The 124,269-nt window shown below is 32.2% G+C and overlaps 13 protein-coding genes, 1 long non-coding RNA gene, 1 other non-coding gene and 2 pseudogenes across 20 annotated transcripts; 7 read left to right on the top strand and 10 right to left on the bottom strand.

The window, feature by feature from the left end:
- Positions 1-4,266: 4,266 nt before the first annotated feature.
- Positions 4,267-5,977, top strand: LOC114386923 (zinc transporter 1-like). Its single transcript, XM_028346992.1, has 2 exons — positions 4,267-4,960; positions 5,425-5,977. Exons 1-2 carry the CDS (start codon positions 4,315-4,317, stop codon positions 5,814-5,816), a joined length of 1,038 nt encoding a protein of 345 aa, XP_028202793.1. The 5' UTR covers positions 4,267-4,314; the 3' UTR covers positions 5,817-5,977.
- Positions 5,978-7,727: 1,750 nt separating this feature from the next.
- LOC114386311 (zinc transporter 1-like) lies at positions 7,728-9,414 on the top strand. The gene is made up of 2 exons (XM_028346277.1): positions 7,728-8,427; positions 8,829-9,414. Exons 1-2 carry the CDS (start codon positions 7,797-7,799, stop codon positions 9,224-9,226), a joined length of 1,029 nt encoding a protein of 342 aa, XP_028202078.1. The 5' UTR covers positions 7,728-7,796; the 3' UTR covers positions 9,227-9,414.
- Positions 9,415-11,491: 2,077 nt separating this feature from the next.
- LOC114388057 lies at positions 11,492-14,265 on the top strand (annotated as a pseudogene).
- Positions 14,266-19,054: 4,789 nt separating this feature from the next.
- Positions 19,055-19,771, bottom strand: LOC114385737. The gene has a single exon (XM_028345788.1). The coding sequence runs from the start codon at positions 19,605-19,607 to the stop codon at positions 19,311-19,313; it is 297 nt and encodes a 98-aa protein (XP_028201589.1). The 5' UTR covers positions 19,608-19,771; the 3' UTR covers positions 19,055-19,310.
- Positions 19,772-27,890: 8,119 nt separating this feature from the next.
- Positions 27,891-29,038, bottom strand: LOC114387574. The gene is made up of 3 exons (XR_003661350.1): positions 28,704-29,038; positions 28,268-28,541; positions 27,891-28,164 (listed from the first exon to the last, which is right to left on the bottom strand). It is a non-coding gene; the product is annotated as an uncharacterized LOC114387574 (long non-coding RNA).
- A 3,121-nt stretch (positions 29,039-32,159) lies between these two features.
- Positions 32,160-34,820, top strand: LOC114386320 (uncharacterized protein C24B11.05-like). The gene is made up of 8 exons (XM_028346285.1): positions 32,160-32,424; positions 32,527-32,771; positions 32,855-32,952; positions 33,070-33,107; positions 33,223-33,310; positions 33,405-33,683; positions 33,855-33,920; positions 34,487-34,820. Exons 2-8 carry the CDS (start codon positions 32,648-32,650, stop codon positions 34,607-34,609), a joined length of 816 nt encoding a protein of 271 aa, XP_028202086.1. The 5' UTR covers positions 32,160-32,424; positions 32,527-32,647; the 3' UTR covers positions 34,610-34,820.
- Positions 34,821-35,508: 688 nt separating this feature from the next.
- Positions 35,509-38,508, bottom strand: LOC114385727 (ubiquitin fusion degradation protein 1 homolog). 3 transcript variants are annotated; one of them, XM_028345772.1, is made up of 10 exons: positions 38,351-38,508; positions 38,215-38,260; positions 37,884-37,958; positions 37,418-37,442; positions 37,276-37,308; positions 37,042-37,163; positions 36,803-36,933; positions 36,497-36,720; positions 36,143-36,390; positions 35,509-36,015 (listed from the first exon to the last, which is right to left on the bottom strand). In XM_028345772.1, the coding sequence occupies exons 2-10, from the start codon at positions 38,215-38,217 to the stop codon at positions 35,920-35,922; spliced, it is 957 nt and encodes a 318-aa protein (XP_028201573.1). In that variant the 5' UTR covers positions 38,218-38,260; positions 38,351-38,508; the 3' UTR covers positions 35,509-35,919. The 3 variants fall into 3 exon arrangements, with proteins under 3 accessions (XP_028201573.1, XP_028201576.1, XP_028201574.1); XM_028345775.1 differs by lacking the exons at positions 38,215-38,260; positions 38,351-38,508 and having other exon boundaries at positions 37,418-37,438; positions 37,884-37,906; XM_028345773.1 differs by lacking the exons at positions 38,215-38,260; positions 38,351-38,508 and having other exon boundaries at positions 37,276-37,438.
- Positions 38,509-38,609: 101 nt separating this feature from the next.
- LOC114385728 lies at positions 38,610-41,306 on the top strand. Its single transcript, XM_028345776.1, has 5 exons — positions 38,610-38,799; positions 38,915-39,015; positions 40,347-40,428; positions 40,543-40,628; positions 40,834-41,306. The coding sequence occupies exons 1-5, from the start codon at positions 38,758-38,760 to the stop codon at positions 41,084-41,086; spliced, it is 564 nt and encodes a 187-aa protein (XP_028201577.1). The 5' UTR covers positions 38,610-38,757; the 3' UTR covers positions 41,087-41,306.
- Positions 41,307-42,340: 1,034 nt separating this feature from the next.
- Positions 42,341-60,709, bottom strand: LOC114388058 (annotated as a pseudogene).
- Positions 60,710-69,077: 8,368 nt separating this feature from the next.
- Positions 69,078-71,489, bottom strand: LOC114386410 (scarecrow-like protein 14). 2 transcript variants are annotated; one of them, XM_028346413.1, is made up of 2 exons: positions 71,361-71,489; positions 69,078-71,276 (listed from the first exon to the last, which is right to left on the bottom strand). In XM_028346413.1, the coding sequence occupies exon 2, from the start codon at positions 71,270-71,272 to the stop codon at positions 69,275-69,277; it is 1,998 nt and encodes a 665-aa protein (XP_028202214.1). In that variant the 5' UTR covers positions 71,273-71,276; positions 71,361-71,489; the 3' UTR covers positions 69,078-69,274. The 2 variants fall into 2 exon arrangements, with proteins under 2 accessions (XP_028202214.1, XP_028202215.1); XM_028346414.1 differs by lacking the exon at positions 71,361-71,489 and having other exon boundaries at positions 69,078-70,669; positions 70,777-70,889.
- A 3,983-nt stretch (positions 71,490-75,472) lies between these two features.
- On the bottom strand, positions 75,473-81,482 carry LOC114386622 (telomere repeat-binding protein 2-like). 3 transcript variants are annotated; one of them, XM_028346653.1, is made up of 10 exons: positions 81,181-81,482; positions 79,728-79,925; positions 78,707-79,625; positions 78,396-78,602; positions 78,225-78,278; positions 78,048-78,127; positions 77,625-77,869; positions 76,935-77,261; positions 76,647-76,710; positions 75,473-75,985 (listed from the first exon to the last, which is right to left on the bottom strand). In XM_028346653.1, the coding sequence occupies exons 2-10, from the start codon at positions 79,806-79,808 to the stop codon at positions 75,812-75,814; spliced, it is 2,151 nt and encodes a 716-aa protein (XP_028202454.1). In that variant the 5' UTR covers positions 79,809-79,925; positions 81,181-81,482; the 3' UTR covers positions 75,473-75,811. The 3 variants fall into 3 exon arrangements, with proteins under 3 accessions (XP_028202454.1, XP_028202453.1, XP_028202455.1); XM_028346652.1 differs by having other exon boundaries at positions 78,384-78,602; XM_028346654.1 differs by having other exon boundaries at positions 75,473-75,990; positions 78,384-78,602.
- Positions 81,483-85,873: 4,391 nt separating this feature from the next.
- On the bottom strand, positions 85,874-90,807 carry LOC114385792 (oxysterol-binding protein-related protein 3C). Its single transcript, XM_028345858.1, has 10 exons — positions 90,539-90,807; positions 89,610-89,703; positions 89,200-89,316; positions 89,027-89,099; positions 88,595-88,713; positions 88,247-88,368; positions 87,613-87,789; positions 87,092-87,236; positions 86,488-86,666; positions 85,874-86,275 (listed from the first exon to the last, which is right to left on the bottom strand). Exons 1-10 carry the CDS (start codon positions 90,634-90,636, stop codon positions 86,029-86,031), a joined length of 1,371 nt encoding a protein of 456 aa, XP_028201659.1. The 5' UTR covers positions 90,637-90,807; the 3' UTR covers positions 85,874-86,028.
- Positions 90,808-92,608: 1,801 nt separating this feature from the next.
- Positions 92,609-94,840, bottom strand: LOC114386882 (PGR5-like protein 1B, chloroplastic). Its single transcript, XM_028346945.1, has 7 exons — positions 94,554-94,840; positions 94,406-94,468; positions 94,244-94,330; positions 93,861-94,098; positions 93,438-93,511; positions 93,187-93,285; positions 92,609-93,024 (listed from the first exon to the last, which is right to left on the bottom strand). Exons 1-7 carry the CDS (start codon positions 94,719-94,721, stop codon positions 92,941-92,943), a joined length of 813 nt encoding a protein of 270 aa, XP_028202746.1. The 5' UTR covers positions 94,722-94,840; the 3' UTR covers positions 92,609-92,940.
- A 40-nt stretch (positions 94,841-94,880) lies between these two features.
- On the bottom strand, positions 94,881-94,952 carry TRNAG-UCC. Its single transcript has one exon. It is a non-coding gene; the product is annotated as a tRNA-Gly (tRNA).
- Positions 94,953-96,465: 1,513 nt separating this feature from the next.
- Positions 96,466-99,881, top strand: LOC114386953 (RHOMBOID-like protein 1). The gene is made up of 6 exons (XM_028347031.1): positions 96,466-96,964; positions 97,112-97,275; positions 97,469-97,632; positions 97,753-98,018; positions 99,137-99,263; positions 99,444-99,881. Exons 1-6 carry the CDS (start codon positions 96,642-96,644, stop codon positions 99,567-99,569), a joined length of 1,170 nt encoding a protein of 389 aa, XP_028202832.1. The 5' UTR covers positions 96,466-96,641; the 3' UTR covers positions 99,570-99,881.
- An 8,133-nt stretch (positions 99,882-108,014) lies between these two features.
- Positions 108,015-109,544, top strand: LOC114387341 (expansin-A4-like). The gene is made up of 3 exons (XM_028347508.1): positions 108,015-108,156; positions 108,290-108,608; positions 108,859-109,544. The coding sequence occupies exons 1-3, from the start codon at positions 108,015-108,017 to the stop codon at positions 109,166-109,168; spliced, it is 771 nt and encodes a 256-aa protein (XP_028203309.1). The 3' UTR covers positions 109,169-109,544.
- A 2,301-nt stretch (positions 109,545-111,845) lies between these two features.
- On the bottom strand, positions 111,846-117,951 carry LOC114387085 (factor of DNA methylation 4-like). The gene is made up of 8 exons (XM_028347207.1): positions 117,777-117,951; positions 117,550-117,608; positions 114,966-115,998; positions 114,595-114,776; positions 114,392-114,460; positions 114,002-114,286; positions 112,727-112,942; positions 111,846-112,416 (listed from the first exon to the last, which is right to left on the bottom strand). Exons 3-8 carry the CDS (start codon positions 115,996-115,998, stop codon positions 112,189-112,191), a joined length of 2,013 nt encoding a protein of 670 aa, XP_028203008.1. The 5' UTR covers positions 117,550-117,608; positions 117,777-117,951; the 3' UTR covers positions 111,846-112,188.
- Between the last annotated feature and the right edge of the window lie 6,318 nt (positions 117,952-124,269).

A 124,269-nucleotide genomic window follows, 5' to 3' on the forward strand; every position in this document is an offset into this window, starting at 1 on the left:
CGTCGATGGGGGCGGCCAGGGGAATCCTGAATTCGTTAGTTGTGGCGAAATCCTACATGGTAATAACGGGAGGGGAATGAATCTTCTAATGTATTTTTTTTTTCTTTTCCCAAAGAAATGTATATATGGATGGACCCATGGTGTTTGTCGATGATGGTTAGGAGAAAGTAGTTCTAACTTTTAATATCCTCCAAAACCAGCTACATTCGAGCTACGATTTTCATCAAGTATCCAATGACTTTGAAGAAATATATATAAAAAAAAAACTTAAGGTTTTATGAGCAATTAAAAGAAATCTAGACTATTTTTAAAGTTATAGTGTTAAAAAATTGATTGTATGATAAGTGTGACACGTATTTGAAGTCAAAGTTACTTGTTTTGAATTAGTTTCTATAGATTTTGTTAAGATTAATTAAATTTTTAGTTTTTAAATTTTTATTTGATTAGTTAAAGTCTCTTAACTTTTTTTTATTATTATTAAAGTTTCTAATCCTTAAACCTTTATTTGATTGGTCAATCTCTCTCAACTTTTTTTCATTAACGATTTTAGTCTCAAAAATTTTTAAAAATTTAATTTTAAGTCCTTGAAATGTTATTAAAAAATAAAAATAATAGATTCAAACTTTTGTTTAAGGACTAAAAATTAAAATTTTTAAAAATTTTGGGACTAAAGTTAATTTTTAAAAAAATTTAAAGACTAAAAACTTAATTAACCATTTTCTGAATTACTTAATATTCCATGCATAGAGGCATGCGTCAAATTTTGGCTGGAAAGTTATTTGTTTTATATTACTTGTCAAGTTGTTAAGAATTAGCCATTTTGTATATTTGCCAAAAATATGGTCTAAACATATAATTAAGGTTGGTTATGAGACATCCAAACTCTTTTAAAAAGCTTATTAAGCTTATAGTTAGACTATTGGCAGAAAGAGAATAAGTATGTGAATTCTGTCATTTCTTTTACCATAAGGCGCTTGCCACTTTATTGCATGTTGTTATATTGTTATTCTTTTCCATTTATATTATAAAATTGCTTATGAGACACCCAAACTATTTTAAAAAACATATCAAGCTTATAGTTACGACTATTGACAGAAAGATAATTAAGTATGTAAATTCTGTCATTTCTTTTATCATAAGGTACTTGCCACTTTGTTGTATGTTGTTACATTCTTATTCTTTTTCATTTATATTAATGATTAAATAGTAAGTTCTCATCGTAATGTTTTAAATGAAGATTATACTGTGAACTCAAACCTCAAAGTGGACCTTCCTAATTTTCTCAAATTGATTCACTATGAAATGGCAAAAAATACAAAACACACTGCCCTAGCTCATTTTTTGGTGAGTCGATAAATAGTCAAAAAATACAAAACCTTTCAATTTTTAATGGAGCTAGGAGTAGAGCTAGGTATATGAAGCAAGCTTTGTGGATGACCTATTTAGCTCGGAGTTCCAATTCACACGGACTACTATGAAACGTAACTAGATGGGAGAGTCTTTTCAGCTCCGTCCGTATAACTTATAGGTTAATGAGTTTGGTTTCCGAGCCAATAGCCTAATCCATTATAATAATAAAGATAAATAATCGTTTTTGTCTCTTAATTTGTAATTTATTGACAAATGTATTTCTGAAAGATGAAAATACAAAATTTAGTTCCCAAACGTGTAAAAAGTGCGATAAATATATTCTATCGTTAACTTTCGTCTGTCACCCGTTAATAAAGTCACTTACGTGATACAGAAAGACAAATTTGTCACTGAAATGATTGCCAACATGAATTGTCAGCATAACAACATATTTGTCATAATATTTTTTTGACTTTTTGTTTTTGACTCCGCTGACAATGCGTCCCTGAAAGATAAAAATACAAAATGTAGTCTCTGAAAGTATAAAAAGTATGATAAATATATCCAGACATTAATAATAGATTGTAATTTATTATTATCATTATTATTATATGTTTGTAATTTACTGTTATTCGTTTAGTACTTACGCAATATATTTTTGAATTATCTTTTAATATATATATTATTATTATTTTGATTTCCTCGTCAAACCTTAATCTTTATTATTAAAAAAACTTTATCTTATATTTTATAATTTTATCAAATTTCTGCTAAATTTCTCACTTTTAATCTTTAAAATTATTCTATATCCCAATTCCAACTTAAGTACTCTAATATTTAAAATGAAATTAATATGTGAGTAGAAAAAACATAACGAGCGACATGACCAAATTTATTTATTTATTTTTAAAAAATAATATAATCAACTATTTTTTTTAAAAAAGTCTCAGAAAATTAAACTAGATAGAACTAAAGTGAAATTATAAATCTTTTTTCTTAATCAATAAAATGTATATATATACCTCAAATATGAAAGAATGTTGTGGATAAACCTTATGTGCTTTCACTCGAGATAACAATTATTATACATAATATGAATGAAATGAAAAACAGTTACTAACAAATAAAGAATCCAAACAGTTACTAGCAAATAATATAATTGCCTTCAACGAATAAAGAAGAAATCACATCCAAATTATGTAAATAAAAATACTTTGTGCGGATGTGATTTCTTTTTTTTTTGGGTGGATTGTATGATTGCCTTCTTCGGAATCTAATGACATTGGAAAGAAACTTTCATTTTATATGGTTTGGTCCTTGTGTTGTTGTGAGCTTGTTGAAGGTGTTGTGTAGAATGATTGATTTATATAGGCTGTTTCTTTTGGACTTTTGGTGGGCAAAGGTTTTCATTGCAAAGTTTTGGGACAAACTTGAGTTATGCTGGGAAATGAATTCCCTCATGGTACTCCTGGTACCCGATAATCAATGTGTTTTTATTTGCTACCAAAAAAAGTCATTGGTGTCAATATTTTACATGGAAAGACTTGAATTCCCAAACCACAAGCACATGCATATGTGAGACATAAATTGTGGGGATTTTGGCTTACATATTTTGGATGTCTTGAGTAATTTTACATTGATACAAGAAAAAAAAAGTCTGATGGTAAAAGAAAGAAATAGTCTAACAAAATCTCAAAAATTTAGGTGAGATTGTTTTATGAATATTTTTTTACTAAAAAGTCACTTGAAATCCACCAAAGTCTATTATAAAAAACAATCTACTAAAATCTATATACTTTTAAATACCAAAAGATTTTTTATAAGTTATGAAAAATCTTAATTGATCGAATACTAATGAATTTTATTGTATTTTTTAAAAAATCATGATAATCTTGATTAAATATCACAAAATTTATTTTAATTGTTTAAAAGTCTTAATTGAATACTAGATGACTTTTTTATAATTTTTTTTTTAAAATTCATTATTGAAATCCTAATTACATACACTTTTCTTAAGAGTGTATTTATTCAAGTCATACAAATTTATTGTTAGTGTTGAGATCTTGTCCCAAAATTTTAAGGGTCAAGCGATTAAATAAGCATATGTAAATTTACTTAAAAATTTTATTCATAAAGAAAGGGATGGAAAGATTTAGGGAGCCATGGCTGCCCCCTACTCCTAAGAAGCTCCACTAGTGTATTTGGGGATAAGATTTTTTTTTTCTATGTAAATGGATGTGAATCCTATATTCTCACGAGAATGAGATTTATTTTTTGAAATAACTTTCCACTTTTACTATATTCTATCTTGATTTTTATTTATTTATTTTTTAATTGAAATAAATTTTAAAATCTTCAAGAAATGTTAAGTAGTTATCAAATATGTTGATAAAAATATCATTTCCAATAATAATATTCCCATGAACATCATTCTCATGAATATAATTTAGTTTGTGAAATAAACATCCCTTAAATATTTGATATCCTATACAAATATTTTAATATTTTATTTACTTATTTATTTTTATCATTTTTATACATAAATCTAAAAAAAAATAGATGCATGCTGACGCCCATCGCTAGCTGTGTAGTGTGCAGTACAAATGCTACAATACGCATCTCCCAAAAATGCAGTACAATTGTTGTACCAAATCATACTTAATTTAGTTAATTAACACATACAATACAAACAAAAAGTACTTTATATAAAAATAAAAATATGATTAGACATGATTAATATGTTAAATTTAAAATTAGATTATTTAAATAATATTGAATTTGATCATTAATATAAATAATTATTGATTAAATTTTATTTAAAGAATTAAATGCTTAAGAATTCTAGATTAATCATATTTTTTTATTTATGAATTAGATGGTTAAGAAAAATAATAGTACTTACACAATTAAAGCAACATGATCAGATTATTTGGATATCAATAGCACCGGAGAATAGAATAGCCCATGGCTTCTTCCAACAAAATGAAGATCATCAAGTCAACGTTCCTTGTTTTGTGCCTCTTAGCCTCGTCGTTCCTCTGTCCAATCAAGGCTCACGGAGGAAGCGGTGATTCTCATGACGATGAATCTGATAGCGAAGGTTTGCATTCTCGGGGTCTGATCGTGGTGAAAATATGGTGTTTGATCATCTTCCTTGTGAGCACTTTCGCTGGTGGGGTTTCTCCTTACTTCTACCGTTGGAACGAGTCTTTTCTTCTTTTGGGGACTCAGTTCGCTGGTGGGGTTTTCTTGGGAACCTCTTTGATGCATTTCTTGAGCGATTCTGATGAGACCTTCCGAGACCTTACCACAAAATCTTACCCTTTTGCCTATATGCTGGCTTCATCTGGGTACCTTCTCACCATGCTTGGTGACTGTGTTATCACTTATGTCACCAGCAATAGCAAGAGGGAAGCCAAAGTGGTGGAACTGGAAGGAGGGACAACACCACCCCAAGAGCATGAGCATGACCAAGCCAGAGATCATTGCGCAGTGGCGGAGACAACAAACCCTGTATTATTGAAGACTTCTTCTGTTGGAGACACCATTCTACTCATCCTTGCACTGTGTTTCCATTCAGTTTTTGAGGGCATTGCAGTTGGAGTTGCAGGTAGGTTGGTTTTCTCTCCCTCACCTTAAAAACAAATCACAAGACTCTTCACAAGAAATTATTACTTAGTCTAGTTTTTAGTTTATAAGAAAGAATATTCATAAAATCTAACTATATGCATGTGTCACGTAGAGATTAATTAAGACGATGATAGTAGGAATTTATGTAATAATTGGAACCATGATGGTTCAAAACTATGTAAAATTTCATAATTTCATATACAAATCTTTATAATTACTTTTGAACAAGTTAGGAATAAAAACAACAATCATTTTCTCAAATCAAATAGGACTTAATTAGTATTTCCACGTTGTTCATTTCGTGTGGAATATATACCAATTTGATTATTACTTATTGGGAACTCCAATCTGTTTCCCTTTATTCTGATTATGGTTTAATTTATGATACTTGAAATTCAGATTAATAATAAGTAAACTTGTTTAATTAACTAATATATCATTCAGGTACTAAGGCGGACGCATGGAGGAACTTATGGACAATATCCTTGCACAAGATATTTGCTGCTATTGCAATGGGAATTGCTTTGCTAAGGATGTTACCTAAGAGACCCTTTGTAACAACAGCAGCATATTCATTGGCCTTTGCTGTCTCAAGCCCCATTGGTGTGGGGATTGGCATTGCCATAAATGCCACAACACAAGGAAGCACCGCAGATTGGATGTTCGCTATAACAATGGGTATTGCTTGTGGGGTCTTCATCTATGTTGCTATCAATCATTTAATATCCAAAGGCTTCAAACCACACAAGACAACACGTTACGACACTCCCTGGTTTAGGTTTGTCGCCGTGCTTTCTGGTGTTGCTGTTATAGCTGTAGTCATGATCTGGGACTGATCATCATGTTTCAATTCCTGTTTTTCTTTGTTCATTAATAATTGTTCTACGAAATTGTGCGTGTGATAATTATGATGAATGTACCATTATATGTTCGCCACAATATTAAACGTTCGTTTAATATTTTGAATAAAAATTTATAGTCTTTGTTCTTTCTATCAGGTGAAACTAATTGTTCAGGTTCCTTCTTCAATTATCCATTGTGCAATTAAGAGACAGCGAAGAATGCCGACCGAAAGGCCATTGTTTTTTAATCTGATTTCATTTTAATCCTTGTATTAGTTAGCGTTGGATATATTAAGATAAAATAAATTATAAATACAAAAGATAAAATCATGCTTATAAATATTGTTGTTGATCGTAGAAAATAATTAAGTCTTTTAAATATGAGTTAGAATTTAATTTATGATTATGCATGAAAATAAACTTGATTAATATATACTCAATGTATAGTTATAGAATATAACTAACAATGAAATGATACATAATTAAAATTTTAAATAAAAAGAGAAAATGATAATTTCTCCGCGCGTGTTAATTTGGGTTGATACTCGAACTTAATTTTGACGAATATATTTCAAAATACGTAAGTGCAAATAAAATTTACATAATCACTTATTTGGAATTTAAATATCAATTTTAAGCTTAGGATTTTTTTAAAATCGTTGATTGATCATACAAAAATAAAATTTAAATAAATAAAAAAATCATAAAATCAACTTTGAAAAGGTAAATATATATAAAGATGTGGAGAATCAACACTGAAAAAGGACCATTTTATATTGAAGGACATGTGATTAGTAAATCTGGGACGCTAAGTCAAGGCGTAAAATATGCACATTTAAAATAGGATAGATAATCATCGGAAAAAAAGACAGGGTTAAACTTTTAAATTAAATACTAAAATAAAAATAAATACATGCATGAGTGGAGTGAAAAATTAAAGGTAAGAGGTTAAAATATATAAAATTAGAAAGATTATATATATATATATATATATATATATATATATATATATATATATATATAAAAGATATTTCTGTGTAATTTTTTAAAAGTAAAAGTAAGGGAGTGAGGGAGTGCAATGCACCCTCTCAATTGAATATAGATTTTGACTAAGTTGTTTTCAGATTGATTTTAGTTCATATTTTACTTAATGCATATCTAAATACTCCATTTCTTAGTGGTACTGAAGGTGACCGATGATTTTGGTTCCCCATTTCTTAGTTTCCTTATTTTTAAGTAAGTTCTCTGGTTTGATTGTCATTATTTTTTAAAATTAATGTATATGAGTTGATTGATTCCTAATTTATATTGTGGGTTTTAAGCTACCTTATGCTTGGGGGACGTTGCTCCAAAATTAAAGGTATAACAGAAGCTATCTCACTTTAATTATTTTTTTTCCATGTACAAGCATATCTTAATTAATTCATTTTAGTAATTTTTTGTTTGAAAACTAGTTAATATTATCGTCCTTGAGTCATACTCTTTGGTATCTCTTGCATACGTGTTTTCCCAATAATTTGTTTGAATTATAAGCTTCTGAATTGTCCTCATCTCTCTGTTGTCTCATTTATTCCTCTAAGTAAAAAATGACAATGAAAGGGACAGATACGATGGAATTCACGGGAACATACAATTTGATGACGGGGGCATATTTGAAACGTAAATATGTAAGGCAAATTATATTCAAGTCGTGTCCAATTTGTAAGAATATACTGGTTTGAGTAGAATAGTTTTACTAAAATTTTACTAGTTAAACTTTGACTGAATGCATGCTGACGCCAATCTCTGTGCATAGTACAAATGCTACAATACAACATATGCATCCCTCACAGTTGCAGTGCAAGTTTAATACAAACTATAATGTGATTATTGTATAAATGAACACAATAGAATCGAGTACTTAATCGACACAATTAAAGCAACAAGTTCAGATTATTCAGATATCAGGAGTTGCAGAGGAGAATAGAATAATACATGGTTTCATCAGTCGCTTCTTTGAAAATGAAGAACCTCGTATCAACTTTCCTCGTTGTGTGCCTCTTAGCCTCGCTCCTCTATCCAATAAAGGCTCACGGAGGAGGAGGAGGTGGTTCTGACAGCGGAGATTTGTATTCTCGGGGTCTGATCGTGGTGAAACTATGGTGTTTGATCATCTTGCTTGTGACCACTTTCGCTGGTGGGGTGTCTCCTTACTTCTTCCGCTGGAACGACACTTTTCTTGTGTTGGGGACTCAGTTCGCTGGTGGGGTTTTCTTGGGAACCTCCTTGATGCATTTCTTGAGCGATTCCGATGAGACCTTCCGAGAACTCACCACAAAAGCTTACCCTTTTGCCTTCATGCTCGCTTCATCTGGATACCTTCTCACCATGTTTGGTGACTGCGTTGTGAATTTTGTCACCAGCAATAGCCAGAAGAAGCCCAAAGTGGTGGAACTGGAAGGAGGGAAAGCACTCCAAGAGCAACATGACCAAGCTAGAGATCACTGTGCAGTGGAGACAACAAACCCGGCATTATTGAAGACTTCTTCTGTGGGAGACACCATTCTACTCATCCTTGCACTGTGTTTCCATTCGCTTTTTGAGGGCATTGCCGTTGGAGTTGCAGGTTAATTTTCTCTCCTTCACCTTCAAAACAAATCACAACTCACAAGATGGTCTCTTTGTGAGAACAGGATATTATTTTCACCACTTCATATATACTCATCTTGATTATTGTTTTTCTTAGTATCAAATTATTTTAACTTAATCAGTATTTTAAATTCTAGTTCTAGATATTCAATTGTATAAAATATATTTAGGGAGAATTTTGTTACTCCTAATAATTTTAACTGTTCAAATAAAATTATCTTTAGTAAAAAAATATTTGTTGTTTAGGAACTAATTTGTCATAGCATTTATATATTTATGAACTAAATTGGTGATCAACACTCAAATGTATAGTTGAGGAACTAAATAAATTATTTATTTAATTATATATATATGTAAACTTGTTTAACTAATATTCAGGTACGAAGGCAGAAGCATGGAGGAACTTATGGACAATATCCTTGCACAAGATATTTGCTGCAATTGCAATGGGAATTGCTTTGCTTAGGATGTTACCCAAGAGACCCTTATTAACAACGGCAGTATATTCTTTTGCCTTTGCTGTGTCAAGCCCCATTGGTGTGGGGATTGGTATTGCCATAGATGCCACAACACAAGGAAGCACCGCAGATTGGATGTTTGCTATAACAATGGGTGTTGCTTGTGGGGTTTTCATCTATGTTGCCATCAATCATTTAATATCCAAAGGCTTCAAACAGCAGGCCGGGACGACCAGCAGTTTCGACACCCCCTGGTTTAGGTTTCTCGCTGTGCTTTCTGGTGTTGCTGTTATAGCAGTAGTCATGATCTGGGACTGATCATCATCATCATCTTCCAATTCCTGTTTTTCTTTGTTTTTTAATATTGTTCTACGAAATTGTGCGCGTGACACCTATGATGAATGCACATAATTTAGTTTCTGTGTTCGGATTCTCAATACATAAAATACTATGTAATATGTCGTGTAATATATATTGTTAATGGACCCTCAATGTTTATAGAGTGATGGTATTTGTTACAAAGTTCTTTTTCATAAAAAATCGCATCGGTGCATGAATTCAAGTACTTGTTCATTTTTTATTGGACAAAGTCATCTTATATTGTTCATACATGAGATTTGTGCAATATAATTTCGTAACAGTCATCTTTTCTCATATTTACATTAACACTTCCAATTTTCGTTAAGATAAAAATTATCTTGCTAGTTACAAAGGTAATCTTCTAAATATAGAAACCACTTAATTTTAAACTTAATTTTAACTAAAATTAATTTTATAAAATGAAAATCATTCAAAATCAAGTTTGTAAAGACTCACTCAAGCACACTATATCATTAATGGAGGACATAAAGGATGTACTATTGGATATATAACATGACAAATGGAAATCTGAGCACTTAATGTTTCTTGTATTTAGCTTCCCTTTTCAAACACCAGGTTTTTAATGTTGTACTCTGTAAGTAATTAATGCAAATTCCATAGTTGGCTTCAAAGAAAGAATAAATGCAGACATTAATCTCGTTGATTCGTACTGGTCAACAGACATTTTTCATATCATATGCTACAGCTTTTATACAGGTATTTGCGCGCGCGCATATATATATATATATATAGTAGAACCTACAAACTGAAAACGATATGGGTGAATTCATTTTTTGGATATAATATTTATGATGGTGAATGATATTTAAATAATATAATTAGTGAATTATTGTGAACGGGAATAATATTATATGATGAAAGGGCCAGATAATGAGCTGCGAATCAATTGTCAATATTATTTCTATGTTAGTACCTGCGGGGATGTGTTTGTGAGAGATTAATTAAACACGATGTATCAAGCAGAATAGGAAATCTCCCTGTCCCTCTAGCTAATTTTGTTCCGACTTCTTTACTTCATCTCTTGGTAACTGAATAGACATTGCTACAAGGTACTACATGCATGGCAATATAAATTCAGTTGGCTAATCCAGGTTGATCAGTTCCGTGAAATTATGTGGAGTAGGATTCTCTCGTCTTAGTGACTAGCATCAATAGCGGTAGATTCTATTAATTATAATAGTTTTGTATATTTTTTTGTCATAATATTATATTGTCATATTAGTTAGTAACATGAGAGAATTTCAAATCCAATTTATGTCATAGTTAATAGATTGCTGTTAATAACATTACTTTAATGAATTCTGCTTTGTGATAAATCTTTATAGTTTAATTAGGGCCGGTGATAGAAATTCTGATACTAGACTTATGGAGACAACCTAATGTCCTAATCTATCTCTATAGCTATGTCAATACTTTCCTGGCCGAATATAAGAAAAAGATTGGTCAAATGGCCTTCTCCTTCAATTTGGTCTCACTCATTCAATAAGAAAAAGATTGCTACTAGCTGTTTGGTTAATAAGCAACGGTGCAATCACACCAACCAGGCAGTGAAGCAAATTAATATCCAATCGATCGAGTTCTTCTGTTAGAATGCTGGAGCAAGCCACTACATCAAGGCCCACTCGTGTAATCACCAAGCCTTATAGGAGCAAGGGCCATGTTTAAATATAGTTGATGTTATTTGTTTTCTTTTCCCTTAAGTGGCCTAATCCTCAGCTGTTGTGCTTGGCCCAAGTTGTAATTGGCTATGCCTTGTTGCTAGATATTTTGGGATATATGAGAAAGTGGAGACTATTCATTATTGTTAAACAATCAAATTCAAAATAAAAAAAATGTTTAGTATAGCTGGTGCACATGGGAAAGAAAGATGTGATTTGTCCATTTGGGAGTAAGATCTGGGGGACGTAATTGGGACAGAACATTTAATAATTACCTTGGTGGCACTCCAAACTAATTAAATGCAGAAATATATAGTGAAGGACTCCAAACGGGGAAAAAAAAGATAGAAAAGTAGGTGTAGAATCATTCAATTTCTATTCTAACATGCTTCTTTCTGAAACCTAATGAAATATCAAGATACCTAGCTAGCTAATGGACCAAATTTTCTATTTATACAAATATAAGCCAGTCTCAAATGCTATTAATTAGCTGTACGTGAATCGATTCTGGCCAGAAGCACACAATATTGTTGCAGGAAAAAAAATGATTAGTGCTATTCCTTCATCAGCGGCTCTCTCAGTCGCTTCCCTCTTAGTCACTAGCTTCCTTTGGACCTTTCCAGAGGTTATACTGGCTGCTACTTCAAACTATGGAGGCGTAGTTACTGGGAATTATCAGTTCGAAATACGCATTAGCATTACCTAATTACATCACTTACACTCGCGTGTGTATACAATTTTAATTTAGTTTTCTCCTTTCAAATAATTGTTATAACTGTAACTTACGCCACCACTTAGCGCTACTAAAGCTTACCAAATTAGTTGTTTTTTTTCATATCTGTTACACATACCAAATTAGCTGTTTTTCTCACATTTGTTACACATGAGATGTTTTTTTTTTTTGCAGATAAGGCTGAAAAACGTTACTAGGCCGTGCCACACAAAGAGCATGGTTACTGTAAACGGGATGTTTCCGGGACCTCGTGTTGTTGCTAGAGAAGGAGACAGATCAGTGGTTAAGGTGGTTAACCATGTTAACAATATCACCATCCATTGGTATGCATTTGAGTTCTGTACCAATTAACCTCATGTTGTGCATCTTCTAGCTTGTGTGTGTGTGTATATATATATATATATATATGTCCATGCAATGAATATTTATTAATTAATTGTTTTGTCTGTCGTAATTAGCATATGTATGATATTGTGATTAAACAATGGCGTATGACATCAAATGTTTGTTAGGCACGGAGTGAGACAAGTAGGTAGTGGATGGTCGGATGGACCATCGTACATAACTCAATGCCCCATACAAAGTGGTCAGAGCTATGTGTACAACTTCAGCATGGTTGGGCAAAGAGGAACTCTCTTCTGGCACGCGCACACCAGTTGTGGTTAAGGGCAACTCTGTATGGACCCCTCATCATCCTCCCCAGGCGCAACGAATCTTACCCATTTGCCCAACCCTACAAGGAATTCCCCATCCTCTTTGGTACATGCATGCACGCATCAATTTATAATAATATTGTCATACATTCTACTAATTCTTAACAAAATCATTTTGATTTTGTATTTTATTTGCATACATACTTCTAGCTGAAAGAACAATGTTCCTAAAAATAATTGAGTATAGGAGAGTGGTGGAATGTGGATCCGGAGGCTTTGATTACACAAGCTCTTCACACAGAGGGTGGTCCTAAGGTCTCTGATGCATTCACCATTAACGGGCTTCCTGGGCCCTTACTCCAGTAACGGTACACTACACAACACAACTTTAATATTTAAAGGAAAATGTTTCATGAAAAAGCATTGTTGTGTGAGACACCGGGGGGAGAGAGATAAAAAAAGAAAAAAATATAGGTATAATAGGATTTATGATTTAATAAAAAAAGATGGATAAATAAAAATGAAAATGAGATGTTTAAAACAAATAAATGTTGGTGTATTATTATTCTAAACAAAAAATAATTAATTTTATATTAATTAAGAAAATTAATTGATATCATTTAATTTTTTTAATCTTAAGTAAAAGATAAAATTATTTTTATAATATTCTTTTTATTAGAACTTATCATCATGAATAAAAATAATCATTAAAGATAAAATTAAAATTAAATAAAGAGTATTTTAAAAATAATAACGTTAAATATAATAAAATTAATTAAATTTACTTATATTTAATTAAGTTTAACATATAATATTATTTTTTACTTATATAGGACTCTAAAGAAAATTAATATTATATATATATGGATGGTTTATCCAACATTTCCCTTAATTAAACACATGTCATCTAACGAGAACTTATAATAATTAATTAATTGGTTTCATATGCATGGACAGATACATTCAGCCTAAAGGTGAAACCAGGGAAGACATATCTTCTCCGTTTGATCAACGCTGCAATGAACACTGAACTGTTTTTCAGCATAGCAAACCACTCCATGACTGTTGTTGAAGCCGATGTTACTTACATTAAACTCCGACATCATCCTCATTGGGCCAGTACAAACAACAAGCGTAGTGTTGAAGACAAAACCTGCTGAGTACACAAACGCCACTGAATTCTTCATGCTAGCGAGGCCATTCTTCAATGGCAAGGGCACCTTCGACAATTCCACGTTGGCTGGCATCCTAGAATAAGATAATGATAACGATACCCCTGCTTCAAACCATCTCATGTTGAAACCGACCCTTCCTGATATCAACGACACATCCTTTGTTTCCAATTTCGCAGTTTGAACAGTGCAAAGTACCCTGCGAATGTGCCCGAAACAGTTGACAGAAGCTTCTTCTTCTTCACCGAAACATGTGAAGGGCCTAATAACAGAACAAAATTCTCTGCCTCCATGAACAACATATCTTTCGCACTTCCTTCGGTGGCGATTCTTCAGCAACATTTCTCAGGGAAGGGCAACAACGGTGTTTACACCACGGACTTCCCAGCTGTTCCTCTGAGAGCCTTTAACTACACGGGGACTCCACCGAAGAACACCATTGTGAAAAGAGGAACCAAAGTGGTGGTGATACCCTTTAACACGAGGATGCAGTTGGTGTCGCAGGACACTAGCATTTTAAGTGCAGAGAGTCATCCGTTACATCTTCATGGTGGGTCAAGGTTTTGGGAACTTTGATGCTATCAAAGACACTGCGAAATTTAATCTAGTTGACCCTGTTGAGAGAAACACCTTTGGTGTGCCTTCTGGTGGTTGGTTTGCTATTCGCTTTCTCGCTGACAACCCAGGTGACTTCACTTCAAAGTTCAAATGAGAAATTAAATGTTTAATCATATTATGTTCTTTAATTTTTAACTTTTAATTTAATTCGACCAAAACAAATAAAAAAAAAGTTGCGATTTAATTATCGTTGAGCTAGTTGTGTATCTAATTTGATAGTAAGGGGTTAAAAATTAAAGAAAATGTTTGATAGACACTTGGCAAGAGAAAAAAATACATGCAGACTTACGCCCATTTTCGGAAGGATGATGAAAAGCAAGTTAGTTATCCAACTTGACCACCCTTTTCACAGTGTATATTTATTAACTACAGCATACTCAAAACACAATTGCTCGTGGAGTATTGGACCATTCCCAAAATACAAACGTAATGGAATCTTTTTCTACAAAGGTAAGAACACGAATGAAAATAAACAACATAAGCTAGAATTATTGTCAAGTATGATCAGTTTTTATTAGTGAAAAACATAAAAACAAGATTAATTACATCACATAAAGGAAGTTCCAATAGCATCAGCCAAAAGGAAATTCTTCATGCCACGGGGTCAGAGATGCCAAAATGACAACATTACTTCAAATGAAGCTTCAGCCTTTGCGAGCCAATCAACTCAACCATTTTGCTCTCTATGAGTGTAACTGAAGGAAAAGTGCCAATCCAACAAGATAAAAGATTTGATCTGTCAATCGTGGGAGCACAAGGGTGATTAGTTGTAACTCCTTTCTTGATCGGATCAATCACAACTTATGTGTGTCACATTCACAAATGACATGTTTAATTTCCTAGTTCCACACAATCTATAATTTGTACGTGATTAGTTTGCAAGACATAATACTAAACTAATATGAGTGGATATCTATAATGGTCATTTGAAGAACTTGTCCCTAAATAATTTTTTTTCTTAAATAAGATTTACTACATTATTTTCAGTGCATACAATTTGATTTTAATCCTTCTTCCTCATAAGTTATCATCATTAAACCATGACTTCTTCCTCCCTTTTTCATTCTTTAACCATCAAACCAATTAACTCCTATATATCGATCCACTAGGTTACTTTGAGTCCATATCTTTTTATCTTGGTTCTAAACATGCTTGCTGAACTAATCCAATAAACGATACCATGGCTCATGCTTTATGCAGATGAGATAGTTTTAGTTAGAGAATCAAGCAAAGAAATAAGTAAAGTTAGAGGTTTGGAGCCAAGCCTTGGAAACATACGAATTCCACCTTTGTAGAAATAAAAGACAAAACAAACAGAATGCAAGTTTCACAAGAAATGCATGAATTCCGGCTTAGGTAAAAATTGGGAGAACATACAAACCACAAGTCGCACGTTACAAGTACCATGGGTTCGTCTTACCAAATGACGAGATAAAGAGTGATATCAACAACAAGATCTAAGTAAGGTGGATGATATATGTGGAGAAGTGTTTAGAGTGTGATATGAAATAGAAAGGCCCACTCAAACTTAAAGGAAAAATTTACCAAATAGCCTTGGAACCTCTAAGAGGAAAATTTACCACACAGCTAGCTTTACCATACATCATTTTAGATACGTAGAATAAAACTTGGGAAATGTTAATAATGATTTGTAGGTGAGTAATTACCATTGAATGGAAATTGTCAAATTGGCACGACTGAAGGTTCATTTGTATGTTAATATATATAAATCATTAAAATCACATTAATATAATTTTAAAGTTATTTAAGATATTTATACATTTAACAATTAATTTAATCTAATAATTTTTCTTACTATTTTTATTTTATTTTATGCATATATGTTCGCTGAAAACTTGTTCGCGATGCTATTCAGCAAATGTATCGAGTCGCACAAGTAATATATAAAACGGTAAGATCGAGTGTCGAGTCCACATGAAATTTGTTTCACTCAGAAAATATATATTCAGAGAGCAAACATTTGTATAAACCGAAAGCAAGTAAATATCAAGTTGGGTTTTTTTTTGTTCTAAAAATCTATTTAACTATAAACTAAATATCTAAAGATTTGAGAAGTAAAACAATCAAGTAAAAAGCGTTGGGTCGTTCAAGTGAATTTTCCTTGATGTTGTTATGTGTTTTTCTCTATTTAATGTTATCTTATTGTTCTTATACTAAAAAATTACCTAAACCAAGATCCCTTGAATGAATGAGTCTAACTCTCTTTAAATCACATTCTTGATCCCTCAACAAACTCAGCCTAAAAGAATTGCATTAAGTCTACAACATAATATAAACTAGATCGTTGCACTTCATTTCTAGACATACAATTTTCTAATTTGCTAAAAATTCTAACTATACATACAAATGGGTGATCAAGCTACAAGCATGTAAAAATAAGCATGGATAAAAACAATGAACACATAAAAACAACATTAAATAGATAGTGAAAGAATGTTACATCAAGGATTCAACGGAACTTCCTAACCAAGAGGTTTAGCCTTCCATTAGAAGAAATAAGCTTACAATACAAGGAAGAACAAAGTTTGAGTGAAAGAAAATGACAAAGAAGGGTTGAGGATGTCTCCTTCAACCTCTAGAGCCCTAATCTCACTCCTCTAACCTAAACTCTCTTGGTGACTTTGTTTCGGTCGCTCTAGCTTTTCTCTTGACTTTGTTTTTCGACTTTTCTTTTAGTTTTCGCCAACTTGAGTGTTTTAAAGGCTACTTGGACGTTTTAGCTTCTGAATGCTCACTTAGCGAGATTGGCTCGCTAAGCGTGAGAAGAGACAAATGACTTGCTGGGCAAGCTTGCTGCGCGCTGGGCGATCACATCTCTTACTGATCCTCTTCTAGGATTTCCTAGCATGCTAAGCAAGCTGCATACCTCACTTAGCGGATGTTACTCACTAAGCACATATGTCCCGCTTAGCGAGACATCAGTTACTTGAACTTTCTCTTCTTTTAACCTAAAAGAAGTGGTTTCAACATTAATTCATAAAATGGAAATATCTCTTATATAAAATCAAGCTAAATATGAAAATATGTATAATTCCTACAAAAGAACCATAAATTAAAAGAAATATGTTAATTTTATGTAATTATTCAATATAAAAGTTAGTCGTAAATAACGACTAACAATATAATATAAGAATTTCAATTTTATTTGCTAAAAATAATTACTATATCTTAAATTATATTAGTTTTCATTATATGATCTTTAATTTTATTATTAGTTATTATTATTCCTAATAGATAGAATGATTTATTATAGATTGTAAATATTATTAGATAATTTTAGTGAAAGTATATATTTAAATAGCACATGCATATTTAAGTATCACTTTTTTCAAACTTTTCTTTAAAGGACTTCATGTTCAAATAAAATGACTGTTTTAAAAAAAATCTAAGTTGGAATATATGCATAAGTCAAACTTGTTAAGTTAATATAGTGATTGGGCTAGAAGTCCACGATAGTTAATTCAAAGACTTATTAGTTATGGGTGTTTAGATGAAATCATAAGTTAATATTAACTTATTAAGTGATAGTTGTCGATATTATTGTAGATAAAATAAATTATTTGACATACGAATTTAACAAGTGATTTATACAAATTAGTGGTAGAAACTACTAATATTATAAGAAAAATGAAATATTGTAAGATACGCAAAAGTACTAAATTAATATTTAATTAAACTTATATATTTTAATTATTAAACAACTTACAATATTTATTTAAATTTCTAATAATAAGTATCATCTTTATAAAAATAATAAGTGTTAAAAATTAACTAAAAATATAAAATTATATATATTTTTTAAAATTCTATTGAATAAAAAAAATGTATAAAATTATAACGCGTGAGAAATAAGAGTCTCTGATTGAGTAAACTTATGTATAAATATTTATTGGAAAAGATAGCCGTTCACCCAAAAACATGAGAAATGAGATTCAGTAACTCCATTTTTTTAAGAGTTTCTTTCGTACTTTTGTATTTTTGATTAATAATAAAATGTGTTATTGATTTTTTTTCATCAATACATTTTTTCACAAATTATTTATTACTCCTTTCGATTCTTTTCAAGTTTTTGGACTTTTGGAAATTTTTATTTTTATTTCTATGTGATTTTCAAAATTCAAGATTATATTAATTACTCTTTTATCAATTATATACTTATTTAATTTTAATATTTAATTATTTTACATATATATTTATTGTAGAGTAAGAAGAAAAAAATACATAAAAAGATAATCCTGTGACTATTTTATTAGAATAAAAAAAAATTATTGTCTTTCTTGATTTTTTTAAAACAACTTTAAAAGATATATAAAAAGGAAAAGAAGGAGTATTAAATAAAATTTATTTAACATTACAAAGTTTTGTAACTCTTATTATTTATTTAATGGATTTTACTTATAATTATCAAATTTTTAATAAATCTCAATTAATAAAGTATGTTAGGAAAAGAAAGTAGAGAATGTGATGAAAGGTTAAATCTTCCAATAGAAAAGGCCTAATGGATGAAATATTAATTAAGATGAGTGGGGACAGATTGGAAAAGGAGAGATTCTATCTTTACAATCATACTGTCATCAAATTCACTTATGGATGGCACCTAAGCCCCTCGGCCTCAAAGGATATCTAACTTCATACTGCAAAATTTTCCTTTGCGAGGCGTCTTTGGCTTAATTGAAGACCTTTTTTTTTTCTTTCAAAAAACAAAAAAAAATAAAATTAACAGAATAAAGAAAGAACTGAGCTCTGGTAAGTTGCATATATAGGGGAAACGAAGAATGAATGTAGCTTGGATTTTCAATGCAGATCCAAATACTATTATAGTGACAAGAATAATATGCACTATCCAAAAGTAATCGCTTTCTCTCAGGAAATACAGCAGAGAGAGACAGAATTAGAGACATAAGATAAGATTTAACACATGAAAGTTTTAATTAGCCATTCATTTTAAAAATCATCCTAAAGTTTAGGTGTAAGAGATAAAATCAAACGTAGGAGGGGGACATTAATCTGGAGTCCAATTGATCATATACATATTTCCAGCAATGTGTAAATCTTATAACTCACCTTAGTCAACTCGTAATTACAATCGAATCTATAGTATTCAAAGTGGGCCAATAAAAGGATCATAAACCAATAAAAACTAAGCACAAGATCTGTGCACTTCTTTCATGAATCCCCATGCTTGTGCCAGCAAACCAACATGGCAACACACCTCCTCATGATGTAAAACCTTGCTTTCTGTTCCTTAGCTAATTTGGTGCATTTGCGGCCAATGGAAGGGTTCTTCTGTGAGAAGCTCCTAGGAAGATTATTATTATTGCATTTGGAAGAAGATGAAGAACTCTTTTGAGATAAGCTTCTAAGGAGAGGAGAGTTTGAAGTAGAGGTGCTCCTTGAGAATAATGACCCTGGGGAAGAAAAGGAACCTGTGTCCTTCTTTGATGCCTTTCTCTTCTCATCCATCACAAGCAGCAGAGGAACTTTGAATGTGATAGATACCACCACACTATGAGCCTTATCCTTTGTGTGTATGAAGAAGAGGAAAGAAGATTGTGATAAGAGAGAAGAAAAAAGTCACTGTGGGACTGTGTAGGTATAGGTATATATGTAAAGGGTTCAAAGAGATCATCAATGCTTGCTACTTTCTTGCTAGTCAGTACTGAGTTTATATATATAGCCTTATACATATCCACTCACTACACTACTACTGCTCATACATACAAATAAATATAAAAATACATTTACATGTAAATATATGATAAATTCAATAATAAACAACAATAGGAGAACATTTTATTTTAAGCAACTTTTTTTTTAATTTACACTTGGTGCCCCATTTTTCACTGTGGTGGGGCTAATACATGAAACCCTGTCCATTGAAATCGCCTCGGATATGCTATGATTCTTTTTGGAGACACATCTTGTACGGTTCCAAAATCGGCAGTCACTTATTAAAATCGTCCCCCTGCAGACAAAAATGTTAGCTGGTTCTCATGTGGAGGATTGTGCCTGTTACTCCACCAGTTTTTATTTTCACTAATTTTTATTTTGTTTCTTTGATAATTTCTACTGTTTTTGATGTGTTCAAAGAAACAGTTGCGAGCATCCGAAGTTTTTTCCTATTGACCCTTTCTAAGTTTGTTGAATGGCTGATGTTTAGATTGTGCCTAATTTGCAGTTAAAGATGCTTTTTCCTTCAGCGGAAAAATGTGCACATGGATGACAGTACTCTGCATCTCCTTGGTAGTCCAAAAATGTGTTTAAATTATAGGTGTTGATGAGTATATTAAGAGACTAGTGTCCATGATTCACATCTTATTCGTATGAACGTGACTGTTGTTTGTCAATTGTCACTATTGAAATTAGTTTTGAATTTTTCTCTTTCTTTAAGGTTTCAAAAAACTAAATGAAACAATATATATGTATATATATATACCTTTAATCATAATCTTTGTTCCCCTTTTTTCAATGTTTTAAAACCACATTTGTGGGAAAGGAGGGATATAATTAATTTGCAAGTGGCTAATGTGGTCAATCTTATGATCATCGAAATAACACAGCACTTTACTCCTGCCTCTTGTCCATGGATTCGGTGCTAAAGCAACTTTTTCTCCCTTTAATTTTATCGATCTAGATATATATAAATTTCTATTTTTGTCCACTCCTTATTTAAAGAAAATTTAGCGCCTAAAAAACCTACAAGTCGAGCTTGCTAGAATTGTGACCATCACAGCCACTAGTTTAAATAACACCCATATTATTGTTCTCATTAACTAATTTATTACAGGCTTGAATTCACAGGCACATGGTATTGCAACTACGTACGTAGCTAGACCAGTAGTTAAGATGGTGAAACAATATTTTCGGATTTAAAATTTTTTTATGCTGAAGTTTTTATTAAAATTTTCAGGGGGTGGGGGGGTGGGTGTTCCTGCTTAACTTATCATGTGAGTGAATTGATTTGTTATTCATTTTGTATTAATATTTTAATAGATCTCGCCGCTCTTAGTACTGCAGTTTACACAGTGCATAAGTTAAAATATATCGCATTAATTTGTTAAATTGACAAGTAAAGAAAAGGAAGATGAAATTTCAAAAAGAAAGGATATGAAATAGCCACCGAGAAGGAATCTAATGATTTGAAAACTTTTTTTTTTGAAGATTATTTGACTGGTCAAAAAAACTTTGCAATCACATGCATGTAAGTATCATTATCATTGGTAAACAAAATTAGTGTAAAAAGTACATATATACATCAATTTTTCGGTTGGGCATATATATGTAGGTCTATTTTGAGTCAATGTGAACCAAGTGTTTTCCTTCCTTTTGAGATGGCTTGACTGGCACGTACGCATAAAATTCGAGCCTATGATGTTTTCTGAGGACCTTGTCCCTCTCGGTGCAGCACTGCAATCAAGTTATAATCAGTACTAATTACTAATTAGTGTTGGTCAAAACATGACGTGGTTGGTCAAACATCATGACACGTGGGGTGCTGTGGTTGGCGTAAAATACATATCTATTCATTTATTTTAACAAAAGTAAAGAAGTATTTTGTTCTTCCAAATATATTATTAGTAATCATGGCTAATTAGTACTACAATTTTATTTTTTTAAGAATTAAGAACTAACCATCTTTTTTTTTCAAATTTAGCTTGCAAATGTATAATATTCCACCAACGATTCCTGTCTGTTCATATACAATTTCGTAAAAAAAATCAAATATTTGATTATTTTTCATTAATTATAAAACTTCAAAAAATGTTATTAGTGAAGTTTGTTAATAGTGTAATGTTATCAACCTAAACATTTTCTCTAGCAAAAAAAATATTCATCTTCCATGCTATCGACAAAAGTAAGGATACACGTGGATTGGATTAATTTGAGAAATATTGTATTCTCATGTGATTAAATTTAAATCGGTTTGGGTTTTCAATCCAAATTGAACCAACTTCATCATGTTAGAGTTGTTTCAAATAAGGTGGTCATCATAATTATTATTAAAATAATAGAAAATAAATAATTGGAAAAAAAATGAAAAAAGAAAAGAAAATTGATGCTAAATTACAATTAATTAGCACATGTGTGAACTGAGTGTCTAACTCTACTTGAAGGGTGCCAGAAAACTAGACGGACTAGGCTAAAGCCTTCTAAAGGGTTTAATAATAATAAAAAAAGTTGAAAGATATCATTTGATAAAGTAGATTATGAATTTATCTAGTCTTTAGAATCAATATTTAAGACTCAAATCAATTTGATCAAATTTATAGTTTCTATTTTGAATTAAAACAATTATTTGAATCAGTTTAAATTTTTTAATTTTGATTATCGGATTGATCTAAACTGGTGACCATCCTAGACAAAAGAATGTATTATATATATATAAAAGAACTAATTTGAGAATATTTAAATTAATAAAAAAGAGAGAAAATAATATGTGTAGTACAATTAATAGTATAAATGATTTTTATAAGATCATTTGATTACAAACTATCATTATGATAAATTTATTGTTTATAATAATTAAGTTGTACATAATATTCTTTATTAGTTTAGTGTAAATATTTTACACAACAAATAGTACATAAAAATTAAAATCATAAAAATATTATATAAAACAAAACAATGACATTTTTATGATCATAAACCCCAAAAAATTTTATTAATTATTTTTAAAGAAAAATCGTAATTCAAACAGGAGTAGAGATTTTTAATGTTTTACGGGAATACTAGCTTGTTAGGCGTGTTATCTCCTGTTTCACATTGAAAACGCAGCAAAAGTCGAAAACAAAAACTTGAGATGATGGTAATGGCACTCTGGAAGCAAGAATTTATGAATTTTTGATGAGGTGTTGAGTTTTCACAATGGTTTTGCTGGCCATGTCGGAATCCCACATGCAGGCATGTGAGCTGCACAAGGCATGGTCGATCAGGTGGGAAGGTGCTACCATATTCTATATTATATATGTATATTACCTCTAAATAGACCCTTTTTATTCACTCTCATGGCATTAATCTTGTCAATTTCAATTAGGTTTTGGCACCAAAATCATCAGGGCTGTACTACACTATTTTAGTATTTTTTTTTATCCTTTATTACTTGTTTTTCTTTCTGTTTATTTGTGGTGAAGACTATATATTAAATACTATAAGATAACATGCAGCGTTAAGATTCATCGTAACTTACCAATTAGCGGGATCGTATTAGACAATAATATAATTATCTGGGACGGGCAGATTCTGCAGGAACGAGAACGACGTTTGAATTTCGGAGATGTTCTTTGACCACTGACCAATCACAATATGGCAAACCTCTAAACTAGCAAAACAACAGATGTTGAACACCAAAACCAGAATACTTTTATACAGTATTTCCTAATGCATGGGTTTATTTACTTCATGTTTAATTTCAAATCTGTACTGAAAAGTGATCGAATGTCCCAAAAGAGACAATTTGTAATTAAAAATGATGATGATGAAACAATCAATTTTGGATTATTTAATAACATAATATACTATGACTTTTTGGTGAAAATAATTATATAATCTTTTTTAATCTTACCTTTTTTTTTATAAAAAAACAAAAAATAAAGTTATTTTTAGGACCAACACATCTTAGCGCAACAAGTTGCCAGATTGCGGCACAAAATGAGACCGATAATTTACTAGTTAAATTAGCTGAAACTTGTTAATTGTCTTTGTTTCATAGATTTAATTATATTTTTTTAGAATAATATGTTTGAAAATATATTTTTCATCAAAGATGTTTAGTATATTTTTAATTCTTGAGGATGTTTTTAAATTTATTTTAATTTAAAAATAAAAATATTAAATAAATAAAAACAAGATTAAATAAGAAGAAAATAAGAAGTTATTTTAAATATTCTTGTGGGAATTTAAGATTCTCATCCCTTTGTATGGAGATATGAAGATGGAGAAACATGTAAATATGGATTCCTAAAAATGAGTTGTGCTTCAAAATATTTTTTGATTATCTTCTAACAAATAAGAAAATAAATGCATATTCTCATTTTTACATTCTTGTGAATTCAATAAGATTATGTAAAATAAACACCATAATAATCATTATGAAAACTTGCAAATTAAAAGCAAGTGTATTTATAATTACACTACACTTGCCCCAAATAATATGTTGTTTGAGTTTATATATAAATTTTGTGTTCAATTTTTTAAATATACATCACAGTTTTTAGCGTTTCATTAGAGAAAGATCAATTATATTTAACAAAACTAACTGAAAGTTAAAAAGTTAACTTATAACCGAAAACTGATATTTGAAAAATTAGCTTATTAAATTATAAGTATTTAATAAAATTAAGTATTGAACTAATTGAAAAGTATAAAATGAAAAAAATAATAAAATTATGATTTATTTAAAAAGAACAATAAAAAGTTAAATAAATATATTAAAAATAAAATTATAAGAAAATATAAAAAGTTAGAAATCAGTGTTTTAAATCCTGCTACTTGAAGTAACATTTAAAAAATTATTAAAAATTACTAAGAAGTTATTAAAAAAATTGTCTATCAAACAATCATACAAACTTTTCGATTAAGAAAAAAATTAAAATTCAACTGAAATATCTCGTATAACATAATGAAAATAAATCAAATAAAATTTATATTTTACATTCCATCTAATTTTAAATTTTTAATCTATCTGCCCAAACCTAAAACTAAAAGGCTTGAACAATCTTGGATCTTGGAATGAAAACAAAATGAATTATTTTCTCTGTTGTTGTTTCACATATGGTGACGGTCGATCTTTATCATAGTTATTAAATTAAAACCCCACAAAAAAGAAAAAAAAGCAATTCACCAGTCCGGGCTCTATTGGTTGCCGAATCAGGGTCTTGCATGTGGTCTGTTTGAGGTCTTTTCAACATACCATTCATTCAACGCCTCCTTTTGCCCGCATGTTGTGTTGCATTTTTTCTTCTCTTATCAATTAATTTTTTTATTAGAATATAGAGTTGCTAAACACTTCAATTTTGATCTACTACCCATGCAAAAAACGCGAAAACAATAAGAGGTATTAATACAAATTTCATAACCCTCCTTATGATCGCTCCTTCTCCTTGTAGTCGTGCATGTGTGTGCGTGGAATCTTTACCGTTTATTTTGTTTTAAAACTTAACAAAAATAATTAAATATAAGTATAAAAAAATTGAGCCGCCGGATCATGATTATTGACTGCATGAAATTAATTTGAATGTAGAGAATACAGGTATGATGACAATTAATGCCTACTTTTGTTACTACAGAAAATCTGAAGTTTATTAATTGTCATCCAAGTTAATTCTCCAGCAACATCGGAAGTCACTTAATATCATAATTAACATTCTGAATTCCTCTAATCAACCCTTAATTAAAAAATATTTCCAAGGAAATTTAGTCAAGATAATACTATAAAATTTGCAACACTCACACTTTGTGTTTAACCTACCGAACTAGCAAGTTAGAGTCCTTTGGTGTATGTTCTACTCTTGAAAGCATGTTGTGTGAGTGTAGATATATCCTCAGCTAAGGATTGGATTGACTGATCATTTGAAGTGCATGGTACAGTTTAATTAGAAAATAAAAATCAATAATAGTTATTGATTATTTTTTAACTATCATTATTCAACATTTATCTTTTAAAATGAACCTGCATTTAAACGAGTCAAATCTCCTAAATATAAGAACTAGTTGGGTGAGAGAGAGGGTCCGTAACAGAAGAAAGCATAACAATGTGTTTCACCTTCTAGTTCATCTAATTAAAATCAATTAAACTAAATTCGAGTGAAAAAAAATAGGGCTTCAAAACTTTCAACTTAAAATCAAACCAAATCAGAGTTAAAAAAATAGGGCTTCAACAACTTTCGACTTAATTAAAATCTAGCTATATTCGGGCTGTTACCCAGATTTGGGCTGAGGGACCAATATGGGGTTTAATATGCTACTCAAATCAAAGCATACCTTACACTGTGCTTGCTACATTAGGCAGATAATCTTAATTACCAACTCACGCAACGGGTTATAAAATACTAGTACTATTTAGCGCGTGGTTAGAGGGGCTCACTGTACTCTAAGATTATCTCATTGTGCTCAAAGATTAATCATAGATAAAATTAATAAATATTTTATATTAATGTCACAGTAAAAAAAAAAAAAACTCATCTAATAAATATTATAATCACAAGTTAAACTTTCTATCTCATATACTATCAGTATGGTATATATACTTACTAATCTGGGCGTTAAAATAACTGACACCTTTGCTCCCTTGTTGGACTAGTATCATCACCATCGTTCTCTTCAACCTAAAATAGAACTTATATATAGACTTAATTAGCTAGATTAAGTATATATGTTATTAGATCAATAAAATCTATTTTTAATACCAAAATTAAATTTACGGTATAGTATACCTAGTATGGTTTTTATACTCTATTTTTTTAGAATATATAAGATAGACTATGGTTCATTCTTTAAATAAAATTTTAGTACCGTAATTAAGCTGATCAAATTAGATTTATAAACTCTAGTAAGTCACAACACACGGACTAGGAGATTGTTTCTGGTCCTAATTAATTGAGGGAAACCTCACTCTGAACAAGTATTTATATTCTCAATTAATTTTAGAAAGCACTATTTTTATTCACTATATACCTTTCATTTAGCAGCTTTATTACTATTTCAACTGAAAAGAGTTTAATTAGCATCATAAAAGTGAAGTAAATCAATATTGATGCATAATATAGTTTACTTTGGCTACCAAGTCTAAATAACTTCAACACATAAATAAAAACAGGTATCTAATATTCATGTGTCAACTGTGATTCTGTGCGGAATAGTGTTAAGATCATACTTAGATAAACCTTTCGATAAGCTAATGCTTATATAAGACGAGTAAATAAGAAAATAAAATGAATTAATTTTTTTTTCATTAAATAAAATATTTTTTTTGAAAAAGTTGAAATGTCTAAATTAATTTTAATTTATTAGAAAAATTGAATTCATTTTATCTTGTTTTTTTTTCACTAGTGTTTATTGAAAAATCTATCCAAATATTGAAATCTAAATAAAACAAACAAGCTTAACAACAAAAGCATATATGCATGACATCTTAAAGGTTTTAAGTTAGACATGTGGTGTTTTGTTTGTGTGATTCTTATTACTTGATCTGTTGATGAAATTTTCCTTAGGGTTTTACTTTTAGCTCTCCCCTAACTCCTTACTTCCAATATTGTTGTATTAGTGTTTATGCACACAAAGCAAATAGCTAGTGCATGCTAACCATACTTTATTTAATTATCTATTCTGATATCAGTTAAATCTTCTGAACATAGTTCTCCTTACCCATCCTTTCAAATTTAAAATAACAATTATTTGTCTTCCACATAAAGAAGCCGACTTGGATTATAAGCTCAAGTGTCTAGATTCCCTTCATATGTTTTTCTTTATGTTAATTAATTAAAGAGGGACGACATGACACCATCTTTCTGACTAGAAGACCCAAAGAGGGTGTTCCAACAATAATTTAATTATACATTATGGGATATGCGTAATCTAGATATTACAGTCTTAAAAGATTATATCTTTTCTCTTCGTTAAACTAGCTAGATTGAGTTTCCCGACGGACATCTTCGTGATTTTTAAGTACCCTTTTCATTCCTAGCTTAGGCCTTTCTATACAGAAAGATAGATAGATTGAATAAATTAATTCATGCCTGAAGAAGAACATATCAAAAACAAAGTTATGCAGAAGCGAAGACACAAAAGATCAGTCACCCCAACACAGAAATACTTGTAACTGATTATCGTCATATCAGATATACCACCGAAATTCTTGAAAGAAAGAAAAAACTAGTTTTTCAGATTAAAGGAAAATAAGATAATATATACAAAGAGAGACGACACGACACTCATGATGGGATTCATGAATTTTATTTTATTTTCGTTTCTTTATCCAGTAGTGGACAAGTTGGGAGAGTCCTATCTTGTTGAAATCTTCTTCCTGTAACATACATTAAAAAAAGTACGCAGAATGAAAGGACAAACCACATGCATGAATAACATATGCAACAATACCGATAGATATAATATCAAAATCTTTTCACCTCTCATGGCATGCTTCCCTTCGATCTGAATCGGGAATTCTAGTCATGTATTTGCTGATGCAGCATCATCAAGATTCCCACATCTAAAATAGAACTTTATTCCGCACTCCACAAAGAGCTAACATATATGTATATATGTATGTATAATTAAGCGTGTGCAGTCCTGAAGTCCTAGCAAATTAGGCGGTGTGAATCTTGATGCTGCTGCACCTGCAGATACTGACTGTTTTCTGCAACTCTTTCTCCTTAAGTTTGAAGATAACTAGAAGTCACCCTGGGAGCCAAAAAGTAAGTATATATATATATATATACACATACATACATGTATGCATTAATTAAGATCAGAGCAGCTAGCAGGGGTAAAAAGTGCTTTAAAGAAACATGAAGGAAACAGAAGTGAAGAGTAAATAAACTATAAATCTAGTCGGTGACCGACCTTAATTAGTGTTCCCAAGAAGCAGCACCTGAGGCTGAGAGTGAGAGGCTCAGAGATCAGATCTTTGCAATTAACTAGTAGCTAACAGAGGATTTAAGTTTAGGAATGTTGGTGAAAGATATGAATAGGAAGGAAAGACTGCAGTAGAAAAATTCCCACACATTGCCTAGCTAGTACGTAATGTGACATCAGGTGATGAAAGAAAGGTCTTTGCGGGATTGCAATAATTAACTTGTGCCAAAGCTTAGAAGGTAAAGAAATATATGAAAAATGGGTCAAACTTCGTCCTAAGAAATACATTTCTATGGCATCCACAAATAAGAAAGGAAATAACCTACATCGTTTGGAATATTATGTCTTAGGTTACATCAAGCTCAAATTAATTAATTAGACCTATTTGATAAATACGTGTGGCTTGGGCTTATTTTAAAATTTATTCATTTTAAAAAACACGTTTTAATTATGTCAGATCAACCTTAAAAAACATATTCCCACTCCTATATATATCCTTAAGTCGGAGGCAGCTACTTTAGACTAGTATGTCATACGTTTTCTTATTAAATTGAATATTAGTTAACAACCAGTTTTTACATATAAATAATAAATATATCATTTATTTATTTTATTTAGCCTCTTAGAGAAAACTATTCAGTTATTTACTAATTCATTTAAATTAATTATAATTTTAAGTCACTCGAGGGTTATCAAGAATGTATCCCTTTTTAATATTTTGGCGTGATGGTTAACTATGGCCTTTATTTTCATACAAAAATTTGGTGGCACTTACTGTTACACTATGAATCACACGTTTAACATTATTAATCCAAATATAACGAAATTACATATAACTAAAACGGTGCAGGACTGAGACAAGATGTGTAACTTATAAGAATTCAATCGTGCAAAAATTCATGTAAAGGGATATCATTTTGATATCTACTAAAATTTTCATTCACTTCTTAATTATTTCTGTATGTCTTAGGGTGATCATAGAACATGTTGGGATCAACTATCTTAATAATCTCTACTAACTTATTTTTTGAAAAGGCTAAGTACATTAATAATGATAAGCTTTGAGTATAAGTACTTGTACATCTATATATATATATAAAGGGGATTTACTTTTTTGTTTTAAATAGTGATACAGTCCAAAACTACATATTTTATCATCATAAACGACGCAGGAGAGAAGGGAGACACCCGGACCTTATCAAGTACTTGTTAGTATTAGACTATGGTTAGCGGGACACAATTTGTAATTTTTAAAGTTAAACATGCTAATCTCTTTCCTTGTGGCAAATCATCTTATCTTATCTTTTTTTCGCATCTAGTTTAAATTAAGGATGCAACGTGCGGGATGACATATAAAGGCCCAGACACGTCATAAAGTAGCTAGCTGCCTGCATTGCTTTTGGTCACTGTAATATTTTAAGGAATCAAATTGGTAGCATCATCGATATGCTGTTGTAGAGATAAGAACGATTCGCGAAGAAAAATATTTTCCCAAAGTCCCAACCGTTTAATAGATATTATATATGACAAATAATAGGCAACAAAAAGGATAAATTAAAAGTTTCAATTCTTTTCAAATAAAATAAAAATACACATATTTTTATTGATTTTAATGCAACAAATTTCAATTCCAATGGGCTGACGCTAACACGGCCCGCGCCCAAGTTTGTGAGGCGCCATTACAGTTTACTCCAATAATAAGCCCAAAACTCTTCACAGTCCACTGTTTTTATTCATAGTTATTGTTTAACTGGATTTTGATTTTATTTTCTGCTTATCCTCAAAGAAAAAACATCCTAAAAATACTCAAGACATCATTCATGCGCTTTTGGTCAGCGAAGAAATGAAAATTTTCAAAAATTAATAAGAGTCATACACTTTTCCTTCTTTATTTTAATTCAAATATTTTTCTTATAAATCTCACGTAATTTTTTTCTGTTGCATTCTCTTCTATACAACCAAACTCAACCTAAATATGAAGCCCTATCCACGAGAATTATGAGCTGTAGTTCGTCATATTGTACTTTTTAAAGAAAAAGTATTTATCCTATCCGTTTGATCAAAAAAGGAAACTTTAAATCAAATTCTTCTTGAACACCACACAAGGAAGGAATTTGATTTGTTCGCAAAGCTGCTTTCAGTTTTTCATACCTTGGAAAAAAAACCAGAGCAATAGTTCAATAAACTTTTGCTGAACTTATGCAAGCGTTCCTCACAAAAGTTAAACAAGTAGCTAGCTACTGCCACATGGGATTCGAACAATTAGGTCGTGCAGAAAATAAAAATAGTACAGTAGAAGCTAGAAGGAAAAGTATTATATTTATATATATAACACGATTAGCATTTGCATACATAAGGTAGCCCCGAAAAACAAAATAACATGAGGCTGAGAAGAGAGTTAGTTATAAGTAGCAGTAGTTGTTGGGGAGGGAGTGATAAGAGAGAAGAGTTGGTCGAGATCAGGGGGGTGGAAGTAGCCATTCATGGGCGGGTCTCTTTTCCTTCCAAACGAAAACGGCTTCTTCTTTGGGGGCGGCGGGGGAGCCAACGCCGGGGGGATACGGCGATTCGGCGTGGAACAACGGCCACAAGCGCCGCCGTTGATCTCTTCTTCCTCTACAGCGTTCATGTTCATCATGCAATAAGTAACAAGTCTAGAGAGATGCGAGTTATTTAAAAGTGAAGAATTTAATTTTAGCCCGTTGGTTCTGGAAGACGCTAGTCATTTATGTGGTTCTGGAATTGACAGGTGCCAACACTCCATCATACGTGGCGCCAATAAATGATTTCAGTTATGTTACCAAGGGATGCTTGCGCGCGCACCTCCCTCCTCCCACACCTTTTTCTATCTATAACAAAACTTACCTTATTTTTTGTAGTGAGGAAAGAAAGAAAGTTTTGCAATTTAATTGGAGGCAAAATGAAAGGAAAAAAAAATTAATTTTTTTTATTTTCTTTTCGATTCTAAACGGATCCTAAGATAATAAAATAAAATATAAGACTCTTGATATAATGTGTTTGACAAGAAAGGAGAACAAAAATAGGGAGCAATAAGGAAATAAAATTAGGAAAGGATATGATTTGTATGAAACTCATATATACTGTGAAAACAAAAAATAAGTGTGTGATTTCGTATGGGTTTATTTTTTCTTTCTTTTTAATCATCCGGTCAAATAAAAGTAATCATAACTAAGTTTAACTAAAAAATAAATAAAATCTGATAAAAAATTATTTTTTCAAAGGATCAAATTGGTAATATCTAAATTATTCAATCTTAATTTTACTACATTAAATTTGTATGATTTTAATTTACCAAAATATTTCTCAGACAATCTGATATTTTTTATAACTTAGAAAGAGAAGAAATGAGAAATCAGTTATTAATTTTATTGATAATGTAGTGTAATAGAAAAAAATATTATTAATTAAATGTTTTAAAAAATTTGTTATCAAAATATAATCACTGTTTCGTGGAAAAACAAATACACCTGGATTCATATTTTTTGAATTTTCTCTCATTTATTTCAAGTCAAGCAAACACACTATGCTCTTAACTCTCTTTTTTCCCTGATGAATGGGAGGTTTGAGAAAAAAAAGATCACCATTATTCACCCCACAATCGCTTTCACTCGACTCCATTCTACATATATCTCTTTCTCCGTCTCCATTCTCTACGATTTGCTTCTTCTTGCTAACAGTTTGCAATACAGTAAGTGAATGTGATGATCCATATGATAGTATAATACAGTATTCTAGATTTTCTTTACTTCTCAGTTTAACATGCTGCAATGATTCCTTCTTTTGCGTGTAGTTGAGCCTACTAGAGTCTGAGATGGAAAACGGGGATCAGTTCCTGGAAATTTCAAAGGGGAAATATGATTGTCTTTTATTTGGTAAGCCTTCATGATTCATGATTACTTTCTCACTCTTACATGCTAGCGTCATTATCCTGCCACGGTGATATTGATAACTGGTTTTTGATATTTTCATATCTCGATGGCACCCTTTATCCTTTGAGTTCTGGATTGGCTGAGCAAGTGAAAAAAAATATTCAGGGTAATGACTTCACCGAATTGAAGACATAGTAATATGTGATTACTCGAAATAATGCATTAGTTTTTAATGGATGCGTTGCACAGAGTACATGCTTCAAAAGCTTGGGATACCGGAGGCTAAGGTTCCTGAGTCGTGCTTTTCATTATACAAGACTTACGGGACAACCATGGCAGGTCTCAAGGTAGTATAATATAATTGATTGAACTTTCATTATATGTTAAAACGCAATTTTATTTGTTTATTTAGATGTGATAGTGAATGAATCAATCTCAATCATTGTCTTTTTCCCCCTCACCAGGCTATTGGCTATGACTTTGACTATGATGACTTTCATGCGTAATTGTCTTTACCCTTACATATTTGAGATTTGTTCTATTTTTGTTCATTTATTTTAATTGCTAGAAATCATGTGATATATAATGAGAATCTAAAACTATTTTGTGTTAAGCAGATTTATTCATGGGAGATTGCCATATGATATGCTGAAACCTGACCCTGTTCTCAGGGGAATTTTGCTGAGCTTGCCTGTTCCAAAAATTGTGAGTTTCTTTGTTCTTTTTTAATGACTAAAATTGGACATGATTCATAAATTTTCTTATCAGCATAATGTTTGTGTTCTATTTTTTTTCCTAGGTTTTTACAAACTCAGACAAGGTCCATGCAAGTAGAGTGCTTCATAGGCTTGGACTAGAGGATTGCTTTGAAAGAGTTATAAGCTTTGAGACCCTGAATTCCTCCAATGAAGATGGCAATGAATATAAACCAAGTTCCACAGGGATTTTTGATTTTTATGAGTACATTCGCAGGCCTGATTCTGATATTTTGCTTCCAAGGACCCCGGTTGTGTGCAAACCCTTTCAAGATGCATTTGAAAAGGTTTTCGATATGGCAGATATTGACCCTCAAAGAACAGTAAGATCACTAATCCTTCTTTGGCCATGGATTTTCCCTTTTGTCTCTAATTCTAATTAACCCTTGTCATGATGATCTTGCAATTTGTGTCTTTTGTAACAATGAATACCAATTATCATTTTTTTCTTGATTATGTGCATTTTTGTGACAAATTAAGTTATTTATTTCCAGTTATTCTTCGATGACAGTCTCCGCAATTTACAAACGGGAAAATCCTTGGGCCTCCACACAGTCATGGTAAGTAACAAATACTAGTCATAAGAACTTTATTTTAGTTTTTTTTTTTTTTTTTTTGCTTTCTTGTGGTAATGATGTCAAACGGCGTATAGTAACCTCACAAAATCATCATGAATGAGCACAAAAGGAAGCATATAGAATTAGTCATAACTCATAAGAACTACTTTACCAATAGAGTTGGATTTAACAGAAGGGATTAGTCTCTCATAATATGATAAATCAAGGTTTGAATTCTTGTTAGAAAAGATGTTCACATTGAGTGTCCGACCGTACCTCATAGAGAATTGCTTGCTTCTGACGAACGTAAAAAAAAAAAAGCCACTTTTAATTTTTTACATTTGAATCTTTCATATAATTAAGTTGAAAGGAACTTCAAGTACACATTTGTGGAACCTTGACAATTCTATGCATGCACATGTTCTTATTATTAAATTATGACTGTATTAGCTTTAAGAAGGTATAATTAAAAATTCCCTTGACATTTGACCGAAATGCATCACTTCTCAATTAAAATAATATGATGAAATTTGAACTTAAATGTGAAATCCAATGCGACACGCATGCAGGTGGCTGCATCCCGTCGTGCTACGGGAGTGGATCATGCCTTAGAAAGCATCCATAATATGAAGGAGGCATTTCCAGAACTGTGGGAAGCCAATGAGAAGCCTGAAAGTGTCGAGTGCTCTTGAAAGGTTTCAATTGAAACATCATTAATAGCTTAACTTATACGTCTAAGTTCTAAAAACATTTGGTTTCTAGTACTGTATTGCCATATGATGTTGATGTTGGAAGAATTTGATATACTTATGTAATTAACTTTTTATTCGCCATTTTTCCTTTCCTTTTGTGTGTAAAAGATTCAACTCAAGTAAGAGGCAAATGCAGTACGTTTTGAAAACAGACATCGAAAACTTCTTGAGTAGCATGCCTAAAAGTACCCTGTGTGCAACCCACATGCGAAAAATCAAGAAATTTTCACTCAAATGTGTGATTATTATGATATCAAGATAACTTAATGCCTTGGTTGATTAAACTTTTTAATAAACAATAGGAAAAAAAACTTTTCTCACAAGTTAACTTGTAAACTTTCAGCTTTTAGAGAATAGAAAAGTTAGATGAGAGAAAGTTTAAGAGCATAAATTAATTTTGCAAAAACATTTAATTAATATTACCTTATTCTTTTTGTGTTATTGTTCATATATATAAGTTTATCCAAGGGTAACAAGCTTTAGAAGAAGGCTTATTGGGTGAAATTTTACAACTCTCTCCCATTTCTGTGACAGAATGGGATGAAGTGTCTGCATGAGGTTATGAAGGTAAAACATGACCGCTCAGTGCTTACTCTCACAATTTTCTTGATGCATTGGTAGCATCTGATTGTTTCTGTTACGAATAGCATGTGTGGTACATTATTATCCCCACGATTGTTTTATACAAATTCCGTTTAACTGCTGAAACAAAAGGCTGGGCAGAATAGGCGCATTATATAATGGTTGAAAAGCAAAAACAAGATTCTTCCCTCCAGCGTTGGCAATTGTACTAAGGGCTAACATGAGCTGTGCTGTAAGGCTTTTCTAATCATGGGGCATCGTACAAAAGATTTAAGGAATGATTTCCAATTACATCAAAAAAATAAATGACTTGTAGAGAATTACAAATACGGCCTGATTTTAAGTCCACACCAACTGCCAGTGGCAGGAAACTGGTTAATGTAGCTGCAAAGATGACACTGAAACATGGAAAATAAATCAAACAAGACTCCAATCATCCTCTTGAAAATTCTATATGATCTTGTAGTTGTAATCTTGGACTAAGGTATTCCTTGGACTGTCAAAAGTGATAAATTTTTGTTTCCCGAGGTAAATCTAACGAATATATATGACATAAAAAAAACATGAATATGCAAGAGTGGAATATGGATTAAGATCCAACCAATGTTGTCTCAACTAATATTCCGTAAATCAAAAGAAAAAACAACACAAAAATAGCCCATCAAGGATCAACTTTTTAATGAATACTTCTTTCCCGTGAAGGCTTTGAATTTTGGCTCTTCTTCCTTCTGAGATTTCTCTTGACTGGTGTTTTCTTGAGAAACCTAAAAACAATTAATATTGGTTATAGATGGTCTTACGTAAAGCAAATGCATCTAAAATCACGTTAATGAATCATAGATTTAGGGCTTTTCTCTGTCTCTCCAGAAGATTACCACTGCTAAGAACTACCTTAGGTGTTGTTTGAATGTCAGATGTAGTTGCATTTGACCCAAACACAAGCTTTCCTGAATGTCTACGAGACACGGTATTTGATGACTTAGAATCAGAACCCTTGATTTCTTTGTCAGTTTGTCTCTGTTTCAACTCTGGAGAGGATGTTTGTTCAACTGATGGTGCTGAGGGTTTACCATCCAAACGTCTTCCAGAACCAGTGAATGGAGTCAACCGGGCAATCTTTGTTGGCGGCTCATCTTCAACTGAAATACAAAGAATATAATCACAAACTGCTAATGAATTTTTTGCTAAATAAAACTGAGAAAATTGATAAAAGCATCTTTCAACATATGATAAAAGAATGACAACCTTTTGGTCGTTTCCTGTCAAATACAACAGGTTTTGCTTGTTTCTCAGGTTCTTTATAATCAAGAGGTGGAGCAAAATCAACTTCACAGTCTGTTTCAATTATACTGACTGCAGGAGAGGGTTTAGTTTCAACTATGTCAATGTAATACTTCTTGTTGTTATAAGGAACCATTATTGTGTCACCAGTTGTTAAACATGAGTAGCTCCTAAGTGTAGTCTCTAAGCTGCAAATAATCAAGAGAATGAAAGAAAATATCAATTGACACTGTTAAAGGTATAACTAGATATTAGAAAAGAAATACTAACATGGCTTTTGGATTGGAGATATCCAAAAAATCCTTTGTGTGAGGCTGCAGCTTCACATACGTTCCTTTTGCAAGGTTGGTGTTTTTCACTTTTACAATGTCTCCCTCTTGGAGGAGCATATTTTCCATCATCTGACAACAAAAACAGAGGAACGTTATAAACTGTAAATAAAGGAAGGAAAATTCATTAAGCAAAAAAAGTTCAGAAAAAATACGAGAAACAAAGAGGAAACGACATACCCAGTATGGGATATATATGATCCCTTCATCAGATACGAATTCTAGCACCCCACAGTGAGTAACTCTTTCAGCAGAAGGATTTTTAATTTGAAATAACATGGGGTACTCTATGTGCAAAGACGCTGAAAAACTTAACTAGTAAAAATCTTGATAGATGTTTAGATGAATAAGCCTAGTAATTTAGCAGGACAAAGAATGAATCAAATTGTTGCAACCAGACAAATAATGACTTACCAAGGCGATCAAGGGCTGAGGGAGGCATGATAACTAAAGGCAACAAAAATTGTCATAAGAAATTCTATTGGCAAAAACAAGATATCAAAGTTTCACACATGTTTTGAATCAGAGTAGTGAAATGTAAGCTGTGGGTACATACTTTTATCACCCTTTTCCAGATCTGGCTGCATAGAATTAAGAGGACAAGGAATCAGTTTAAGAATTTGAATCACATGCAGATGTAAACATTTTTCTTTTTCTTAAAAAGAGTGCGCAGCACAAATTTGTATGCATATAAAGGATGTTGCAATGCCACTCATAAACCAGCATAGTCAGCAAGCTATAGCCAGTTTTTTTTGGTCGGCACAATCTATAGCCAGTGATCACAGATCAGACCCCTTTGATCAATCACAGGCCCAAATATAAATCCCAAGGAATATGTTGACTTTGTGAATAGAAATAGTTTATGACATGTTTGGATGAGAGGAAAGAAAATAGGAGGATAGAAGAGAAAATTTTTCTCCTCAATTCAAATTTCAAAATTTTCTCACCTCTTCTTTTATTTCCTCTGAAAGAAACTAGCAAAGGAAGTTATTATTGACATAAGGCTAAATCAGTGATCGTACCTTCTCAATGAAGGAGACAGGGTAACAACGATAAAACTGTTCAAATGTTGCAAATCGATCATCTCTGTAATATGCCTGCAATTTTTTGTTTAAAGAAAAACGAAAAAAAAATGTTAACACACAAACGTAGGAGCAACAAAATTATCACGACTTATGTGATCAAAAGAAAAAAATTGTCTAACACTTAGACAGTTAAGTTCCAAGGCATGTGGTCGAATACTCTCTCTATCAAGCCAATCAGTCCCAATCCATTCAAATTTGCAATTGTTATTATTTTTTTGAAGAATTACAATCACAACACACAAAATTCAAAAGTAGCAAGTCAACATACCATAGATATCAGCAGACCAGAAGATGACTTGATGGTGTGCGTGTGCCTGAAACAAAAAAAGATAAACAAATGCCAATGATCACGATCCAATCACATAATAAATATGAGCGTATGAGAAATTTTTGTGAAACGTTACCTTAGACTGAACGATGAAAAGCTGCGTTGTAAAACCCGAGAGTCACCACACCGCTTACATGCTTCGGAAGAACACACGGTTACAGCTTTTATAGGTTAGGACTGTGATTGTTTTTCTTTTTTCTGTGTGCAATCTCTCCCTTTCATGGGCTGGATCAAACAAAGATGTTATTAGACTGGCTCGTTTATAACACGCGTGTTAAAGGCCCAATATTTTTTTTTTCTTTTCAAGGACAAGTTTGCCATTTCATTCGATGTTTTTTTTAAGTTTTCAGTTGAGACAAAACAACACAAAATAAAATCACCTTAACGAAATCAGAGGACCTAGGTTAAGGTTGCGTGCTTGTGGTCGAGTTCATAGGAAGAGGAAGAGATTAATTTGACAGACGAAGTTGAATTGAAGGTATAATGGCGAGGCGAGAGCTTTCAAGCACGTTGAAGAACTTGAAGGTAAGTTTTCATTGCTTGTTTGTGAGATTTGACGTAGAATTGTTTGCTTCAAGATTAGAGGTGAAAATTTAGGGACTAATGATGTTGTTCCTGGCTCTGTTTCGATGTTGGACAGTTCATGCAAAGGGCGGCTCTGAGAGAGGAGAAAACCAAGAAAGAAGAAGAGATCAGACCTGATGTCAGTGTTGGCACATCCACTGCTGTTACTAGAAAGTGGTAATTTTCTTTCCTAAATTCAAATAATTTGTAGTGATTAGTTTTTGCCACACATGGGTCTGAGTTCTGAGACTTCCTTTCGTTGAGGCTGTTATATTGATTGTCTAGTTGCCCTTGTTTGTTATGACCGGTGCATTTTAGAAGTGAAATTCAAATTATGGTGTTGTTAGTTGTGAGGTTAAGCATTTGTATCTCTGCCAATAGCCATTTAACTGGCGTTTTCTATTAGAATCTCTTAGGCTTTTAGTGAAACAATTGATGATATTAGAAGTGGTTTTTGAAGATGAGATTCCTCATGGCAATCATTTGTGATGTAACATCCATTATTTCTTGTAGTTGTAGGCTAGCAACCCAAGGTTGATATTGAAAATTTTATATATTTTATTTATGATTGTGTTGTGGAATGAGTTTCTCTTGATTTCTGCTAATTGAAAGAGCGGTAGTCTTCAAATAATGAATAAGGCATTACAAAAACAGTTGCTTTTAAATTGTGAGCTGGTATGCAGTAATTGCTGGTGGGATATACGTGCCTGTTATATTGAAGTATCAGCGTCATACCCACTGATACCGTAACGCTAACGATATGCCTAGATATGCATTCAAGGAGTATCCTCCAATTTGTTACTTATCTTAAAATTTTATTAACTGATACATTTGGAATACAACTCCCATGCTTTGAAAATGACTAAAATTACATATGGCTCTGATACGGGTTGGGGAAAGTATGTAACTTTATGACATGTTCATTGGTAGAAGAGTATAGTCTGATAATGGGCATGAGAAAGGTATGTAACTATAGTCTTTTGTTATGATTACAAGTTTTTTTTTTCAATTGTGATCACCATTCACTGATATAATTATGCATTAAATAGAAATCATTGAGTCTCCTTTTAAAGCATTTTTGTATCATGTGAATTTTTTAAAACTCATAACTTAAGTGTTTTAATCTTGACCATTTATTATAAGATCTAATGTTCAATATCTATTCTTAATCATATAAAAAGGCCCTCTAACGATATATAAACTGTAATGTATCTTGAAATTTTAATAATTTTCTGTATCCCTGTAACTGTGTTGTATTGTACCCACATTGGATTAAGTATCGGGGCATGTACTGTTGCTTCACTTGTAGCCCTTACAATTTACCCAAACCTTTCTGTACCTTACCCTGTAAAACAGCAAAGTTAAATAAAGCAATGTGTCTGCCAAATTTTTCTTTTCAACTTTGGTATATAATTGCCTCTCATCTGCAGTTACTTGCTTCATCCTGCTCAGTTATTTCTATTTTATTTTTTTACTTTAAACTTGACTGGCTTTCTACACATATGTAGTGTGGTTATAATGGAAGGTGATCCCCATCCTGGAGCACCTAAAGGTCGAATGTCATTTCAAAGTTTCAATCCTTCAGTTGATGTGAGTTTGAAGATCAAGAATTTCTAAGCTGTTTCTTTACTCTCCTAGTTGAGAACTAGATCTCATGATCTCTCTTTTGATTCTTTTCTAATGCGAAAAGCCTTACCATTTTAGAAATTAAATGAGGAAGAAGCAAGACTACACCAGCCAGCAGCTGAAACTACCATGTCTAGAAATCAAAATGCAAATATCAATATCAGGTGGGTTTCTTTGCCTAAACTTCCATGTGAACATTTGATTCTGTTTATTTTCCCCTCATCAAGGGTCTGAAGGTTCTCTGTTTATGGTTTAACTATCTAATGTTCCTCATGGCTTGGTCTTTTTTAAATTTAATGGACAACTATTGTAAAATTTCCTCAGATTATGACTCTGAATTTTAATTTGGTTTTGTTTTCATTGTTTCAGAGAAAATAGCTCTTCAGTAGAAGGTCCAGAATGTGCCAACATGGACAAAAAGAGTGTGGAGGTTAACGGCAATGTTAAAAGGAAACAATCTGAAGTAATTTGTGAAGCACAATATCCTAACAAATCACCAAAGAACGATCATGATGATAAACAATCATTGCCAAACAATAGTTTGGGTACTTTGAAAAAACCGAGTGGAGATAAGCTGGACTGGAAAGTTTTAAGACCATCTAGTGTCAAACAAAGTAGATGAGTTTATTGATTATTTGATTTGATAGCAAACAAATTATGCTAGCTTTGGTTCTGTTTCAGGCATTGGGCATTTATATCGTTAGTCGTGGTTTTGTTAGGCTGTTTATCCATTGGTATAAAGACCTTCACATTTTCTTGTTAAGATTCAGGATTTAACCTGCTAATTTAGATTGAATACTTTTAGATTAAAGGGTAAGGCTGCGTACAATATCCCTTCCTCATACCTTTGCATAGCGAAGAGCCTCTGGGCAATGGGGTACGAATTTTTTTTTTTTTTTTTTTTTTACTTTTAGATTAAAGGGCTAAAACAAAAGCCTCACGAGTGTTTTTTTGTATCATCTTATGTTGTATTTTATGAAATTGTTAGTCTTTTGGAAATGTGCTTTTAGCTATTAAATATAGTTTGATATTAAAATGTATCGTGGTTACAAGTGAAATATTTTGTTTATGGTTACATACGTACTTACGCTAATAATATTCTACACAATACAAGACTGACGCCGAAATGAACAACTTCATAAATGTAGCGTACAATGAGTGTGTTGTCATAAATCACGTTAATATCTATAAATACGATACGTAGAAGCTATTGCCTTTTGTTTTACTTCGCTTGTGAGTCAAATTAAGATTTATAAAAAAAGCAAACACGTTGTAATTCATTTCCGCAAACGCTATAATTTTGACCTTTTCTCTTCGTTCTTTTGTCTTTGCTATTTTTGTCTCAGAAAGGCTTCATCAGCCACTTGCCCCCTGATATGAATTGTGTGTTGGCTTCCAAATGATGATTCAGTCTTGAGAGTTGAGACCATTGTAAACATCACAACTCATTTGTGCACTCACCAGATTAGACTCTCTCGTGTCACTACTCATTTGTGGAAACCCCACAACTTTTATGAAAGCCTTTTGAATTGGTTAGAGTCATAGATAAATTAACTAGGACTCTAATTATTTACAACAAATAAGCCAAACAGACAATACTGTTTATAGTGCAGTATTGTGCAGATTGTAAAGGCAGATGACTTCTTTCTCACAGAAGACAGTGCAATACGTGGTACATTAATGAAGATGTCCCTGTCTAATCCGTAATTGAGAGAGTATTGTCAGATGTAACTGCTGTTTTTCTGTTTGGTTTGTTCCTATGGTTTACTAGATTTAGTCTCCATTGTGATGTCCTTTTTTCTTATTTTTGCTTCTGTCATTCCTTACCATCGGTAGTAAATTTGTGCTTCATCAAGAAAGGAAATGTGTCATGCCATACCAGCTAGGAAGTGAATTCAACAGCAATGTCTAAAAATGTGGAAACATATGGAGAAAGCAAAATAGAAAAGAGTAGTTTATTGCATTTTCATTAACCGACCTAAGAGTAGATAACTAGTTACTAGTTACAAGACACTTTCTGGACAATGCTTAAGCAGGAGTCCAAGCAGAAATGGCATTCAGAATACGCCCTTTCCACCCCAGCAAAACCCACTTGCCATCCTCAGCCACTACAAAATCTTTGTGATATTCCTTCTTCACCATTTCCTTTTCATGATTCACCAGCTGAGGATCAAAACGGACTTGCTTGAACCCAGCTCTCTGGTTCCTAACCTGCCACTGCTTATAGGTCTCCGGTCTCTCAACCCTCTCAGCCCCCTCACACGCTATGACATTGATGGCATCCCTTCCAAACAACCCTTTTTCAAGCATCACTCTTTCTGGGTCTTCACGTGGCACATTAGCTTCAAACATATCAAACAGTGATGAGAAGTGGTAGAGTGCCTCCCTAAACCGAGTCAGGAAAAAGGGTGCACTATAAGTGCCATTGACCACCCCATGGATGAACATGTTTGGATTGATCATCCTTATCAACTTCAACACAGCATCTCTTGGAGACTTCACTTCCACAGTTTCATCAGGCAAGTTCTTCAGCCGGTAGAAACAGCTAACAACAGTTACTTCATTCCTGTCTATCTTGAGATCTGCAAGTTTTATAGTTTCCCATTTCTGTGCAAGACAATTGTATTCAAAAGGGACATTGAACTTCTTGCAGTAGTTTGCCAATCGTCGTCCAGTCTCCTCGACCCTTTCTGCAGGCCGAAATCCCGGCTGAGGAAGTTCAATTCCTGTTATACGAAGCCTCGGAGGACCACCATGCCTTTCTGAGAGCTTCTTGATAAGGCATGGCCACTGAAAACCATAGCAAATGCCAAAATCAATAATATGAACACTGCCCTCATTTTCCACAAGACTAACAATTGTCTGGGTTGCCAAATAATTTGTCAACCTCTGCAAAGGAGAGGATGTAACATATAGTTTGTAAGCTTTCAACATATCAGCGGAAGTTGTTCCTTCTAGGGGCATGTATGATGGGGTCCCAGCAGCCAACCTTGTCTCAAGGCCATTGGCAAAGTAATGAGCCAAACGCTGGAGTCCATCCCCAAAAGCTGAAGAGTGTTGCCTAATCTGGCTGAGTAAGTCATTTGCATTCCGTTGGTCAAAGCTTGCCACGGCCTGCGCACATTGAGTTAGAAGGGTCCATAAATCTACAGCTGTGCCGGCTTTGGTGGACACTTTCTTCGAACGCGATCGTGTCCCCTTTCCATTGGACCCTCCTAAATTAACACTTTGTGATGGTTCTGCAGCAGCACAAAGGAGGGATTGACTTCTTCCAGATTGACAAAGCAGCACCTCATCTAAGATCTCTGGTGACTCTGACTCGTCCGAAAAGACGGCTGAAACCTTGCTGCCTCTTCTTCCTTCTTGTTCATGAAAAGCATAATCATCCATCCCATGGCTTCTCTTTTCTCTTGGTGCTGAAGCTGAAAAACCCTCTTCCACCATCAGTGGCTTCTTGGTCTGACTCTGAGACTGAAAGAGATTCCAGGTTCCATCATGAAAATAGCCAGCAGCTTGTGACTTCACAAATGGATCATGAAAAAAGCCAACACCTGGTGACTCCCCAGATGGATCATGTGGGGAATCAACTAGAGGGGTTTGTAGTTGTAAGAAAGAAGAATCAAATTCACCAACACCGTTGACCAAGACAGACTCACATGAATTATCAGTGGTGCAGCTGCCGTTGCTCTCGAAGCTAGCATTGCGACCATAATTTTCATCAGAGTCTGTGATGCTAACACTTTCATCACGGAAACGAGAAGAAGGTTGATGGAGAAGAGCATCATGGAAGGATTTTTCAGCAGCCTGGAGTCTCAAACATTCCTGCAACATGCAGGGTTTGCGCTCCAGGTCGTCTTCCTCGTCCATGAGGATGTCGCTTATGTATCTGAGGATTTGGTTGGAGTATTTGGTTACCTCTGTGGATTCTCCACCTGAGCTTGCGCCGGAAGAAAGGGAAGAAGATGAATCATCAAACTCAAAGTCAAACCCCTTCTCTACTTGGTTCTGATTTGAAAATTCCGTGATAGGACCACTAAAGTTTTGCACAAGAGAGTTCATGTTGAACTCGACCAAGAAATTACAAGACATGTACCTGAAGAAGTTCAGATTGTTTCAAAGAAGCCAACAATAATTGACAAGGAACCAAGGACAGAACAAGAAACAGGGACAGGAACCGGATCATATGAAAGAAATGGGAACAATACACTAGGGATCAATTCAATATAATAGCAGGCAAGATTCAGAAATCGAAATAGCAGCCTCTAGTGATGATAATCATTTTATACAACATAAGAAATGAATGAAGGTAAATCAATTAGAGTAAAAACATTATAGTATAATAATGCCTATAGAACCTGATGGTGAATCTAACTTAGGGAAACCAAACCAAGTAGTAATAGTAGTTTGGTTGCAGAGTACCTCGTAGACTCAGACAATCTCCAACTGATCGAAGTGAAACCAACACTGTTGGATGATAAGGGGTCGTACCTTTGTTATATAGAATTTATAAAATGATGCGTGATTTTTTACCAAGGAAGGTTCTGGGAAGAACAGTCAAAGCCGCCAAGCCACTTTTTGGACTATTTTCTAATGTAGACTAGTATATGTATATCTTCGTGCGTTACAAGATAAAACTAGAGAAAACCTAAACTATATTTTCCTAAAAATTTAATAAGAAGTTCCTTTAAAAAAAATAATAAGAAGATATTATTACGAAAAATAATAATAAGCATAAGACAAGGGAAAAATAGTTTATCTATAAATGTATGTAAAATGCTAAGGTAAAGTGTAAAACTATTTAAAATTATATAATTATTGATTACTTGCAATGAACATTTTTATATAAAAATTATTGCAAGATTTTTAAATTGATATTATAAATAAAATTCAAGTAATTTTTTTCTTTTATTATAAACAAAAATTATTAAAATGTACCATGAAAAAAAATTATTAATATTTTTTATTTTATAAGTTAAGTGTTTAAGTTAAGAATATAGTACTAAAACAATGTAATATTTTTTATTGAAAATATTTATTATTTTTTAAAATATTAAATATTTATCTTTTGAGTAATTAAAAATATTTAAGAATATTTGTATAATATCTTTAACTTTTGCCCCCAAATATACATGATAGAAAAAATATGCATTAAATTATGTTAATTAGGTTTTATCTAAATATCTAAAAATCATATTTTTTTTTCTTTATCACTATAACATTGTAAAATATTAATGATTTTTTTATAAAATATAACTGATCACCTTTAATAATATCTTTATTTTTAATTATTTTTTCATTCATAACATTGGAAGGTGAAATGTTCCTTAAGAAATACAAATGTAGTGTTAGTCTAGTCAACCACATGTTCTTATAAACACTTTTTCTTTACTTGTATTTAATCATTTGTACTTCTAAAATCATATGTATATAATCAATAATATTTTTTTTAATAATTTTGCAAAACAGAGTGGAGATAAGCTGGACTGGAACGTGCTTAGACCATCTAGTGTCAACACAAAGTAGATGAGCTTAGTGATCATTTGATAGCATAGAAGTTAGCTAGGTTTGATTCTGCTTCAGACCTTGAGCATTTATCGTGGTTCTATATGCTCTTTTTCCATTGGTATAAAGACCTTCATAATTTCATCTTAAGATTCAGGATTTACCCTGCTAATTTAGATTGAATACTTCAAGATTAAAGGGTTAAAACAAAAGCCTTGCGTGTTTTTTTTTTTTTTTTTTTTGTATCGTTATACATTATATCCTATGAAACTGTTGGTCTTTTGGAAATTTGCTTTTGCTTATTGAATACATTATGATATTAAAACGTAAGGTGGTTACAAGTGAAATACTAATTCATTTAATTTTGAGTTTCTCTCTCCGTCTTCTTTTTCTTTGCTACTTTGTTTGTCCAGAGAAAGGATTCATCAGCCTCTCCTCCTTATATACTGTCTTGAGTTGTTAACCTCGTGGAGAAATACGGGGGGCTAGTCAAAGTTTTAAGTAATGCTGCAATCTAAGTTAGCAAAGTTAAGTTTGTGCATTTGCCAGATTGGACTCTCCACAACACTAATTAGTAATTAGTATGTGGGAAATCCATACATTCTATTGAAGGGCTTTTGAAATGGTTCCGTTCATTGATAAATTAACTTAACTAGGAAAGCTCTGATTATTTACAAGAAACAAACAAAAGAGACAACGCAGTATATATTGCAGACTTGAGGAGCAGAATGTAAAGGCTCGCTTATTTTTCATAGAAGACAGTGTAAAACGTGGCTCATTAATGAAGATGTCCTTATCCAATTCTTAGTTGAGACAGTATTGTCTGCTACTTTTAGTCAAATCTACCTGCTGTTTGATTTGATCCTATGATTTCCTAGATTCGGTTGCCATTGTGGTGTACCTTTTCTTATTTTCTTCTCCCTTTTCTTACCATGAGTAGTAAATTTGTGATTCATCAAAAAAGGAAATATGTCATGTCTTACCACTTAGTGTGTGTTTGGATTAGTGATGATAAAATTGATTTTGAAAGAAATTTATTTTACATAATTGATTGATTATTATAGAATTGATTTTGATAGAAGTAAAGTTATTCCTATTTGCTTCAACTCTATCATGATTTTTTTGTATCATAATTAATTCTACCATAATTTTAAAAACAATCCAAACATGATTTTGGAGACTATCCAAACTCACACTCATGCCAGCTAGGAAGTAAATTGAACAGAAATATCTGAAATGCGAAATCAAATGAAGAAAGAGAAATAGCATAGCATTGAGAAGATTATTGCATTTCCAGTTACAAGACATGTCTGGACATTGCTTAAGCAAGAGTCCAAGCAGAAATGGCATTCAGAATACGCCCTTTCCACCCCAGCAAAACCCACTTGTCATTCTCAGCCACCACAAAATCTTTGTGATATTCCCTCTTCACAATATCTTTGGCATCATTCACCAACTGAGGATCCAAAGGGAGTTGCTTGAACCCAGCTCTGAGGTTCCTAACCTGCCACTGCTTGTAGGTCTCCGGTCTCTCAACCCTCTCAGCCCCTTCACACGCTACGACATTGATGGCATCCCTTCCAAACAACCCTTTCTCAAGCATCACTCTTTGCGGGTCTTCACGAGGCACATTAGCCTCATACACATCAAACAGTGATGAGAAGTGATAAAGTGCTTCCCTGAACCTAGTAAGGAAAAAGGGTGCACTATAAGCGCCATTGACCACCCCATGGATGAACACGTTTGGATTGATCTTCCTTATCAACTTCAACACAGCATCTCTTGGACACTTCACATCCACAGTTTCATCAGGCAAGTTCTTCAGCCGGTAGAAACAGCTAACAACAGTTACTTCATTCCTGTCTATCTTGAGATCTGCAAGTCTTATAGTTTCCCATTTCTGTGCAAGGCAATTGTATTCAAAAGGGACATTGAACTTCTTGCAGAAGTTTGCCAAACGCCGCCCGGTCTCTTCGACCCTTTCTGCAGGCCGAAATCCCGGCTGAGGAAGATCAATTCCTGTTATACGAAGCCTTGGAGGACCACCATGCCTATCTGAGAGCTTCTTGATAAGGCAAGGCCACTGAAAACCATAGCAAATGCCAAAGTCCATAATATGAACACTGCTCTCATTTTTCACAAGACTGATGATTGTCTTGGTTGTCAAATAGTTTGTCAACCTCTGCAAAGGAGAGGATGTAACAAATAGTTTGTAAGCTTTCAACATGTCAGCAGCAGTTGCCACTTCTAGGGGCATATATGATGGGGTCCCAGCAGCCAACCTTGTCTCAAGGCCATTGGCAAAGTAATGAGCCAAACGCTGAAGCCCATCCCCAAAAGGTGAAGAATGTTGCCTAATCTGCTTGAGTAATTCATTCGCATTTCTTTGGTCATAGTTTGCCACTGCCTGTGCACATTGAGTCAGAAGGGTCCATAAATCCACAGTTGTCTCCATGTTGGTGGACACTTTCTTTGAACGTAGACGTGTTGCCTTTCCATTGGACCTTCCTAAATCAACCCTTTGTGATGGCTCAGTAGGAGCACTATAGAGTGGTTGACTTCCTCCAGTTTGATAAAGCAGCACCTCATCTAAGATCTCTCGTGGCTCTGAGTCGTCAGAAAAGATGGCTGAAACCTTGCTACCTCTTCTTCCTTCCTTTTCATGAGAAGCATGACCATCCATCCCATGGCTTCTCTTTTCTCTTAGTGCTGAAGCTGGAGTACCCTCTTCTACCATCAGTGGCTTTGTATGAGACTGAAATAGATTCCAGGTTCCATCATGAAAATAACCGTCTTCTGGGGAATCAACTAGAGGGGTTTGTAGTTGTAGGAAAGAAGAATTAAATTCACTCACACCGTTGAGCAAGTCAGACTCACATGAATTATCTGTGGTGCAGCTGCCACTGCTCACAAAACTTGGAATGCGACCAAAAATTTCATCAGAGTCCGTGATGCAAGTGTTTTCATCACGGAAAGGAGAAGGGTTTTGATGGAGAAGGGCATCATGGAAGGATTTTTCAGCAGCCTGGAGTCTCAAACATTCCTGCAACATGCAGGGTTTGCACTCCAAGTCGTCTTCCTCGTCCATGAGGATGTCGCTTATGTATCTGAGGATGGGATTTGAATACTTAGTAAACTCCATGGATTCTCCACTTGAGCTTGCACCGGAAGAAGGGGAAGATGAATATTCAAACTCAAACTAAAACCTCTTTGCTGCTAGAGTTAATAGAAAGCATGTTGAACTCTACCATGACATTAGACTTCTAGAAGAGATGTATCTCTGAAGAATATTTCTAAGAAGCACACAGTATCTGACTAGGATTGTCAATGAAACTTGGAACGGGAACCAAAGACAGAACAAGAAACAAGAATGGGAACGGGAATAAATGAACAAAGTGAGAACAATATATACTCTAGGGATTAATAATAGCAGGGAAGATTCAGAAATTTAAATAGCTGCGTCTAGTGATGGTAATCATTATATTCATCATAAGAAATGAATTAAGGAAAATCAATCATGATAAAGACCCTGATGAATGAATCTAACTATGGACAAACCAAGTACAAGTTTTGTTGCAGAGTAGAGTACCTCGTAAACTCAGAAAATCTTCAACTGAAGTGTAACCGACACTGTTCGGTGATATGCGGTCCTACCTTTTCTTATAAAATGATGCATTGTTTTTGTATTAAGGAAGCAGCAAAAGCCGCCAAGCTCCTTTTCGTACTATTTTAACGAAGACAGATATATTATCTTTAGTGTGTTATATATAAGATAAAATCAGATTAAAGTCCCTAAAAACATAAATATTTTAAAATTAATAATGTTTACATATCCTTTAGGAGAGGTTCTTATAGAATCTGATTCAGCCATAGCAGTGAAGTTATTGAATGAAAGATGTTATATATATATATATATATATATATATATATATATATATATATATATATATGAATTTACTAACCTACACACTCATATATTTCGAGAAAACATAGCTTACTTTTGTTGCAATTCTGGCAGATGCAGCTGTCACATTTCCTAGTAATTTCTAATTTGGGCTTTTAGTTCCTTGTACTAATAAAAAAAATAACTTTAACTTCTGCACCAAATATACATGATAAATTAATTAAAAATATTATATATTTAACCTTAAAATAATGATATTGTGCCAAAAAAAATACATACATGATAGAAAATGTATGTAATAAATTGTGCTACTTAGATTTTGATAGCAACAACAACAGCCCACCACAAACCACATCATACCAGACAGACCGCACCCATACCAAACCAACATATGTAAATGATTATGTGTGAAGGAACCCAACAGTAATGTCTAATTCCGTTAGCATTGTTGCTTATTAGGGGACAACTCCAAATCATAATCCAATTCTGTTACAACAGAATTGATATTATTATCAGTATTAGACATTGTAAACATTATAAAAAGGAATACAATGAATGAAACAAACAAGGAAGAATTATGAATTACCTTTTATTGTAGTTAGCATAGCATAGTGCAGTCCTTTGTTCCTAACAAATTGGTTCGACCTGCCATCCATGGCTGCCTCCCATGGCTACCTCTACCTGCCGAAACCCCTACCTTTAATCATACTCATTCACTACAGCCACCAGACCACCCTAGACCGCCTTGAAAAGGTTGTATACCACCTTACCCTGAAGTTATCCTCCATGACCACCCAAACTTTGGAGATGACCACCAAGCTTGACGTCATCCTTGACCAATTATCCGCTCTCATACCCACTCCCTTTCCTCCCAACTCATTCCCAATAGACGCACCACCACCTGTGGAGACCTTAACAGCATCCACTCCATCTCCATCTCCTCCCAGACCACCACCACCAACAACAGCACCCACGTTAGCTCCGCCTCCCTTGGCTGTTTCCCACCATCCCAAACTCAAAATAGTCGCACCCATGGCTCTGCTACCGCTTTTACGCTTTCATTCGACCAACCGCCACATCTAGCTTAGTTGTCTGTTGCCTCCATCACTTCGCACCGCCCACCGTTGTTACTGTCACGGCCATTGCCACGAAATCCCTTACGGCAATGACACCATCCTGCTCGGCGACGCTGCCATCAAGCATCAGATTCATCTGCGCTCAGTTTGGATTTTTTCGCCGTCAAGATTCGGCTTTCCTCTGTTTGTCATCAACGACGACATCTGCCACCACACCCGCCACCACATCCACCACCACCACCACCGAAGTTACTGCCTCCACCATCATCTCCGCCACCCGTCTTTAACGCCTTCCTTGATTGCTCCACGGCGCAGGTCACAAACCCAATCCTCTCCTTGACATTATTCATTCAGACATTATTATTGTTAGGCCCAAACCAATCCACAAACAAAGTAATTTCACTAACATACCTTTTGTTTTCTAAACTCACCCCTATTTCAGCTTGTTTTTATTGTCCAACCTTGGGGACAAGGTTGGTTTTCCAGCGGTGGGTATTGATAGCAACAACAACCCACCACAACATACACCATACCAGCCCGCACCCATACCAAACCAACATACTTGAATGATTACATGTGAAGGGACCCAACAGTAGTACCTAATTTCGTTAGCATTGTTGCTTGTTAAGGAACAGCCCCAAATCACAATCCAATTCTGTTACAACAAAATTGATATCATTATCAGTATTAGACATTGTAAACACTATAAAAAGGAATGCAATAAATGAAATAAACAAGGAAGAATTATGAATTACCTTTTATTGTAGTTAGCATAGTATAGTGCAATCCTATGTTCCTAATAGATTTTATCTAAATATCCCATAAAAAAACGTATTTTTACATGTATTTAACTATTTGTACTTCTAAAATCATACGTAAATAATTTATGTATATAATCAAAATTATTTTTGAATGATTTTGCTAAGTTAATTAACTTTATGCATTGCCCACACACAATTTTCAACTTAAATAATACAAATGTGATTTTATTTCACAATGCATATGAATGATTATTTTTAAATTTTATAACTAGTGTTAATTAAAAACTGTGCTAATGCTTACTAAATAACATGGTCAACCTCTCAAAAAAAAAATAACATGGTCAAAATCCACACTCATATTATAAAAAACTAAAGTTGACAAAAATGTCTTTTATATACAGCATTAAAATTCACATAGTAAAAAATTAAAGTTGACAACAATAGTGCACAATTTCTTTTATTCAGCATAAGTTATAGATAAATAAATAAAAATATTAATGGTCGGGCACGGGCTAGTAGTAGTCACAGTCACCCACACGGGAGATAAGTGTGTTATATGGTCTCCATTCCATGAATATAAGTTGTAAATTAAAATAATAAATAAACAAAGAATTCCTAGCCACCTAACCATGCGAAGCAGTCAAAAGTACACATGTGGCGACATGCAAGTGAATCCTTGACCTCTGGTCATTCAACACATCCCATTCCTAAAGAGATTTTTATTATATAGTTTTTTGTATGAAAAATTTATAAATAAATAAAAGAAAAAGAGAAAGAGAAAGAAGATAATTGTGAAAATATTGTATAAATTCTCATATATATAACTCTGTTGTTGTATGAATACCGTTTCCTGTATTCGTATGAGGGTATTAAACTAATATTTTTGAATGTGAACGCACTCGAATGCTAATAGGCTATGTTTTCTTGCGTCCCGTGATGTAGTAATCGACTTGTCCTCAACATCTCAGGCAAAAGAAAAGGCGTTGTTTAATTTGACGACGACGACGACAACAAAGGATCATATAAAAAAAGGGAACATTCAAAGGAAACTTTTTCTTATGATTATTTTTCTATGGATAATAACATAATGATTTAGACGCGGTTCATGTTATATGACATCCCTTTGAAACTTCAACCATGTCCTTTTATGTTTTAATACAATAAATCCAGATACACCCCCCGATCTGGGTTGACTTCCTCTTTGTTTTGTTTCTCCTTTTATATGCATGCCAAAATTAATAATTTCTGCATCATAAATGCTCATGTTTATACCTTGCCTAATCTTTCCAAGTAAATAATCTTTTGAACGAGAAAACATCCCACCAACACTTTGAGTATGTAGACGAAAAATTTGTTTGAACATAAAATATTAATTAATTTTAAGTTAGTTTAAATAATAAGTATTCGATAAAATTAGTTATTAAAATAGTTGAAAAATATAAAATAATATTTAAAAGGGATAATAAAAATTTTGAGTAAATATTTTAAGGATAAAAATAAAATAAAATATAAAAAAATTAAAAATAGAAACTAACGTTTTAAAAAATATTAGTTAAAATAATATTTTTAAAAAATTAAAAACTACTAAAAAAATACTATAAATTATTTTTATAAAAACTTATCGATTTAACAGTGAAATAAACTTTACAGTTAATAACAAAAATAAAAACTAACCGAAATAACTTGTTGAATATAACATGTATCACTAGTGTTTTATTTTTTTATGTCTAAAGAAAGATAGTTATAATTTTGTTAGATTAGAACGGTGATGGTAAGATGGAATAAAATAGAAGATTTTTCTCCAGCAGAAAATTAAATGAGCAATTAGTACACATTTTTTTAAAACACCTAATTAGTATTTCTTTTCATCTCTCTTTTCTTTTAGGGTTAATTATCAATTTGATCCTTAAATTATTTTAAATGTTCTAATTTGATCTCCAAGTTTTAAAAAGATTTAATTTCATCATCAAGTTATTAAAAATGAATCAATTTGGTTTCTAAATTTTTAAAAGGTTTAATTTGATTATCAAATTCTTAAAAATTTGAGAACCAAATTAAACTATTTAAAATAATTTAGAGACCAAATTAATTTATTTTTAAAAATTGAAGACCAAATTTAATCTTTTAAAAATTTGAAAACTAAATTGATTTATTTTTAAAAACTTGAGAGTCAAATTAAACTTTTTAAAAATTTAAAGAACAAATTAAATCATTTAAAATTATTTAAGAACCAAATTAATAATGGAGTATTTTTCTTATCTCATCATATTATTTATAATATAATATTTATATTTTTCTCTTTGTTATCTCTTTTTTTTACTTGATATCTAATAGCATATTGAGTTTCTATGAATAAGTTTTCTAAAAGGATATTCCACATATCAACTTATGTTCATTTAGAAAAATTAATTCTCTTATATTCTAACTTAAAACTAATATGGAACAATCTCGAGTACCTCATCACTAATCTGTCTGCCACAGTACTTGTAAAGTTGCAGTAAAAAAAAGTTCTACACTAAACAATTGTCACAAAATGAATACTGATTTTGTCAATAATTTGAATTTTTTATATGAGATGTTAAGTATTTTTATAAGAAATAATGATCTTATTCGAATCAAGGAAGATCATTAAATAATAGTAAAAGGATAAAAAATAAATAAATTCTTGTAAATATACCTCCAAGATAGCAGTTTCATTTTCGCCATGAATGGAATCTACATATTTAGAATTAGAATTAGAATCAGAATATATGGTTATAATTTATCTTGAGGGATGAAGAGATTATTCCCTAACTAACGTCCACAATGCATCTTATGATGAGACAGCCTACCTGAAAACATTCCAAGCAGTCACTGCGGGTCCTTGATTGAATGATTGATTCAAATGGTATAACCTCAGAACCTGGACAAGAAGTCGATCTTGACTGTTATTTTTTATTCTTAAAAGTAATGGTCATTTAGTTGAATGGGACAAGGACAAAATAAAAATTAACTACGAACTCATAAATGTGCCCTTGAATATGAGTTTCCAACATGGATTGCACCTAACAGCACTCGGTTTAAAAATTAAGAAATTAGATCAAATCAAATTACCCACACTGCCATGCTTAATCCTTTGCTCTCAAAGTATAGAAGGGTTCTTTTCAAAAGTTTCACTCAGAGGAGAGGAAAGGAGTAGACAGGTGCAAGCCCCCATGATCATGAAGATCAAAATGTGTCGTCCAGCACTAAGAACAAAGTGGAAAGAAAATATCAATTATGGGACGGGCGAAAGCTACGTTCAATAAAGAATATGGCACCCAATCCATCACGACCAACAAAAAAGCATATATATTTTTAAGAATCACCCGCTCAAGGAATGTAGGAAATATCTCTACAGAATACGCCCTATGTATGCGTTAGCAAGACCATGATTTTTTATAGGATTTGAATTCTCTATAGTAGATTAGTTGAAGTGAATAATTTTAATTTTAATCATTAATGAGAAATCAGTAGCTGATATTTTATTATAGATAAAATATGTTTGGAATCCTGTAAAATTTAAAAAATATTATTTTAATTTTTATAAATATTTTTATTAATTTAGTCTCAATAAAAATAAAAAATACTTTTACAATGTTTAATGATAATAAAATTACCATCAAGGATCATAAAAAATAAATTTTATTTTATAGGACTAAATTAATATGAAATTTATTTTAAAATCAAATTAATATTTTTGAAATGTTACAAATACTCCAAACATATTTTACCATTTATTATATGCATGATATATATATCGTCTATGTGCATATAATATTGATTGCTGGTTTATTCATTAATTAGTAATTGGAAAAACTTTATTTTTAAAGTAAGATGTTCAGAACTCAGATTTTTTTAGATACGAGTACTAGAATTATAGAACCAATTATTAAAATTAATTCTCCATATTTTCATAGAAACATTAACAAAAACTATGATAGAGAAATAAACCGTTTCGAACGAGTGAGTTCAGACGGAGACACTGTCCTAATGGCTGATTCATGGGACTGAATACTGAATATAGACAGGGTCCAACATTTACCGTATGCCAATTTAACATTATAAAGCACATGTTTGGATTGTCATTTTGATAATTCCAACCTTAGTAAGTCCTTAGTTACTTCTGAGATAAAGGTGCATCGAATTTCGTACTGTCATAATTCAAACCACAATGCAAACACACTAAATGTTGAAGTAGCAGTCAAAATAATAGCAAAAAATTATTTTCTTTTCCTAAGAATCAGAATCTATATTGAGAATACAAGAGAGTAACAACAAATTGAAGATGTACGAATTTACGAATACAGGTCCACAATCATTTTTTTTAAGAGATACGGGTCCACAAATTATATTGACCCATCCTCGGTTTTGATTGTCTTTATGGAATCCTCAACTGCACTCCTTCAGATCAATTTTTTTTAATAAACTCCGTCTGATCAATAAGTTATTAATCATAAAACAAATTATATAACCATTGTGAATTCTCATCTTTTTTTGTGAGACTTTAATTTTCATACACCATCAATTAGTAAAAATTATCTTTAAGTGTGACTCTTTAAAAAATATAATTTTCTTTTTTACATTTTCAGTATATTTTAATAAAATTCTCTTTAAATATATGCATATTAAAAATATACTTTCAAATTAAAGCTGATAATTTTTTTATTATGTATTTTATTGTTGACAACACTTTCTTTAAAAACAAACAAACAAGAAAACTCATCATCATAAATCATAAATTAATTGATTGGATAAAAGTAATTAATGTACTGAAATTAAAATTGAATTGTTTAGATAATATCCAAATTTATTGATTAGGTTTTATTTATCTCTCATCTTCAAACAAATTCATCATCAATAAAAGAAAAATAAAGAAGAAAAGAAATAAATACCCCGCCATCCTAAAGTAAATTCCTTGAAAATGAAAGCACACAACTCACAACTGTCCCTTCCTAAAACATTTCAATGAAAACAACTTTTCACATTGAAATTGAAAGTAAACTTGTTTAGATTCCCGTTGTTATCAAAATCGCATTGTCTTTGGGTTAAACGTAGAAGCTTCTCTTACAGCATGTATAAAAACACGTTCAAAAACCATGTCTATTTTGAGGGGGGGGGGGGGGGGGAAACATGAAAGCCAACATATGAATTATGAAGAAATTTACGTCCCGGATCTACCACAAACATGCATTGGTTGCAGATTAAGGTACAAGCTACTTTATATTATTTCTGACTTTCACTTTTTTGTTTCCAAAATTATTATTTTTTATCCTTAAGAATCAAAGATAATATTAAAAAATTTATAACAATTCACACAAATTATTCAACCAATTAAACTAAATTCTTTTTTACGTCCCAAAATTATTTGGGGACTATAAAGAAAGCAAAGAATGTGTGGTGTGCAACGTCTACAAAGATAGAGAGGGATGCTGCTTCTAGTGTCGTGTCAAGAAGAGCTGGGACTGGGTAAAAAAAAGACTCACCCAAACCAAATACACCCAAAAATAGAAATCGAAATCGTATCAAAATTTTCTTTCGGAAAGGAAATAAGCATTTATAATGGGACCAGGTTCAAAGGTCTATGCTCAACAATATTATTTCTCTTAATTGAAAAATATGAGATTTAGTCAACCGATCGAACGAGATCCAAGGGATGTTGCAGCAGCGTTGAATAATAGTTCGAATTGAATTGAACATTTTTTAAGAATGTTCAAACTGTGTTTTAGACTTTCAGTTGGTGTACGTTTAAGCTGAAAATAAAGGTTTTGAGAAGATAAACATGTCACATTTGTATCCAAGTCCAACAACAATAATAATAATAATAGATAGGTATGTAATTCCCTTCCAGTGGAGCAGATTAAGATAATTTTCCATTGAGACGCGTCGATTGTAAACTGAGAGAACTTCCTAGATGCTGAATTAAAATGAAGTTTCAATGACAAACAAGAAGCAAAATCGTCACTGTAAAACTAAATGAAATAGTCATCCATTTCAAATCAATCAAATCAGTGGCTAACGATACAAGATACTACTCTGCAAAAACCTTTTTAACCAATTTGCTACTTTTTAAGATCTGAAGTGCCTATAATACATGTCGGTCAGAAAAAGGAAAGGGAAGGAAAAACATCGTAAATAACAATCTGACTACTAATGTTCGCGTCCTTGTCATTGTATCTGACTACTAATGTTCGCGTCCTTGTCATTGTAGGATTTGATGCTAATCTGGGTGGAAATTCTACCACTATTATACAGGGTCACTTGGTGCAAACCTGGGAAGAATATTCATCACAGTTCACAACAGCTGAAGGTGACCTGAAACCATCCAAAGAACACAATTAGCTTTTCATTGTTACATAATACATGCTGTTCTAACTCTAGTAACAGCCAACCATTGCTAGGATTATAACCCAAAACTAAACAAGGATGAATTATGAAAGTGAAAGTATTGGATAGCTACAGTAATCCTTAGAATCATACCTTCAATCCAGTATGAATTCAGAAACAAGAGTTGAGCCACATATCATTATGCTGGCACCCAACAAGTTGAAGCATACAAAATGCGACCCTTCCAACCTTGAAGCATCCAATTGCCATCTTCGTCAAAGACAAAATCCCTATGGTACCATTCCCTTAATTTGCCCCTAAATTTGGTCATTATCTCCTTATCCAATGGGAGCTGCTTAAAACCAGCTCTAGTATTCCTAGCCTGCCATTGTTTGTATGTCTCAGGTCTCTCAACCCTCTCAAGAGCTTCACATGCTACAACATTCATTATCTCCCGACCCAAAAATTCTCTCTCAAGCATCAACCTCCATTCATTTTCACGGGATACGAGAGTATCAAACATATCATACATTGAAGAATAATGGAACAGTGCCTCCCTGAAGCGTGTGAGAAAGAAAGGGGCATTATAAGTTCCATTTACTACGCAGTGAACAAAAATATCTGGTTTCATCTTCCTGATTAAATTCATAACAGCTTTTCTGGGGCTGTTCACTTCAATTGACTCATCAAGCAAATTCTTAAACCTTACCAGACAGTTCACAGCAAGCACTTCATTGCGCTCAATTTTAAGGTCTTCAATTTGAATTGTTTCCCAGTTTCGTGATGCTATGGCCTTGTACTCAAAGGGGACATTGAAACGCTTGCAATACTTAGCTAGACGACAACCAGTCTCCTCAATTCTTTCAGTCGGACGAAAGCCAGGTTGGGGATACTCTATTCCAGTGATGCGCAGCTTGGGAGGCCCTCCACGTCTGCCTGATAAAAACTTGATAAGAATTGGCCACTGGAAACCATACAGGATACCAAAGTCAATAATATGAAGCGTTTCTGCCCCGTCAGCTGTTTTCATAATCATCTTATTTGCAAAGAAATGTGCAAATTTCTTGAAAGGGCAAGCAGATATCAAAACTTGGTAAGCTTTCAGGAAATCAGTGGTAGTGAACTTCTTGTAGCTCATATAAAATATTTGGGTGGCAGTTCCATCACCAACCAAGCGGGCCTCAAGAGCATTGGCCACATAATGAGCCAACCTCTGTGAGGCATCACCCAAAGCAGAAGAATGCTGCCTAATCTGCTTCAACAGTTCATTAGCAGTCCTGTTGTCACTGGAAGACACAGCTTGCGCACACAAAACCAAAAGGGTCCTCAAATCCACCGTTTCCTTCTGTCTCCCTTGCCTCTTGGATCGAACCTTCCCCCCATCAGACAAACTCGATTTCTCAATTAGCTTTGTGTTACTATCTCCCACTGCCACAGATCCATTATTTTCAGCACACAGTGGCACATTTTCAACACTAAGCAACACCCTGTCAAATATTTCAGATATTTCACTCTCCTCCTCAACACAAACCGCAGACACGGCAGACTGCTTGTTGCTTCTTTCTTCTTCATCATCTTGGCGGGCATGATTCTTTCTATTCTTCACCCCAAATGAATTCTCCATCTTCAGAGCTACACCTCTTCCCTTTGGCTCTGAAGACACCGTGGGGCTCTCCAACCCAGTGAAAAGCTGAGGCCCCTGAGGAAGAAACTTACTAGCCTCCTCCAACCCTCTTTTAAACTGCAACATAGAGTCTGCATCACTGAAAATATTTTCAGCCAAGAGCTTGGTTACAGAAGAATCCAAATCCACGGTTCCATCATTAATTTTAGTCAAAGCATGGGGAGGAACAACCAAAGAGGGCGCGTGGGAAGAGGAATGCAAAGCATCAGAAGCAGGTGTATTGGGTGAAGAAGGCTTCAAATCATGAGAATTGGCAGAATCAGTAGTGGAATTAGAAGAATTCCCATCAGGGCTCTCAAGCGGGTGCTGATTAGGGGAAAGAAGCAGTGATGGTTCCAATTCCAAAGCCTCATAGAATGATTTCTCAGTGTGTTGCAGGGTCAGAGGGTCATAACACATACACGGTTTCTGTTCGAAGTTTTCTTCCAAGAGAATTTGACTTATGAACTTGAAGGTTTCAGAGAAATCAGTGTCTTCTTCAGGTGAAGGATCCGCCACCGTCGCCGTGGAGGAGGAGGCGGCGGCGGCGGAAGCAGAGGATGAAACAAAGGGTTCAGAGTTTAAGATTGAATTGTGAGAAAAACCAAGTGGGCCAACATCGGAAAGAGGATCATTGAGAAGGTTGGTGTAGTGTCCATTGAGATCCCACTGTTTTGATTCATCAAAGTCGTTGCCGCTTATGATAAAGTTTGGATCCATAGCGGCAAAGGAATTATGAAACAAAACTAGTGTGTATGGAGAAAAGAGAAAACTAACACGTAAATCGAACTGCGGCCATGGAAAATAGTAAAAGATAAGAAAAGAAAAGACAGAAAGACCTGAAAGAGAGGGATTGAAGCCAAACCAAAAACCAAGTGTTGACTAGGACTGAGCGTTGCAAGTAAAGTGTTTGAGGGAAGTCGAGAAAGAAAGGGAAGAGAGAATGGATTGAAACTGAGATACGAGATAAAAGGTCGCATAGTAATTGGTCTAGTCGTGTTGTGTTGAGACTTATATAGGGATAGAGCTTCGGCTTATTCCGCACCTAAATAGTCATTTTTATTTTTAAATATATAAAATATGGGTAAATTTGTTCACATTTTATATATTCAAAAATTAAAAATAATTATTTATTCATAATATAATTTAATTTTTATCTTTTTTTTATTATAAACATAATATTAATTAATAAATATAATTTATTTATTATTCTGAAATTTTTATTATAACAATAATAGAAAGTAATAAAATCAAATTGGATTATATTTCTTTATAAGAATTAACGTATTAGTTATATATTTTTATTTAAATCTCATATTTTATATAAGATATTATCATATTAGGAATTTCAAGATTAATTATATTTATTAATTAATGATTATTTTAACTTATCTTTATTTATTTTATTTTTTTAAATATATACATGTTATATTTGTAATGATTAAAAAAATAAAGATAAAGATTAAATTATATTTTAGATAAATAATTATTTTTATCTATAAATGCTTAGGAGGATGGCAAATTCATTTATGAAAATATCACATAAATTCTTTCATTAATAAACAGAAATTAAGGATGAATAAATTTATCTCACTTTTTTTACTTTTAAAAATTTTAATTTTAATTTTAATCTTTGGAATATAATTTTATTGACATTCTGCGTATTCATGAAAAAAAATTATTATTTAATCAGTATTTTATTACTATCATTCACGTTCATTTTGTTATACGCGAATCTTCGTCGAAGGAATGGAAATGAGACTCTGAGCATGAGAACAATATTAGTATTTATATGGAATAAATAATACGACTCAGTTTATTTATATTTATCAAAAAAATTTACTATGATTTTATAATTATTTTAGTTTATTAAGAAGCCTTTTTATATTTTATTTTTTATAAATTTGTTTTTATCTATGATATAAATATTTGTATAAAAATATTAAATAAATATTTAATTAAATTATTTATTTAAATAGATCCTTGATCTTCTTCTCGCTGAAACTGTTGGAAGATTAACATAATAAAGATTTTTAAACTGGAATAAATCACTGTTGTGTAACTTTTTAGCCAAGAAACCTTACTTCAAAGTCAAGCCCGTCTTTGCTATGTGAAATAGATTTTATTCATAAAATTGAATCGGTTTCAAATTTTGTGATACTAAATGAATTGAAATTAGTTATTGAAAAATTGGTTTCATTTCATTTTGAAATTAAATCTATTCAGATTCAATTACTATGTTTTTAAAAAATTCTACATATATAAGGTTAAACAAAGAATGGTTCTTAAATTTTTTTAAAAAAAGGAATGGCTCTTAAGTAAAAATAATTTCGTTTGTAAATTTAAAAATATTTTAATAGTTTTTTAATTTTCAAAATGTGCTCATATTTTAAAAGTTGAATCCTATCATAATGGATTGTAAAACAAATAAATTGAGGTTATAAAAGATTAAAACAAAAATAGGTTTAGTTCAATATTTGCAAATCAAATATATGTACGGGAAATGTGATATGGGCTAAAATAAATTTTTGCCTTCCTATAAATATAAATATAGAAAATTTAAAGAATATGTTATTAAAAAAATTTTGGTATGTTTTTTTAAAAAAAAAATTGAAATGTATTATTTTTTATTTTGAGTCAAATTTGAACGTATCCGAGCTTATATGAAATTTGTTAAAATTAAATTATAGATTAAAATATATTTTTCGCCTCTATAAACATCAAAATGTTCAAAATCCATCCTTACAAATTTTTTAGTCTTCTTTTCCTTCTCAAAAAATTAAAATGTTATTTTTTAGTTTGAAAGTAAGTTCAGGTATCCTAATTCACCCCTCTCTTCGTGATTAGCATGATTGACAGAGAAGATAAAGAAAGAGGTTAAAAAAGAAAGATTTACAAATTTGTGAGCAATTTTTTACATGTTCTTCAACCCTAAAAACCACTTATTCACATAGTGATCAACCAATAAAATAGTGACACATAAGTTCAGATACCCAAATTTATGTTTGGACAAAAAAGTAATAGATTTTAATTTTTTGAGGACGAAAAAAGGACTCAAAATTTAACAACAACAGATTCCGAACATTTAAGTTCAATATCCGAATTTATGTTTGGACAAAAAAGTAACAGATTTTAATTGTTTGAGGACGAAAAAAGAACTCAAAACTTAACATTGTGAACATTTTGATATTTATAGGGACGAAAAATATATTTTAATTTATAATTTAATTTTTTTAAATGTAGATTCAAATTTGTTAAAATTAGAGTCAGTGTAAAAAAATAACATATTTCAATTTTATAAGGTTGAAAAATATATCAAAAAATTTGTAAGAATAGATTTCAAATTTTTTAATATTTATAGTGATGAAAAAAATATTTTAGTCCATAATATAACATAAGAGATTAATAATGATGTTGTATATGGTGATAAAGAGGTTTTTTTGGTCTTCTAGTCTTTTTTTTTAATCAATGAGAAAATAGGTCTTTTCTTTTTTATTAATACAAGAATTTTTTTAAAAAATATTATAAAAATTAACAAAATTATTTTGGAATTGAATGTTACATTATCATGACATAATTTTTTTCTCATAATATAATACAACTAACTTTTCTTAATATATCCGAATAACTCTTTAATTAAATAGTTTTATAAAAAAAATTAAGAACTGTACAGTTTCCTTCTTGTCCATTTGTTACATTTTTTAAAATAATATTCTAACATTTCTTTAATATATAAAATTTAGTTCAACAAATCAAACTATAAAAGAATGAGTAGTTAAAATCCCGACAATCCCTTTAAAATATTATATGTTGAACGACAATAAAGTATAAAACAATTGTATTTAATGGAGTAAAATATGTTTACTTTCACCGGCTACCGACAATTGCGAAAAGTAACAAGCGATTATATATTTTAATTAATGTTTTAGTAACTAAAAGGAAAAATACGATAAAATGGGAAGAGTAACAAGATAAGGAAAAATGTTTTAATTTTAATTTTCGCAGATAGTTAATTTGAATATTTTTATTATATTAATGAAAAATTATTATAAATACATTTTTTAAAATCATTATTGTAAAAATTAATATTTGTATAATATATAATAACTGATAAATAAGATAATGTAAATATCCTATCACTATTAATAAACTCTTATTATTTTTTTTTATTTTTTTTAAAGGACAAAATTAAATCCGTCGGACATCTTCTGCCACCGATAAATTTGGAGTCGTCTTATTTTGTCTTTGACTTTGGTCTATCTAAATCATAAGGAATTAAAACAAGGGAACAAAACTTATATCAAAATGTCAGCTGACAAGTGTCAACTTTCTGTTCGCAGGACATAACATGAAATAGCAATTTCGCAACCAACTTATTTATCTAATTAATTTAATTTAATGAATTTTTATTTTAAAGATTTAATTGTATACTTTATTAAAATAAGTTAAGAAACTATTATATAGAATTTATTAAAATATTAAAATAAATTAAAAAAGTACGTGAAGATCACAATTTTTTATAAAACTAAATAAACCTTTTAAAATGTTTTTTTAAGTGTGTCTTCAGGTGAAAAAGATTTACAAATTTAATTTAAAATTAAATAGATTAATTTATAAAATCAGTTAAAAAGAAAAAATATAATAAAATTAATATAGATTTTTAATTCAATAAATTACACAAAAGTTACTCCCTACGGACCACAACTATTAATGTTTAATATTGATGTACACATTTTAAGAAATGTTTAATACTAACCATAAATTACATAGTTATTCTAAATACCCTCATTTAGTATATATGTTAAAGAAAGTAATTAATTAAATTTTAAAAATTTGTAAAATATCAATAGTTTAAAAAAAACATCAATGATTTTACTTTTAGAATAAAAATAAGTAGTTAAAACATCAATTACTTTTTATTAAAATCACATCTAATAATTTATTTTGTCATGTTATAAATATGAAGTATGCATAAGTTATGTTGATAAATAATTTTTGTTAAAAAATATGAGAGGTCATTTTAATGAGGTTTCATTTTTTCATTTATAATAATTATTTGTTTTTTGGAAGGAAGATATCTTTATAGTCAAATGTCATAGGGTTAACTTTCTAGATGTAGATATCAATAAAGTGAGTTTTAACTCTCCTAATAGAGTTTTTTTTCATACTTACAATTAGGAAATCAAACAAACCTCTGTCATCATGCTTAAAGAACTTAGTCATTTACTAACTATCTTGATTAGGATAATTGAAGTTGATATCTTATTTAAAATATTCAAATTAATAGTTGATACCTTATTTAAAATATTCAAATTAATTTTACTCCTACCAACACTTTTTTCATCCACGTTTGATCACATTTAATACAATGGTCAAATATTCTTCTAAACATGAGTGTATATGGAAACATTTTCTTACACGTTGTTTGAATATTAAAAAAAAGAAAAAAAAAAAAGGAATGATATAAACTAAAAATAGACAAAATGAATAAATTTTACAAATTATTTGGTTTGATTGTAAATAGAGAAAATTACTTAACTCAATGTGTTATTTAAAAGATTTTACCTAGTTTCATTTGCACTAACACTTTTTTCATCCAGATTTAATCATATTTAAAAGAATGGTCAAATATTTTTATAAACACAAGTACACACCGTTTGAATATAAAAAGGAAAAAAAAGAAAAGATAAAAGTTGGAAAGGGAGAAAATAAAGAGAAAATGAATAAATTTTACATATTATTTTGGTTCGTTTGAAAAAGAATTATAAATCCATTTTACAAATAACTAGTGTTAATATAAAAGAAAAGTAACAATTAAGAAATTTTATAAATTTTAATAAAAAAATATTTTCTCTTTAGTTTTCCTTGTTGGGGTGAAATAAAAGTTTTTTAAGTTGGTTATCGTGACTTCTTTTCTTTCTTTGCCTTTTCTAAATTGCAACCAAAAGATTGATTTTTTTTTATTCTTTTCTCTACAAAATTAAATACAGTGTTAAGAGTTTTAAAATTAATGTTTGGATAGAGTGACCTTAGCACCAAAAACATCCTAAATTAAAAAATGTAGTTATAGGCATGGTGCACGCTAGTTCTATTCGTTGAGTAACGTACGTATGCGAGTTTTACAAATTCTTTATTTCTTAAGTTCAATTCCTATAAATATATACATATATATAATATTAGTGGTATTATATTTATTTTCAAAGCGAAGTATTTTTCTTATGATTGAATGATTCCTTTCTTACAGTAATATATTCTACTAAAGGGTAGTCATAATATAATTTGGAGGAACATGTTGTGAGCCTTTAATAAGATCCCTGTCTAAACTAAAGCTGTTAATGGAATATACAGTACTGTATTATACTCCTATATTCAGTCCCCCGTGAATGTTTGTATCAATCAAATGTGGCTATATGCCATTTATCCTCATACGGAAGGATGATAATTTTCATTATGCTTATACCGAATGTACCCTAATCGGGTCATATAACGTGTCATTATCAATATCGGAAAGGAATCTAAGTCCTGATATGTGTTTTACAAGTTACTTTGGTCCTTAAAAATGTGAGTGTAATATTTAATTGGGAAAAAGAAAGCGATATATCTCAATATAATTAACTATTTTAAAAGTTTCTGAAAAAGGCATTTTAATTACAGGGTTTTAAAACAGTGAAAGCAGCACCTGGTTCCACAAAAACAGAGACGTGCGCAAAATATACAGTGACATAATATATGAAAATAAATATTGAAATCTCATAGTCAACATTCTTCGCTAATAAACTCATATTAATTTCAAGTAAACATGTGTAGGATAAACTATAAAGAGTTGATCGAGCAGTTGTACAGGCTACCGGATTGTTCGTATTACTTGGTTGCCAAGCCTTCAAACTTTCTTAATCCGTACGAAAACAAACGGTAAACCCTGACAAGCAAACAAGTCAGTCTTCATTTCAAATCAGAACAGACATGTAATTTTCTATATGTCCTCGTCCTGAATCTGATGTTTGAAATTTCGGAGAGTTTTCAAAGACAAATGCGTCACATTGATGCGGGATGCAAAACACATTCATGCACACACCTACACATGTTATGCTCGGGTATTTGAATTAAGTGCACAAGCTATACAAGGGTCTTCTTAATTACTTTTCTTATAATATTGATTAAGAAATTATAAGAAAAAATAATTTATTATAAAAATCATAAGAAAATATAAAAAAAGTCTTAAGTAACATAATTTTGTGCATTTTAATAAAAAAAAATTAATTTTTTAATCAGTACTTTTCTAATGTCCCAAGTATATTGGTTAGCATTTACCTTTATATAATGGGGTTGGATTTGCTTGGCGTATGGAGTGATTAATTGTGGAATTAATGCAATTTCCTGGCAATAAATTACTAAGTAGGAAAACATTCAGTGAAGAAATGACATTTGGATTAGGCGCACCTGGGGATTGACTCTAAGGTCGTGGGAAGCTTATTTATCCAGCCACCTATGCTGATTGGAGCTTATTTTATATTTCCATCAAGTTAGGACTCTCACTTATCAACATGGATCTGTATATTCTCCAAACTGATTTACCAGGAATTTCAGTTCATTTGCTTCAGGATTTTGTTTAAGAAACGAGGATTAATTTTAAACTTGAGAAAGTTTAGAAACACACTCTAAAAGCATTTGCAATATAGATATTATCCCGAACAGTTTCTATCTGGAATCGGTTCCTAGCTAGAAGATGTCATTGGAATCGGTTCCTTCTTATACTTCATAGCTCACTTGCATAAAAGATAGTATTTAGGTTTAATACTATATATCATATATGTAATAGGTAGGAAGAATTGTAAGCACTTGATTAAAGGGAAAAGTTGCATGTGGTATCAGCAAATATGTGGTCTGGTCTCCCCCCCAAGGCAATTTTTGCTGAAGTGAATTCTGATGGAGCATGTTCCTATCAGCAAAATATAGCGTCAGCTGGTGTTATCATCAGGGATAGTAATGGGCTATTTATTTCTGCCTTCTGTTATGTACAGGGACCAGAGCACAGAACAAAATGCAGAAGTAAATGAAGAAGAAGAAACAGAGCAAAATGCAGAACCAAACGAAGGAGAAGAAAAAAGGACAAAAAAGGAAAATTTATAGGCCTCGATACCTTGAGGATTATGTGGCACGGTGAAGCTGAGCTGGCAGTGGTGCAGCAACATTCTAGAATTAGAATCTGATAGAGATTCCTGGCCGTTATGGGTTGTCCCCCGTTAGCAGTGCAAGTTGAATTTCCTCCAAGGCATACAATGCCAAAATCTGTTAGAATTTTATCTTCTAGAATTGTAGCAGAACATCTATAAATATGGAAGCAATGTAATTCTAACGGGGAAGCAATGATAATCAGAAATTTCCTCTCCTTAATCTCTCTTTCTGGAGGAATCCTAGGCCTCGAACTCTAGGATCATAACAACTTCTCTGCTCAATTGTGAGAATGCTCCGTGTTCATAACTCATAGCAGAATTCTGGGCAATCTATTTGATAGTGGAGTTAGCTTTATCAAGAGGGTTCCAAAATCTTGAGGTGGAGAGTGATTCTCAAGTGGCAATTCATCTCATAAATACTGTATGTCGGCTGTCTGCATTTACACCAATGTTTCCAACTTGTTCGTGTCATACTTAATCTTGATGCTAGTAGAGCTTCTGTTGTTTTGTGGTCCCATACTCCCATGTTTGAAGAGGTGTTAGCTAATTAATTCACTTGCCAAGTTTGGCTTATCTTTAGATCAGCGCATGAAGACCATAGAGGATGATGCTAGAACTGTTTTTAGGCGTTAGTTGTTTTGGCCGTTGGACCCTCTTTCAGTTTTTCTTGACCAAAAAATAGAGAAAACTTACATGAACGTGTACTATGATAATCAAATTATAGTTTATCCCTTCTAATATCACTTTTAGAATTCATTCCCTTCAATATTTTTTGTCATTTAATCTTCTTTTTTTTTTAACTATAGACTAGACTAAAATCATTAACTTATTCATCATGGTTAACAGTGATTTCATGAAATCCTTAGTTTAGGTTCAACATTGTACTGTATTTTTCATTTTCTTAGATAAAAAAGGAATGAAGCTAAGCATTTCCATCTTCGTAGATTGAAAGGTTGAGCTTTTTTCTCTAGACAGAATGACTGATTCTTTAACATCAGTTAAATCAAAGATAAGATTTAATGCTCTGACGTCTACTTCTGCATATATTCCTCTTTCAAGCGGTTGCCTATGTTAGTCAAAATCACATCCAGGAAAAAGTAGTGTCTAATTTAGATATATAAGTTCATTATTTGTTTTTTTGTCTAATTTAGTCAACTGTTAATAATGTACTGACATTAAGTTTACGGCTGTCAATTAAATATGTTGAATTGTTAGATATGTAAGTACTGAACAAACTACACATTGAAAGAAACTAACATAACTTTTGTTTTTCCTTATCATATAAAACAACAAACATGAGCTAGTGAGATTGAAGGAGACGTACTAATAGTTGTGTGTAGGACAAGATTTTTGTAATTTGGAATAAATAATGTTGGAGGCCTATGCTATGCCGGTACCCAACAAGAGGAAGCATATAGAATTCGTCCCTTCCAACCTTGTAGCACCCAGTTGCCATCCACCTCAAGCAAGAAATTATTGTTGTACGCATCATCTCTCAACCTACCCTTTAATTTGTCAATGATTCGTTGATCCAGAGGAAGCGGCCTAAACCCATTTCTCATGTTCCGAAGCTGCCATTGCTTGTATGTCTGAGGCCTCTCAACCCTCTCACAACCTTCACAAGCTATGATGTTCATTATCTCCCGTCCAAACAACTCCTTCTCATACATCAACCTTATGGGGTCTTCACGACCAACGTTGGTGTCAAGCATGTTAAACAATGCAGAGTAATGATAGAGAGCCTCACGGAAACGTGAAACAAAGAACGGTACATCATATGATCCATTGACAATGCCATGCACAAATATGTCAGGATTAGCTTTCTTAATCAACTTCAGAACAGCATCCCTGGGATTATTCAACACCACGGTCTCGTCAAGTAGATGCTCAAACTGAAACAAGCAGTTCACAGCCACAAATTCGTCTGTTTCTATCTTGAGGTCCTCAACTCTGATGGTGTCCCATCTCTGTGCAATAGCATGGAACTCAAATGGAAGATTGAAACGCTTGCAATAATTTGCAAGTCTGCGCCCTGTTTCGAGCACCCTCTCTTGTGGTCTTAAACCAGGTTGTGGCACATCTATCCCCGTGATCCGAAGTTTGGGTGGCCCACCAGGGCGTCTTGATAGACGGCTGATAAGTGCAGGCCATTTGAAGCCATAGCGGATGCCAAAGTCTATGATGTGAATTGTTTTTGCATCCTCACTTAGGTTGCAAATTGAATTGTTGGCAAAAATGACTGCTAGCTTTTCAAATGGGCATATTGAAAGATATACATGGTAAGCTTTTACCATGTCTTTGGCAGAAGTTCTTTTGGAGGATAGAAGAACACTATAAAACTGGTAACCCGTTCCATCCAAACGTGCTTCAAGGGCATTTCCAAAGTAATGTGCTAGCCTCTGAGTCTCATCCCCTATTGGAGAAGAATGCTGCTTAATCTGCATCACTAACTGCTTAGCAAATGAAGGACTACTACCGGAAGCAACAGCTTGTGCACATAGCATCAACAGTGTCCCAAGATCCACAACTTCCTCATCACTTTTGCTAGCATCTCCATCAAACATGTTCGTTAATATTGTTTCATGGGTTGTGTCAGGAGGTACCCCTTTTCCTAAGCCAGTGCCTAATAGTACTTTATCAAACAATTCGGATAGCTCACTGTCATCCATGTACGGTGCCGATTGCTTCCTGCTTCTTCCATCTGCTTCATACTCTTCCCGCTGCCTTTGTTTCCTTCCTGCCAGAAAAGGCTCTCCTTCTGCTTCTGTCTTAATTAGCATCTGCGGAGGTGGAGTTTTTGTCTTTGTGAAAGAAGAGGAAAAGGCTGTGTTGTTCGGGTCAACATTAATATTGAATGGAGTAGTGTGTAGAGGAAGGAAACGGGTACCTTGGTCTACACCTCTCTCAAATTGTTGTAGAAATGCTGAATCAGAAATTTCAGCGAGGGGATTGTCGAAGAATCCAAGTGTAGTATTGATTGAAGATTGGGTTGAATTTGAGTGGAAAAAAAAGTTATGAGGAATAGGAAAAGTAGAGTGTGGAAGTAGAGGGGGAAGGCTTCTGAAGGGAGAGTCGGCGGAGCTGCTAGTACTGTTAGTGCTGCAGCTACTACTAGAATCACTTGAGGAAACGGAGAGACTTTGCTCAGGACTCTGATGATGGGGGGAGGAAGATGAAGGAGGGTAGTTGTGAGTGATAACTTGATAAAATGATCTCTCAGTGTGTTGGAGGGCCAAGGAATCATGGAAAATACTGTAACTCTCCTGGGTGTCGTCTTCCATGAGCATTTGCTTTATGTAGCTAAAGAGAGCGGAGGAGGAATCAGTGTCGTCCAAAGGACACTCTTGATCAGTATTGATGCTGGAGACTGCTCTTCTATCCATCTATCTACAAGGAGCAAGTTAATTAAATGTTTTGATCTTGACGTATGCCATAGAAATGAATGAAAACAAAAAATTGACTAAGGAGTACCAAAGGAAGCAGCCAGCAGCTGTAGGAGGTTCTTGTGTGGTTAGGAAAGGAATGTGTATCTGGAAAATTATTTTCCAAACAAGTGCCATTAAACTCCTCTCTTTTGATGTGTATCCCACTCCCACTCCCACTCTTAGCTGAAAACGACCCGTTACAATTATAGAGGCTATAGACAAGGACCCGCAAGTCTATTATAAAAAAAATAATCCAGGAAATCAAGAGGATTAAGGAGAGACTTTTTTTATATCCTAAAAAACATGATTCTGCCAAAATTAATTATGATTCATAAAAATTGTGTAAAATATCTTAATACGTTACTTAAAAATTAAAAATTTATGTAAACTAAGTAATTAAAATTTTTCCACCGCGGGAAAAAGTTGGATTTTTATCCCCTTCTTTTTATGACATAATCAATAATTCATTTTTTTTTCAATTAAGTCCTGCTCTAATTTCTTTAGGGTTATTATTTCTTTGGTAGCTCAACACATATACTCTTTTTCTCGCTTGTATTTATAGCGCAACAAGAAATATTTTTGCAGAAAAATAACTTAAAATTGATTCTGGAGAATCATAATTTCCTAACTCGTGTTTGCTTCCAACATTACCCAATTGTACTTGCACTTGTATGGAGTTTGGAGTTCAACAGAGTTCAGCTCATCAAAGCATATGCTGTAGAGAAACTGAGAGAAAAGAAAAAAAAAACTGATTCGTAATACAGTCTATGGAAAATACAATTCCTAGTTTTCTTATAAAAATGTGCAAGTATTAGTTTTTTAATCTCAATCCTTGATTTAATCCAAGGGTCTATAATTGGACTAGATCCGTGATGAGAGTGTGCAGGAGAGGATCCCTCACGGAATATGGGAAAACAATTTAAATAATAAAACATGTATTGTCTCTAACAATACATCTTATCTTATTAAATATAAAATCTTATATATACTTATAAAATTAAATATTAAAATATCAATAACAATATTAATTATTAAACATTTTTTTTATATTTTTTATAACTTATAGGTGTTTAAACAAAATTGTAAGAAAATATTAACATGTAAGGTGAAATAAATTCTGTAACATAACTTTAACAAATGATGTCTATAAACTAATGATAAAATAAGAGCGTGTTTGGTTATGCGTTTTTCATCCTCAAATGTGCATCTTCACTTGTCAAACGTGAAAAAAAGATTGACCAACATGTGTGGATATTCCAGTAAACATAATTGTGTCACACAAAATCGATTTTGTGGGTAGCTCCTGCTTCAAGGGAGAATGATTTATAACTTTGGGTTTGATTTTTTCTCATTTTGTCCTTCATTTTTCTCAAGCTGTGTGTGTTTGTGATCGAGTTGTGTGGGTTTAATTTTATCCTGTTATCAATAAAACATTTGCTCTGCTTATAAGAAAATTGCACTTGACACTTTGCACATAAAAAATATACATTATCAACGAGTTGGTACCAGTAGTACCTTAAAAGCTTACAAAATTATGTAGATCACATAACAAAGTTCATTACCCTAGATGTTAATACCCTTCCCGTTTAGTAATTACGAACAAAGAACCAAAAAGAGCCTAAAAGCTTTTGTTTGCATTAGTTTCAAGCCACCCAATAACTTGCGTGTTTGGCATATGAAAATATGATGGAGCACTCCCTGGGTACCATGGTACCTAAGTATTTATTGGTGGTTGGTGGTCGTTGAATGAGTATTTATTTTCATTTGTTGATAAGTTTGTCATCATTGTGGCACGCAAAAAAGGAAATATATTATGATAACACCTTTCCTTATGTAGTATGGGTTGCATTAGTATCCAAGTGTTACAACCCAATGTATCATTCGTTGGTGAAAATGCGGATAATATTTGTTAATCTTTAGCTTTAATAATCATGTATATGTTCATTTCTCTATTTATTAACCCTCCTCCATTCATTCTGGTCTTTAAAAGGAGCATTCGTCCTCCTTTGTTTTTAATGCTAAAAAGAAATAAATATTTTCCTTTTGTAGTATGCTCTTACATCTGGTTACATGAAATTTTCACACCCTCCTCCAGGTATTTTTGTGACTACAAATTAGTTTCAATCAAGTAAATCCTCAAATAAATTTGTTCTTCACATTTTCATTACTTTTTTTTATCAAGTAAATATTACTTGATCAATTCATATCGAGGCTTCTATATTCAGCATCAGGGACAATGAATAGAGAAGTCAATGTAGTTTCAGCCTTTTTTTTTTCGAAGTTACTCTTACAAAATATAGTTGAATGTTCAGTCCACCCTTATGGGCCTTTGAGTACATCAAATGGGATTTAGGCTATTTGTTAACTCTTCGTTACTAGACCCAAAAAAGATAATCTTGCTTTCACGTTGAACTCACGTTAAATATATTTGGTGATGGCGTGAGATGGAGATTCTTTATTTATTTATTTTTCATTTGTCCATTCAGAACAATTAAATATTAATAAATAAAATTTATTGTCATGTAACTTATGTATCATTTGCATTTTCTATGTGTCAACAGCAGTTTACTTACCTAGCTGATCTTTGGCTCTTATAAAGTTGAAGATGGATATGTAATTATACTATAAATTCACGATGAGGTTGGTGGTGGTTGTTGCCCTTCCCCTGATCTAAACTCTTTGTAACAATTTTTTTTTTTATCTATGTTGTTTTCAATAAATTATATCATCAACAATTAGAATTGTTGAATTATCTTATTTGTTAATGTATACACTAAAATAAAAAAAATGAATAAATTAATATTTTGTAATTATTCATTTCAACGAAATTTTGGTCAAAACTATATCAAAATTACTTTTTTTTAATCACTAATTTAAAACATAAATTATTCCCTCCTGTTTATATTATGTTATTTTGGTAAATAAAATCAATCAATTCTAAATGATGCTCTGACTTGCTAACAAAACTTTAATTATTTTTGAACTCGACTTCCACACACTAAAATCTCTTTATTTATCATTCAAAAGGTATAATAATTCTTTTTTTTGTCACCGTGATTTAGACTACGTGTAATTTTAGTCTTCTTAGGTTTTTGTTTGAATCAATTAATTAAGTTCTTCTATTTATTTATTTTTTATCAGTGGGAAGTACAAAAAACTGAAGAAACAAAAATACAATCTTAAAGAATAAATGCTAAGAGCATGACCAAGAAGCAAATCCCTCATCTGAGCTAGGCAAGAAGTCCGTGTAATTCTTAACTAAGAAAAGGATGAACCACTACAGGAAGATAATTTGTCACTGCTTCACCGTGAAGGATTTGTTACACTTGATAATGGTGCCATGAAGATGATGATAATCAGAACTAGAACTCTAGAAGATAGCAACAGTAGGGCTGAAAGAGAGTTGAATTCACAAAATCACTCTCCTATAACCCATTTCCCGAGTCAAACTTAAACCATAATAAATTGCATGGAGTTTCGTGTTAATGTTGGTAATGCTTTAAAAACCAGCAAAACCCAACAACTACTGCCCAAGGTTGTCACAGAATATCGGCATAGCCAGAAGAACCCAGATTCCCCAAAGAGCTGTCGTCAATGTTAATTTTGGTGGAGGGGACCATGCGACACACTTTATTTTGAAATTAAATCAATTTGATGTGTTCATTTTCTTCTCTAAACCCCGAATTTTTTTTTATAATCAAAATCTTTACAAATTAAAATGTTCCTTACTCAAAACTCACCAACTAAAACATCAAATTCACCAAAAAAAAGAAATCCAAACATTTTTATATAAAATCAGAATTTGAAGATATTCGATAGAAAAACTAATAGAAGGACGAATTTACTTGATTTTTAAATAAAGAGCTTAATTGGTCAAAAAAATTGAGACATGGCCAAATTAAAAGAACTAAAAATGCAACTGAGCTAAGAAAAAAAAAACGAAAAATCTTTTATATCTCAACTACTTTATGGATTAGTGTAACATGGTAGAATAATTAATAGCCAAAAATCATATAATTAGTTAATTATATAATTTTTAAAATGAAAAGTCACTAAAATTTTCAATAAAAGTAATAATTTGGTTTTGTTTCAATATATATATATATAAGTAAACCATGTAAATAGTGGTTATAACTTGTATTATGTGTACTATTATTCATTTAGAATAATATTAGCTCTTTTTTATTCATGGATAAGCTCTAGCTACACTGATTAACATTATTAGCTGCTGTGGGTCCATAATTCAATTTGCAGATAAACTTCTATCATCAACACGTGCCCCTCCACTCCAGTTACACACCGAACCTTGACTTTGGAGTGAAAACCTATGACGCAAATTCTCTATAGGCATCACCTTGTTCTAATTTTACATGATAGATAAAGTGTGACATTGTACTAAAAATCAAAGTGATAAACACACTTTGTCATAAATACAGGAAGAAGAAAAAATGATAAATGACACTTTTAACAAAGGCACGTGGTGGTGTCAAGTCCTTATTAAAGGAGAAGGCAAGGTTTTGTAGAGTGGTGCTTGAGCTGTTGCTTAGTCTGCTGCTGGGACCAATATGCGTGGGCAGTTAGGACCCTGTCCAAAAGTTCTTGGGGAACAGGCTCTCCCCTCCTTTGCTGAGGTGATATTCTTGCTGTGTGCACCAGTGTTTTCCATTTATCCTGCACTATTCCATACCCAAATCATATGCTCATACCTTTTTTCTATACTAAATTAGGGGTCATACTAATGAAAGTGACCTTTTTCTTTTCTTTTGGTTCCCATCACTATCTTACTTTGAAAAAACAAGATATGTAAAGTATGATAAATCAAGTGATTGGATACAATAGATTAGTGTGCTGAAATTAAAATTGAATCCTTCGGGTAGTGCTCGAATTCAATCCTTGACGAAAATGATTCTTTGTCAGATTTTACTTACTTCTCGACTGAACGACTTTACTTACTTCTCGACTGAACTCCAAATTAATCAGAGTTCATTTTCCCGTATGAACCGGAGTGTTAAGAAAAAAAAAATATAAAGTATGATAATTAAATTTTCATAGATCAAATTTTTGGGTGTCGTGACTGGCTGGTTAATATTGGAACCAAAGCAAGAGATCGTTAATGAAGCAATAAATAGTTTACCCAATATGCAAGCAATTGTCTTGAAACAACTACTAATTGGTTTTAAATTGAAGTTAATGGATGATGAATTGAAGAAGAAAGCGTGCCACTCAACAACGTGAGGTGTGACAGCCACGTCCTCTTCTCTTCAACAATTCATTTGAGCAAGAATAAAATCCAATACTATGCCTCTGTATAAGGGTCACAAAAGGTTTTTACCTTCAAATCGACGTATGTCCGATGCTTTGCATTATCAAAAGCATGAAGTTTAACATCACGCCACCTGATTTCCACAGCCAAAAGGAAACCATATAAAGGGATTGTCAAAAGGAAATGCAAAATAAATAAATCTCCCAGGTACTCAAGTAAGGCAAAAACACGATGGAAAGCCAAAATCTAAGGACAAGGTCTTACACACGTACTTTTGGAGCCATGCACGCAACTGACTCAATACAATGACTCTCAGTCGTTAAGTTGGGTCAAACAAAGGCAAAAAGTAAATCTTACCTTCCAGTTCCAAGTTTCTCAACTGCTTGAACCAATGCTTCCACTTCAGCAACAGAAAAGGGCCTACGAATTCGGCGTGGTGCGATCTCAGTTCGCTTTGACTTCTGATGCACAGGTAGTACAGCTAGTGCCTCCATACCCATTTCAGGAACAGTAATAAGTTCTTTTGAATCTGTCAAATTTTTTTCACCTGATGTGTTGATTGGAGAAGGTGCTGAGTCATGATCACTTTCAACAAGGTTACCTAAACCGGTTGCTTGATGCTCAGCTAACATGTTAGAAAAGCCCTGAATCCTCTGATGAATTGCAGCACGACTTGAAGGATACCTGAATATCAATGATCTTTTTTAGATAAAAACTGGAATGCCAATTATAGAAAAAAGGCATTTAATGCAGTATGAAAATGACTAAATGAGTTACTAAGTTAGATTTATATATTCTGCAACTCACTCACATAATTCATATAAAGTGAAGTGGGCCATCAGTTTTGATGAAGAAACAAGGAGGGACAGAGAGAGAGAGAAAGGAAAGTCGTTTATTAACGGATGGAGTTAATGTGAGGAAATTAATATTTGCAACATTTCCATAAAAACAAAACATCTCCAAGGAAAAAGGAAATGTCAACAAAAAGGCAGAGGCAGTGAAATCCAAGTAATGCATTAACGCACTCAATTGGAAGTCAAGCATTACCCTATTAAAGGCTGATGCATATCTGCACCAGGAACGCAGAGAGAATCTGTTGTAGCACATGCAGATGATCGGTTTTGTGAACAATTAGGCTCCAAGGCAAAGCCCAAAGCATCCAGGTGGTTATCATGAGAAATTCCAGTCTGAAGTAGAGTTTTACTGTCATCTCTAACCTTCTTTCCATGGAGAATCACACCCACGCGCAATCCACCTCCAAGTACAGCAGTCACTGCCTCCATCACTGTCCTCTGCAGAGCAAATTGTTGTAAGAGCTGCAGCCCAACTTATGTGAAAAATGCAATAATGATCACACCAAATGATGCAGCATGCCAAGAACACACATACAGAAGCAGATGCCACTCATCATTAACATCTGAATATGGTAGAGGATTTTTGTGTGTATGGCAGAATAGGATTTTATCATACCTTCAGGGACCCGACGGTTGCAGTTTCTGGAATCTCGATAAAAAGCTCAGGCACTCTGAATGATTTGATCCTAAGCTTCACTGGTTAAAAGAAAGACATCTTCATGTAAGAACCCCTTTGAAGACATCAGTCAAATCAAAGAGTACATAAAGAATCACTCCCTCAATCTTCCCATACCATGAGAATCTCTAGATCGTAATGCAGAGTGTCCCAAGGATGATGTTCCATGATCTGCATCAAAGATTTTAAATTTATTTAGCAACTGGTTCCTGAAACCATTCAATCAGGTGGTCAATAAAATCAATTTGAATAGAAGGAAGTCATTTAGAGTAAAACCTTTGCTCATACCAGAAGATGAACAAGAAACACTTTGGTTCGTGTCATTCTTGGGTGAATAACAAGTGTCATCACTTCTGATATATCCGTTAGAATTTGTATCAGAGCTGCTGCAGTTAAAAAGCTTCCTCTTTTTGAAAGGAATACACATTTGAGATCTTTGGCTTTTATAATAGTTCTTCCTACTGCTGTAAACTGACTTCAAATTTCCATCCAAAACTAACATGTTTTCAATTGACAAACAGATTAGTGAACAAGCAAAGAAGCATAATAAGTGAAGAAACAAGAAAGCCAGTAATTTCATATGATAAGCCTGAACTCACCACTGTTAGATAGTATATCGTGCTTGGATTCTTGAGAAACTTTATGATATTTAGAATCCAATGTTTTCTTTATTTTTCTATCATCTATACAAGTAATTTGCTTAAAGGAATTTATTTTGGTACTAGGGTGAGCATACCCAGAAAAGTTTTCGTCATCATCTCTACTATCTACTAGTACATTGTCACAACCTTTGGACAATGAGCTCTGAGGCTTGCTGTCATCATACCCAGACATCTTGGCATTGCCACATGAACTGATCAGTGCAGGAGGTTTTTCATCCAAGGGATCCTCAAAACAGCACATCCCAGTCCCAGTATCAATTGGAACCTTCCCAACCTTACCATCTTTTACTTTACTAACATCACCATCTAACTTGCAACCACTACTCTCTAGACATCCAGAGGAACCTAATTCAACTTTGCTCGCTAAATTTTCCACTCCATTGTGGCCTTTTCCATCCACCAGTCTCTCAGCAACAATCTTCTCTGAGCAACTGGAACTTGTTACTATAGAAGCAATGCATGAATGACCATCAATTTCATGTTGCAGGAGTTCCTTCAAACAGCAATTTTGATTGTATAATTGTGAAGAAATATTAGAGAAACACTTTCTGTCACTACTTCCTTCATCTGAAAGCTCAGCTTTGAATGGTTTATTTGCATCTGGGCATCCTTCTCTAACAAATTCATGCTGACATTTTCTGTCACAACTTGCTTCATCAGAAAGCTCAGTTTTGAATGGTTTATTTGCATCCTGGCATTCCACTTTAGAAAATCCATCCCTATCCTTTTCCGATGATCTATCACTGGATATGGTTGGATTCTGTTTCTCTTGCAACAAATTGTCAGCTATGGTGGCCAATAAGTCAAATGCACACATTTGATTGTCTTCCAACCTTCTTTGAAATGTAGCCCTCCTCTAGGAAATATTAAAAAAATAATACAAGGATTGGTTTAATACTCAAGTAACTAAATAGATAATACTATTAATTAGCCCCAAATGAGAAGTAAACTTATTTACCTTAGCTGATCGAGTAGCTCGGCGCTTGGTTGGCACATGATAGCCATAAAAGCTATAGTCTAACCTCTTCTGCAACACCATATCTCAGGAACCATGCCAATATAAGGATTGATCAAACATGGAACATCAGCAATCCAATAATCATAAATAAACTTGAATTCTGGATGTTTTTTACCCCACTGGTCTCAATTGGAAAGCCTGGCAGTAAAGTAAATGCTCATTAGTGATGGTTCAAATACATTAAATTGAACTTATATAAACAAATGTTTAAGCTACTAAAGTTGTGAATGACAAAGCATATTGCCTGATAGAGACAATAAATTCTACTAATCCAATCTTCCTCTACAGCCATGCTTGGGCGTGAGGTTATCTAGTAGGGGCATCACAATAACTAGATGGAAAATAAGATTTGCTTAAATAAAGGCTCAACAGAGTCTGATGTCTCTATTGTCATGTGTTTGAAACAGGGACTAAATTCAGACATTGCTACACTGAAAGCAAATATCACCGTAATTTTTTTTGAAAAAAAGACTTACATACATCTTTCCATCCCAAAGTTTTTAATAATTATATCAAACCAATGGAAGCCGGGAACCTATCAATATTTTAGAAGAAAAAAAGTGTATTTTCCAACTTGTAAATTCAATCTTCTGTATCTTAGTATCTTGACGATAAAGGCCATTGATTAGTTATATATATATATATATATATATATATATATATATATATATATATATATATATATATATATATATATAATCATTTTACCAAATGGGAAAATAGGTGCCTAAAACTAAAAAAACCAATACCTTTGCACAGAGAAGTAAACAATAAAAATAGATTCAGATGAAGATACAATCAGTAAGCTGGGAGTAAGATACAACTTGCAAAAATAAATCCCACAAAGCATCAATTTTTGGAAAGTCCGAACGTGAAATGAAAAAGCAAAGGTAGAAAAAAAAATTGAGACATAGAAGTTAGACGAGAGCACACACAAAGAAAGGGATTCCAAAACGAGGCTAGATTCCAGACATGTTCACGAGAAGAGAACTAAACTAAATTCAGATCAAAGGAGATCTAAAATCACGGAAGAAGATCGACGTCAGAAAACAACCAATTCGACAACCAAAATCCATCACGTGCAGCTCAAAAAGAGATCAAATCATCACAAGCTCGAATTAATGAAAGGGAAACACGACATAAAAACAAGTCATCAATAGAGGAAATATCAGAGGAAACTCTGGTCGTTAGGAACTGAAAATTCATGTCTCAGAACCACAACACAGTCCCCACATAATTTCATACGTCAAATTTCCAACTTTATCTTCCGGAATCACCAAAATCGTACGTCAAAGTGTCAAACCCCAGGGATAAACTCAATATAGTTCGAAAGGGAAAAAAAAAAACTTGCATATTTTCGAGACACGAGCCATAAAAGCTCAACAACTATCACCTCTTGGCACGGATTCTCGTTCAAAGACGAAACTTTTACTCCCAGAGAATGGAAATTTCGGCAAATTTTCGGAATTTCGAGATGGGGAATTTGTGAGAGAGAATTCAGAGCAAAAATGATTCCACCCCAGAGAAGAAAAAAAAATCTCAATTATGCAGGAAATGTTGGTTTGAGAGGGTGCCCATTTTGGAAATTGTGTTATTCTCTCATTCTGAATCTGAAATCTGAAATCTAAAATCTGAATTGTGAATCTCAAACGGATTATGATAATGTGTTGTGAATCGCTAAAAGTAAAACCCTGTGAAAACCACCAAAGATATGGCTTAAACCCCAAGAGTTTATAACATTGACCGTGTGCCAGTGTCACCGGAGCTATCGGTGATTGCAGGGAAGGGCACCGGATATAGTAGGTGGATCATAAGGCACCTAAAGACCGGTTCCACGCAATTGGATGGGTTAATGCGCCACCAGATTTCGACACGTGGCACACGTTTGGATCCTGTGGTTGCTTCTGGTCCGCACGATCGCGAAAGACGCTCGCTCCTTACATTTTCATCTTTTACTCCCTCCCGCTATAATTAATCAAGAGTTTGAAAGAGTATTCATTTAATTTGAATTTCATTTGTGTTTGTCACTTCATTACGTCTTGATCAATGAATCAATGATCATGCACAATAATACTTTTTTTTAAAAAAAAAATATTGCATATGGTGGGTGGGGATCGTCCAAAGAAAGTGATTAGACTAGTGTTTTTTAAATAAGGTTATATTATAGGTAAAATTATAATTGATTTTAACATGCATACATTGTAAAAGTTTTTGTTAGTTTTTACAATGTGAACTAATTAAAACTGTTTTTTTATTAAGTAATTATTATAAAAATCAATTAAATTATTGTGTATGATAGTTTGTGATTTCATAATATTGTAAAAATCTTACATATAATTAGTACATGTATTATTTATTATGATTATGATTTTTATTTTATAAATTTAATTTGGGTTTGTATTTGAAATTTTAGATTTTTATTTAATTAATTTTCTAAATTTAACATGTTTTATTTAATTCTCTATTTTTTTATTTAATTGTTTTATTATTTCTTAGTCAAAATTTCCCCTAATTTAATTCCAATGAAAATTATTATCGGTGGCATAGAGACAATGGTACGACATTTGATGATAGTTTTACGGTGATTATTAGATGCTTAAAGTGGAGAATAAGGATATGTGGCTAAATAGCAACAATTTGTAAGTAAGTATGGAAGTTTTTAGTATTGCCCATTTGAAAGATTTAGATGATAGTTTGATACTGAAATATAAAGAAAGTGTAGAATCAGTAAAAAGAACTTCCAAAATGATGTCATTTAAGGAAGTTTTGTTAAATTAGGAAATAAAATAGCGTAAAGAAAAAATATCACTAACATAAAAAATAACTTATATAAACAACTACTGTGAGTTGATAAAAAGTTGAAGGGAATTGTTGACATGAAAAATACTTGAACTTTTAAGTAATAAGGTAAAGAAATGCAACTGAAAGTTATATTAAATTTATAATTAGAAGGTGAAAATTATAATTTTATCCGTATTATAATTAGTAAATAGCATATGTCATTTAATCACGAATTTTTATATATAACAAATGAGTTGATTTTAACCATAGCGATTTTAAAAGTTATGTCTAACACAGTTTTTTATTGATTAATTGAGTAAATATTTTTATACATTAGAAATTTTTTATGATGCATAAAAAATAAATTCTTATAATTATGGTGCAAATATTAGGTGCTGGTGGTCACATGCACACAAACCTTATAGATACTTACTTTTTTATAGTTGTGTTTGACTTATTTTTTTTACTTAAAAAAAGTATATTATAATTAAAATTAAAAAAGAAAGGTTTTTTTAAAATAATTCAACTATTTTCACATTTTAAAAATATTTAGAAATTCAAAAGAATTCCATTTCATTGTTTTCACATTTTAATTCATCAGTGTCATTTGTTGAAGAGAGGAAAGGGAAAGAGATGTTAAGATATGTAATTTTTTTTTATGTTATTTCAATTTTTTTCCTTTTAAATTTACTTTTCTTTATATAAGAATTAAGCTTCTTAATTTTGAAGGGTTTTTTTTCAGATTATATTTAATCCAGTTTCTATTTTAGACGGGGAACTTAAAAAATTAAATTAAACATTGTTACACAACTAAAAAATAGACTTTTAACATCGGTTATTAAGGTTTTTCAACATCAATTGTTAATTGATATTGAAATTACCAACATTAATATCAATCTTTGAAAACCGACGTTAAATTAAACTACACAACATCATATTTTTTTAAAAATTAATATTATTTTCTGCTCATCAACATATATATTTTTTTTTTAAATTGATGTTATCAGTAAATCACAACATTAATTTTTAAAAATAATTGATATTTTTTAGGTAAGCAACATTAGGTTTTTCAAAAATCAATGTTATTTTTACACAACAAGATTGATCTTTCTGCAAATCGATGATTTGTTTTGAAATTTTTGTTAATATCCTATCTATTTTTTTAATTATCAACTGTAATTATATATAACACATTTTATCATTTAAAGTTGTAAAAATTCTAATAATAAACCTAAACTATTTTTAAAAAGAAGTAAATAAAAACTAAATGTAATAAAATTATTTAAAAGCCAAATCAACATCTAATAGGGAAAATAAAATTTGGTGGCAGAGACTTAACCCAACACCAAGAAAATAACACCTAATATATTGGGCTAAATTATTAGCCGTCATGTCTACGGGGGGCATGCCCACGTTTAAAACAGGTGATCCAAAAACATAATCAAATTATGTCCCCAAAGAAATTATTATAAGAAAAATCTGCCAGGCATTTATCGAGGCAGGGATAAATTGTAGAGTTGAGCTTTTATCTGAAGAAATTTGTTTTATAGCACAAATCTATCTGAAGAAAAATAATAAAAATATAAATAATTTGAATAAGATGATTCAAGATTCATATTTTAAATAAGTAGAGATGAAGCTTTTACTTTATCTTGTTTAAGCAAATAAATCAAACTTGACCAACTTTTTTTAAAATATCAAACTTGACAAGCATTCAATTCATTTAGATATCTAAATATTTGCATTCCATTTTTTTTTCATTAAGAAATACAGAGAAAAACAAAACAAAAACATAAAGCTAAGACGAACGACTAAAGTTAGTGTCTATAGCTAGCAACGACAAATAACATGTGAGATAACCATGAAGGACATCTCACTCAAACTATGAAAGTCATATCATCCTAAGAGCCCTTGTTAGCAAGCTAGTCACGCAAGAATTTCCTTCACGAAATGTGTGAATTTTAAATATTCAACTCATTTAAACATCTAAATACTTGCATTCGATGTTATATATATTCAAATTCAAACTTGATATTGAATGAATAAACTTGGTGAAGCCTTGTAATCGATCGTAATTAAATTCATCTATATCTTGCATTCAATATATGTATTATGCTAAGACATTAAATGATTGGAAAAGGATTATGCGGCTGTACAACACCCAAGCCCAACCTGGCATTATGGCAGCTACATGGAGTTTTATTTATTTATTGTAATATATGATTTGAATTATATGTTATATTATGTGGATCGGTGATAATTGATCAGTGTAATAGAGAAATGTTCATATATGAGAGATGAGGTTGGTAAACCAGAAATAAAGGTGAACAAGAGAGATGAGGAGTGTGAGCAGCACGGCAGATGGTATGATTCTAATTGCAGCACAGCAGACAGACACAAATACTTATTCTTAGCATTGAATTTGAAGTCCCATCTACCCCGAGCCACTCATATGTGTTGTTTTTTACATTATAAACCGAAGCCACGATTAACAATACGAGTTTGTTGTGTTTAATTATGAAAAATCTTTTGTTTTTAATTTTAATTATAAAAAACGTCACTTTTTTCATTTTGTTTTATTTCTTAAAAAATATAAGCAAAACTAAAATTATATTATTTTCATAGTCTGAATACAAATCATTAAAGTCATAAAACAAAATAAAAATTACTTGAGATTTTTTAGTTTTTTTAAATAATAATAATAACAAACACCTTTCCCCCTCGATCTTTATTTGTTTATATGTTTGAAATTCCTTCAAAAAATTTAAATTGAAGAAACTGCAAAATGTTTACAATAACAACTTTTTTTTTTAGGCATTGCAATAACAAGTTTTGAATAATTTCATGATGATTTTCGTTTTCCTCTCATTAAAAAATCTCCTAAAAAAAGGAAAAAAAATATACTTATAACATCTCCATCATATCAGTATCACTCATTACATTTCATACTTTTCTCTTTATCTTTCATTATTTGTAGAATTTATTATACAAATAGCATTATTCTTTTTTGTTTATATATATATAAAGCAAATAACATTATTCTTCCATGTTGAGAAACCAAACCATCTTTCTCATTCTCAACTTTATCCTTTTCCAAGCATAACAAAACAAGCCCAGATTTTCTCAGACCTTTACAATGCCTACCAAGGTTTTATAAAATACATACACAACATACATGTTCTTTGTTTAGATCTTATATTGTTCTTTCCAAAGGTTTGAACGGATAGGTAGGGGCTGTAGGGCAAATGTTTTTATACACGGTAAAATATTGAGTATTTTGCATGCTACTCTTGGCAAAAAAACAGTGGAAAAAAAACATTGGATAAGGCATAATAATGAACTGCAGCTATAATGTACACTGGCCAACCGTTAGCTAGAAACAAATATCTTCCATGTATCAATAAAAGAAGTTACATCAACTAACTGTGGCATCCAAAAACCAAAAACACATCAAAACCACTCATTCGGTGGACAAATTGCCATACTGCCATGGATTGAATTCAATTTCTTTATTATCAACATGATCAATGCTGCCTGAGTTATCTATAGCAGCCCGATGCTCGGTGTATTTACCATTGTATTGATAGATCTCCAAATCACCCCAAGGAGTTGATGTCACTTCTTCAGTTAAATCAAACCATCTCGGTGTAAATTTATGCTCTTTGGCTTCTCGGATTTTCTTTTCAGTGCGTTGCTTGTCCTCCAAACTGTTAGGAAAGACACACAACATCTTAGTGTGAAGTTATGCCTAGGAAAACTCAGAAGGCAAAATAGCAAATTGTTGTACTAAATATTGTAACTGTAGAAGACAACACTGACCATGCAAAACTGTTACTCGGTTTTATATTTGTATTGCTTTTAGAATGCACTAACTATCATATTTTCAAGCAAAAGGGGAATGAAAGTAAAGGTAAGCAACCTGCTCTTTTCTGCCCCTGATTTGGATAGATCACCCATCTCAAGTGCATATCTATCTGGACGTAAACGAGAGTCTGATGCCAACAATTTTTTAGGGGCAGTGTCAAAGCTGTTTATTTTATGTGCAAAGTATGTATACTGGAATTTATCATTCTTTGGAACATCAGCAACATGCCAAACCTGCAGAATAAAATTACAGATAAAATACCAATAACAATTATAAATAACTTTGTTAATGCCTTCACTAATTGATGTATCAGCAAAAAAGTATAAAAGTAAAAATACTTCCTATTTTGAAGTATTAGATTCTTGATACTTGATAGCAACGGTTATAACTGCTATTCAAAGAATTCTCCAGTAACACTCAAATGAAAGGATTATGAATGTGTGTATTGTCAACTGATTCGCAATTTCACACAGAGAAAGACATAATAAAATGCATCACAAATCATCAAAATAAACTTGGATATTTGTTCCTCACGTCATGAAGTTTCTTCAACTGATGTTAAGTTTATAATCATATTCGTAAAGTTTGAGGATTTGGTCTACAAAAAATAAAATAGACTAATAAAGTAATGATAGTTGAAAATTTGAAACACACACACCTCTTTCAATTCAGTGCCTGGAAGAGGCTCTCCTTCCGAATCGCAAGGTTGATAACTCATTGACTCATTCCACTTCCCAGTCATCAATATTTTAGGCTCCTCAGCAGAATTATAAACATATCCATCTACTTCATAGCGACCAGCCCTGCAAGATATCAGGAAACACGCAAAAAGCTAATTAAAGAATCTAATATTTGAATGGAGAAAGATTAAAGAAATAGAAATCATAAATGGAAAGGATTTAAGTCATTCAATTCTCTTTAAAAAGACATTCAATTTTAACAAGCAAAAGATGAGTAGTTTACTGCTACTGGAGAACCAAATCAAATAGTCAGGCAATGCAGGAAAATTCAATGCCATGACACTCCTAAGACATTTTAATTTCATTGTACATTGAAGTCAAACTGTACTGATATCGATATAATTGTCCACAAGTTTAATATAAATCCAATATAGTATTATTACAAACCAATCACAAATGTTTTAATTGAAAAACAATACAAGAAAATGATGTTACATACCCAAACCATCCACATGGTTGAAAGTATAGTACAACTTTGTCTCCAGTTGTCAAGTTTGTCATTATCATCTCCCCAGGTGAATCAATCCATGTTCGGCCAAATATCAAATTATTAACCTTGGTTGGAGGGGGAACCAAATCTATGACTACACCATCCCTCTTGAGGGTTACCCGTGTTCTGCAAACAATGATCACAAAACCTATAATTATTCCTAGCAAGAAAATGATAGAAAAATGACAATTCTGTGAACAAAAAAAGTGAAGCGAAGACCAAATCTGTTGTATACTTATATAACACTATACACACTGCACCTCATAGCAATAGTGTATTAAGATTCCTTATAAAACCAAAAGTGGAAAACTTCTTGCACGATTCTTGAAAAGCATTGTAATTAGATTAGAAAAAGCATGCCTAAAATGCCGTTATATGTCTCTACCCAGCTAGAAAATACTCACAACTCTATCTTTTCAATATAGAATAAATAACTCTGGAAAGAGATGGTATGCAAACTCTCAAGCAGAGTGTGGCATATGAATGGAGCAATAGGAAGTTGGAAGGATACAAAAAATAAGTACAATAAAAATAGAATAGGATAATAAGGTAATCTACCAAACAAATGCAATGTATTGATCACCTTCCAACAGGGTAAACATCAACAGAATTTCCCAAAAACTTAGTCTTTAACTTTGAAGTCACATCATATGTAAAATGCTCATTCTCAGCATGCCCAGCACTCATTGGGGGATGGTGACTCACCTGACATTAAAAATATATCTATAAGATATCCAATATAAGGGAGAAGATAACAGAGAAGAGAAATTGAAATTTCCTTAAAAGTGTTCACCTAACAATGCAAGAAAATAAGCATGAGAAGAACATAACAGTTCTTCCAAATGCCGGCATAAATTACAAAGGAAACATGGTGTAAAAAGTGTGGGGAGAGTGAGAGAGTTCTCATGAGAATCACATACTTAAAAGGTACCTGTTCTGCAAGAAATGTAATTCCACCATGGTTAGCCATCTCATAAGTCTCTCCAAGGATAGGGTTAAAAGGCTTCCAGGTTCGTTGGTATGCGAAGTACACAGATATAGCCCATGATGCTGCAATGATTAAATAAGTTATAATAGTATGAAATAATCAGAAAGTACATCCACAAAGCTAACAAATACTTCAATGTAATTAGAAGAACAAGAATTAACACAACATTTTTGGGGTCAATTCAACCACAACCCTTTTCTTTAAAGAAAAAAATTCAGGTACAGTCTCAATCACATGTCAAAACTAGATAGAATGCTATTCATTCTTATCTTTAGGTTTACAACACCCTCCATTACCTTTAAGATGAAAATTCAATTCAATTGATCAAAACAATTAAAAAATGACAGAGAAATACAAAGGGAACAAATAACTCACATGCATACACCAGCCGCATGTATGGGTCCTCACATTCATCTGCCTGATCTAACAGGTAGGAGTACTCCATCAACTAGTTCGAACAATTCAAAGCTCAATCAAGTGCCAATACAAACAAATAAAGCAATTTAACAAAGCAGAAAACACAAAAAATAAAATAGAGCTGTGCAAACCTCTGCCATTTTCTGAAGCATAGTCATTGGTTCAAAAATAATAACTGGTAGTGTTACCATTGATGTTACATCTGAGCCAATATATTTGTGCATCATCTTCCAGTAACCATCTCTTTCCTGTATACAAAAGTCAAAGATAGGAAAAAATAATATCACAATAAAGTATGCATCAGGTATGTGCTGAAGAAGAAAAATAGAAAATAAAGTAAAACCAAAAAAATGGGTGCCATCCTTATGATCAACAATCAATAAAACTAAAAAGCAAGACAAATAGATAACTTAAGGTAGACATAGGAATGGCAACCATGAGCATTTTCAATGTCTAACCAGGAAGTAAAAAATAAGGTGATACTGAAAAAAGTTGGAACTGCAAAAATAACATTAACAAAATAAACAGGCAAAATATGCACCTCTGGTTTCCATCTTCCTCTTTGAGCTTCCTCCTCTGCATCCTCTTTACCACCGTCCGGATTTATGACTTCTACCCCTTCATATCCCAGCAATCTGGAATCAAAGGAGAACATGTGTAAGCTTGCATTCCACAGAATCACTACATTTCTTACTGATGAAACCAAAATGGATGGAGGTGTCATAGAATGATGTCCAAGGACCAAAAAGCTTGGGATAAAATTTCCATAAGCTTTCTTCATTTCTTGAGAAATATCAGTGATTCAAGAGATTCCACTTCCATAAGCAGACATTTATCTCTAATAATTACTTGTAGCTCACATCCTTGATGTATAAAACTGTCGAATATTACTTTGGAAAGCAGATCCTTGATGGAACACTTCCCGATAAGTCATGCCAGTATGGTGTTGAGAGCTTGGAAATAAGAACAAGTATATGGAGGAAAAATTATCTTTTCCAGTCATTTTAGTATTTTGAAAAGACTATAACACTATAATAACAACATGACTTTGCTGTACCTAATACTTTGTAATAATTAAAATCTTATGTCTTCCTCAAAAGCTATGATCATGTATGTGCTTGAGATGAATACAATCTCGGGTGAAGCATACCATACAGACAAATAATTGCAGTTATAAAAGTCACCGGGAAATGCAAGTTGCTTGCTTGTTACACAATATGAATGCAAGTTGAAGCACACAGGTAAACCTAGGTCGTAAAATTCAAGTGCTAAAACTATAAAATCCAACAAATATTACATAATCATGTGATGCTGTCAATGACACTTCAAACTATAAGCTAAGAATTAAACGTAAGTGTAGATACAATGTATGATGACACAACACAGAGGAATTATGATAATATACACATGAATTAGAATAGGAATAGAGAGAATCTAAAGATGAAACTTTGTTGGTTTGAGAAAAAATACCCGTTGACAGATCGGTGCATGGCGCTGCTGAACATGGAGATGCCGGAAGTCATGGCGGCGAAAAAGCCCTTATTTTCATTCTTCTTGGGGCTACCCATCTCTCTGTAGAACCTTAATTCAGAAGATCAGACAGAAGGGAAACAAATCGACTATGGCTCCTCGACGCTGAAGCAAATCGAATTGGCAAAAAAACAAATTGTTTGTTTGGAATGAAAAAAGGAAGAAAGAATGATAATAATAATAATAATTAAGAGAGAAAGGAGTGGGCGTTAGAAAGAGAAAAAAGGAAGAAAGATTTGAGGGATTAATTGAGCATTGAAATGTTGAGAAAGAAGAGAACAGAGAATTTGGTTCTGTTTGGTGTTTGGATTTGAGTGTGTTGGAGTTGAGTTTAGAATCCGAAGGAAGAAAGGAAGGAAGTGTGGATCAAGATTCGAGTTGAACGAACGTATAAGCAGTGACTGGCGCTACTTTTATGGCGCGTGCGAATAGCAGGGAAGGGAGTGGAGACACAGACAGCAACCAACAAAATCGAAAGGAAAGGGAGCAGGGATCATTTTTAACGGCCACAATTATGCTTTGACTTTCCTCTAAATATTATTATTATGATCACAAGTTACACTCTAATTTATTATTACTAATAACTCCGTATTTATATATATGATTTTTATTTTATTTTAAAAGGCTCAATAATAAATCTACTAAATAGGACATGTTTGATAAAATTAATGTCGAATAACTTAAAATCACATATTCAATTGTATGCAAAGTTTAGTTAACAAAAGAAAAAATTTTATTTTTACAAATTAAATTGATAAAATAAAAATCATGCAAGAAAACAAAATAGGTCATACAGTTCTTGAAAAAATTATAGAATAATTTAGTAAATAATTATAAAATTGATATAATTTAAAAAAATTTCTAACCTTAAAAAGTGGTGTAATAATGATAATTAATGAATGGACTCTCGTGTGTATTAGGTGTGCATATAAAAAACTTAAACTTGTAAACAATATTTTCATGTAAGAACGTAAACTTATAAATGATATTTTTTGTCCATACAATATAAAAAAAGATAAGAAGATTTTTAAATTAAATAAAAGAATAAAATTAAAAAACATAAACGGTTAATAACTTATTTAAGCTAACTTATTTTTTACAAGTTATTAAAATAATTCCGTTCATTAAATAAGTTTATTCTAATCAAATAAACTTATACATTTCTAGCAAGTCTTACTAAAGATAACTTAGAGTGCCCGTGGTAATAGAGATTTGAATAAATATACGAGAATTCAAGTTGGATCTTCATTAACATTATTTACACCAAAAAAAAAATAGTAATATTGAATTTATAAATAATTTATACATCATTTTACTCTTTTTACCTAATTAATTAATATATTTTTAGTCATCTTTGTTAATCCTCACAAAAGACATAGAATTTATCTTAATAAATTAGAGCGTTTATTATTTATTTATTTTTAAATTTATAAAATAATTAAGAGTATTTTAGTCAAAAACAATTTTAAAATGGTCTTATTCAAAAGGCTAAGTAAATTTTTCAAAAGGATTTTATATATATGAACTATTATTATTATAGGTAGAGCTTGATCCCCCTCCCCTTCATAAAAAATAAAAATAAAAATAGGTAGAGCTTGGTATGAAAGTTGTGTTACGGAGATAGACTGTTTAGTCCACGATTTACGTAGTTGTGAGTCTTATAAAATGAGGCTCATTTAAAATTAAAAATATTTAGAATATGAGTTTTTTGGGTTTAATTTTCGTAACCTGCGAGTTTAATGAGTTCAATTTGCATAAATAGTTTTCTCACCTTGATGTAGTTTGATTTGAAAATATTAAGAAAGTTTAATTCTCTTTTTCAAATAGCAACATTATCTTTCTTAGTTGTATCTTCTCTCCCTTGATGTGTTATTCTTTGATTGAAAGCATAAAAATTAAGCATATAAGGGAGACAAGTAATTTGATTCTAGTGATGCTAAACTTTCGAACGTAATTGACATTTTAATGATTTTGTGATTTGATATTGGGCCATAGTTGTCTGAAGTCGAGTGAAAAGAATTTGGCAGCGGTACTGTACTTGCAGTCTTCTATTGAACACGTTCAGATGTTGCACAGTGGTTTACATTTAACCATTCATAGCTAATACTTAAGTTACATTTAACATCTATAACAGCTTCAAAAAATAAAATCGTTAACACTAACTTGCCATCAAATCAACCATTGACATGTCAATTATTTCCTTTATGAAACTGTTACAAGATGGCTTCTGAGTTCTAACAAAACTGTTTTGTAATAAGAAGAACTGAACATAATTCGGTTTTATACATTCCTTAATAGCTACTATTCATCACAATCATATAAGCCCCAGATGCGAAGAAAATTTACGGGTCTCCTTGGCGTCTGGATCTGCGAACAAGGTAAATACGCCCATAAACCCATTGTCTCCCTAATCTTAAAGCCGATTGCTGCAAAATAATAACATCATCTGTCATGCAAAGAGCAGAATAGCTGCAACTCTTGCTTTACACTGTCATGTTTTTATTCTCTACTCATAAAATGAGAATTAAATAGCAGTCTAATCTTATGAACTGCCTTATGCAAGTAGTAAAAAGAATCTATATTATTACCTCAACTTTGGTGCGAAATTCCAATAAGCATTCACACACATGACAATCTGCTCTGTGGGAAGAGTTGTTAGCCTTGTCCGTTCTCACAAATGCAAATACCTGAAAGAAAAGGAATTTAAGAGAAGTTTAACTAACATTAAATATGTGCTTCTCTATCAGGACAAATAGGACCACCCAGTGAAGCAACAAGTTAGAAAAGACACCAGAGACCTATATATATGACAGTTTGTGTATATAACTTAATGACTGACCTCTTCTCCACAATTTGGACAAGAACCCTTTAGTGCTGCTAAATCATTCCTCCACAGACCTTGAAGCACCTTAACTGTGAAAATGTGCAGTTAATATGATATAAATAAATATATTAGCAGTAGAAGACATGCTGAAATGAACCATTCCATATTTTTTCCTGAGTTACCAAAAGGACAAAACTTATATACATACAGTGTCTTAAGTGTTTTTCGTGCTATTCTCTAAATAGAATTTTGGAGTTTCACCTCAATAATCCGCAAAACAAATGTTTACATTAAATATTAGCATAAGTTTCCAAGGTGAGAAATTAAATCTGATTGGAGAACACCACTAAAAAAATACAATCCTTATCAAAAACTCTCCCATCAAGAATTGAACTAAATGAAAGAGGGCTTGTCATTTAATGTGAAAATGATTTTTACCTGAAGCTGAAGCAACTGGGTAGCCAATGGCCAAACCCAGTGTCATGAAGATAATGCTATTCACCACGAAAAGAAGCCCTAGAACTGATGCTGGGCTATCGTATGATAATCCTGAGTCGAATGCTTTCTGATAAGCTGTGCTAACAGTGTAATATATGGGCCAAACACACGCAGAACAGCCAAGAGCAAGAAATAGGGACCATAAGCCTGCTAATGCAATAGCCATAGACAGATCTTCCTGCCCTACATCCACACCACTCAATATACAAGTGAAGAGACCAAGAGAAAAGAAAAAGGAGGCAGAAGAACATTTTAACCTCATAAATTCTCCAAATTAGTTAGAAAATATTGATTAATGTTTGAAAGCAAAAGTTGAGAATTACGTCAGCATCAGCATAGGTAGAATGCCTCCTGATACTGCATCGAGGATACTTGACAACAGACTTAGAACCATACCACTTAAGCTTCAACTGTTTCCATAAGAGGAGTTAATAATAATATAAGTGGGTAAAGTTGAGTGGTGAAATGAAGAAATAGATAGATACCTCTACTCTATCAAACATGTCATCAAGTATCAAAGGGTCTCCACTGTAATAAGCATCACGAGCCTGTTTAATTAGCAAAAATTAAGAGCAGCTACGGAAATAAATGAATGGTATGGGTAGAAGGGTAATTAAAATAATAGATTGATGCCTGAGAGTAAAGAGCTTCGAGGGTCTCTTGGGTTGCGGTGTGGAGGGGGCCAACGTAGATGCAGGAAGGTCCATGAGGGAGTTCGTGGCAGGCTCGAACGGAGAACAGGCAAACGCTGCTGCTTCTGATTTTGGGTATCACGCTGAACCCCATCACCTTCACTTTCATTCTTAGTTATTTGTTTCTCTTACGTTACGCTTTCTAAAGAAGGAAAATGGAACCCGACCACACAAATAAATAGAGACAACATCAATTCACGATGATTGGTTTGGTTTCGCCCCCAATTCTCTTTTGCTCCGTAGAAAAAATAAAATAAAAAAGAATCATTGCGTTTGCCGGGAGTCGAACCCGGGTCTATTGCTTGGAAGGCAATTATCCTAACCGTTGGACTACAAACGCCTTGTTGACTAATCCTTCAACATTATTCTAAGAGAAATGTTTTAGTCATGATTTCGACATTAATTAGTTTAGCAAACAAATAATTTAAAAACTTACTCGAGTTTTTTTTTTCTTTTATATATATGATACGAAGTAAAAGACAACAAAGAACAGAAAAAGAAAACTTCATAATTTATACGAATGCTAATGACAAAAAAAATTTGATATAAATATTATCGAGGAATACTTAATACTTACATATACAATGCCAGAATCTGATTATTCTACATAAAAAATGTACAAATATATACATTTCTTCTGCTCAATAATTTATAGTTCTATGTAGAGAATAATAGATAGATTTCATATTTTATTCATGTATTTATCTTCATACTTTTGTTTGATTTTTTAATGTAAAATATCCATTAAATATATTAACTTAATAATTTTTAAAACCAAAACAACGGAAGAAAAAATAATTAGAATAAGTCGAGTTCAAATTTTATGTTCGTAAACAAGTTAAAATGGTAGATTTTAAATTCAACATGGGTATTGCTTCGAAGACAATTCAGGAATTGCTTTATAAATTAGAATACTGGCCGGAGTAAAAGACGGAGAGGATGCGTACATGGAACAGTGTAGATTTGTAGTCCCTTTCCCGTAAGGTAACTATAAACATCATGTGTATATTGTCACTCATTTTTTATAATGTTGAAATAATCCAGAAGATATATATTAGAGAAATTTACATCAATGCAATGGATATATATAAACATCAATTTTCACATGTAAGTTTATCTTTTAAACATATAATTAAGTATCCGATTCCAGATACATAAGAATGAAAAAAAAATATCCATTAAAAGTGATAATTTTTTAAATGAATTTTAACGTATACAATTACTTTATTCACTAAAAAACGTTAGTATAGTGGTCACGTAATTTTTTATTATTATTATTGGATTAGACTCACGTTGTTAGTAAGAAAACGTACAAAACAGTTAAGTTGCATGTATTTTAATAATTAAACAATCACATTAAATATTTATTAATAAAAAAGAATTTAGTCCTTTTTTTTATACTATCTTAATTATATGACGACAAAACTACTTAGATAGCTGCCCCCTCGTGCAAGAATTAAAATACTTCAAATCCTACATTGTAGATTTCGGTGCGAATGATCAGCAAATCTTGGAATAAACATGAAATCCCGATCTTAACTCTATGTTTGACAGAGATAAAACAGAGAAAAAAATGAATAATGACATTCATATATTTACACACACTTTATTTTGATTCAAATTTTTTTGTAATGCAGATATACAACATATTACCGTCACGTTAAAAGCAGGTCCCATTATTGGAGTGCAATGCAAGTGCAACGGCAACATCAATTAAAAAGAAAAAAAAAGGACTTACATATAAATAAATTTATATTATACTCTCGCAAAGGCGTAGAATAATAATAATTCTTTTAAAAAATATAACAATAATAATAATTGAAAAAAAAGAAGAAGAAGAAAAATTTGGGAAGAAATAACAAAGTGAGAGCTAATGGTAGGTGGCATTGGTTAGAAAATGAGTCTGTAAGGAAAGGCAAAGAAACAAGAACAACCAAACATTTCCTAACTTGGATTCCCGTTTTCCCCAAATCTTAATTACTGCAATGCCAATGCGTTAGCAAAGTTTCAATCTTTGCCAAAAGGGATCATGGGGAGGGACCCATCTTCTGCCACCGTCGAGGTGCAGGTTCATCCGCGCCGCGACACCATCGCCGGTTGTGGGCGGAGGCTCTCTCCTTCACCGCCGAGCCCCCCCGCCGTGCGCGATCGTGACTTCAGCCTCTTCAAGCGCTGGTTCCCATGGCTGGTCCCCACCTTCGTGGTGGCCAACATCGTCGTCTTCATCGTCACGATGTATATAAACGATTGTCCTAAGCATTCCTTTTACGGTTCCTGCGTTGCCTCTTTTCTCGGAAGATTCTCATTTCAACCTCTTAAAGAGAACCCTCTCTTTGGTCCTTCTTCCTCCACGTGAGTTCTTCTTCTCTCATCACCTAAAAGCACAATTTTATTTTCATTGAGATTATAATTTAAAAATCATGTGTCATACATTGTTGCAATGACTAATGAATACTTTGTAGGTACATACGTTGTTGACATTTTTTAATTTTTATTTAGATTAGAGAAGATGGGTGCTCTTGAAGTGGGTAAAGTGATTCATAGACACCAGGTTTGGCGCCTTTTCTCTTGTATATGGTTGCACGGTGGGGTTGTTCATCTGCTTGCCAACATGTTGAGTCTTGTTTTCATTGGAATTCGCCTAGAGCAAGAATTTGGATTTGGTACGGTTCTGGTAATTATCCTTGCATTGTCAATTATATCATCATTCACTCATTTCCCTTTTCCATCACCAAAACTTTTCACATTATTAAGGGTTTATTGCATAAATATATGTTCTGGAAGAAACTTAGCAGACTTTAGCACAACTATCTCAGTTTCTGATTGTAATTTCTACGTTGGCTTGTCCTTTGGCAGTTCGAATTGGATTTCTGTATGTGATATCCGGTTTTGGAGGCAGTTTGCTGTCTGCTCTATTCATACAAGAGGGAATCTCGGTTGGTGCTTCTGGTGCATTATTTGGCTTACTGGGAGGCATGTTATCGGAGCTCTTGATAAATTGGACAATATATGCCAATAAGGTGAATGGATCAAAAAATGTGTTCAATTCAATAGTGCTTGCTTCGTAATAAATGATCCGCTCTGCCTTTGTGCAACAGACATTTATTTCTTTTCCATTTTATGTTTGTATTGTTTTGCAGTTTGCAGCGTTACTGACTCTTATAGTCATCGTTGTAATCAATTTAGCTGTTGGAATTCTTCCACATGTGGACAATTTTGCTCATATTGGAGGATTTGTCTCTGGCTTTCTTCTTGGGTTTATCTTTCTGATTCGCCCCCAGTTCAAATGGGTTAGTAGTAGACACAGGAATTCTCACTCTGTAGCTGCTGCACCTTCGGTGAAATATAAGCACAAACCTTATCAGTATGCACTGTGGGTCATATCCTTCATACTACTGATTGCCGGGTAAGTTCTCTTTTTCTTTGTTTCTCTTCCTTTCTGTTTTGAACATTACCTTGTATTTTTATTAGGGATCTAATTGCATTGTTTTCTACAATAGGGTATTTACACAAGATTGGGACTTTGATGCTTGTTTCCTAAATACACTGATTTAATACTAAAGAACAAGGTTATCAAATTGGGATTCAAATTGTGAATTGCCAAGCTAATTTTTGAATTGCTAATCATAAAGTGTATCAAATGACAAGATTCAAAAGCACAATGTAAAAAAATTGAAATATACTACTTAAGCAGTATTATATAAGTGGTGTGTAATGTTTGATGTAATAATTTTAAACTAGAACTGATAAAACCACTTAAGCATAAGTCCCCCAAAACAAATCATAATTATGTGTGAAACCTATGTTTCAAAAGATTGAAAGTAGAGAATGGAACGACCAAATAGAATGCATATAATGAGTAAGTGGTGGTATTAGAACATCAGAATAATCAATAGAGTGCATGCAATAGTGCTCCTTCAATTCCTTTCTATTTAACAATTTAAGCTTATCTTACTTTTCAAATTCTTTGATGAGACTTGGTGAAAGAATAGTATAAAATAAAAAATTGATAAATCAAGTTATTTGTATTGGTTATACGGAATTGTACTGCTTTATCCATGTATCACAAGATTCAAAGTCATCTACAATTCATCACATGATACAAAATTGTATCAAATTATGCTATTTGAATCACAATTATTAAGATTCTAACAACTATGTTAAAGAAATTTGTTGGCATGGTATTTAAGCTTCTGAGTGTCTGTTTATGGGCTTCACAGAGGCTTTGCCAGACATGCATTAGTATTGGAAATCTCTCTTGTGTTTTGCTTTTCCTGTTTTTCTCTGTTTCACGATGGTTCCAGATCCTCCTTGCTCTGAGTTATTTGTATATTATTGCCTATGTTTTTCCTCCACAGCAAGATTTATAAATTCATACTACAATAATATATTCATTGAGTCTTATGGCCTGTGAATTACTATTTTTCTTATTATTACCTTTGTGATTTTATCTCTGTTGGGGGTGCTTTGTAGTTCGCTTTATCACACTAGGCCCCCAAATCTGAAAGTTATATATTTTGACAGGTTGGTTACTGGGCTGGTTTTGCTTCTTCGAAGTGCTAACTTGAATGATCGTTGCTCATGGTGCCATTACTTAAGTTGTATCCCTACCTCAAAATGGAGCTGCAAATCACAACAACTTTATTGTGAGGTGAGTGCTCTTTCATTATGTACTTTGCATCCATACAGGCCAGGTTGAATTAAATTATGTGGCTGGGTTGAAAGGAATTGTATGATTTTGTTGCCAAATCTGTAGATGATTTAAGGAGATTGTTACACGATGTTTTTCCTATGTCTAAATTGGTTTTGATATTGATATTTTCTGCTGTAGTCAACCCAAATTGGAAACCAACTCAACATAACATGCCTGAGCAATGGGAGAAGTGACATGTTTCCTCTTTCAAATACTAGCACTTCGGAGGCTCAACAACAGCTATGCTCTCGACTTTGCAGTTGATAGATATACATGCAACATTTCTTAATGCAAATACCATTCAACTACCTGTGTATATGATCATACTTGATACTACAGAGAAATTATTTCTTTTGGATAGGCAATAATGGTTGTTATGACTGCCATTAAGAGTATATTGTTGTCACTGCTTTTCCTTCTTAGTCGTGAATTACAATGTGCAATTATTCTTTTGTTACTGGAGCAGAGAGCAGAGAGGAAGTTGTAATTGATTAAAGAAGCAAAATACTTCTCAAATATAGTAAATGTTGTCAAATGGATTGATTGTAGGAAAAAAATCACGCTTTAGATTTTTTAGCTTTGGATCCTGTTTCTGGTCAGTTCTTTTTGTTAAACAATGTCTAATAGAATGATTCTATGTTTTGGTAAAAGAGAAAATGAAATGAAAATATATAATTTTTTTCTTTACTCTTATTTGGTTGTGTAATAAGTTAAAGGAAAAAAATGTAAATAAAATAAAATAATTGCCCAGATAAAATAGATATGATATAAACAATTTGGTTTGATTATCAATATGATATAAAATAGTTTCATTTTTAGTTTGATTATTAATTTGGTTATCAAATTATTTTAAATGGTTCAATTTAGTTCTTAAATTTTTTAAAGGTTGAATTTGGTATTCAAATTCTTAAAAATGAAATTAATTTGATTTTTAAAAAGTTCAATTTGAATTTCAAGTTTTTAAAAATAAATTAATTTAGTTTTCAAATTATTGTAAATGATTTAATTTGCTCTTTTTAAGTTCTTAAAAATTTGGAAATAATAATTAAATTTATTCATTTTAAAAATTTAACGACCAAATTAATTTATTTTTAAAAACTTAAGAAACAAATTAATTCTTCTAAAAAATTAAAAAATAAATTAAATTATTTAAAATAATTTGAGGATTAAAGTGATACTTAAACCTTTATTTTTATACCTCCTTAAAACTTTACTCCCACCACTTTGCTTTCAAAATTGGACATAAAATATTTTTAGGTGGGACCCATACAAATACATTCTCTCCTTTCAGTCCTTTGTGCCTTGTACCATTCTAAACAAGAGAAGGATTGTCATATGCCATATTATTCTTCGGTTCCAATCATTTTGTAGCTTTTTTACAAAAGTAAACAAAACTTTAGGCCTTCCTTGTCAGGGAAGAGAGATATAGGGTAAATGCAAATAAAGAAAATGAGAGAAAGTAGTCAGAAATAAAATGAAAATTAAGGGTCTTTGATCGAAGAAAAATAAAGAAAAAATGAGTAGAAATATAAAAGAAATAATATAATGAGTTTTACTATATTGTAGGGTAGACGGTAAATGCTTTCTATTTACTTTATTTTTCTTCCTCTAAACACACCAAATTATTTTCTTCCACCCTTCTTTCCTAATTTCTTACCTACCAAACAAGACATTAAGGGAAGAGAAGGATAAATGAAGTGAAAAAAATAGTTTTTAGAAGTCTGACCATAAACTCCATTGTGGTGCTTCACTAATGGATTAGGGTTTTTTTTTTTTTTTTTTTTGCCGAATATGCACCTTCTCTCTCCAATAAATTTCTAAAATACACAATTTTAAATTTTTTTCCCCACAATACACTTGTTTTGCATGTAGGTAGGAAGTCAGGTTTGGCCACCCCAACTTTCATGCTTGAGTTTTTCTCTTTTTTTTTTCTTTTTTTGTTTTAATTTAAATTATTAAAAAATATAAATATTATATTATATAAAAATATTTTTAATTGGTTTTAAAATTGCATTTTTATTAAATTAATTTTTTTAAGAGTTGATTAAATTAATTTTTTAATAAGAAAATGATATTATTAAATATAATTATTTTTGTTATATTATTTAATTTACTTAAGATATTTTTTAGGTGAATATTTTTTTAAAAAATATGAATTTTGTCTAATAATATATTTATTTTAGTAAAACAAATTAAAAATTTTAATATAATTATTTTACTAAATATAATTTGTTTTTTATGTAATTAGATTTAATTAAAAATAATAATACTTTTTGTTTAACAATTTATTTATAGAAGAACATTGTACTATATTATCAATAAAATACTTAAACAATCACATCTAATAACTCTGCAAATCTACACTAGTCTCTAAACAATTAAATGTCTCACTAGTAAAACTGACATGAAATGAACAACTCATAATCTCTTTTTTCACTCTCAAAATCATCATGGACGTCTGCTGCATTAATTACATGGAAAAAATCACAGTTCAAATTGATAACGCTATGCAATTTACATTAGTCTCTACAAAATTAAATGTCTCACCAGCAAAACTGACATGAAATGGATAACTCAAAATCTCTTCTTTCACTCTAAAATTATAATGAACATCTGCTACATCAGTTATTAGGGAAAAAGAAACATTAGATTCCAATACACATCAACGTGACCAAAAGCTCATACAACTATAAATAACACAAAACACACCTAATACAAACGCACAGTTTCACACAACATACCTTCATAAACCAAATTCAATCTTATTATTATGTCATTTTTTGAAGAAACAAACAGTCATACCATTGCTAACTCAAGATTAACCTTCATTTTTTTTAGATGGATCAATCACTCACAACCAAACTGGTGTTTATTTTCAAAGTCCAACTCCAACACCAATGCGGGTTCCTAATGACAGACTGTTCTTTGATACACTCAAGCTTAGAATGCACAACACCCTTCAACTAACTAACAGTCAATTAGTGGATGAGATCTACTATCGACAACCATTCATAGATGCACGTCAACAATATTTTTTTCAATCTCTACAATTGAAAAATGATGATGATGTTTACACAATGTTAATGTGCAATGAGCAATACTCGTGTGTTGGCCCTATAGAATTATTATGTACCATCAATAGAACACCTGATGCTATACTTAATCTGCTTTAATCCACCATCACTCCTACTCACGATGCAATTATGTATTACAACAGGAAGTGGAATATGCTACGTCGTGGATTTTTGGGTTACTCATCTACTAGAACAAATCCAATGAGATTTGGCATTCCTTCGGGATGTAACATGGACAAACTCAAGGATTTAATCAAGCAAGTTGTACCTATAGGGGTTCCCCTTATGGAATTTACGAATCACAATTGGTCAGACAATTGTTCTTTTGACAACCAAGTCATGCTAAGTGTTTAAAAAATTTAATTGAATATGAAATAATAAAATTGAAGAATGACGAAGACGTGCTAAAAGTGTTAGCACAATCCAACTATTGAAAACGATTTTGCCCAATAGAAATTTTGGCTATTTTTAACAAACTAGTAATTGAAATAGAAGAAGATATGCATCCTGCATAACATAGATTATCATTAGTTCGGTCACATTTGTGTTGTAATTGTATTGTTTAATATGTTTCATTATTCTTGACTATCATCTCAGTTACTACACTTTTAAATTTTATGTCTACTGTATAAGATAAATGTATCAATTATTTTTTCACTATATTTTTTAATTTGTTTTAATACTACTAACTAATTTTCTTATTTTTTAATTAACGAGCATAACAAAAAAATATCAACGACACATAAATTTAATCACAAAATTACATACAATGTAACTAATAAATTGTACTATAATTTTATTCAATTTTTTTTCATTTTTTTTATCTGTATATTTCTCTTTAAAAAAATTTAAAAAAAAAACTAAAAAATTAATTTAATAAAAAATTAATTTTAAAACCAATTAAAAATATTTTTATATAATATAATATTTATATTTTTTAATAATTTAAATTAAAAAAAAACTCAAGCACAAAAGTCAGGGGTCCAACTCCCCCTTCCTACCTGCATGCAAAACAAGTGTATTGTTGGAAAAAAAAATTTAAAATAGTGTATTCTTGGAATTTATTGGAGAGAGAAGGTGCATAAAAAAAAAAAAAAAACCAATGGATTAGCCAGGTTGCACGGTTCCTGCATGATGCCTTGAATAAATGAAGTGATATGATTGTTTCAACGGCTTTGCTGAAACAAAATTAGCAACTATTAGTTGTTCAACTCTCTTGTAGTTGTTATAATTGGGTACGTTTTTCATGTGTATCTGATGTGCCACCTAATTTTTCACGGTTGGATTGAGTGAATACGTCAGTCCTGTAAAGAAGATAGGACCATTGATGCTTTGTAGGGTAGGTGGTAAATGCCTTCTCCTGCTCCTATCACCTCAAATTTCTATTCCTAATTCTGTGACAAGCAGTTAAATATGATGGTATGGTAGTTGGTACCTTATATGCTAGACAATGGTAGTTAGGCATACGGAGAAGACTATAAAGAAGGAAGTTGTTAGTTGCTCCATAATCTTAGGAACCCCAAAAAGAGAAATAAAGAAAAAGGTAGAGACAATGTGACATGGTGCTCCAATGGGATTAGAGCATGAAGCTTTTAAATTATGGCAATTCGCTGGAGAGAAAACCTAGCTTTTCAGTGAAGTTAAAGTTGCCAATTGATTTGTGGGCATGCTGAATTCCCGGTTCATTGATACAATAAAATGGTCCAACGTTGAATGCTGGGAAAGGTTTTATGAATATGATTACTACATTTGCATGCATGCCAAATTCCGTACATCTACTCTACGGCATCATCATTGTTCCTCATAATACTTTTTCAACCTTTCTTCTTGCTTATTTTTTTCAATATAAATTCATTTTTCAAACAATCGTGGCGAAGTTAACAGGGCATCTAACTGCTAGGCACAAATTGTTTCTTAACTGAAGGGGAATTAAGAGGGGATGAGTCTGAATCACCAAGGTATTTATTTATTTATGTAAATCAATTCCCAATTATAATTGCTGGATGGGAATTGCTATAGCACCAACCCTCCAATCATTAGTTTAGTTGATATTTTCTGTTATAACACATTGGGGGGAAGGCTATATCTCACGACCAACAAGGTTTGTTGCTAGGGGTCAGACATGACAACATTATATATGTCCCCCCATGTCACAAATCTGAAAGTGAAGTTACACGAATCTAAAATCAACAGAGGTATCACTTTTTGACGATAATTTATTTCTTTTATTAAAATGCCAAAAGTAATATTTTTTTTGTTTATTTACACAATAAGTAAAGCTAGAAAAAAATATATTTCATTTAACACTTTTTAGAAAAAAACTACAAATAAAACTGAAGAGAAGGGTGTGATTGGTTGTGTTAATATTTTTTGTTTTCAAAAACTATTTTATAAAATAGTTATAGAACTAGTTTTTAGATAGCATTAGTGGGGGAAGGTGAGATAATGAAAGGAAGAACATGAGTAACAAAAAATCGAAAGTAAAATAAAAATAAAAATAAATTATAGTATAATCTTTACCTTATATTAATACAACACTTTAGTTCATGTTTGCTTTTCAGTCTAACTTGTTGTACACGAATCCCAAAATCAAACCAATTTACAAAACTCATTTTGTAAAAGAAAGAATGTAAATACTTTTTGCAAAACTTTCAACTTTCATTTGCAACGGTTATCAAACATACACTTATAATTCAAACGTAACACTAACACATTTATCCTGTAGGAAAAGGTTAATTAATTACTTAGTTTAAGGTGTAATGAATGAGTTTGTCCATTTGACTGATAATGTTGTCTCCCCCTTTTGTGAAACCGGTATTGATCCCGTCTATCTGTTGTCTATCCCTCCCCTGTACTGTACATTCTTTCCAAGTGCAGGAAATCATTCGAGAAGAACCAGGTCATAGGGTCTTGTAAACTAAAGCAAGAACAAGCCCATAATGTGGTGTTATGTTGTTGTATTTTTCACTATGGCCCTCCCTCAACCGAATATAAAATTCCAATAACCTTACTACAAACCCCACAGAAAGAGGAAGTAATGACCACAAAGGCATGGTTCTTGCAAATTGCCATAATGGGTACTCGATAGGGAAATCCTTCTACCAATGGTAGAGAAGAGGCAAGTGGTTGCTTTAACCAAAAATCGTGGCCTTAAGAAGACTTTTTTAACCATTTTGGATTTTTTTCCCTAACAAAATACTAAAATGGGTAATCAACCAAACTATTTATCTGTGATTGGCGGTCAAACAAAATGGGGGTACTCACAATGATATTTTAAATCGTTTATTTTAAAACCGATGTAGAAGAGTTGTAAAATAATTGATGTAAGAAATCATTGTGCCACACAAGATGACACCTCATGCATTTTACATGATGAAAATAATCCATAATAAATACATAGTTAATAAATCGTTTACTTGAACGCCTGAAATTTTGTTTGAGAAAAAAACGCAAAATGATTAAAAAAAAGTCTTGAAAGAATGTAAAACAAAGGGACAGAATTTGGTGTCAATATAAATTGATCTCATCTTTGTATATGCCGGTGTCACTAAAGTTGGAAATTTACTGAACTCAACTAAAAAACTGGTTGGTAACACATTAATTGACGGAATTTAGTTCTTTTAAAGTGATACTGTCTAGTAGTATTATCCTTGGTTCATAGCCCAGCCTCAAATTTTGACAAATAGGATGCATTCATAGCGTTATACTATTAAATATCACATGGAAGCAAGATCATTGATAAGGGATATGGAAATGGATAAACTAAGTAACTCAGTATTTGCAACTTGGTCAATAACTGAGATCAGTCAACTCTACATTGGTATGCATGCTTTGTAGTCTAAATCATATACTACATCCATATTCAAGTAACCCTGTGTTCTCATGTTGGTCAATATATTATTATGCTACGAAGTTTGCCTTCAATTTAATATGCAAAAAGTTTTGTCCTACTGCATGTACTAACCATACGGGATAGGAATCAGAGACACGAGAAGAAACAGTTTTTCCTTACTTGGCTTAAAAGTCGGAGTGATTACACGGTTATCAAGTTACCCAAGTAAACCCAACAAGTTAAAACAAATACTATTAATCATGGATTCAAATGCTTGAGATTGATAGCATCCAATGAGAAACATTCCAAAAGCGTATTTATTTACTTAGCCAAGTGATTCCCGTCGTGCATTGGGACATTAAATTAAGTAAAATATAACATGGTATTATTGACAAATATAATACAAACAAAAAGAAGGGAATAACGAGAAGATCTCAGATTACTAATAAGGTCAAAGTTCAATTAATTTTGGTTAGGATTTTATTATTATTTTAAGTACGAAACATATTTTGTATTCATGATAAACTGTAATACTGTATGGTATTTTGTAACCAATGGTAAATTGTAATTGTATAATTAATCCAAAAGTAGTGTCCCGTAGTATGTTATTTAGGCTGGTTTATATATATATATATATATACACACACACACAACTTTTTTAAATGGACTCGCAATATAATAAGATTTTTTCTTATGAGAAATTGTAACTTTTGTTCCCATTGAGAAGCGTAGTTTTATTTTTCTATTCCTAGGAGTGTTTGTTTAATCCAATTCGGCAAGGGGGAAAATACACAAACTAAGCTTAAAAAGAAAGAAAACACTTTTAAAACAAAAAATGAATTGGTAATTTGGTATTGGGATGGATCATAATCACAACAACGTGAATTTAGGGGTTGGTCCCGCATACACCAAATCCTACAAGTTGCCACACCCACACTAGATAGTCTAGGGGTGGTGCTACACGTAGTGACTCACTATTAATTTGTTTCCACCTTTAGTTAATTACTAACTCGTAATCATATTTCCACATGACCAAACACGATTATCATCTAATACAATTTGAATTTAAGTACGTGCATGCATGTTTTTTCTCCAAAATTATTATTAGTAACAAACAATTGACTGTTAGCCAAATGAAAAGAGAACGTCATGCAAATCCCTGTTGACAATGCTTGGATTCCCTTTTCACACCAAAAGGGTAACCCTTACTATATATAGTTTTAAAAAGATATTCAATTTTTTATAAAATAAAAAATATAATTTTAAATAGCAACTATAATATATTTTTTTATAGTGTACATGATAATATAAAATTCAATCTAACATTAGCATAAAATTCAATCCAATAATTTTATGTTTTAGTGTTATATATATATATATATATATATATATATATATATAAAATAATATTTTTATAAATTAATTATTGAGTTTGAGATGGATTTAAATCAAGTATTGCTTTAGAAAAAACTCAAACCCGACCTTGACCCAATTAACTTAGTTTTTCCGTGAAAATCAAGAAAGGTCCGGGACGGATACTGTGTGGGTTCACCCATTGACATGCCTACTCACATCACACTTTTTGGTAAGGAATTTGATTATTTATGATAAAGATAGAGTTTTAGAATTCCACGTGACCCCGCAGTGAGAGGTTCCCCACCCCAAAGCCTTGTCCATAAGTACTCCACCCCCACCAACTCATTCCCATAGTTGTCTCTGTGCCCTGTGCGCTCTTGCTCTTTGCTTATTCTTCACTGTCAACCGAAAAAATTATAAATAAAAAAAGCAGAGAAGAATAAGGAAATGGGTGTGTTCAGTGCAGTGCTGTGCCTTATGTCCCTAATGTGGATGGTGGAAGCTCGAATTCCAGGCGTTTACACGGGCGGCGCCTGGCAAAGTGCTCACGCTACATTCTACGGAGGATCCGATGCATCCGGCACCATGGGTATGTAGTTATGTATAGTGCTATGTAACATGATGCTTGACGTTTATGATTTTCTCTAACATACATGTAGAAACAAAAGCTGAGACTTGAGACTTTATTAATGTGCGGCATTGTTGTGTTGTGTTGTGTTCAGGAGGAGCATGCGGGTACGGGAACCTGTACAGCCAAGGGTACGGAGTGAACACTGCAGCGTTGAGCACGGCACTCTTCAACAGCGGCCTCAGCTGCGGTGCGTGCTTTGAGATCAAATGCGCAAACGACAAGCAGTGGTGTCACTCCGGCAGCCCTTCCATCTTCATCACCGCCACCAACTTCTGTCCCTCAAATTACGCTCTTCCAAACGACAATGGCGGCTGGTGCAACCCCCCTCGCCCTCACTTCGACCTCGCCATGCCCATGTTCCTTAAAATCGCCGAATACCGCGCCGGCATCGTCCCTGTCGCCTACCGCAGGTAAATTTAACATTCATTCACTTGTTTAGCTTTTTCACGCCACAACCCATCATTCGGTTCTTATTGGATGGATCTGTCCAAGGTCCAATGACTTGAATACCAAATGATCTGATTCAAATATAACATTATTATATAACTGATGCTAAATCTAAAAGAAAGAGGCTGATTATATATACTTTAATATTTGAATATGCTTAAATTACATGTCTTTTTTTCAAGACATGTCACATGATTGTAGTGACTCATGCAGGGTGGCATGTAGGAAGCATGGGGGGATCAGGTTCACAATAAACGGTTTCCGTTACTTTAACCTGGTTTTGATCAGCAACGTGGCGGGTGCAGGGGATATCGTGCACGCCTACGTTAAGGGGTCACGAACCGGGTGGATAGCAATGAGCAGAAACTGGGGTCAGAACTGGCAGTCAAACGCCGTTTTGGTGGGCCAGGCTTTGTCCTTCAGAGTTACCGCCAGTGACCGTCGCTCTTCTACCTCTTGGAACATTGTTCCACCAAATTGGCAATTTGCTCAAACTTTCACTGGAAAGAACTTCCGTGTCTGAACACTGGCTTCATCCCTTTACTTTCTTTTTCATTTTCTTAATATAATGAAATACAAGTTTATTTCTCTTTCCAGTTTTGCCCTTAGACCCTGATCTTTTGGAGAAAAAAAGAGTGAGTGACAGCTTGTTGTGACAAGTTCTTTGATTTTGGTTTCTCGTTGGTGGGTTTCATATTTTTAATGTATAATTGAGGGTGCGCGTGTGAAGTTGTACGTTCCGATTTCTGTAGGAAATGCTGAAGCGGCTAACAAAAAAGGGTAGCCCGCGGCAAATTGATAGTAGTATTTTTTATTTTATACAATGATACTATTGTAATTGCTATTAATATATTGTTCCATCATGGATCTAAGGAAGCGTGTTGTGATTGTGCTTGACTTTACGTAAAAGCTCAGATGAGAATAGTATTTGGTTTGTTTCCTTCCGGTTCATGCTTTTGCTGTCTCTACTTTTTCCCTCTACCGTTCGTTGGGGTGCACAATGTTTGTCGGAAAAACCCGACTGCAGACTTGTCTAGGATTTAATGCGTGTTTGGATTTATCTTCAAACATAAATTCTTAAAGCTACTCTCATGGTTCTAAGAAACGTCTGGCACCAAAAGCTTCTCATTCCCACTTCCAATAAAGAAGCTAGGAATTATAACTTGTGATTTTCACATCTTGGACGAGAATAGCAGAATCCAACACGGGCTTAGTAACTTTCACGTCCATGTGTTCAGACGTGGAATTGACGCTAGTAGTCAATGATCAAAATAATAATCCAATCCCATCCCATCTACTGCACATTAAATTTCAAACAGCGAGATTCATTCAACTAGTTATTACTAAAGCCAGGGAAAGAAATCAAGTGGTTTTTTTTTTTTTCCTGAATGAAATCGAGTATATTTCTGACGGTTTGTTTGAGATCTCCCATTAATTAATTATATAATTTTAAAAAATATATATAAATAGAAACAATCCTCTTTTTATGTATTACTTATTTTTGAGATTAAGTTTAAATTTAAATTATAAGATGATATTAGAATTTCATAACTATTATTATTGGGTCCTATCTAACATCCATCATTGGATCAACTATTTGATGTGTTTAAATGATCAAATATATTTTTCGTCTTGGAAAATATAAGAATTTAATATTATATATTTAAAAAACATATTTTAACCTACTGCAAAGTGTATATTTGAAATATTCTATATTCAATATGAGAATGGTGTTTTGGATATTTTACATAATTATTAAAATAACCAAAATGTATATAATAGAGAAACAATTTTAATCTTATAAACTATCTTTTATGATTATGATTATGTTCAAATCCAAATTATAAGGTAATGATTAAGATCCACTAAAATGAACCTAGGATTGTAAGTTCCATACCGGGTCAACATCCAAGAGCTTGAATTTGATTAAAGATCTTCTTGCGATGAGTTTAATTGTGTGTTTATCTTTAAATTGTAACAAGGGTTTTTTTTTATTGTTTTAAGTATTAAATTGGTGGGTTTAATGAAAAATTGTGAATATTAATGAGAAGATATTTTCGTAATTTTATTGTATTTAAAATATAAAATAATCCGTCCATGAAAGGCAGTAAATAACTTTGGTCACCGCTTTACTTTTGGAAATTAGGGAAAAACTCAAACTAGTTAGCGTATTTGGATTATATTCACAATGAAAAAAATCAATTAAATTTTTATGATAAAGACGCAAACTTTAGTTTTACTTTTTCATGGTGTCGGAGTAAAATTAATTTTTGTGTACTATCCAAACACACTACTTAGGTATCATTGAACTTTTCTAAATCTAGTATCGCGGATATTGTTGATTCTTGATTGTTTATAATGTTTCATAGATTATCTAAAGTTCATTGTAGAATTAATCTAATGATTCTTCACAATTCACTTTGAATATAACGCTTATCAAAATTACTAACGCGTTTAAAAGTGTATGGAATCTAAAGCCATTGCTTTGGTACTCAGAAAAACACCTTAACTAACGCAAAGATGTATGCAATTTGGACACCGGTTGCAGCAGTAGTTGAAGAAATTTCGGGAGAGAAAATATAGAGTCAGGCCAACCAAAATTGTCAGCAATTCTAAAGTATATACTCCTTTTGATTAAAATCATTTCACACAAGCTGTATTGATATATTTTGGAAAAATAAATTTGTAGTACTTATACCTTTCGTCAAGCGTAATCAAAGTATTATTATCAACAAATTAACATATAGATTAAGAAATACTACATTCAATTGTAGATATTATATTTGAACTAAAATATCAATTATTTTGAAGGGAAAAAAAGCTAAAACAAAAAAAAAAATGGGAAGGAGGTAATGACATTTATTAAGCATTAAAATTGTTTCTAAAAATATGGATTTTTTTTTTATGTAAAGGATATATTATATCAAAACTCTGCGTTAGAGCATGATGCCCGCAAAATCAAACCGCAGTAAATATTTACATTCCTATGGAAGGTGATAAAAAAAGATGGAGTCCCCAAGCAAAACAGACCATAATCAGCTCTAACCAATCCGCCACTGCATTCCCCTCCCTGTATGTGTGGGAAATTTTAACCTCACAATCTCTATTAACAAACTGATTAATAAGCCTGGCAACAGACCAATAATGATGGGTATACTGCACCGAACCCATAATAAGAGAATAACTTACAGCAGAGCCAGTTTCAATTCAACCCACAATTTACTGACATTGTTGAATAGTATAGTATATTTACAAATAACAATGTTAACTAAAAATATAAATCTAATATGCCACTTCAATTTCAAGCAAGGTCTGATATTAATTTGAAACAGATTCTAAACAAAAATGTTCTAAGGCAATAAAAGAACCCGATCACAAGGGAAAAAACAATATGATATCAGTATTGCATGTAACATACTATAAGTCTATAACCAACCTTTGGGGCACTATAGAGTTGAACTAAATCAATTTCACCATGATGTCGATGACAACTACATTAGCCTCATTGGAATAAGAACCGAAAATTTAAGTTCCGCATCAGTCCTACTTCTTTCGCTTTAACGTTTTCCATTGCTTGATTATATAAGAACAACCCTCCTTTAAGGAAGCTTTCCTTCCTTCTTTAGAATGCCATAACTCCCGTAATGGGTATCTACCACTAGGGTTGAACTCATTCAACTCCTTCAGAGCTGTAACCACAGCTTGAAAGACATCGTCACCAAACTCATCCTTTAAAGTTCTCAGTTTTTCATCTTCTTCATCTAAAACTTCCTGCATAATATATCCAACATATATTATATCGTGATCCATGCACCAAACATCAGGGGAAAAAGTGCCAACAAAGTGCTCAAAATATGAGTAGCACCTTACCCTGCCAAATCTTTGAACAATATCTACAGCATACCATGGTTTTAACTATTATGAAATGATGCAATGACTTTTTAAAGTATTATACTATTATTACTAGCTTGGATAATGAGGCAATCAGGTAATTTCCGCAATTAAAATGACCATATGAACAAACCCCAGGGATAAAAAAGATGACTTCTATTTGAACAAGTAATTCTGGAAGTGATTGTACCTTGGCTTTCCCTTCCCTATCTATTAAAACTTTAAATGGAAACCAGTTTGGATCTCTAAGATAAGCCTCGTACTGTGAACACAACTCCACTGCTTTCAGATTCACTTCATCACCAGAATATTTTCTCTTTGCTGCACTCAAAAAGGGCTTTCCATCAAGCTCCCCCATTCTTTTGACACCAATAAAAGCCCGACTACTATTTGTCTTCCCCAGCCACTGTGAATAAGGAAATTATACTACTTAAACAAAATACATACAAAAAGATCGCAGCAACAGTAACACAACATACTACCTGAACTATAGAGCATATTTGCTACAAGCTTAAGCATTATACCAGTTTTATAGACAATAGACCTGACCTAATTCTACCAGTTTTTACCAAAAATTTTAAACCATGTAGATTTAAATCATCTCCCTTTAGACACCAACAAATATATAGCCATTTCTCAAAGGGCAAGCAAGCAACCACATTATTTCACAGAAGATGGTACCATTGAAAAACTACAATTCTCAAATATGGAGACAAGAGTTAAAACACAGCATGTGTAGCATGCACATTGCAAATATATGCAAAACAAATGAGTTCAAGTTATTGCAGCAAATCAACAATGTTATATTCTGAATATGATTCCAATTAATGTTAACAAGCAGACTAGTAAACACGAAACACTCTGCTGCGATTAGTATATAACAAGTTTGTTAGGAAGGTTGATCAGATTCAGTCACAGCAGGAGCCAAAGGCCTTGTGAGTGTACCAAAGGAGGAATAAGGCCCATTAATTGTAGTTTGAGTAATAAAGAGTTTGTTATCATACTGTTATGACAGTTAGTATCATTATGCTAGAGCAGCTAGGGTAGTTAGGGGTAATGAGGATAAATAGACCTTTTTAGCAATAGCTGGGGATTATGTAGAGTTTACCTTTTGATGTTGAGAAGGCTAGTCCTTGTGGAAAGGAGAAAACAGTTACTGATCTTTCATGATAGCAACCATTTTTTCTCTGTTCTCTCTGAATCATTACTCTCATATCTCTTCTTTCTCTTCCTACATCCCTATTATCTCCATAATCAACAAGGACTCCTAACAAAGTTGTATGTCAATTAAAAAAATCAAGACAAACCTTACGTTTCTGCAGAATTTTACCAGGTAACTTATACAAATAAAAGCCCTCAATCCCAGTTAGTAAAATGATTACTTGGAGAAGACCTTTCAGTTAAAAGCCTAGAGTTATAATAATATCAAACAGATTTACATTTATGCTTGGGAATAGACACATACACGTATTAACTCCTTGCGAGCATCTTGCAACTCGTCATTGGTTTTACGCTCCTTGACAACAAGAGCTTGTTGAAGTGCTTCCAGTCCTTCTAATTCCTCCTCCTTATCTTCTAGTTCTGTTTTAATTGCATCCAATTTATTTTTCTCCTCCTCGTCATCCTCTCCTATTTGTTTCCTTACTTGAAGATTTCCTTTCAATTGTTGAATCCCTAATTCCAATTTTTGTTTGGCATCAAGTTCATTTTGTAGTTCAAGAATTTTTTTGTGCATTTTCTCCTTTTCTTCCTGCATTTAAAACCAAAAAAAAATGACTCAGTAAAAAACCTTATATGACTACACGCAAAGGAATTAAATTAATTATTGGTAAAAAGAAGAATATGGAATTTGTGCCTTGTGTTCTTCTGCCAAATGCATCACTCTCTCATCGGCTTTGTTCTGCTCCATTATTGCCATCTCATTCTGCAAACAAAAGAGATGAAGAACAAAGTTCATCACTATTCAAATTATTTAAATTTAAATAAATGGAGCATTAGTCGCAATCTGACACAAAGAAACTGGGATATCCAAAAATTTAAGCAGCCAAAAAATATTACATTTTTCCTTTCAAGGTACAGTTTTCTCCTCTCATTCTCATTCTTCACTTGACTTCTCTGTAGATCCTTCTCACGGCCCTCTAGTTCTTTCCTCTGAGCATGCAGTTCCAATCTGGCCTTTTCACGACCCCTATAAAACACCTCCCAATATTTCTGGGTAGTTTGATGCATCTTTTTTATTTCTAATTGAACAAGGTGAGACACAACGTAAGCCACCAAGAAAAGGTTAGAAAATTTTCACTAAAAAGTAAAACAAACAATAGGCTATCTGGAATGGAAAGATATAATCACAACCAGATTATTTCACCTTTCAACACACAATAAGCTATGCCAAAAAAAAGAAAAAGAAACCACTTCAAACTTCAGCGTACCATTATTATATGATTCAATCATCACTTCTTTCTCATCCATAACTCTGTTCAGGGACACACTAATATCATCATATTTGCTGCAAACCTGCTCCAATGTCTCATTTCTCACTTTCAAGGTTTTAGCTAAATCTAAGACAAGCAGCGATGTTTTCCTTTTTTCCTCTGCTTGTTTTCCAGAAACAGATTGCAAATCCCCCGTCTTCCGAAGCTGATCACCAATTATACTCTTGGAGTGGTAGTCGTCATCACGAGCTACCCATCCATACAGTCTATCCCCTCGGTCTCTTAATTTGTTGTAATCCCTCTTACCACAATGTTCTGCCTCAAAACTTCTTCCAAAGTTCATTGCATTGGTGAAACCCTCCCAGTCTTTGGAGAATTCTACAATGGCAAAGCCTGAATGTCCATAACGGTTCCATAATGGTTGAACTTTCAAAGGATGAAATCCTTTCAAAGTAAACTCATCCCTTAGTTTGGAACCACTATCTCCAGTACGCCTTCCGTCTTTAAATTCAGTGGCAATGTTTGCAACAATGCCCATCCAAGGCCAGACAAATAGTTGATCTTTGCCAACTTTTTCTGATCTATCATTGACAATGACAACATTTCCTGGTCTATCATTCACAACTTTCCCAAATCTATCATTGTAAACGTTTCCAGATCCATCAATGACCACTTTTCCGGATCTATCATGGACCACTTTTCCTGGTCTATCAAGGACAACGCTTCCTGCTTTATCATGGACAACACTTCCTGGCCTATCATTTTCATCAAGATACTTTTTAATGTACAATTGAAGAGCAGAGTGCTTAGCTAAATCCTTTGTCTTCATGCTCCGTGAGTCCCTTTCAAATCTTACTGCATGCTTCAAAAGCTCATTCAATGAGTATTCCCGCTTGTCCTGGCAAAAGGGACACTTATACGATGACTTGGAGATTTTGAGCTTATAGTAATCACTCTTCAAGTCTTTATAATATTCACGTTCATAATATTCAAAGTCAGACTCCCGAACTCGTTCTCGTCCACCGGACATCTGCAAATGAGAGATTTAAGATTAGTTGCAAGCTTCTTTTTTTTTATCAGCCAATAAAAGATATATATTAATGAGAGTACAAGAAGTACCCCTGTTACAAAAGGTTCCCTACAGAACATTCCACACAGTTTAATGAGCCAAAATACATGAAGGAAACATTTAGAAACAGAAACAGTAATGCTGTATGGTGTCTCCCTGCACAACTGAAGTTAAGATAAATAACATTATATGTTTCCTAAATTTTGACTATGCAAGAATCTACCCAACATGTTCCTTGTGAATTCACTCCCTTTCCTTCATATCCCAAAAATCCCAACCAACCAACAGACAACAACTTTCTGAAATTTATCTTGTAAAGCTAATCACGTAATTATTTCACCCAGGTAGCAATATATCATCTCAGTTTAGTCATTCCCTCTAAATACCAAAACAGAATGCTTTATGAAGTTGCTGGACATGAATATAGAATTTGTCCTATGACCATGAACTATGCAGCCAGTATTACTATTGACATGTAACTTCCATTACAGAGAACAAAAGGAAGCCTGGTTGTGCAAGGCTCTATTGCTGCCTCGGTCTTGATATCACTGTAACCATGAACTGCTACTTGAATTTTCATTGAGCCACCTACAAACATTTAAAAAAGATTGTTGACCATTCATAGAAAGACAAGTTAAAGTCCTTCGTTTTCCTGGACAACCATGACCAAGAATGGACTTTAATCATCTCCCATACCTGTTCACCATCCATGTTTCCATCCTTAAAAAGCAGAATATTTCTCTGTGACCATAGAGATCACACCACTGCGCACCATACCACCATCCGTTTCACAGCCAACTTCTTTCCAAAGATCCCACATGAATGTTGCCTTAGGTGCATTTTAGGATCTCTGTTGGGCAGTATGTATCCCCAACCAAGCATAGCACTTATTCCAGATGCTTGATGAAAATGTACAGCTGAACATCAAATGCTCCATAGGTTCCTCCTCTAGATTGCAAAAGGGACACACATAGTCTGCTGGCTGTAATTAGATATTTCTCCTCCTCGAGTTCCTTTTTGTTTGTATCCTATCCTGCACAACCCTCCTTACAAAAGCAGCCATCTTCGAAGGAATTGGTGTTTCCCATATACTCTTAAAACACATCAGCATCTTCACACAGAATATTACATTGTGTAAACAAAATCATTTAACAGCATAAAGATGTATACAATCAGTTGCAAGCTTTATAACACTTAAATTAAAAAACAAATACTAGTAGCTTATTTTTCAAAATAAGTGGATCCCCGCAAAGGTCATCAAACGTACACAAACAAGCGAATATTAAAATTAAAACCATGACGATATGTATAAAAAACAAAACAAAAAAAACTGGATGATTATTATGCGCAGCGATATTTACAGTTTGTCTATCATCAACAGATTCTCCATTTTACATGTAGCTGACTCAGAGTGCGAAAAACGCTTTTGTCGTTGTTATATATATATGCCATCACTCACTCACAAAGCTTAAGAAAATTTTCCGAACAAGAAGAGAACCTATAATGTAGTACCTTGCGCTGGAAGAATAGCAACAGAGCTTTGACGATGACGAGTTCGGACGTCGATCAACCTGAAGAGCAGAGGAGAAAATCAAGAGATGATGTTAGAAAGCGAATGAAAAAATAGACGAAAAAACCTAAACCCTTACTCGACACTAAAACTATATTTTACTGAGAGTAGAACACCAGAAATCAGAAATCGTGAATCAACACTATAGAAGCTGAAACGCTGTTGTTACCTTTGTCTCGACTAAGAGCACAAAACTGGTAGGGTTTCTACTTTGAATTGGAAGCTAAAGAGGTTGAGAGAGAGGTGTTTTGCTTCAAAGTTGTTGCATTGCAGGTGCTGCTATGCGATTGCGCGCATACTCCGGTTGGGCGATTGGGTTGTATTACGGGGCAAATAGTCACTTTTGCTGTCCGATTAATAACATAGCCTATGACACATAAGATAAATTTGTCACATTTCTAATTGCGAGCATATGACTATATTTATTATATAATATTTTAAAAAAAAATAAGTTGTTAAAAATAAAAATATAAAATTTAGTTCTCAAGAGTATAACAAGTACGATAAATATATCTTGAAAGAACTATATCACACTTATAAGTGTTTGTTTCTTTTATATTACTTTTAAGCTATCAATACACAAAAAAAGAAAAATAAATTTCATTATAAAATGATAAAAAAATTATTGTTTCTGTTAAATCAAATACTATGTATTTAATTAATTTTATAATAATTTTTTCATAATAAAATATAAATGTCTATTAGTATATACAATGACATCAAATTACAAATTATAATAAAAGTTTGTTGATTTTTAAATTGATTTTTTTTAAATCATACACAAATATTTCTTATTGATTAGTCATTTAAAAAATTATAACCTTAAAAGAAAATCATTTCAAAGGAAGTAAGTGTTTTTTACAAATTAAAAGTGTCATTACAATTGTAATTTTCTCTAAAAATTATTCATGAATCTAATTTAATTTACAATAAGCATTTTTTTTACTTGAACATTTCATCAGGCATGGGAGTACAAAAAAATCATTTACGAGTTTATAAAAAAAATATATTTTTTATTTTAGACTCAATTTAAATTACAAGTTTTTATCATTAATTTAAAGTTAATAAAGCAAATATAAAAATAATTATTTATTATACTTTTTCTTATTTAATTTTTTTCTTTCACCTTAATTCCATGATCTGAATTTTAGTTAACAACCAAATCAAAATTTTAAATATACACCTTTGTTATTTGAGATGAGTTAAGTTAAAAAAAATATTAAATTATTATTTTGATCTTTTTGTTGTAATCATTGTAAATTTTTTTCAAATTATAATAATTAGTTACAATATATTATTAACTTTCGGATAGATTTGTCACACTTTTTATATTTTTTGGGACTAAATTTTGTATTTTTTACCGGTGGGCGGACAAAAAGCCACAAAAATATTATAATATTAAATGACAAACATCTTCCTATATTGACAATTTGAGATAGACACATTAACAATCATTTCAGTGACAAATGTATCTTTGTACCACGTAGGCTATTTTATTAACGGTTAGATTTGTCACAATTTTTACACTTTCGAAAACTAAATTTTGTATTTTCATCATTTAAAAATGCATATGCCAGTGAATTACACGTTCAGGACAAAAATGATTAATATACCCTTTCGTTTCCCGTTATGCCTTCTTTTTTTTTCCTCTTTCCAAAAGCTAATTTTATCTACTTAGTAGTATTGTTCTTCAAAAAAATCTACTTATTATTATTAAAAAAAAACAATCAATAATTTGAATACAAATTATAATGACAATAATATATATATATATATATATATTATAATATAAGAATAAGAATTACATAATATGTTATTTTGTATAGAAAACGAACTCTCATTTTTAATTCGGTTAAGATTAGATACGATCTTCAATTTGGGGGGAAATACAAGAAAATAAGCTGACTTCATCCGCTGGCAGTAAATCCTGGATACATCGTACATTTGGAACCAAAGATTATGGCTTTAAAATATTTTTCACCTTTTGTTTCTTTGATCAAAGTTTTTGAATGAGAAAATAAATAAATATTTTTATTTTTTTAAATAAAATAATTTTTAATTCTAATTTCAAATTATTTCTATTTCCTCGTTTTCTTTCCAATGAAAACATAACATTAAAGTCACGTGTTTTTATTCAAAAGACTACAGTTTTAATTTTACTCATTCACTCTTTTCTCATCTTTTTCTATTGTATTTCTTTCTTTTTCTTTCTCATTTATTCTTATAACCTAACATGGGGAAATTGAGGAATGAAATTTTAGTAAGATTAACATGAAGTGGTGACAATGTTTAAAGCATCAATTCAACAATAAAAACATTTACTAAGTAAACATTAATTTTTAAAAATAAAGCATATGTAAAAGTAATTAACCAACTTAAGTGTTTTCAAAAGAAAAAGTAAAAAAATAATAAACCTTGCATCACATTTTTTTTTTATAAACCAAATATACCTTCCATCACATTCACATGACATGAATCGTGAATTGCACTGACAAATGTAAATGGGAGTAGGCGGGTAGTCGCCATCATTCGCCATGCCATTGCCAAATTTGTAATAACAGCAGAAGTTGCAGACAATCAAAATATAGAAAAAGAAAAAGACATATATATATATATATATATATATATATATATATTAATGAAAACAATACGAATTATGCTAAACCTTCGATAAGTGGCTTATGAGGATCCGCTTGCTTGCTTGGGGGAATGATTGTGAATTAGGCTTTGGAATTTTCAAGCTTCAGCACCACCTCTATTTCGTAACCTTATTATTATGTATATATACTGCATTTTGCTTAGTTAGAAATAAGAATGCATGATATATTTTTAGATTTCGTAAATTCTGGGGAACAAAAATAAAAGAAGCTAAGGATGCAGATGGAGCAATTATGGAAGGCTTAGTTGATTTTCTTCTTGCATCGGTGAGTCTGAATACTCGTCAGGCATGCATGGCTGAATCTGAAGATCGTGTAGAATATCAAGAAGGTGTTCTAGGCAGAAGAAAAATAGTAAAATACTAAGAAAGAATATTTTAATTTTCTTACTGCACTTGATTTGATTTAAGAGTATAGCGTACTCGTTTTATATAGTATCAAAGTTAAGGTGTACACATGAATTCTCCACCTAAGACTAATTAAGAGCATCTCTTATTCCTTATGGGAGTTAGTATAGATGGGCCGAAGGAGGGAATATTAGGCAAACATCAATTTAACATCCTATTTTTCTTATTCATTGTCCTATGTTAATATTATTTTTTATTCATTTTCTTCTCATGGGATCACAAGGGAGAGAATAAGCCAAGGCTCCTACTTGTTTCTTTTCGATTTGTCCCTGAATATATTGAGAGGAAAAAAGTGAAATTGAAAAAAATATATTAAAATTTTTACTCGTTTTATTTTGTTACGAGAGAGAAAAATACTATAAAAAAATTATATTATCATCAACACACAAACTCACATAATAAAGATTTTAGCAATAAAAATTGATTCTCACTTATAGGTGAGAAACAACCTTCCATCAAATATATCACAATACAAAACAATATAAAATTAATTATATTATTAAGATAATGGATCATCATATAAAATGAATCAATTACCAAAACAACAAATAAATCAATTATATTGTTGTGAGAATTGATTATGAGATAAAGAAATTCAATTATCGGTTGAAAGAGAACCAATCATATAAAAAAAAGAGGACCAATTATTAGAGAGAAAAAAAGAAAAGAGAAAATGATGATCAATTGTGAAAAGGAAAACAAAGAATGAAAAAACAATGGGAAGACCAAGGATGATTCATCCTCACATGTAATTGGAGTATTTAATCAACGTAGATTAAACGATGGTGAAAACAAGTCAAAGTTTTTCATCGGTCGGAAGAAAACACAAAATTAAGCGACTAAGAGGCGCACTAAAATGTTTACTTAGGTAGTCATGTTATAACCTACCTTCTCTCCTCACCTCTCACAACTTCAATTCCATTATCGCTTTTTTCTCAACGAAAACTAAATTAGAAGAAAAAAAAAAGTTCCTCGTGCTCTCTTTTTATCAAACAACCTCAATTTTAAAAATTCTCTCTATTTTCTATCATTTGTCTCACCTTATTTTTCCTCTTTGCCAAACAAATCGTTAAATATATTATTTCAAAATTCCCTCTATTTCCTCTCATTTCTCTCACTTTATTTTTCCTTTTTTTTTTTGTGTCAAACAAGTCATTCAATATATGATATTACAATATGTATTTTTTTTCTAAGGTCGTCGCATGCCATTTTCTTATAATTTATTTTAAAATACATTATTAATCATAAAATCTTCTATCTTCTTTCATTATTTTTATTTAAATTTAATTTTTATATATTTTAAAAGTTTTAATTTTTTTGTCCTAAATAAAATTAAATTGAAATATTTTGATATTTTATTTCAAAATTATAATACAAAGAAATCAATATTTTACGTTGAAATTAAAAATAAATATAAATATGAAAGGTTAATTGTAAGACTGATAAAAATAAGTTAAGAACTATAATGAGAACATTGGCATTGAAGTAAGATTTTGTTGGATTTTTAAAATCTGATGTGAAATTTTAAGGTACATAAAAATGAGTTAAGAGTTTTTTTTTTCTTTCAAGAATTCAAGCATTGGAGTTGCTTTGAAGTGTAACACTTTATTTAAAGGGAAAAATTCTCTCGAATGGAAAAAAAAAATGAAATGGTCATGTATGATGTTTCACTGTTTATTCTTTCAAACTTTTACTTTATAATAGAAATATATTATATTAATAAATTTTATTTAAGGATTAACATCTCATACAAAGACGAGCTAAGTTGATTGGAAAGAATGGAAGTTTGATTTTCGCATAATACATCATTAAAAATAAATAAAAGATTTAATTTTGATTAAGGTTTAAATTAAGAATTAATTTTATAGTTTTTCCAAATGATGAAAGTTTATTTTTTATCATCATGACAGTTGTAAAATATTTATTAATTTTATTAATGACTAATATTTATTAGGAATCATTACTGATAGTGAAATTTATTTTTTTAATTAATTTTTTTATCCATAAAATTCAAACCAGAAATTTTACTTTAAGATGATCAAATTAAAAATACTCGTATCAACCACTTCTTGAATTGATGTTTGTGAGAATACATCAACAAACTTAATAGCGATGATAAAAGAAGAAGAAGAAGCTATTATAATGGTATTCTTACTTTTCATCCCGTATAGAAGGATTGGTGCTTTCATTTATTAAAGTTTAATGCTCTATTCAACGAAGTGTAATTTTTATGGTACAGTACTTTGAATAATTTTTTAGTACAAAAAAAGTGTTAATTTATAACAGTTAAATAACAACCTAGAATCTTAAATTATTATTATCAAATATTCTAATTATTATCTAACTTGAGGTTTAAAGGTGAAAAGAAGTGGACGAGATCAAGATTCAAATAGGATTTGCTCTACTGTTGAGCAAGTTAAATTACGAATATTAATAAAAAAAAAGTTAAATACGAATGAAAAAAACATGTTAATATGAGTGAAACCGAGTTTGACTTTTCCAAGTAAAAAGTGAAACTGATTTATTTAGATTTTTTTTACACAATGAAAGTCGTTGCTTAACCATTGATTATAAAAAATGATAAACACTTGTGGATCCATCGACCTAATGGTATTACACTACATTATAAATTGGACAAAGAACACTTCTGTGCAATCGATAAAATAACATTTTGATAATAAACACAGTAAAAGTATAATATTTAAAAAGAGAAAGGAGTAGAAAACATTTAAATCTAACCACATTTGAAGAATATATATTAAACTTGATTAACTCTTGAACTTGAAGAAGACTTTAGTTTCCCATGGAAGCACGGTCGGTCAAAACGTAAGCTATTAGAGCTCGAGCTTAATTTAGGTCTATCAATTAAAAAAAAAATATTGTTCATTAATTCTTATAAAACAAAAATACTACATATGTTAAAAAAAATGTCCAACATCTAAATCTCTCATTTAAGGTAAGAGAGTTTTTCTCAAATTTTGGACCTCAATTACTGCTGAGTCGATCCTACATGGAAGCCATGAGATTATAGGTCTCTCTCAAGCATTTTTTTTTATGTCATCAAGTATTATTTATTGAAAATGTCTACTAGTTAGAAAGGCATATGACGCTAAAAGAAACGCATTATAGTAGTTCACAACTAATAATCAACAACAAACTAGGCACACACACTCGGAACTAAACGAATCACCATGTCAATTCAAACTACAAATAAATTGTAGTGGATTGAACTTAAATTTATAACTAAACCAATCAAATAATAGAACTTAATATAAATTTGTTATTTTAATACGATTTAACTAAATCTACTTAAATCGAATAAACATAATTAAACCAGACATATAAAAAAAAAAAATGAGAACCATCAATTTTGTCGTGAGTAAATGTGTTTGCCCCAAAATGCTAAGAATAAAACAAAACAATGAACTACAGTTTGATTCAGCATGCGCCCACTAATAATAATAGTGACAAAATACAGTTTTGACATGAATACCTTACCATTTATGATGATGGAGTCCTGAGGCATCTCGTCACATGTAAAGCGACGTATAACTGCTTCATCTTCATGCTTTGTGGCCTTCTTTTGAAATAAAATCAT

This window comes from Glycine soja, chromosome 15 (assembly GCF_004193775.1).
Source record: "Glycine soja cultivar W05 chromosome 15, ASM419377v2, whole genome shotgun sequence".
Taxonomy (NCBI): Eukaryota; Viridiplantae; Streptophyta; class Magnoliopsida; order Fabales; family Fabaceae; genus Glycine; species Glycine soja.

Coding starts and splice junctions, on each gene's coding strand:
- LOC114386923 (XM_028346992.1), top strand. CDS start 4,315: ATGGCTTCTTCCAACAAAATGAAGATCATCAAGTCAACGTTCCTTGTT. Junction 4,961..5,424: donor CATTGCAGTTGGAGTTGCAG/GTAGGTTGGTTT, acceptor TATATCATTCAG/GTACTAAGGCGGACGCATGG.
- LOC114386311 (XM_028346277.1), top strand. CDS start 7,797: ATGGTTTCATCAGTCGCTTCTTTGAAAATGAAGAACCTCGTATCAACT. Junction 8,428..8,828: donor CATTGCCGTTGGAGTTGCAG/GTTAATTTTCTC, acceptor ACTAATATTCAG/GTACGAAGGCAGAAGCATGG.
- LOC114385737 (XM_028345788.1), bottom strand. CDS start 19,607: ATGGATGAGAAGAGAAAGGCATCAAAGAAGGACACAGGTTCCTTTTCT.
- LOC114386320 (XM_028346285.1), top strand. CDS start 32,648: ATGCTAGCGTCATTATCCTGCCACGGTGATATTGATAACTGGTTTTTG. Junction 33,684..33,854: donor ATATTGACCCTCAAAGAACA/GTAAGATCACTA, acceptor ATTTATTTCCAG/TTATTCTTCGATGACAGTCT. Junction 33,921..34,486: donor TGGGCCTCCACACAGTCATG/GTAAGTAACAAA, acceptor ACACGCATGCAG/GTGGCTGCATCCCGTCGTGC.
- LOC114385727 (XM_028345772.1), bottom strand. Junction 37,309..37,417: donor TCTGGAAAAGGGTGATAAAA/GTATGTACCCAC, acceptor TGTTGCCTTTAG/TTATCATGCCTCCCTCAGCC. Junction 36,391..36,496: donor TGACAGGAAACGACCAAAAG/GTTGTCATTCTT, acceptor TTTGTATTTCAG/TTGAAGATGAGCCGCCAACA.
- LOC114385728 (XM_028345776.1), top strand. CDS start 38,758: ATGGCGAGGCGAGAGCTTTCAAGCACGTTGAAGAACTTGAAG. Junction 40,429..40,542: donor GTTTCAATCCTTCAGTTGAT/GTGAGTTTGAAG, acceptor TTACCATTTTAG/AAATTAAATGAGGAAGAAGC. Junction 40,629..40,833: donor AATGCAAATATCAATATCAG/GTGGGTTTCTTT, acceptor TCATTGTTTCAG/AGAAAATAGCTCTTCAGTAG.
- LOC114386410 (XM_028346413.1), bottom strand. CDS start 71,272: ATGGATAGAAGAGCAGTCTCCAGCATCAATACTGATCAAGAGTGTCCT.
- LOC114386622 (XM_028346652.1), bottom strand. CDS start 79,808: ATGGTGTTGCAGAAGAGGTTAGACTATAGCTTTTATGGCTATCATGTG. Junction 77,870..78,047: donor CAACCGTCGGGTCCCTGAAG/GTATGATAAAAT, acceptor TTTGCTCTGCAG/AGGACAGTGATGGAGGCAGT. Junction 76,711..76,934: donor GAGAAACTTGGAACTGGAAG/GTAAGATTTACT, acceptor TGTGGAAATCAG/GTGGCGTGATGTTAAACTTC.
- LOC114385792 (XM_028345858.1), bottom strand. CDS start 90,636: ATGGGTAGCCCCAAGAAGAATGAAAATAAGGGCTTTTTCGCCGCCATG. Junction 88,369..88,594: donor TTACATTTCTTGCAGAACAG/GTACCTTTTAAG, acceptor TTTTAATGTCAG/GTGAGTCACCATCCCCCAAT. Junction 87,790..88,246: donor GATGTTTACCCTGTTGGAAG/GTGATCAATACA, acceptor CATTGTTTGCAG/AACACGGGTAACCCTCAAGA.
- LOC114386882 (XM_028346945.1), bottom strand. CDS start 94,721: ATGAAAGTGAAGGTGATGGGGTTCAGCGTGATACCCAAAATCAGAAGC. Junction 94,099..94,243: donor CTACCTATGCTGATGCTGAC/GTAATTCTCAAC, acceptor GATGTAGGGCAG/GAAGATCTGTCTATGGCTAT. Junction 93,286..93,437: donor GTCCAAATTGTGGAGAAGAG/GTCAGTCATTAA, acceptor CTTTTCTTTCAG/GTATTTGCATTTGTGAGAAC.
- LOC114386953 (XM_028347031.1), top strand. CDS start 96,642: ATGGGGAGGGACCCATCTTCTGCCACCGTCGAGGTGCAGGTTCATCCG. Junction 96,965..97,111: donor TTTGGTCCTTCTTCCTCCAC/GTGAGTTCTTCT, acceptor ATTTTTATTTAG/ATTAGAGAAGATGGGTGCTC. Junction 97,276..97,468: donor AGAGCAAGAATTTGGATTTG/GTACGGTTCTGG, acceptor GTCCTTTGGCAG/TTCGAATTGGATTTCTGTAT.
- LOC114387341 (XM_028347508.1), top strand. CDS start 108,015: ATGGGTGTGTTCAGTGCAGTGCTGTGCCTTATGTCCCTAATGTGGATG. Junction 108,157..108,289: donor CGATGCATCCGGCACCATGG/GTATGTAGTTAT, acceptor TGTTGTGTTCAG/GAGGAGCATGCGGGTACGGG. Junction 108,609..108,858: donor GTCCCTGTCGCCTACCGCAG/GTAAATTTAACA, acceptor TGACTCATGCAG/GGTGGCATGTAGGAAGCATG.
- LOC114387085 (XM_028347207.1), bottom strand. CDS start 115,998: ATGTCCGGTGGACGAGAACGAGTTCGGGAGTCTGACTTTGAATATTAT. Junction 114,461..114,594: donor TGTACCTTGAAAGGAAAAAT/GTAATATTTTTT, acceptor TTTTGTTTGCAG/AATGAGATGGCAATAATGGA. Junction 112,417..112,726: donor ATAGGGAAGGGAAAGCCAAG/GTACAATCACTT, acceptor TATATTATGCAG/GAAGTTTTAGATGAAGAAGA.